This window comes from Trichomycterus rosablanca, chromosome 4 (assembly GCF_030014385.1).
Source record: "Trichomycterus rosablanca isolate fTriRos1 chromosome 4, fTriRos1.hap1, whole genome shotgun sequence".
Lineage (NCBI taxonomy): Eukaryota > Metazoa > Chordata > Actinopteri > Siluriformes > Trichomycteridae > Trichomycterus > Trichomycterus rosablanca.
The window spans coordinates 14,506,437-14,650,615 of NC_085991.1; the positions used below are offsets into that span (position 1 = coordinate 14,506,437).

General features: G+C 38.6%; 1 protein-coding gene, 1 long non-coding RNA gene, 11 other non-coding genes and 2 gene segments (V, D, J or C); 3 read left to right on the forward strand and 12 right to left on the reverse strand.

Annotated features, from left to right (window-relative positions):
* Window positions 1-3,181: 3,181 nt before the first annotated feature.
* LOC134311414 (uncharacterized) lies at window positions 3,182-4,360 on the reverse strand. The gene is made up of 3 exons (XR_010011414.1): window positions 4,298-4,360; window positions 3,961-4,009; window positions 3,182-3,803 (listed from the first exon to the last, which is right to left on the reverse strand). It is a non-coding gene; the product is annotated as an uncharacterized LOC134311414 (long non-coding RNA).
* Window positions 4,361-13,160: 8,800 nt separating this feature from the next.
* Window positions 13,161-13,232, reverse strand: trnap-ugg (transfer RNA proline (anticodon UGG)). Its single transcript has one exon. It is a non-coding gene; the product is annotated as a tRNA-Pro (tRNA).
* A 32,398-nt stretch (window positions 13,233-45,630) lies between these two features.
* Window positions 45,631-45,702, reverse strand: trnap-agg (transfer RNA proline (anticodon AGG)). The gene has a single exon. It is a non-coding gene; the product is annotated as a tRNA-Pro (tRNA).
* Window positions 45,703-62,810: 17,108 nt separating this feature from the next.
* LOC134311415 (uncharacterized) lies at window positions 62,811-63,826 on the forward strand. 2 transcript variants are annotated; one of them, XM_062993053.1, is made up of 3 exons: window positions 62,811-63,270; window positions 63,346-63,504; window positions 63,594-63,826. In XM_062993053.1, the coding sequence occupies exons 1-3, from the start codon at window positions 62,832-62,834 to the stop codon at window positions 63,815-63,817; spliced, it is 822 nt and encodes a 273-aa protein (XP_062849123.1). In that variant the 5' UTR covers window positions 62,811-62,831; the 3' UTR covers window positions 63,818-63,826. The 2 variants fall into 2 exon arrangements, with proteins under 2 accessions (XP_062849123.1, XP_062849124.1); XM_062993054.1 differs by having other exon boundaries at window positions 63,349-63,504.
* Window positions 63,827-67,753: 3,927 nt separating this feature from the next.
* LOC134311840 (T cell receptor alpha variable 14/delta variable 4-like) lies at window positions 67,754-68,413 on the forward strand. The segment is given in 3 exon segments: window positions 67,754-67,796; window positions 67,915-68,213; window positions 68,369-68,413. Coding segments are annotated over 3 exon segments (387 nt in total).
* Window positions 68,414-75,746: 7,333 nt separating this feature from the next.
* trnap-ugg (transfer RNA proline (anticodon UGG)) lies at window positions 75,747-75,818 on the reverse strand. Its single transcript has one exon. It is a non-coding gene; the product is annotated as a tRNA-Pro (tRNA).
* Window positions 75,819-76,582: 764 nt separating this feature from the next.
* Window positions 76,583-76,654, reverse strand: trnap-agg (transfer RNA proline (anticodon AGG)). The gene has a single exon. It is a non-coding gene; the product is annotated as a tRNA-Pro (tRNA).
* A 292-nt stretch (window positions 76,655-76,946) lies between these two features.
* On the reverse strand, window positions 76,947-77,018 carry trnap-cgg (transfer RNA proline (anticodon CGG)). Its single transcript has one exon. It is a non-coding gene; the product is annotated as a tRNA-Pro (tRNA).
* An 8,428-nt stretch (window positions 77,019-85,446) lies between these two features.
* Window positions 85,447-85,518, reverse strand: trnap-cgg (transfer RNA proline (anticodon CGG)). The gene has a single exon. It is a non-coding gene; the product is annotated as a tRNA-Pro (tRNA).
* A 3,049-nt stretch (window positions 85,519-88,567) lies between these two features.
* trnap-agg (transfer RNA proline (anticodon AGG)) lies at window positions 88,568-88,639 on the reverse strand. The gene has a single exon. It is a non-coding gene; the product is annotated as a tRNA-Pro (tRNA).
* A 4,630-nt stretch (window positions 88,640-93,269) lies between these two features.
* Window positions 93,270-93,342, reverse strand: trnar-acg (transfer RNA arginine (anticodon ACG)). Its single transcript has one exon. It is a non-coding gene; the product is annotated as a tRNA-Arg (tRNA).
* A 326-nt stretch (window positions 93,343-93,668) lies between these two features.
* On the reverse strand, window positions 93,669-93,740 carry trnae-uuc (transfer RNA glutamic acid (anticodon UUC)). The gene has a single exon. It is a non-coding gene; the product is annotated as a tRNA-Glu (tRNA).
* A 1,395-nt stretch (window positions 93,741-95,135) lies between these two features.
* trnar-acg (transfer RNA arginine (anticodon ACG)) lies at window positions 95,136-95,208 on the reverse strand. Its single transcript has one exon. It is a non-coding gene; the product is annotated as a tRNA-Arg (tRNA).
* A 326-nt stretch (window positions 95,209-95,534) lies between these two features.
* On the reverse strand, window positions 95,535-95,606 carry trnae-uuc (transfer RNA glutamic acid (anticodon UUC)). Its single transcript has one exon. It is a non-coding gene; the product is annotated as a tRNA-Glu (tRNA).
* Window positions 95,607-99,515: 3,909 nt separating this feature from the next.
* LOC134311841 (T cell receptor alpha variable 14/delta variable 4-like) lies at window positions 99,516-99,967 on the forward strand. The segment is given in 2 exon segments: window positions 99,516-99,558; window positions 99,660-99,967. Coding segments are annotated over 2 exon segments (351 nt in total).
* Window positions 99,968-144,179: the final 44,212 nt, after the last annotated feature.

The window sequence follows — 144,179 nt, forward strand, 5'->3', positions numbered from 1 at the left end:
TGTTCCATGAATATTATTTCTGTGCAGGTATGAGCGTAATTGTTGCTTCTTCTAGAATCTTTGAAACAGAAGGAATGTTTCATATCAGTCTATAATTACACAGCACATTCAGATGTTGGCTGCTTAATCAAACCTGAGGGATGAAATTCCTCCAAATTCCATAAATTGTCTAATGATATTATGCACTGTAGAGGGAGAAATATGCAAATCCCTTGTTTTTAAGGATTATTGATTTTAAGCATTTTAATAGTCTCTCAAACATTTGTTGACAAAATAATTATTACCATCACCTGTTGACATCACCGGTTTAAAATCACATCATTACTGGGTTTTATTTATTTAGATCATCAATCCAAATGTACAGACAGGGTTTTTTTCATACAAAATATTTACTATGGTATAAGCGTAGTGCATGACATTTACATTTGCAGCATTTAACAGACGCTTTTATTCAAAGCAACTTACAGTTATGACTGAATATAATTTGAGCAATTGAGGGTTAAGGGCCTTCCTTGCTCAGAAGCCCAACAGTGGCAACTTGGCAGTGTGAGGCTTGAACCTGCAACCTTCTGATTACTAGTCCAGTACCTTAACCACGTTTAACCTCTTTTATGCATGAAATCATAAAGACTTGGATGAAGAGCTTCAGTTAATGTTCACGTCAAACATAAATATTTATAAAATGTAATAAAGAAAAATCCAGTGGTTGGCATGGTTGTTGGTGCTCGGATGTCTAATTAAGCATGTTAAAAACTTCTGATCTGGAATTTACACACACACAACTGTCAGTCATAAGACTTTACACAGAAATATACAAAACATTGAGCTTATAAAGCAGTTTTGCAGACAGAAACAAGTATATAACTGCATACAGTGGGGACACCTGTCCACAGCCTCAAACAGTCAGACTCCAAACTCAACCATGGCCAAGACCAAAGAGCTGTCGAAGGACACCAGGAAGAAAATTGTAGACCTGCACCAGGCTGGGAAGAGTGAATCTACAATAGACAAGCATGTTGTTGTGAATAAATCAACTGTGGGAGCAATTGTAAGAAAATGGAAGACATACAAGACCATTGATAATCTCCCTTGATCTGGGGCCCCACACAAGATCTCATCCCGTGGGGTCAAAATGATCATGAGAACGGTGAGCAAAAATCCCAGAACTACATGGAGGGACCTGCAGAGAGCTGGGACCAAAGTAACAAAGGCTACCATCAGTAACACACTACGCCATGAGGGACTCAAATCCTGCAGTGCCAGGCATGTCCCCCTGCTTAAGCCAGTACATGTCCAGTCTACAGTGTGTGCAAACCTGGTGAAGACTTACAGGAAACGTTTGACCTCTGTCATTGCCAACAAAGGTTATGTTACAAAGTATTGAGTTGAACTTTTGTTATTGACCAAATACTTATTTTCCACCATAATTTACAAATAAATTCTTTAAAAATCCTACAATGTGATTTCCTGGATTTTTTTTTCTCATTTTGTCTCTCATAGTTGAAGTGTACCTATGATGAAAATTACAGACCTCTCTCATCTTTCTAAGTAGGAGAACTTGCACAATCAGTGGCTGACTAAATACTTTTTGGCCCCACTGTAAATGATCAGTTGTACAATTGCACACACATGTAGAGAGAGAAAATAAACACATGATGGCTCCATGACTCCATCTTCATTTTACTAAACACTGTAACTGCTGTATTGTTAGAAAGGGAAGCTACAGAGAGGAAACGGTTCATGTATTACACCAGGCTTTGAGCTTCATGGTTCTGTAGTTCAGTCATGTCACTGCTTGGAGTTGTTTGCCTTCTGTCCATTGTTACAGGTAAGAACTAACATCACATTTACCATGTTTTAAACTATACTTGTTTATACATATTTGTTAGCACAATGTTGTTTAATTAATCCAAACTTTAAATAGAAATTAAAATGTATCTTAAAATAGTATCTGATGGTTTGATCTGATCTTTACAAGGTTTCTTCTCACATTACTGGTCTGGATAAACAAACATACAAACAAAACTAACATTAACATTCCTCTTTCTTTTTACCAGGTTATATCTCTGCACAGACAATTAAACCAGTTTCTACCACTAAACATGTCTTGGAGGGAAACTCTGTCACTTTATCCTGCAATTACAGTGCATCTGCTGGAACTAATTACCTGCTGTGGTATCGTCAGTACTCCACATTCAGACCAGAGTTTATTATTTTGGTAAATGAATATAATAAAGCTGAAGATTCTGGGTTTTCTGCAAAAATAAATGAAGCTAAAAATCGAGTGGATCTGAACATCTCCTCTGCTGCAGTATCAGATTCTGCTCTCTACTACTGTGCTCTGCGGCCCACAGTGACAGGAAATCATTCTATACTGTACAAAAACCAGCCTAGTTACATGCAGGCATACACTGTAAAAAAAAAATAGCGTAAAAAAACGGTATTTTTCTGGCAGCAGGGGCGCCAGAGAATGCCTGTAAAAAAATGGAAAAATACTGTAAAATTTAAAACGGAGATAAACTGTAAAAAAACGGTAATTATATTTACCATAATTAACATCTATCACTGTAATTTTACAGGAAATTGTCCTATATTTTCATGAAATCTTCTATTTTTAACATATATTAATTGTTAGAACAGTGTCATACACCTCTAAAAAAACAGAATAATTCTCTTTATAAATGATAAAGAAAAGTTTAAGTACAGATATATTCTACTGTTATCACAAGAAATTAGCATATAAAACAAAAAAAAACATGTAATTTTACTTAGCAAAAGCCCAATTTTAAATTAACTGTCAGAGGTATTGCAAAAATTATCTGTTAAATTGTCTTTTTTTATTATTCAAATACATTAATAAACTGTCAAAATAAAAGCATTTTTCCCTAAAACATGTTACCTGTAGTTTTAAATTGTTTTTCTTCATTTAAAAATATAAGCTCAAAAAAATTAGAAGTAGGTTAAGATTTGTCTGCATAACACTTTAAATTACTGTGAAATTTTGCAGCTCTTACATGTTATATAGAACTTTAGAACATATACAGAACTTGCAGTATGAAAATGCAGTATATAAATAACTTTTGTTAAATTCAGCATCAAAATGGATCAAAATCCACCACAGTTCAGCTATTTTTGACCCAAATAATTTTCACACAAATGAACAGTAAGTGTAGAAACGAGGTAATGTTATATATTTAATGTTATGGCTGATCAGTGTAAGAATCAGACGTCTTTAACACAATACAGCATACAATACAATACAATAAGTGCAATCAGAATTCATTTAAATGGAAAATGTTTAACAAAGCACCATACAGTTAAGTGAAATGTCTACAAAACATGAAACACGTATAAATCTGAATTATGTACAAAACACAGTACCAACATTGAAGTTTTCAGAAAGTGCAACCACAGTGGGATTCGATAAACAGTACATCACAAGTGTAATACTCAGTATGGACTACGTCTCACTGAACAGCTTGGTATTTAGTAATTGAGCTTCATGACAGTTTGTTAGCATCTAGTTCCAGAAACAAACAGTTTTGGAGTACATCAAAAGTGTATCTGAATGTAGGAGGGTAACTCAAGTTCTAAATCATAAGGTTATAAATATATAAGGCATAAATCAGCCCGAACTGCAAAGGCAAGGAACACACTGCCCAGGTCTTCTAGAACCACACCACCTTCTAATACCACTCCAGTATTGGCAAGGGGTCCATGGCTTCAGCTCCCTCAACTCTAGTCACACAGATCCCCAGAACAGTCTCCTCAATCCCCCGTTCAGTTGCAGCCATATCACCATCCTACAATGGAACAGAGGATGAAAAAATCACTTTCTTGAACTTAACAGTACACAAATATCCATTTAGGACTTAACATATCTCACTTTAACCTTTATTTTAACTCAGACGTAAAAGATGGGGTGGTTGCTGTAACAACTCAGAGGAAACTTGTGCTTACCTTCACCCTCCTAGCGCTGATGGTATTGCGTGATTGGGGGAATCCTAAACTGTAGATGAAATTGGATACTTTTAAAATTATATATAAATAAAAAAATACTAAAGAAAACTAAAGGAAATCAAAATCAGCAAGACAAATATTTACAAAGAAATTACCAGCTTAAATAAAAAAAGACATAAAATACATAAAACAAAAAAAAAAAGTAAAAGAACCAAACAGGATAAATAATAAGAATTTCCACATTTTTTCTTCTTCAGTTAATCTAAACTGAACTCAGTGTTCAGTCAAAAGTAGCTCAATATTCAAATTAGCATAAAATGTAGAAAAAAAAAATTACCAGTAAAAGGTCAGTCCAACTGCAACTACACATTTCCAACCATCTGTAAACAGAAGATACAAGACATCAATTGTTTTGTTGTAAATAACTAAAATATTATTTCTATAGTAAAGACTTTAACATTACAAATTAACTGATTATCCAACACTGTTCACATGTGTGTGCTTTCGAGGATAACAGTCACAAAACTCAGGTTTCTAATGATACTAACGTTACAGAATCACTTTGTTTTAGTTTGTGAATAATAATAGCGCCAAACATAAAGCCGTTCCTCTCAGGCTCGAGCTGCCTGCTCACATCTTAGCTAGCTAGGTTGTGTCCATGTTTTTTAATGCACTGGCACCGCAAATATTACACATCTTTTTATTTTCTACCTTCTTCTAATATACTTCCGCAACGAAGTAATTTCAGCCATTTTTACCTTTCGGGAAAGAACCTTACTGCCACAAGTTGAGAATACTGGCTGTTGAACTTGACTAGCTTAGCACTAGCTAGCACCACAGCAGTGCAACGTTATCACACACAGCGCAGCCGGACTTAATATACAGTCAGCCAGCGGCAATCTGTTAAAATCTGCCTCAAGACTTTAATATTATTCACAGAAACCCTGGAAAGACGTTAATAAATAAATCACTATAAGCAGATCCGCCGTTAGCGTTAGCACGCGCGAATTAGCGTTAGCATTTTTAAACAAATAAAGATTGCGCAACAATAAAACTTTAATATTATTCAACTAAAGAGCTATATTAAACAATATAATAAGATAAACATCATGATTAGCATGCAATAAGACATAAAACAAGATTTTGTAAAGCTTCACATTACCTGAGACGCCATTGAAACACAATGTGCCTTCACGATGTATTGCGTAATCCCCGGTGCGTCATATCCGGTTTCACCTGGTAAACGTATTGCATTAAGTAGTTCCAAGAAAATAAAGCAACTAAGTAAAGTTGAGTCCACTAGAAAACATCGAATATTATAAATGGTTCATTTATTTGAGTTAAATAAACACAATGCAGTCATGTTTAAATCTAAAATGTAATTGATTTGTGTCACACCAGCACATATTCTTTATGCAAAACCAACAGGCACCCAAAACCCTTTTTTTGAGTGTGTACCTGGTAGGTTAGAGCATCATTTTATATCTGTGGTGCTCTGGTTGGAATGTGCACCCAACATGTTGCACAGATGGACTGTAATACATTTTTCCTGTGTATTGGGGGATGTGGGGATGGGTAAATTATGCTTGATTTAAATATTATAAATGTGAGAATAAATCACAGTTAATAACGTTTTAAATTTGACTATGGTTTTACACAGTTTGTATAAATGCACTTATTTAACAATTCAATCTTTAAATTAATACAAATGCATAAATGAAGTTAAAGTTAAAATCTGTTTAAATTGTATTGTTGCCTGTCTCATAAGGTAGGCAATACCTTTGTTTTTCCAATTTATGTATATAAAGTAGTGGTTAAGAAATGCAAAATTACAAAATATTTCTTTCTTTGCTCACATATTTTTTCTGCAATTGTACATTTTTACATGTATTATTAACAGTATTTTTATGTATTTAACAGTGATATATCGGCATAACAAAAGGTTTCTCTTTGAAAATTACAGAAGATTCTGCTATTTTTGTCAGTGAAGATTACTTTATTTTTACAGTTAGTTTTGTTAAAAGTGTCATCAAAAAACTGGTAAAAAACTGATTTTTTATGTATTTCATTTATACAGATTTTTTTTGGTAAATCACATGACGCTTTTCAATATACAGTTTATTCTTGTAATTTTACAAAAAAATTCTGTCTTTTATAAATACAGGGAAAAACTGTAAAAATTTACTGGGAAAACCTGTAAAAAAATGTTTATTTTTTACAGTGTAGCAATATACAGTGGATATACACCGATCAGCCATAACATTAAAACCACCTTCTTGTTTCTACACTTCTACCCTGTCCATTTTATGAGCTCCACGTACCATATAGAAGCACTTTATAGTTCTACAATTGCTGACTGTAGTCCATCTGTTTCTTTTCATGCTTTGTTATCCCCCTTTCATGCTGTTCTTCAATGGTCAGGACCACCACAGAGTAGGTATTATTTAGGTGGTGGATTATCAGCACTGCAGTGACAATGACATGGTGGTGGTGTGTTAGTGTGTGTTGTGCTGGTATGAGTGGATCAGACACAGCAATGCTGATGGAGTTTTTAAATGCTGTGTCCACTCACTGCCCACTCTATTAGACACTCCTACCTAGTTGTTTCACCTTGCAGATGTAAAGTCAGAGACGATCGCTCATCTACTGCTGCTGTTTGAGTTGGTCATCTTCTAGACCTTCATCAGTGGTCAGAGGACGCTGCCCACGGGGCGCTGTTGGCTGGATATTTTTGGTTGGTGGACTATTCTCAGTCCAGCAGTGACAGTGAGGTGTCAGCAGTGCTGCTGTGTCTGATCCACTCATACCAGCACAACACACACTAACACACCACCACCATGTCAGTGTCACTGCAGTACCGAGAATGATCAACCACCCAAATAATACCTTCTCTGTAGTGGTCCTGTGGTGGTCCTGACCATTTAAGAACATAGTGAAAGGGGGCTAACAAAGTATTTAGAGAAATAAATGGACTACAGTCAATAATTGTAGAACTACAAAGTGCTTCCATATGGTAAGTGGAGCTGATAAAATGGACAGTGAGTGTAGAAACAAGGAGGTGGTTTTAATGTTATGACTGATCAGTGTAAAACATTTACACAGTAGTGGTGTGCGATACTGCAAAACTTGGTATCGATTTGATACCAAGTAAATACAGGGCCATTATTGCAGATACTTTATTAATTAGTTTAAATCCAGGACAGAATTTAGGTAAAGTTTATAGGTAAATTGAAAATACTTTATTATTATAATAAAAGTTTTTGTCCAGAAACAATAGAACAGTAACAAAACCATTTCTTTCTCATACATTGTCATGTCTGGATTTTTTCTTAAATAAATAAAGTGCACAAAAGTATCACTCGAGAACAAATTAAAATACATTCTTTATTTCAGGTACAAAAATTAAATAAAGTATAAATAACTAAACAACCCCCAAAGGCTTGAGTTCAAAGAAATATTCCCAGAAGTCCTCCTGTGGGCGCTGTCCCCCTGTGCAGAACAAAGGTTTTGGTTAGAGGTTTTGGTTCAGGAACAGTATCATGTTTACATTTTTTGCTTTTATTGCACATCGCCTGTGACTTAGTAACTGTCCTGCCTTTGAAAGAATCCTCTCAGCTGGCACTGATGTTGCAACTGCTTCCAGATGTTTCTTGGCAAGTTTGCTCAGAGAGGGGAATGTTTTTGAGGTGCATTGTTTTTCCACCAAAGTAGTGGATCCTGATCCCGAGGAATTGGCCTTTCTTCTGAGTACCTGCACATTTCAATTAGGGCATCAGTGCCAGTTATCCAATGCTGCTGAGATGCAAGGACTTGAGAGTCAAATTCTGTCCATATCCCACCAGGTGGGGATGCAGCAAAGTGTTTGAGCTTAATGCCGATGATGAAGATGCTGAAGTCTGACTCATTGACTGCATTTCAGTGACAAGTTGAGCTTTTACAGGCTCAACATTTGCAGAGTCACAGAATCCCAGGTTTATTAATCTAATGTCCAGGTAGGTGCTGACAGCAAAACCATAAAACGTTTCAATAGTCCCAAAACGACGGTGACATTACACTGACAGCTCAGCAGCTAGCTTGCTACCTTGGCGCTGAGACGTTTTAATGGTTCTGAGAAGAAGTGACACCAGTGGAGTCACCATTGAAATTGAAACATGCTTTTCAGTTGATATCTCCCTGGTTGCTTCCTCAAATGGTCTCAGTGCATCGATGGAGAGACTAATGACAGACCATTCTTATTCACTTAAACAAAGTGAGCTCTTTCCAAGGAGACAGAGGACTGTGGTAACTGGCTCCTTTTGCTCAATCTCACTCCATAACTCATTTAAACAGCATGCTATGGGCCCTTTAATAGCTTATGCTTAAGTTATTTAATAGCTGCAAGATCAAATGCCCTTTTCAGTTTCTACTGTAGCATTAACATTAAACACAAAGCTTTGCTCAACGCGTCTTTTGATCTAATCGATGCCTAGAAGCCTGCTCTCAAAGGAACCTTTAACTGTGTGGGAATCCCTGAGGATTAAAAATAGGAAACAAATGGCATTCTAGGTATACTGTGTAAATTTGATGTGTAGCACAATGGAGTGAATGTCAGCATGTTAAGTCCAGTCTTGGATTTCTGCTAGCTTGCATCAGCCCTTCAGACCAAATACAGTATTTGCTAATAACATCTTTATTTCTATGCACCTGAAAGCAAATCTTAGTAGAAAGTCAGTAGATCATGCACTTTAAAGAACTACACTTGATTCATGGGTGCGACTGCTTAAGTGCTACCATGTATGGTGATCCTGAAGAAGCCATGCGTAGGTGTTTTGTTTACATTCAATGGGATATTAAACTGACGCTGGCAGGATGTTGTGATTAGACACAAGAAAAAGGGGCTGTGTCCCAAATTAATAAACTAAAGTGTATTGTAGTAACTTATTTTGGAAATTACAATAAAAGCCATTGTCTGTCTCAATTACAATTAGAAATACAGCTGTTACCAGGTGCAAAAAAAGTTCATGCTTTTACCACATGGATGGATGGATGGATGGATGGATGGATGGATGGATGGATGGATGGATGGATGGATGGATGGATGGATGGATGGATAGATAGATAGATAGATAGATAGATAGATAGATAGATAGATAGATAGATAGATAGATAGATGACAGGAAGGGCATCTAGTTTAAAAACTGTGCCACATCAAATATGCAGATGAGAAGTCAGATTTACATACTGGCTTGGTAGCGGCCCCTGTTAAATGATGGCTACTTGTACTGCAGGGTACTGGTAGAACTATGCTACTGTTAGACCAATGATGAAAAAGAGAAAGAAGAAGAATTACTGATGAGTCCATGTTTAACTTGGTCTTTCAGCATTTCATTCACAAACTACTGCTTGAATCTCTAACATTTCTTTACAGTACTGGTAACTTTACTTTTATTATTGTTATTCTAAGTTTTCTGAATCTCACAGTCCAGTTAAAAGTCTTACACAAATAAAACTAATATTATCAGTATTATGTATTGCAGTGCAACAGATTTATAACCTAAACATAAAGAGAGAGTTTAATATACACTAATATTTAAATACTGACTATTAATAAGGCACATAAACTTATAGAAAATTGTCTAACAGTGTTTTGGTAAAGAATAAATACTTCAAAATGACTAAACTGTATAAAGTTACTGCAACACCTGCACTTCCTGTGTGTGGCTTTCTAGAGACTTGTTTCCTCATGTGATGAGTTCAGCACTATTGTACAGAGTCCTCACAAAGCTGTGATTAGAAATGGCTCCACTATGTAACTTACTGCACATTGGGAGATACACAGCACTGATTCTTACTATAGCATCAGGTAATTTATTACCATTTTAATTAATGCCATGTTATTAAAAATTAAGATTTTAGTTTAGTTTTCTTACAACATTTTTTTTGTCTTTATAACAGGTGTTTTTGCAGCTAAAATTGGTCCAACAGACAAAGATTCTAACATTGTTTCAAAGGAAACAGAGACTGTTACTCTAAAATGTTCATATGAATCAAGCAGCAGCAACATTCGGCTTTACTGGTACAAACTAAATCCTAAAAATGCACCACAATATTTACTGCATAAAGGTGCAAGAAGTGTTACATATCAGAGCACTCCTGATGACCCTCGATTAAAAACAGAAACAACTGGGGACTCCACTGTACTGATCATCAACAATCTAAAGCTGACAGATTCTGCTCTCTATCACTGTGCTCTTAATGAAGACACCCAGTGATACAAAACTATTGAGATGCTGTACAAAAACTCACATATTTGAAGTTCCTTAAAGCTTAGAAGATCAAAGTTATTTATTCTGACACCTTGTTATCAGCATTCACTCACATGAAAACCACACGCACACACAGACAAGACTTTTATTGTTTCTCTCTCTGTAGAAGTGCATACTGGGAGCAAGTGAGCGGAGTGGCAATGGCAGCAGGTGCAGGTGATTTCACATGGCGTCACACAGTTAAGGTGGCGTCAGAAGTTGTTGGACATGACTGTGTTATATCTGGGTCTAGAATGAACAGCGCAATTGTTGTTTTCCTAAGAACAAAAGAAAAAGCGAACAAACTAGTGGAGAACGGTGTAGTTATAAGCGGTTCACACATCAGTCTTCTTACCTTTCTTACGCCGGCAAAAAGAATCACCGTATCAAACGTACCGCCGTTCATTAAAGACGAACAGCAGAAGTTTTATCCCGATATGGAAAAATCGTTTCCCCAATGAAAAAGATCTTGATTGGGAGCAAATCTCCACTTTTAAAACATGTAGTTCTATTTAGACGTGGTGTGTACATGGTTCTTAATGATAATACAGAATTGAACCTGTACTTTAGTTTCCATGAGGATTATACAGTAGTTGCTACTACTGACACAATTAAATGTCTTGCGTGTGGCAGACCTGGGCATTTTATTACAGCATGCACATTAAAAGTCAAGAGTCAAGTCAAGAGAGGCTTTATTGTAATTTCAGCTATATGTAAGTACATATTAAAATGAAACAACGTTCCTCCAGGACCAGGGTGCAAGATAAAACAAAAAGTGCAAGACAGTACAGTACACAGTGCAGATAGACAAAAAAACGTTTCTAATCTAAAAAGTAAATAAGGGAGATAAGACTAGAGACAAGTGTTGGTCAGTACATGGTACCGAGTAAATGGTACTTGAGGTGAAAAGCATATTCTGATATGCAGTTAGCAGCATAGGGTTTTTATAGTGTTGGGTAGGCGTGTCCTTTCCCCCGGTATACATGCTGAAGCTGAAGAGGACGAGTCGCTGGACCGTGCACCCTGTACTGGTGCTGCCGTCCTCACAATACGTCTCATTGGCTCTGCTGTGTTCTGCAGCGAGAAATCGTTCTGTCAGGGTTTCCTCCAAACTAATACAAAACATCATTGTCCCATCCCTGAGTCATGCAACACCTCACCTCATCCAGGAGCAAATGACTTTGTGTGGCTTCTGTGCGAGCGATCCACAAGCACGTCTTTATCTAACTGCAGCACCTCTCTTAGCAACTTTGAGACCGATGCAGTTGAGCTCGAGCCACTGGTCTCGGGAACCCCCAGGATCCTGATATCACGCCTCCTCATCCTTCCCTCAATGTCAACACAACACACGTTTTTAAGTCAGCCACTATTACCTGTAGAGTTGTGACTTTGTCTGACCAGGAAGATAGTCCATCTACCACCTCCTTAATGGTGGTCCTCATCTGGTCGAATTCAGAATGAATCGCTGCCATGTTGTTCATGATTTCCATTTGAACTGCTTGTAGCTCAGTTTTAAGGCAGCTGAAATCTTTCACGAGTGCACTCTTTATTTCCACTTTTATCACTGCGGAGATGTCAGCTTTCAGTAAGAGAAGAATCTCTGATTTTAAAGCAGTAGCATCCATCTCCGAGGTGTCTGGGGAAGGCGTGGACAATCGAGCCTGAGAGCCAGAGGAACTTGAAGCTGAGGCTGCACAAGGCCTAGCTCTGCAAAAGCTCAAACCAAACACGTCTTATTCCATTACAAGCTCAGCAGCGCCACACAAATATACCTTATACATTTTTTACAACGCTGACTCTCGCACCCACAGTGAGAATCATACGCCTAGACCAACGCTGCGTGACTGAGCATTAAAACTCTTGTTGTCTGGTTGAGCTAGGAAGTGAATTCAGTTCTTGCATGACAAATCCTGGACAAACCATCCTACTATGACTAAAATTCTTTATGTCAACATTTTTAAAATAATTAAATCAACTTTAATTTACATGTCATTGATCAGTTGGTTTAATTTGTGTTTTTTTTTTTTAATACAAATCAAAAAAATAAAACAGATCTTGTCTAACAATTTAGTTCAGAGACAACAAAAAAAAATCAGCATTTAATATTCTAATAATAAAGTTAGTAATATTTATTTCTTTTTCTACATAAAACAAACGTTATGATGTTTTGTGTTATTGGTTATTAATACTAAAGATTGAAAGAAATTTACGTTGACATGAGATTTTCCTTGTCGTGTTGACTTTATACTCTGCACTGTTTGACTTTCCTTCACAATGACAGTGCTTTACATTTAAACATGGATTCACAAAACCTCTCGATGGCTTTTAGAATAACTCTGGCAGCATGATTTTATAAAGGTTTTTTTTGTTTGTTTTAATTGTATAAGGACAAAGTTTAAGCTAAAGGTTAGAATTTTAATAATGTGGTCTGGTATCCACACAGAAAGCTGTTTAGGTTTCACCATTTAATCACCCCGTTTCATTTCCATTTGCACACTGGGATTAGAACCGGAAGACACAGTTGATGACTTAAATGTGGGTAAACCAGGGCTCGTCGGGGATTTGAACCCGGGACCTCTCGCACCCTAAGCGAGAATCATACCCCTAGACCGAGCCAGCCTGGATGAAGTCCAGGGCATTTCTTTGACCTCCGTGGCTTAGCGTCAAAACCAGGTTGACTGGTTGCACTGGGAAGTGTATTCATGACAAAACTAAACTCAATGCAGAGCTTCATTAAAGCATTTCTAACAGTTTAAGCATGAGGTGTCATTAAAGGCATGAAGGGTATTTACATCCACATAAGCTTTACCAACTTCTACCAGTGTATCAGCATGTGTCATTTTTGTTTGATCATTAGATTTTAATGGAACACTTGATAAGTTTTTGTATAGTTCAACGAAGCATTCGACTAAATGAGGGCTCGTCCAGGATTTGAACCCAGGACCTCTCACACCCAAAGCGAGAATCATACCCCTAGACCAACGAGCCAGCAGGAACAAGAGTCTTTGTTTTACTTTGATCTGCGTGACTGACCTTCAAAACTATTGTCTGGTTGAGCTGGTAAGTGTGGTCGGTGCTTGCATTACAAAACTATCAAAACCTCCAGTATCAGTACATAGACTGGTTATAACCTCTTCTTAAAGAGTTACAACATGAAAAATATTTAAAGCTCCGAATAGTAAAAACTTCTTTTAATTAGTCAACTGTCAGGTACGGTGGCCGAAAAGTGCAAAACAAATTAACATTTTAGAAAACAAAATTACAAAAGTAAAAACAAAATTACCAGTGCCGAAACAGATTTACAAGACGTAAAACACTTTTACTAGTGCCGAAACAAATTTACGGCCAATCAGACAGAAAGGGTAGGTACAATATACAGGAAGTGCTTGTTGCTGTCCTGTTGTCAATCAAACTGTTTGGCGGGGGTAAAGTGAACAGAGTTGTGTCTGGAGTTGTGACAGGAACGCTTAACAATTTTTTTTTTCATTTTGTGGAAATCATTTAAGCCAGTTGGTCCTCTTTTGTTTTTCTTGTGGTAAATCTTTAGAATTTTCAGAAGAGCAGATGGTAGAAAGAGATGCACAGGCGACGTCTAAAACACCTGGAAATGTTAATGAAAGTAATTGTAAGTGTAATGTAAATGCTAGCTGGTGATGGGTATGTTTGGCAAAAGGGGGGGGGGGGGGGGGGGTGTAAACTTTTGCGAGAGAGTTGGCAGCCCTGCCACAACACATGCTGGGACTGCTAACTTTCAGTCCATATTGTGTGGATGATCAGTTCTATTTATTCCAGCTGAACAACCTTGTCCATCGTATAAACAGTTGATGGAGTACAGAAACATCAAATCAAAAGAAAGACAGTCCTTTAGCTGTGGGCCAAAGAGACGACTCAAACAAGAAAGAAGACAAGTTCAGGTAAGGTTCCACAATATATGTTTTATCATATAAAAATGACTATTGTCAGCCAGAGAATAGGTTTACAGTTAGGCTATGTTTTAATCACTAGACCAGTTTGGTGTTGCAATTACTATGCAGCAATCATATAAATATAAGACTTTTCTAGATAAACATAGGATTGCTGGTGTCACATGGACGTGATTTAAAACCTGTAAGAGGGAAAACACTCCCATTATTTACAGCCCCTGATTTGCTGAAACTTGCTGTCCAGGAAATGAGTGTTTAACAAGGACATGGATGAAGGACCATACATCGTTTTGTTTCCAGATTGCTTCAAAGTGGTGCAAGTGCCTGGAACAGAAAGGCCATTCGTATTGGCTGAACATAAAACAAAAATAGTAAAGACATATTGCAGGATCTCTTTTTTCTTTTTAATACTTAGGTGTTTATTTAGATTTTTTTCACAATATGAACAAATACAAATAGAAAGGATGTAACACAATCCTGGTAACATTTTGGGGGGAAAAGAAAATACAAATACTATTAGTTGTTATAACAGTGTATACAGGTCCTTCTCAAAAAATTAGCATATTGTGATAAAGTTCATTATTTTCCATAATGTAATGATAAAAATTTAACTTTCATATATTTTAGATTCATTGCACACCAACTGAAATATTTCAGGTCTTTTATTGTTTTAATACTGATGATTTTGGCATACAGCTCATGAAAACCCAAAATTCCTATCTCAAAAAATTAGCATATTTCATCCGACCAATAAAAGAAAAGTGTTTTTAATACAAAAAAAAGTCAACCTTCAAATAATTATGTTCAGTTATGCACTCAATACTTGGTCGGGAATCCTTTTGCAGAAATGACTGCTTCAATGCGGCGTGGCATGGAGGCAATCAGCCTGTGGCACTGCTGAGATGTTATGGAGGCCCAGGATGCTTCGATAGCGGCCTTAAGCTCATCCAGAGTGTTGGGTCTTGTGTCTCTCAACTTTCTCTTCACAATATCCCACAGATTCTCTATGGGGTTCAGGTCAGGAGAGTTGGCAGGCCAATTGAGCACAGTAATACCATGGTCAGTAAACCATTCACCAGTGGTTTTGGCACTGTGAGCAGGTGCCAGGTCGTGCTGAAAAATGAAATCTTCATCTCCATAAAGCTTTTCAGCAGATGGAAGCATGAAGTGCTCCAAAATCTCCTGATAGCTAGCTGCATTGACCCTGCCCTTGATAAAACACAGTGGACCAACACCAGCAGCTGACATGGCACCCCAGACCATCACTGACTGTGGGTACTTGACACTGGACTTCAGGCATTTTGGCATTTCCTTCTCCCCAGTCTTCCTCCAGACTCTGGCACCTTGATTTCCGAATGACATGCAAAATTTGCTTTCATCCGAAAACAGTACTTTGGACCACTGAGCAACAGTCCAGTGCTGCTGTTTCTGGTTCAAAAGTGGCTTGACCTGGGGAATGCGGCACCTGTAGCCCATTTCCTGCACACGCCTGTGCACGGTGGCTCTGGATGTTTCTACTCCAGACTCAGTCCACTGCTTCCGCAGGTCCCCCAAGGTCTGGAATCGGCCCTTCTCCACAATCTTCCTCAGGGTCCGGTCACCTCTTCTCGTTGTGCAGCGTTTTCTGCCACACTTTTTCCTTCCCACAGACTTCCCACTGAGGTGCCTTGATACAGCACTCTGGGAACAGCCTATTCGTTCAGAAATTTCTTTCTGTGTCTTACCCTCTTGCTTGAGGGTGTCAATGATGGCCTTCTGGACAGCAGTCAGGTCGGCAGTCTTACCCATGATTGCAGTTTTGAGTAATGAACCAGGCTGGGAGTTTTTAAAAGCCTCAGGAATCTTTTGCAGGTGTTTAGAGTTAATTCGTTGATTCAGATGATTAGGTTAATAGCTCGTTTAGAGAACCTTTTCATGATATGCTAATTTTTTGAGATAGGAATTTTGGGTTTTCATGAGCTTTATGCCAAAATCATCAGTATTAAAACAATAAAAGACCTGAAATATTTCAGTTGGTGTGCAATGAATCTAAAATATATGAAAGTTAAATTTTTATCATTACATTCTGGAAAATAATGAACTTTATCACAATATGCTAATTTTTTGAGAAGGACCTGTATATACGTGTATAGTCTTTGCAGTCTTAGTACAAATATAAATTCCAATAAAAAGGTTGCCAAAAACCAAAAGAGTGTGTTTGAGATTATAGTATTCTTTTATTCCAGTCCATTCATCATTATTTGTTTCTGTTGTGTCATATGTTGTTCATTTTCTCCAATTTTTTGCAAATACTTTTTTTCTTCAGTAATTTCTTGTATAGTGTTAGTATTGTTGCATTTGTAGATAATGAAGTTAAACAGAGTTAATGTATACACTACAATCTAATGTGTATGTTCAGTGGTAAAGAAAATACATTAGGCAAATTGGCAGGCTAGCATCTGTATGATATGTAAAACATCACTATGTCTCTTTGCAGCAAGGCAGGATGCTATACATCCAGATACATTCAGCAGTGTCCATTTTACATCTCTACAATAATCCAGAGACCTGCTTGAGGATAGATTTCCGTTTGACCCGTCAGTCTGTGACACTTTTGCTGAAGATGATCCATAATCCACGGGACCATGGCTGGGGTCAGGAGTTGGAATTACTTATTTTCCTTCATAGCTTAGCCCATGGTCTTTCACTCTCTGTGGTGTCTCGAGCATTTAGGCTTCCGAAGTCCACAGTGCATTGAGTAATCCACAGATCACAAAGATCCTCAGCACACTGATTTCATTCCCAACTCAAGAGGAACTGGCCAACATAGACCAATGATTCTGTGAGCTTGCACAAAGTCCAGCTTTCCAAAATTCAGTTGGTGCAATTTTTTTTCTTTTTCTCTTTTTTGGGAGATGGTGGATATCCTTGCCTGGACAGGCCCATTACCATTCTCACACCCTACAAGCATCCTCTACGAGAACAGGTTGAATAGTGGTATAACTGTCATCATTCCAAAGCACGATGTATAGTTGAATGAACTTTCAGAATGATGAAAACATGATGGAGCTCCACACTCTTCAAGGCACTCGAGGTCAGTCCATCCTTTGCTGTACAAGTCATTGCATGCTGTGCCTATTTGCACAATCTATGCCTGGAGGCAAATGACAGTGGACATTGAGGAAAACATAAACCTCAATGATATTCAAGATAATCAGTGCTATGATGCACCAGGTGGACTAAAAAGTCATGGTAATCATATCAGAGATAAAATTGCTTCTTGTACAGTATATCAGTGCCTACATGTTTTCCACAGCACCTGCAAGAACATGACTATCTATGAACAGCATCACTCTTGAAGTGCTCTGCTAAGTTGTGGTTTTCTCAGTCACTTTTGTTTCACGTTTTCCACATTGTTCAGTTTTTTATATGTACATTATTTGTGTTTCCTGGCCTCAGCTGGGGTACAGACTCTAGACATAGAGGAATCAGATGGGCTGGGGTGTGCGGATGAATCAGATGGGCTGGGGAGTGCAGAATCTGAAGACTTTGGGAAAATGGTAGGGTTTGACATGCATGAGTCAATGAGCACAGGGGGGCAAATAGAAGGTTTTGAACCCAATGCCTCATGCATGTCCAGGTAGTAAGTCCATTTTGCTGGGGTTTCTTCTCCTTGGTCAGTACCAGAACCCGAAGGAGGCTTCCTCAGTTCCTACAGTTAAATATTTTTTTTAAATATTACAGACAAACTCACTTTATATTTTTTCTTCAAATTCTCCCATTTGTTTGAAGCTTGTTTGTGTATAACAACCTCCAGTCCCAGCTCCTTAATCAAGAACCTATAATACATACAATACAATAATCTGGGTCTCCTAATTGAGGTGGGGGTGACTTGTCCCACCTAGAAACTTATTAGTGTTTGTGTGACCCAAGTGTGTAATCAAAACCATAAATGAATGAATGTAGGCTAGAGTAATGACTCACTCCCAAGCAATGTTCCCTCTAAGCTGCGCGCATGCGCAATTGCTCACTGCTGACACGGTCTCCGCGCACAAAAAAATCCAACCGCGCACAAAAAAATTAATAACGCGTGGCCACGACTTAGAGTGGGAATGGAATGAGATCGTGGCCACGTGTTGCGAAGCCAAAATAGCAAGCGAGTTTTCGGAGGGAAAAGTGTGGACAGAATGGAAGCTGGACTACCTCAAGCGTCACATTCAGCACAAAAGTCATTTGAAAGCGGTTGAAATTGTAAGAAGATGTAAGATGGGAATGGGGATCGGTACATTGTTGGGGGAGAGCGCCAAAGACCGAGAGAAGAGGAACGAGCTGTCACTTGTAAAGAAATCCAACCCAGAGCAAGTTAAAGTTCTCATCGACAATATTCTACTAGCCATCAACATGAATGCTTCTATGCTGTTAGTTCAACAAATTCACGATCACATGGCAAAGTATGTGAGTATACCAGAAAGCTGGTGAAGCAAAAAATTATGCCTTTGAGTTTGTGAATTCAATTAATCAAATAGTGCAGAATGAGACGATGTGTAAAGTTAAAAATGCACCTTGGCACACCCTGATCATAGATGAGAGCACAGACATAACAGTGCACAAAATGCTAGTCCTGTATATTAAATACAGGGAGGAAAATAACGTCAACCATAAAATTATGTTTGGCGGCATCATCCAGCTGACAGCATGCACTGCTCACGATATTGTGCAGGCAATAACACAATTTTACACCAAGCATGAACTAGACATGCAGAGAATGGTGATGCTGACTTCCGATGGTGCCTCAGTAATGCTAGGAAAGCACAACCTAGCATTATTAAAGCGGCAAATACCACACCTAACTGAACAACACTGTGTGGCCCATAGAGAGGACTTGGGCATTGATGATGCGTCGAAAGATGTACCTTTGATGCGTGATGTGGAAACTCTTCTTAGAACGGTTTATTCCACTTTCTCTACGTAGATCCACTGTAAACAGGGGAAAATTGGAAGACCTAGCAAAGATTCTTGATGAGGATACACTGTCATTCAGGCCTCTGAACGAAGTGAGATGGCTGTCACGGTACCAAGCTGTGAATGCTGTTCTGAGGAACTACACTGTGCTGGAAGAATACTGTAAGAGAGAATCCAGTGATAACAGAGATCCAGTGGCAAATTACTGTTACAAAAAGCTGACCGATTCAAAGTTCAAAGTTACTCTCACTGCTCTGGGACATGTTTTGGGCAAGCTCTCACACTAGTGATCAATACACTTAAAGAGTGCTAATTATACTGTAACTGTACAAAAATAATACAAAAGTTCCATAGTGTAGGTGTTACTACACGTGTGATTATGGTACTTCAGAAGGGGCAGCGATAAAACATGCTACACTCTAATAAGTAATGTGTCATTTTTTCAACTACTGTGGCCTGTGGTCTGTAACACGCTTTGTGTCATTTCTGGCCACTTTTTACACAAACATGTGTAAAGTAACTCCAATAGTGGCAATTGTGTGGCAGTAGAACTGGAACACTGTACTATTGGTGACGACCGGTAGTATAAGTTACTTTGTCTGCTGTCAGTCTGTGGGATAGTCTTAGTATTTAGTACTGTAATTTCCCCATTCATATGTACAATTAATCCTGTATAATAACATGTATCTCTCCTGTTTTAATTTCATATTCTCTAAATTGTAGTGTATATTTTACTATATTTTCTTTTAGTTTTCATGTTCTTTTAGTTTTCATGTTGTTTATTTCTCTTGTTTTAATTTCATATTTCCTAAATTGTAGAACTGTGAGAAAATACATTGTGTAAAAATATATATTTATTCAATTTTACTTACATTTGTTGGATAAAATAATGGCATTTCTGACTAGAAACAGATTATTTCCCATGGAAGATTAAAAATAAATTAATAAATAAAAATATGCTTTTACCAATCACATTTATCCTATCAAGTATATCTCAGTGTCCTTATTGGTAAGTTGCAAAAGCAGTGGGCTTTCAAAATAGTTTAGTATTGAGTATGTTTTATTAATGTTTATTTAGTTCATGTTTATCAGTGTTTTGTTGTGTGTTTTATGAAGTCAAGCAAAGCTATAAAAAGTAGGTTTTAACCCTGTGACCTGTTTTAACTTACAATTGACTTAGTTAAGTAAAAAAGGAGGCACTGAATTACATTAATATAAACCTAAGTTTGCTTTTCTGTTCCTATTCAGCAATAGATGTTCTATTAAACCTGACTAGTCTTTCTTTTTATTGTTATTATTAATCGTTAGCTAACTGGCTAACCGTAAATTGGACTTTTAGTTTGGTCAAAATGGCGCCAAAACAGAATGACTGTGGATAAGGTTACCTCAGCAACCCTCTCCTCAAGTTTTCTCAAGGTATCTTTTTTTAACTGACCTATTGGGATTATGTGATTACAGCAATTGAGTAACATTATTTAAGTTAAATCTCATCATGAGAAGCGAATTTTAATCATTTTAACATTTTTTTAGCTTAGTTTAGCTCAGTTCGTTTTACTGAATCGGTTCTTTTAAATCATCCGTTTAAACAAATAGAACAACTGAATTCGATTGATTCATTAGGACTGTTAAGAGGCTGAGTGCATTCATAAGAATCGAAAGTTTGACTCCTTAATCACAGCTGCTTATTTGGCTTACATTCTACCTTAAACAGTACAACAGTGGATGCCTGGATGTAAATGCTAAACTACTTAAGGTGGAACGAAAACTTCAAATAATTAGTCAACTCAAATATCACAGTCATAACTTGCATGAATTCAGAAAGCTAATGTTATTTTTATTATTTATCCACCCTGGAAGCCAAGGTATTCACTGAAACGAGTTGTTCAGAAGAATTGAATCGAATCGTTAGCAACATTGCTTAACATTATTAGCATTTAAGCTGGTAGTGGTGGATATATTTAGGATAAGGCACAACTCTTCCCAAATTCATCATCTGATTTACTTTATTCTGGTAAAGGAAGCATTTTAGCTTGTATGCTGTAACTGTAGTTTTCATGTGACTTGTTTAATAATTTGTTAAACAGCCTATGTAAATAATTAGAGACAGCTGATGACAAATTTGGAGGAATATTAGTTGTGTTAGCTGATTACTTATTTGGTTGGTTGACTAATCAGAATGTTATTCAAAATATTAAATCTTGTAAATGTCTAATTCAGTTAATATTTTGTATTGTGATTACACAAGACTCTGAGAATCACAGTACCTTGTAATGATATATTTTTTGTCTTTCTTGTAGGACAGAAACAGACATTTTACGAGTTCTTGCAAACATCTTTAAGAATGGGAAAGAATTTTCAAAGAAGATATATTTTGTTCAGAACACTGAACATCTTATTGAAAAAACTGCAGCAGAGCAACATGGATATGTTGTAGAACGAATTCTTAAGTATAACACAGATATTCAGGAATTTATTGATGTATATTGAAATGTACACATCAAGAACTTCAACAGGTTTTAGGTGTTTTTATTTTACAACCTGTAGCAACTGAAGTCTGCTTGGCTCAGGTACTAATTTTTACTTTTTGCAAACTTGTTTTAAAACTGTACTTATTGAATTGTACATATGCAAGCTTGTTTTTGTAGTCATAAATAACAAATTGTCTATGCTCTTTTCCTGTGTGCAGTCTACTGAAGAGCTACATGATAAAGACTTGCGGACACTTTTGGAACATAAAGCATCGAAGACACTTAATGAAATCAAAACAAAAGGTGTTGTGACAGAAAAATCCAGGCTAACACTTGTCAAAGTATGCATAAAAAATCCAGGCTAACACTTGTCAAAGTATACATACTGTATTTAAATCAACACAGTATGTCCATTGTAGTTAAAGCGAGCGTAGAACCTGTTAAGCTCATCTTGCGCCAGCTTCGTTCAGCTGAGTGAGTCGATTCCTCAGTCCACGGTGATCTTCACTCATTAACTAAGATTATCACTGTTCTTAGTTAATGCCCATATTTTAGGTTTACTTACAATGTCTAACTATTTTAGTAATTAAAAACAAACAAAATAAATACACAATGTATATTTTATTGATTGTTATAATTTATATGTCCACCTCATGCTGACAGCCCTGACCCATCTAGGAATGGACTTACCAACTTCTGAAAGCATCTAGTGGTTTCTGGCAGAAAGACTAGATTCCTTAAATCCTGAATGAACATTGTTTTCTTTTATTTCATGGTAAAGACATGATGACTATGATGTAAATTCTGTGCAACCCAGGGCCACACCTCACAAACCATAATCAAATACTGATATTCTCATATCATATACTCAAATCTGTTGTGCTCTGTCATGTTACAACATTAAATATTCCAAAAATAAGAAATTCTGATGAAAATGATCATTACCAAGCAAATGTACTTTAACCACTGTGTTTAGTCTAAACATGCTAAGAAGTAACCACAGTAATACAGAGGTCAAAACAATCTAAATGTTTGTGCAGCAAAGGCAGCCTCAGATATTTGTGAGCTGTGTAAACTACTTAAACTGAAATTAATTTTAGAAACAAACTTAAATGTTTTTGGTTTATACCAGCAGAGATACTGTGCTAAAAGCTAGTTAATAGTATAGCGTATTACATATAGTATATTAATAATGAAGTATTGGTATCAGTGGCGGCTGGTGCTAAAAAATTTGAGGGGGGCGCAAACAAAACAACAAATTAAAAACAAACCAATAAAAAACAAGCCTTTAAAAGTAGCACTATTTGAACATTTTGGAAGAAATGCTGCTTCAATCTGCAACTAACTGTTTAACGTGAACCGAGCCGACGAGCCGCAGCTGAATGAATCAGTAAATGAGTCGACTCGGGGATTGTCCAATCACACGGCGTTAAAAAAAAAATAAGCCAATAGTGACACACTTCTAATAAGAGTGGGTGTATACGGGGCACAGAGAGCTGCGCCCCGGTGGAAAATTTAAAACAACCAATTAAAGAGCAGCCTCAGACCACGTGCTTGCCAAAAGTTCATTAGACACTCATTAGACCGGCGCCCCGCGCATGGGACGTGTGCATAATGTAAACAATTAAATACCAATATTTATTTATTAAAAAAATGCTATCATGACCATTAGACAAACAGTTAATTAAACCATTAGACAAACAGACTAATTTCATAACTATTTTGCAGTAAATAATTTGCTTGTTTTAACATCTTAATAATTTTAAGGGGGGCGGCGCCCCTGATTGGTATATTAATATAGAGCATTACCTTAAATAATAATATTTTTAGATTTAATGTCAAAGGGTTATTTCTTACTATATTTTACACTGCACTTTTTGACATGAAGAAAACAATGTTCATTATTTCCATAACCAAAAGCTAACCTTGTTAGTCAACAAGACATTTCCACTGCCTGTTGATTGTTAGGATTTTTGGAACTTCACATCATTATTAAACATAAATTCAATGTGAGAAGTTTTACGGCATTTTCCCACGTGGTCCTTTGTCCAAAATGGCGCATACCATGCTCCCTTTGTTCAAAATGGCTCCTACCATGATCCCTTGGTAGAGTTCCTCCAGATCCCCACCGAGGAGGGGGGAGGCGGAGCCTGGGCTTTTTAGCACATTTCATTGGCTCCACCAGCAGTGAAGGAGGAGGAGCCTAGTTGAGTTTAAAACAACCGCGCGCTCAGACGAAGGGTCTCTCTCTTCTTGGCTGGCGATCATTTTGGATTGCAGGAGACTTATATTCACAGATCATTTCTTACACTTAATAAAGTGTTTTTGAAGAGTACTTTCTGGATTCTCTGACTGCTTCTTCAGGGCCTCTCGACAAAAAGATTCGTCGTAACAGATGGTAGCAGAGGACGGTTCAAGAGGCCTGAAATAGCAGCAAAATTGATTCAGCTGATTGAGCTAAGACCGAGATTCCGAGGATCTTTTGTACTCAGTACAAGGCGCACCTACAAGGTAAACAGATGTTCTCTGTATATATTAGCTGCATTTATTATTTAGCATATTGAGTGTAAAATTGAATCTCGGAATCCGTAAGTGTCTGATTAAATTACTAAAGTATCATTAGATAGTTTAAAACTGTGAATATATGCTGGAGCTAAAAAATGTATGTTTCCTGATTGCTGAGTTTGAACCAGACCGGTCTAAATAAACTGTACAGGGCGCCATTGTGTTCGGCTGGGCCGGGCCCGGGACACTATTGGAGTGAAAGGAGAATCTGTCTGTTTTGGTAACGGGATTCACCTAATTCGATTGTTACAAATCTTAAAAGAATCTGTCTGTTTTGGCAACGGGATTCGATTAAGAAGAGTGTTCTAAATTTCAAGGAGAGTCTGTCTGTTTCGGTAACGGGATTCGCCTAATTCGATTGTTACAAATCTTAAGAGAATCTGTCTGTTTTGGCAACGGGATTTGATTAAGAAGAGTGTTCTAAATTTTAACGAATCTGTCTGTTTTGGCAACGGGATTCGATTAATTTGATTGTTCTAAATTTTAACGGGCTTGTCTGTTTTGGTAACGGAGTCTGTTTAATTAGATTACTCTAAATTCTAAATTCGGTTCATAAATAGTACATCAGGAGTCTGTTTGTCAGTGTTTCTGTGTGTATTTGTCTGCGAACCGCGGGTGAAACCGTGGGTGAGCAGTTTACTTTGTCCGTAACCTTTTGTTTGTCCGCCATGTTGCCCACGCTTTCTGTCTGTCGGCCATTTTGGCTCTGAATGCGCAGCGTGTTATCTCTGTCTGTCGGCCATTTTGACTCTGGGAGTGCAGCGTGTGTCCTTTTGTTCGTCGGCGCCATTTTGGCTCTGAATGCGCAGCGTGTTATCTCTGTCTGTCGGCCATTTTGACTCTGGGAGTGCAGCGTGTGTCCTTTTGTTCGTCGGCGCCATTTTGGCTCTGGGAGCGCTGCGCGTGCTTTTCTGTCTGTCCGCCATTTTGGCTCTGGGAGCGCTGCGCTGCTTGCCGTATTTTTGTTCATCAGCCATTTTGTCTTCGCATGCCTGGGGTGTGTAAGTTGTTGCAGATAATTTCATAATTTTATTTAATTTTATAAGCTTAAGATAACTATGAGTTAAGATGAAGTACATGATATGGTACCTTATTAAGTGTGTTTTAATGTGGGTAGCATCTGGAAGAATCCATTGACTTGCAAGCCCTGGTGAATTGTATCCGAACAATAGGTTTTAATTTTAAACTAGGAAGGAGAGCACTTAGAGTAGAATTCATCCATGTGTGAAAAGTATTATCCCTCTCTACTGAGAGGAGTAAGACATTTTCACAAGTAGTTAAGGAAAATCTCCTTAATCAGAGTTGTTATAGTGAATAAGATTAAAATTATGTGAGTAACACAGCGCTTGTTAATCGTGATAGGAGATTTGCTGGGTGTATTGGTGCATGTATTGTTGAGAGATTGTTATATTGTTTCTTTGTTTAATGTGTGGGGTAGTGCTGGACAGTGATTCGATGTCGATGTATATCGCGATGGAAAATGTTTCAATAACGGTGATATGATTTTTGGGCAAATTCGATCGGTGCGCATGCGTCGGTGCATGATGACGTACGCCGCATACACGAAGCCAGTGCTCAGTGTTACGGCTCTGTTTACACTGGTTAATGTAACAGAGTAGTTTTTAAAGCACATTTCACAGACTGTAATTTTACTTTTACTTAAGTATGTTTTGTATTAGTAATTGCTACATTTTGAATGGCATATGCTACTGAGTAAAATAAAAACGCTAAAGAGGTTGCGGCTGGGAAACTGCTGCAGTGAATTTTGCGACAGGGAGTCGAGTCTTTTGTCTCGGTTCCTTTTGAGGAGCCATATATTTACATAACGACTCCCGGAAGAGTCGGTTCCTTTGTCTCAGTCTAAAGAGCCGTTTCATAGATTTGAGTCATTTTACGGCGCATCACTAGTGGCTATACAGTTTGAAAAAGTTTTATGTCATTTGAAATGACACATTACACATCCCTAACTGTTTTGAATGTTGTATCAACATGTTTCTTCTATTACTTGTGAATTAAAGACAACTGTTGTGAGATTTGTATCCACTCCTGTTTGCATTGCACAGAGGAGACCCCCCCTGCTGTTTGCTCTGAGTACGTTTTAAATGAGTTACTTTCTACTTTTTACTTGAGTAGATTTTTAGAGTAGTAACTTTACTTGTAATTAAGTAAAGATTCATTAAAGTAATAGTACTTTTACTTGTATACAATTTTTGGTACTCTTTCCACCTCTGATTAAGACATATGTTAATGTATTAGATTATATATTGTCAAAGCTTATGTTTATTTGAGAATGATGTCGTGTTTTTCTTGGTATACAAATGCTGAATACAAGTAAAAGGTAAAAGCTAATGTATTATTATTATTTCTACAATATTGTGTAGTTGTAAAGGGTGAGATTTCACAGACTGTTGCAGGGTTCAGAGGTTTACAGGTGAGGCCTTTCAAGGTTGATGTTTTTGGCAGTTTTTCTGAAATTTGTATTATTCATATTGATATCGGAATTATATCGTATTGACTGAAATTAGGAGTTATATCGTGATATAAATTCTAGCCATATTGTCCAGCCCTAGTGTGGGGGTTGTGAAGTTAGGAAACACGTGTCTACGTGATCCAAAAAGTTTAAAGGCCTCCATTGTAGTGTTGATACTGTATGTGCTCCCTTTTTGCAGTAAGTAGTGAATTGGAGGAGTCCCACCAGGAAGCCCTGGACGACCCTCAAGAGGCGGAGCTAAAGTGACGTCACGAGTGACTAACATTATCTGCGACTCCCTATCTCTGAGTCGTGACATTTTCCCAGAACCAATTGTTACCTGTGGTGTAGGTGGTGAGCAATTTGACTTTTTGATTGACACTGGAGCTACAGCTTCGGTCATCACTGGTAAGCCCAATTGGATTCCTCCGCTTACGTCAAACACAATCACCACCGTTGGATACTCGGGAACAGCGCAGACCCAATATTTCACCACCCCAATGGTTCTGGAAATTGGAAAACTACGACTAACCCATTCTTTTTTATATTCCCCAAATTGTCCTATTTGTCTGTTGGGTAGAGATGTATTGTGCAAGTTGTCAGCCACTGTCTATTGTACCCCACAAGGTACAAAGTTAGTTTTACCAGGCCAGGAGCCTACTCCAGAGGCCAGAATTTGTGTAATGCAGCCTGTTTCTGAGCCAAAACCTCAGTCCTGCGACATCTATTGGGCTAGATTGACCGCACCCGACAAACAAGGTAACACATCCAATTTAATGTATGTATTTAACATGTGGAAACCTTGGTTGATGGCACAAGCCTGCTTGGTTCCGCCCCAAGACACATACCATTGTACCTTGCACTACACCAGAGACCCTGATGACCTCTATGATGACTTATGGAAACAAAACATGGAAGGATTAAATAACCAATTGTGTAGTGTAGTCATTTTCTTAGGACCAGAGGGAGTAGCAGCAGCGGTGCAGCTAAACCAGGAGCAGAAAGAATACTTCAGAATGCATCCGGACATCTCTCAGGCACCACATGTCTCCTTGCTGTTGGCTAAAGGTTCTGAAGCTAGATCCCTTGGTCCTATGGTATGTCTTGCACAGACCCTGACATATGCACCGACGGACGTTCCATATCTGTCACGAACTCAGGACAGTAAGTATTGGAAAATTGACTGTAAGTGTGTGGACAATGTACATTATGAGCAGGTTTCCCTCCCACGTCACCATGGACGAGAACACACAGATCACCACCTGGCTGATCAGATGCTAAAGACTGTCCCTACTTCTTTATGGACCACCTCCAAGATAGACGTAGGGCATGTAAAACATCATGTCGCCCCTATTTCTCTGAAACCTGAGGCGGAGGTCGTGTATAAAAGGCAATACCCACTCTCTGCTGAGGCAGAGACTGGCATTGCCCCCACTATACAAGGCCTATTGGATACTGGGGTCTTAGTCCCGACCCAATCAAATTGGAACACACCCATACTTCCAGTCAAAAAGCCGGACAAGGACGAATACAGGATGGTACACGACTTGAGACTGATCAATCAGGTGACGGTCACTGAAAACATACCGGTCCCGGACCCCTACAGATCACTACAGAACTTGACCCCTGAACACAAGTTCTTCACAGTTATTGACTTAGCCAATGCTTTCTTCTGCATACCAGTACCATCGCATTTAGCAAATATTTTTGCTTTCACATATCGGGGACAACAATACACCTACACTAGATTACCACAAGGTTACAAGGACAGTCCCGGTATTTTTAACAAGTGTCTGAAACAAGATCTTTCCCAGCTGCTGACTGACCAATTGCTGGACACTGACACAGCACTAATTCAGTACGTAGACGACCTACTTATTGCCTGCACTGACTCACGCACCTGCCTGACAGACACCCAGACAGTCCTTTGTAGGCTAGCACAAACAGGATATAAAGTCAACAAATCCAAATTACAGGTTTGCCGACCCGTTGTCACCTTCTTAGGTCGTTGCATTTCTCCAAAGGGACACACATTGACTTTGAAAGCTGTACAAACTATCCGAGCCTTCCCTAAACCTAAAACAGTCAGCCAGATGCTATCTTTTTTAGGTCTGACAGGCTATAGTAGAAATTACATCCCAAATTACACTGGCCTAACCTCACCACTGAGGTCTGAAATGACCAGATTGGGTCAACGTAACCTCACTGCTCTAATTGAGTGGAATACCAACCTGGAAGCCAGTTTTGTAGAAGTAAAACAGGCACTCGCACTTGCAGAACATTTGCAGCCCCCTGACTACACTAAACCTTTTTATCTGGATGTCTCTGAAAAAGAGGGCATTGTAAATGCTGTTCTTTTTCAGAGAGGGGGGAGCAATGGGGAAAGACAAATTCTCCAATACCATAGCTCAAAATTGGATCCCGTAGTACAGGGACAGCCACAATGTACTAAACATTTGGCAGCATTAGCCACAGCAGTGGACAAAACAGCCCACATTGTTATGTGTCATCCTTTGGTAATCAACACATCGCATGGAGTGGTAGCATTCCTAACCTCAGCTGCGTTTACACTATCTAATGCTAGGCGTTCAAAGATTAGTGACACCCTGCTTCAGCCAAGCATCACCTTTGCACCTGCAAAAAACGGTTAATATGACCAGCACACTTCCTGGTAGAGTAGACGAAGATGAGTTACACATCTGTGAATTAGTAGCTAGTAAAGCGCTAAGGGTTAGGGAGGAACTGAGCACCGAACCTCTAGGAGAAAGAGACATGGACCTGTACTGTGATGGATGCTGCTACAAGAGCAATGAGGGGTTGGTGGCCTCATATGCGGTGGTAAGTGAAAAACAGGGACAGTTTGAGACCTTAGAGGATGGAATCATACCACAACCAGCTTCCGCCCAGCTGGCAGAAATCACTGCTGTAACTAAGGCATTGAAGCTGTCAGCTGGTAAAAGGGTTAACATCTACACTGATTCAGCCTATGCACACTCAGCCATACATGTAGATGGACCTCAGTGGCTCCGACGTGGCCTAGTCACCTCACAGGGCACCCCTATTAAACACATGACTGAGTTACAGGAACTGTTAACAGCAGTACACCTACCAAAGCATGTAGCCGTAATAAAGTGTAAGGGACATTCCAATTTGAAAACGAAGGTAGCCCAGGGAAACAATGCAGCCGACTTAGCAGCTAAAGCAGCTGGGGGTTATGTAAGACAGCTGGTAGCACTGACGACACTGAGTCTGCCGGAACTTACAGACACTCATCTTAGACAGATACAAGAGAGGGCAGGAGCGTATGAAAAGAATAGTTGGTTACAGAAAGGGGCAAAAGAGGTAGACGGAATCTGGAGGAATCACGAAGGGAAGATAGTGGCACCAGGGGCCGTATTAAAGCTGCTCTTAATCGAAGCCCATGGTCCCACCCATGTAGGGACAAAAACCATGCTGCACCACCCTAGGGCCAATTGGTGGCATCCAAATCTAGCAGACATGGTTCAGTTGCATGTGAGAGAGTGTGGGGCGTGCCAGGAAAATAATCCGAAACCAACCTACAGGTTACCTATCGGAAACAGTACCAGACGCACCTTTTAAGGAAATTTGTATTGATTACACTGACATGGGTCCAGACAGAGTGGTGAAGGGTTATCGTTAACTACTGGTAATGATCGACAGATACACAAGGTGGGTGGAAGCCATACCCGCCAGGCGTGAAGATGCCAAAACTGTAGTGAAATGGCTTAAGACCGAATTGATTCCAAGGTATGGTGTACCTACAACAATCAGGTCGGATAATGGGACCCACTTCAGCAACAAGCAACTACAAGAAGTGGAAAAAGCCTTGGGAATAACCCATAAATTTGGCTCAGTGTATCATCCGAGTTCGCAGGGTATTGTAGAAAGAGCCAATCAAACAATCAAGACCAAATTGGCCAAAGCCTGCTATAAATCCAAGATGACTTGGGTTGAAGCATTACCATTAGTGCTCATGTCCATGAGGAGCTCCCCTAGGGGGGACTCTCATTACTCACCTCACCAGCTGCTGACTGGTCGACCCATGTCAGGTCCGCCACGAGATAGAGCAGTAGGCAAAATGTTAGATTTGTGGGATGAAGAGTTGGACAATTACATGGAAGCTTTAAGTAAGTTTGTTGTCAGTATCTCTCCCCAGAAACCGAAAGAAGGAGAGGAACGAGTACCATTGCTGTCTGAGGTGGAACCAGGACAGTGGGTCAGGATCAAGGTACACAAAAGGAAGTGGGATCAGCCGAGGTGGACCGGACCTTGGGAAGTGACTGAAGCTACTTCACATGCAGTCAGAGTAAGAGGGAAGAAAGGTAACAACTGGTATCATCTGAGCCACTGCGTCCGTGCTGAACCTCCGACCAGAACCCTCGCAGAGACTGGACAGGATCTGCAGGCACCCATCCTTGAGGGTGATTCTTAAGTCTGCTTAAGACGGGTCAGACTAGCAAGAGAAAGGGGAAAAGTGGTAGGCTAACCAAGGTGGTGAGTATAACGCAAATTGAGATTTGACCTTAGATACGGGAGTAGCCCAGTAATAACCATGAGGTGTTTAACTTTCAGAGGACTGTGTCACCTGCTGGGACTTTTTGAATTGTGCGACTTTGCGAGTATAACTGCTCCGGGGTCGAGACCAAAAAGATCCCTTGAGCAAAACCATAGAATCCCCACCAAGTGCTTCGAGATTGAGATAGATTACAACCGATCCACCAATGTGTTGTTTGATGTGTGCAGAGTAGTGGATTGTGGTAAAGAAAATAGGTGGAGGGGTCATCATATTTATGGCTGCGCCTCCTATCCCTCACCAGAACCCTACTGTCCCACTTGGGGATCAGTGTTCACACATTCGAACCCAAACTATAAATTTCATTATGACCCGACGGCCCGTTCATCAAGGGGGCATGCATTAGGTTTGGACGACAAGCCCCGAGCCTATCTCGGCACAAAACTTCAGTTGCGAGGAAAGACAGTTCTCCTAACCCTACCCAAGCTATCTAGCTTTGGGTGGGGTCCCCAACTTAATTACTATTTTACCTTAGGAGTAGATGTACAAGGCGAGGACCCATTGGGCATAGTGTGTATAAAACCTAAGACGACCATAGTTACGAACAACATAACTGACAAGATAGAGGACCTAGGGGAAAGTAGTCAGGAGCCACAGCCGGTTGCCATAGCGCCAACAGGAACAATGACCTGGCGCGATCAGTTAGCGGTGGAAACTGGGTATGAGGAGCCTAACGTGGTTAGAATGGGTCAGATTTACAGTAAAGAGCATAGATGTTAAAGATTGTTTTGTATGTGCAGCTGCAAAACCTAATTTGGCCACTCATCCAGTAATTTCAGGTAATTGGACATGCCTAATCTCATTGTTCAATGAGATTGCGCCAGTAGGGTGTGGGGACTTGTCCATGTCCCACCCAGTAACTCAGGAACCAACCCCAACTAACATCAAAGCCTATAAAGGCAATTACACCTGTTTCAGGCGCAACAAACCAGGACCGATAAACAGGGGACATTTTTCAGAAGGATGGTGTAAGGAAACCATTATCCTGGATAGTGATGGGAATTATACAGGCAGCCAGCTGAATGCACTAAAATTCAGTAGGGCGGATTTAGTATGGTTGTGTGGAGATATGAGAATCCGGCGAAGGTTGCATGGGAATTGGTCTGGGGAGTGTGCGTTGGTCTTTCTGATTATGCCTTTCAGAATTTACAAGCAGCACGGAGTGGAGGATGCCGCTGACGTCCTGACCAATCACCACAACCATCGAAGAGACACCCGAGAGGTCAAACCTGGCGGATCCTTCGACAAGACCGTGTGGATTGATGGTATAGGGGTCCCAAGGGGGGTCCCAGATGAATTTAAGGCTAGGAACCAGATTGCTGCAGGGTTTGAAAGTGCCCTCTTTTGGTGGGTAACTTTCAATAAGAATGTAGACTGGATAAACTATCTCTATTACAATCAGCAGAGATTTGTTAATTTCAGTGTTCAGGCCATTGAGGGACTGAGAGACCAGCTAGACCAGACTTCTCTTATGACCATACAGAATAGAATGGCGTTGGACATGCTGTTGGCAGAGAAAGGTGGAGTTTGCCAGATTGTGGGTTCATCGTGTTGCACCTTCATCCCCAATAATACTGCACCCGATGGTAGTGTGACACGAGCTTTGGAAGGATTGAGGGCTTTGTCACGAGAATGGAAGGAAAATTCAGGGATAAACAATGAATGGGTTAAGTGGCTAGAAGGGATGTTTGGGCCATGGAAGGAAGTTATTACGAGTTTGGTGATGTCAGTATGTGTAGGATTGGTAATTTTAGTGATATGTTGTTGTTGTGGTATCCCGTGCATCAGGGTATTAATAGAAAAATTTGTGATAGAAGTAGTGTGTAGAGGAAGCAGAGGGGGGCAGGATCCACCAGTTATCCAGATGATGTTGGCTGATTTGTCTAGATATCATGTAGATGATGATGAGGAGGATACCCTTGAAGGTGGGCCGGAAGACCCACTTCGAGCGGCATAAGTGCTACTAACTCTGCTTAATTAAAGGTAAAACCGACCAGAGAAAATGAGGAGAGAGGACCAGCACTACGGATCATACACCGTGAGGAAGGAAGGAGACGTGGAAGGACTGGCAGAGACAGACTTCGTGGGAATTGGAAGACCCACTCCGAGGGACAGAAGTGCCACCAACTGGACCCGCCTACAGGGAACAAAACACAGCAGAAAGCCCGACGAAACCAACCATGCGGAAGAAGAGTCCAGAGGAGCCACCGGAACAAGAAGAAGAGAAAGGATTTGGTTAGACTAGGAGGGAAAAACATAAACATATAGTTCGCAGACACGCAGATCATCTTTGAAAACACTAGTTAAGTACAACACACATAGTTTAGCTACAAAACGCAAGGGGTTAGCTCAGGATTGTGTACGATGTATATATGTTTGGTACTCTGCTATTTTTAGAAAAGATATTCTCTGTGTTTCATCGTTTAAATGTTTGTGCCGCTGCGGAAACAGGTAAGACCGACAGGGGAGAATCCATGAGACAGTAGAAGCTATGCAGAGAAACAGGAGCTATGGGCCCCTTCTGAATATCTGCAGCTCCGTCCGGTGGAGGGCAACCTGAGCGGACTTCCTGTAGAAGCTACGCACCCATTGTTTTTATTTTTTCTTCTCTTTTTGATTTCCTATTTTTTAAATTACTTTATTTTGATTTCCTGTTTTTATTATTTTTTGTTGTTTGTTTGTTTGTTTTAGGGTTAGGAGCTGTTGCGATAGGTACGGTTCCTTTAGTTTAACTGGTAGCCTTTTTATTTTTAGATACCTTTTATTGTAAAAATTCAGCCCAGTGGCCATGTAAGTCAGAAGGGGTTAAATTGGGGGTTGCTGACGGCTATCCTTTTCTCCTGGAATCTAGAAACACCTAACCTAAAGTTAAAAGTTAATGTGAAAGCATTAAGATGCTTGTTAGGATTTTCGGAACATAAAAAACGTACATTTAATATGGGAAGTTTCCCGGCATTCACCCACGTGGTCCTTTGTTCAAAATGGCGCCGGCCATGTCCCCTTTGTTCAAAATGGCACCGGCCATGCTCCCTTCCTGACTCCTACCGAGGGGGGGGGGGGGAGGCGGAGCCCTGGGCTTTTTAGCACATTTCATTAGGCTTGTTCGAGATGAACTGCGCCTCGCCTTGGTGGTCAGCGAGAGCAGCAGGTTGCAGTTGGGGGAGGAGGTTAAAAGAAAGCCGTCAAGTCGGACAGTCGCCACCTGCAACAAACGTGAGCTATGGCGGATCTCGCGGCGTTTGCGTTCTTCGCGGCTGATGAACTGGATGCAATAGAAATCCCTTTGCTTTTGCGTGAAATCGAATATGATGAACAACGAAGGTGAAACAGCGATTATTTAATCATCTATAAACTAAACTAAACATTTTTGATCACTGAGCAGATTAAGCTCCGCGTTTGTTTGCCAAATCCACAGTGGTGACTTTAAATGACCACAAAGTGTCAAACTAATTTTCTGTAAAATCTGTAAATAAGTATAGTTTTACTCATCATTCATTTATCTTGTAGATTGGTGAAAAAGAAAAGTTCTAACAAACATGTTATCAAACACATATTTATGTTATTGAATAGATTAAATATTTGTCTACAACAATTTAAATGAATAGATCTAAACTAAGTAGTCTGTTTTTCAAGACTGTCTATTGAAACATTTCACATGAAAACGTGTGAATACATAATTCCAAATATACGATTTGTTTAAGTTAGAATCAGTGAATATGATAATCATAAACAATGTAAAAGTGTTTTAGAAATAATTAGATGGAAATTATTAAGTGCACTCAATCAGACCTTAATCATTGTGGTTGTGTATATGGTAAATTGACTGCAATTATATTGTGTCAAAGTCCAAACTGTCTACATAATTATTTTGTCTATGTAAGGACTTAATCACATTTACCCTTCCTTAGGCATGTTCCAAAAATACAACATTTTGTAGAGGATGTTGTCCCCCTCTACAGTCTTTCAGAATTTAGAGGTCATTTCAGACTCTCCAAAGGACAAGTGGAGGTACGTAGACTATGTGGAAGCCACATAATCATTCAGATGGTTTTAATGTTATCATGATAACTGTCTTTTCTCTCACTTACTATTTAGGATCTTATAAACACCCTTGGCCCTGTCTATATGAATCCACAGCAAACAAAATTGCCACTGACAAAGAGTGTCCTAGCCTGTCTATGGACACTGTCCAACCAGGAGTCATATAGGGGTATTTCAGACCGATTCAATATCACAAAATCCACTCTTGCCAAACATCTCCATGAGTTTTGTACTCTGGTAAATACACACATGGCACAGCACATTTCCTGGCCTTTAGGACAAACCCTGCACAATTCTTTGTTAGGCTTTCAAGCAGCTGGATTTCCAAACACTATTTGTGCAGTAGATGGATGCCACATTCATATTCAGAAGCCACACTGTGAAAACCCCCTGGCATATTTTAACAGGAAACAGTTCTATTCTATCATTCTCACTGGATTTTGTGACAGTCGCCGGCGGTTCACCCACATCAGCGTGGGTCATCCTGGTAGCTGGCATGATGCCAGAGCCTTTCGCCTCACAGAGGTTGCTCATCTTTTGGAAGAAGATCCCCTGTCCCTGGTCCCACACGGGATGTATATAATTGGGGATTCGGCCTACCCTCTGTTGCCCCAACTGATGAGGCCTTACAGAGACAATGGGCACTTGACAGCTAGGCAGAAGCGCTTTAATAGAAAACTAAACACTGCCCGCGTGGTCATTGAGCATGCTTTTGGCATTCTAAAGGCAAAGTTTAGGAGACTCCAATGCCTGCACATGAAAAATGTCCAATCCATCAGCTCAGCAGTGTCAGCTTGTTGCATTTTACACAATGTTTGCTTGGAGCCAGGAGACCAAGGTGATGATGTGCAGGATGAAGAGGATGATGAACAGCATCCACTTCAACCTCACAACCAAGATGCAGTTCATTATAGAGACATGATTTGTTCACATATCTAAATATTCATCACCATATTCTTTTTCATTTATCCCACGTTTTTTTTTTTTTTTTTTGTGAGCTGGTGGGAATTATACCACAGGGTGATGTGAAGCACTTTTTATCCACCATAAAATGTAGCATAGATGTTACACACTTCTATTATGGCTAGACTAATAGACATTTAGGTCATTCAATTTTTAAGTGCCTCTCCATCATCAAGACTCCTGCTGTGCCTCCACGTGGCAGCTCATGGAAACTGGGTGACTAGCACCTAGGCTAATTCAGCAGGGGATCTCGGAGTACCAGTGGTCCCCAGAGGTGCAGTCACATTAATTTGGATTGTGACCAGCCAACCACTGCCCTGTTGTGGGGACAAAGATTTGTGGTGAATATTTAAATGCAATGCATTATTTAAGAGGAAAAAAAAGAAAAGTGCACAGTTAGTCTGCAAAATACTTTATTGTGTTGAAGCATTGCTTTCCAGTAGCTTGACAATAGTTTCTTGTTGTCTTGAAATATCTTTTAATTGTTCAACAATTTGTCCAAGGCACGTAAAAAATTTTTTTTCAAAGCCTCTTCTCCTCCTCTCTTTCAGCCTCCTCCACCTTTCCAGGTCTGGCCGCACCAGGGACTCCAATGCAACAGTCCCTCTTTCTGCATGGGCCTCATAGGTCTCATAAAAAGAAGGTTGACTGGTTGACCTTCTCCTGCTTGTTGCCTGGTTCTCTGTGCTAGTCGAAGGACCAGGCTGCTCCTCACTGACAGGACTGTTAGGTTGTGCATGAGAGGGGCACGGTTGCGCCCTTTCAGTGGATAAGGGCAGGTTGGACGAGGTCTTGTCTGGGAATAAACTTGTTGAGTAGAGAGTGCCTGGTGGTGCACTACCTACCCCTGATGTCCCAAACAGGTCTTCCATTTGCTGTAAAAAAAATAAATAAATAAATAAAATTAAATAATTCATCATTTTTATCCACTAATATTATACTTATATTATTATTTTATACTTATTATTACTTAGATTAGATTTAAATGTATATCAGGACATAAGGTTTGGACACAACAAGGAATGTGAAATGTTAGTAGTAAAATAAGTGTCTAAGACTTGTAAAATTCATCATATACTTACTGTGTAATATTCCCAGGTGACTTTTGCCTCACCAGTTGCCCGACGTCGGTCTTTGGCCCTCTTGTATGTGGTAAGCATGTTTCCCAGCTTTTTTCGTATTTTTTCAGCTGACAAATTGTAACCTTTTAGTTGAAATTCTTGGTGTAGTTTTTTGTAAAAGGCCGTCTTATTGCGGAAATACAGCTGTTGATAAGTTCTTGTAAGGTCCAGCAGTAGAAGTGTGGTCCTGTGTGTCAGTTCTATGAAACATAATTGTCACGTATTTTCATGAAAACATTTTTTTTTTTTTAATATAATTATTTTAATCAAATAGTGTACCCTGTTGTGACTCTTGGCTTCCCAACAGGTTGGATGGTGATAACAGCTGCTCTGACCCTAGTCTGGCTGGAGGTGATGGCTGGTAGGTGTCTCTTATTGGAGTGGACAACTGGGTGAAGGTAGCTGGGGATTTGACCACAACTGTGGGTGTAAGGGAGGGAGGGGGCCTGGTTGCAGGAGTGGAGGACTGGGTGAAGGTAGCTGGGGATTTAAACACAACTGTGGGTGTAAGGGAGGGAGGGGGCCTGGTTGCAGGAGTGGAGGACTGGGTGATGGTAAGTGGGGATTTGACCACAACTGTTGGTGTAAGGGAGGGAGGGGGCCTGGTTGCAGGAGTGGAGGACTGGGTGAAGGTAGCTGGGGATTTGACCACAACTGTGGGTGTAAGGGAGGGAGGGGGCCTGGTTGCAGGAGTGGAGGACTGGGTGATGGTAAGTGGGGATTTGACCACAACTGTTGGTGTAAGGGAGGGAGGGGGCCTGGTTGCAGGAGTGGAGGACTGGGTGAAGGTAGCTGGGGATTTGACCACAACTGTGGGTGTAAGGGAGGGAGGGGGCCTGGTTGCAGGAGTGGAGGACTGGGTGAAGGTAGCTGGGGATTTAAACACAACTGTGGGTGTAAGGGAGGGAGTGGGCCTGGTTGCAGGAGTGGAGGACTGGGTGATGGTAAGTGGGGATTTGACCACAACTGTGGGTGTAAGGGAGGGAGGGGGCCTGGTTGCAGGAGTGGAGGACTGGGTGAAGGTAGCTGGGGATTTAAATACAACTGTGGGTGTAAGGGAGGGAGGGGGCCTGGTTGCAGGAGTGGAGCTCTGGGTGAAGGATGAATCAACAGTAGAGGCTGCAGAGACAGTCAACAAGACCACTTTATAAAAATACTACAAAGAAAAAGCATTCAAAAACTGTGATGTGATTGTTTAGTATAAATAAAGAGTGTACCTGGTTCATAGCTTTTTGTATTCCCTGCAGTTCTTATTTGAGTCATTGTGTTAGCTAAATACTCTTTATCTGCAAAAGTATATCAAAGTAAATAAAGTATTCCTAAAACCATTACAATGGTATCATGCATTTTTTGTTTACTCACCATGTTTCAGCCTTTCTGCAACAGTTTTTGGTACACATAGGGTGATATTCCCTTGGCTGTCCTTTAAATTGATAAGTACATTGTCCATGATGTGACATTATAGCACATGTAACATGAAACAGTGGCCTTATATACCAAAAGGATTAATGGATAAATAGTGCACACCTGTTTCAAAGGTGTAGATCGTTATTCCAATTAATTTGTATTGGTGCCAAATTGCCTCTCAAAACACATCTTTCCATTAAGTATTAATTGCTTTAGTGAGTGGTCTTTAGCCTACACAAAATGAACACATTTCAATTAGCGGTGAATGCCATTGTGCAGCCGTGTTGTGTATAGACTGCAGTTTAAAAAAAGTGAATATATTTATAAATTAACCGCATTAGTGATGAAATTAGTTTGATAATTGCTGGGATAAAAAACTAACCTTTTTATGACTAAACACAACATGCAACAGGGAAATATTGGATGTTACCATGGCATGCGAAAGTTTAGGCACCCCTGGTCGAAATTACTGTTACTGTAAACAGTTAAGCAAGTTGAAGATGAAATGATCTCCAAAAGGCATAAAGTTAAAGATGAAACACACTTTTCAACATTTTAAGCAATTTCAGTGTATTATTTTTTTTTTTTTTTTTTTTTTTTTTTAGTATTATTTTATTTTTTTATTTTACTATTTTAGAGTGGAAAAAGGAAAGGAGTATGTTGCAAAAGTATGGGAACCCTAGGAGGTTTGAGCATAACTTTAATCAAGGTCTCAGACCTTAATTAGCCTGTTAGGGTTATGGCTTGTTCACAACTGAAAAAAACTGTTTTAAATGTAATTATGAAATGGCAGTTTCTGAATAATCCAGTTTTACCATGGCCCTCACAGTCCCCTGATCCGAACATCATTAAAAATCTGTAGATGGATCTCAAAAGAGCAGTGCATGCAAAATGGCCCAGGAACATCACAGAACTGGAAGACTTTTGCAAGGAAGAATTGGTGAAAACCCCTTAAACAAGAATTAAAAGACTCTGCTGTGATACTTGCCAAAGGGGGTGCTACTAGGTACTAACCATGCAGGGTACCCAAACTTTTGGTTTATATAGATAATTTAGATAATTTTATCTTCAACTTGCTTAACTGTTCACAGTAACAGTAATTGTGCCCACATACTCGCATGCCACTGTATTTTATAGATGCATTGTTAAACGGTATACTTCAGTATGCTCACCGATGTGCCCAGTATGAATCACTAATGAATAATGTGGTTAATATGTACATTTGTACAATTGTGTGTGTTTGTGCTTCTTCAAGCACTGACAAATCAGTTATTTAGGCATTGATGGTGAATAGTGGCTGTGGTTTATTGAAGATGAATCTCTTAACACAATCATCTTCTGAACAAGATTGTTTTGTTCTTCCAGAACAGGTTTTTGTAAAGAAACATGACACCATGCTCATCCACACAGCTTTATTTATGTAGCATATTTTAAAATGTTTACAAAGTTTACAGAGAAGAATGAAAAATAAATCAAAGTGTAATAGTGATAGTGGTATTAAAACATTTAAGATATAAAATATTAAAGAAATTCAGATTGCATTATATTAATACAATTAGAAGACAAGGACCATCAGAAGTTCTAGAAAAACATCAAGATAAAAAGATCTGTTACATTAAAGAAATATCAGGTAGCCTACTAGAGTCTTTGCATGATATGGAATGATAATTATAAAATATGTTGCAATTTGTACGAAAATAAACTGTCATGCTACTAGAAAGCATGATAGTATTTCGCACATATCGGGTCTTTAAGACAAATAAACTGAGATTTACATTTTAGAATGAAATGAAACAACCGCCAGAGGATTCAGCGGAGCTTCTAGCCAATGAGGATTAAGCTCTGTCGTCATCAAGCCGTCTCTCAGGCAGCGCAGCCCGTGGAGAGCAACTGCAGCGACCGGTTCCGCCGCCTGCAGCCGCCGCGCTCTCGCGAGATTATCACCAGTCTGTCATCGTGACGCGCCGGTGGCGCCGACGCAAGTCGGACAAAAAAAACTTACCGGCATGCACCGTACCGAGCCAGGCGGCGATCGGTCTGCGCAGCGCCGGGTTAAGTCGAACAAGCCTATTGGCTCCACCAGCAGTAAAGGAGGAGGAGCCTAGCTTAGTTTAAAAAACCGGCGCGCTCAGACGCACGGTCTCTTTTGGCTGGCAATCATCTGGATTGCAGGAGAAAGGAGCGCCGATCGGCTTAGCTCTGACATATATTCACAGATCATTTCTTACACTTAATAAAGTGTTTTTGAAGAGTACTTTCTGGATTCTCCGACTGCTTCTTCAGAGTCTCTCGACAAAAAGATTCATCCTAACAATATATATATATATATATATATATATATATATATATATATATATATATATATATATATATATATATATATATATACAGTGTATCACAAAAGTGAGTACACCCCTCACATTTCTGCAGATATTTAAGTATATCTTTTCATGGGACAACACTGACAAAATGACACTTTGACACAATGAAAAGTAGTCTGTGTGCAGCTTATATAACAGTGTAAATTTATTCTTCCCTCAAAATAACTCAATATACAGCCATTAATGTCTAAACCACCGGCAACAAAAGTGAGTACACCCCTTAGTGAAAGTTCCTGAAGTGTCAATATTTTGTGTGGCCACCATTATTTCCCAGAACTGCTTTAACTCTCCTGGGCATGGAGTTTACCAGAGCTTCACAGGTTGCCACTGGAATGCTTTTCCACTCCTCCATGACGACATCACGGAGCTGGCGGATATTCGAGACTTTGCGCTCCTCCACCTTCCGCTTGAGGATGCCCCAAAGATGTTCTATTGGGTTTAGGTCTGGAGACATGCTTGGCCAGTCCATCACCTTTACCCTCAGCCTCTTCAATAAAGCAGTGGTCGTCTTAGAGGTGTGTTTGGGGTCATTATCATGCTGGAACACTGCCCTGCGACCCAGTTTCCGGAGGGAGGGGATCATGCTCTGCTTCAGTATTTCACAGTACATATTGGAGTTCATGTGTCCCTCAATGAAATGTAACTCCCCAACACCTGCTGCACTCATGCAGCCCCAGACCATGGCATTCCCACCACCATGCTTGACTGTAGGCATGACACACTTATCTTTGTACTCCTCACCTGATTGCCGCCACACATGCTTGAGACCATCTGAACCAAACAAATTAATCTTGGTCTCATCAGACCATAGGACATGGTTCCAGTAATCCATGTCCTTTGTTGACATGTCTTCAGCAAACTGTTTGCGGGCTTTCTTGTGTAGAGACTTCAGAAGAGGCTTCCTTCTGGGGTGACAGCCATGCAGACCAATTTGATGTAGTGTGCGGCGTATGGTGTGAGCACTGACAGGCTGACCCCCCGCCTTTTCAATCTCTGCAGCAATGCTGACAGCACTCCTGCACCTATCTTTCAAAGACAGCAGTTGGATGTGACGCTGAGCACGTGCACTCAGCTTCTTTGGACGACCAACGCGAGGTCTGTTCTGAGTGGATCCTGCTCTTTTAAAACGCTGGATGATCTTGGCCACTGTGCTGCAGCTCAGTTTCAGGGTGTTGGCAATCTTCTTGTAGACTTGGCCATCTTCATGTAGCGCAACAATTCGTCTTTTAAGATCCTCAGAGAGTTCTTTGCCATGAGGTGCCATGTTGGAACTTTCAGTGACCAGTATGAGAGAGTGTGAGAGCTGTACTACTAAATTGAACACACCTGCTCCCTATGCACACCTGAGACCTAGTAACACTAACAAATTTTGGAGGGAAAATGACAAGCAGTGCTCAATTTAGACATTTAGGGGTGTAGTCTCTTAGGGGTGTACTCACTTTTGTTGCCGGTGGTTTAGACATTAATGGCTGTATATTGAGTTATTTTGAGGGAAGAATAAATTTACACTGTTATATAAGCTGCACACAGACTACTTTTCATTGTGTCAAAGTGTCATTTTGTCAGTGTTGTCCCATGAAAAGATATACTTAAATATCTGCAGAAATGTGAGGGGTGTACTCACTTTTGTGATACACTGTATATATATATATGTATATAAGGAGAAAATTAACAATAAACCTGCAAACTTTATTTAAACATAAATATAATATTTTGTAACATTTTAATAATGTAATGAAGACTAAACTGTAAATAAAACAATTTTCTGCACACTAGGAGCTCAATTTTATGTAAAACAAACTTTGGAAGTAAAGAATGAGTAAAAAATAAACTAAACATAACAAACAGTTGTAAATATACTTTAAAAAAAAAGAAATAACAGATATGCATGTGCAGTGTTACAGCAGCTTTCAAGAATATAAAAATACAAAGTGTTTACAAATATATACACATATTAAAAAGTAGAAAAGTAAGGATATGTAAAAAAAAAACTGCAAAATACAAGCAGCCGTTAAAAAATGTTAAGCAAATATTGCACAGTTTTACAATGTATTACACAGAGTACAAAGTACAGCAGGTATTGCACATATTTCAATAAAGTTATTGCACTTAAATTAAAGCAGCAGATTAAAAATGCTGACCATTCTAACACTTTGGTTACTTTGGATGTACTCAGTGAAATGAAGCTTCTGATGTACCTTGGAATAAATGTTTATTTAAATATTGATGTGGTTTTTACTGTGCTGTGACGTCCTTTAGCTTGTATCTACAACCCCAATTCCAATGAAGTTGGGACGTTGTGTAAAACATAAATAAAAACAGAATACGATGAGTTGCAAATCCATTTCAACCCATATTCAATTGAATACACTACGAAGACAAGGCAGGCCAGTCTAGTACCCTCACTCTTTTACTACAAAGCCACGCTGTTGTATCACGTGCAGAAAGTGGCTTGGCATTGTCTTGCTGAAATAAGCAGGGACGTCTCTGAAAAAGACGTTGCTTGGATGGCAGCATATGTTGCTCCAAAACCTGTATGTACCTTTCAGCATTCATGGTGCCTTCACAGATGCGCAAGTTACCCATGCCATGGGCACTAACACACCCCCATACCATCAGAGATGCTGGCTTTTGAACTGCGCTGATAACAATCCGGACAGTCCTTTTCCTCTTTGGCCCGGATGACACGACGTCCATGATTTCCAAAAACAATTTGAAATGTGGACTCGTCAGACCACAGGACACTTTTCCACTTTGCGTCAGTCCATCTCAGATGAGCTCGGGCCCAGAGAAGCCGGCGGCGTTTCTGGGTGTTGTTGATATATGGCTTTCGCTTTGCATGGTAGAGTTTTAACTTGCACTTGTAGATTGAGCGATGAACTGTGTTCACTGACAATGGTTTTCTGAAGTATTCCTGAGCCCATGTGGTAATATCAGTTACAGAATGATGTCGGTTTTTAATGCAGTGCCGCCTGAGGGATCGAAGGTCACGGGCATTCCATGTTGGTTTTCGGCCTTGCCGCTTACTTGCACAGATTTCTCCAGATTCTCTGAATCTTTTGATGATATTATGGACTGTAGATGATGAAATCCCTAAATTCCTTGCAATTGAACGTTGAGAAACGTTGTTCTTAAACTGTTGGACTATTTGCTCACGCAGTTGTTCACAAAGTGGTGAACCTTGCTTGTGAGTGACTGAGCCTTTCGGGGATGCTCCCTTTATACCCAATCATGACATTTACCTGTTTCCAATTAACCTGTTCACCTGTGGAATGTTCCAAACAGGTGTTTTTTGAGCATTCCTCAACTTTCCCAGTCTTTTGTTGCCCCTGTCCCAACTTCTTTGAAACGTGTTGCAGGCATCTAATTCAAAATGAGTGAATATTTGCAAAAAAAACAATAAAGTTTATCCGTTTGAACATTAAATATCTTGTCTTTGTAGTGTATTCAACTGAATATGGGTTGAAAAGGATTTGCAAATCATCGTATTCTGTTTTTATTTATGTTTTACACAACGTCCCAACTTCATTGGAATTGGGGTTGTACAAAACAATACAAAAATATCATTTATAATAAAGTTATTGTGCAAATAAATAAATACATCTATTTAAATCTTGTATCATATGATTAGATTAGAATGTCAAACTGTTTTATATAGACACATGGACACATGTAAAATACAATTATTATACAATTATTGAATTTAACTAGAAATTAAAATAAAATAAATAATTTAAAAATGGAAAAAAAAGTTTGTAGTAGGTGAGGGGCATGTATGTTTATATATAAAAATAGTTTTTACATTAATAAATCTAATCATATCAAATAATTCTATAATTTACAATTATCCTATATAACATAATCATATATTTATTGATCTTGAACTATAAATTCAAATGAAATAACTAAAAAAAAAGGTTTTTTGTAAATGGGAAACATTGATGTTTGTATTAATAAATGAAATTATACTAGATGTTCATAGATTAATTCATCTCCAATATAAAATTATCACAGATTTATTGATCTTTATTTAAAATTAGTATGAAAAATAGAGTTTGTAGTAGGTGAAGAACATTGATTTGTTTGTATAAAAATGGTTTGACATTAATGTATCAAAAGCTGACTTTTGTTTAGAATTACAGCACTGAACGTTAAAGTTAAACCAAAGCCAGATTCTCTACACTAAGCTGCTCATCTTTAGCATGTGCTTTCTGCTTCTTTTGCTGCAATGTTCATAAAGATAAAAAATGATAAAGGTGCCCCCTAGTGACTGGGAGCGTTTTCCTTAATTTGGTTGCGTTCTCCCTTAATGTAATTGCGTTTTACCTTAAAGTATTTGTGTTGTCTCTTAATATATTCATGTTCTCCCTTAATGTTTTTGTGTTGTCCTTAATTAATTTGTGTTTTTACCTTTAATGTTGTTGTGTTTTCCTTAATATTTTTGCGTTCTCCCTTAATTTCTTTTGTGTTCTCCTGGAAGAGGCAGTTGGTAAATAAAACGTGGGTAAACAAGGGCTCGTCCGGGATTTGAACCCGGGACCTCTCGCACCCTAAGCGAGAATCATACCCCTAGACCAACGAGCCAGCCCGTATGAAGACCAGGGCATTTCTTTGACCTCTGTGGCTTAGTGTCAAAACCATGTTGACTGGTTGCACTGGGAAGTTTATTCATGACAAAACAACATTCAATGCAGAGCTTCATTAAAGCATTTCTAACAGTTTAAGCATGAGGTGTCATTAAAGACTCGCTTTGTCAAATTAAAAGACTTGGAAGCATTTGACAGGAGCTGTGTGCAGTCCCACTGACTTTATGCTTCACACTGTTTACGTTATGTATCATGTTTATCCACCCAAACTGTACAATACAAACGTTGTGACGCTGTCTTTAATCAGTTAGTTATACAAGAGATTTTACAACATTTATATTACCATGATATTTTATCTTGTCGTGTTGACTTCATGCTCCTTACTGTTTGGATTTTGTAACATTTTCAATGTTTTGAATTTGCCTAAAAATTCTAAAATCTGTAGAAGAAAAAAAAAGCTTGAAGTTGACTGGAAGAATTGTTATGAAAGGTATTTGCATCCACATAAGCTCACCAACTTCTACCAGTGTATCAGCATGTGTCATTTTTGTTTGATCATTAGACTTTAACAGGACACTGTCCAGCATTAGACTGAACAAGGGCTCATCCGGGACTTGAACCCGGGACTTCTCGCACCCAAAGCGAGAATCATACCCCTAGACCAGTGGTTCTCAAACTGTGGTACGCGCACTGGTGGTACGTGAAGCACCACGAGGTGGTACGCCAGATAATCTCGGAAAAGTAATTACAGGCACCGAAAAAATAAATAATTTAATAATTATAAATTTTAAAAAAATGAAACAAAATGTGTAAATTACTAATAAAATCTGTTTCAAAGTTCTTATAATTCTGTTTTAATGAAATCAGTTTAATTGTATTAAAACGAATGTGTTTTTAAAAATATTCGGGGCTACGCAGAGACTGTACTTCATTACGTCTATACTTCACGTTCGCGGTTTCCATCTCGAAATTTCCGAAACGTTATCAGTAAAGTTATCAGTAAAGTTATCAGTAGCTCTTTCGCTTTTATCAGAGCAGATCTGTGTTTGAAGTTCACTGATCTCGTTCCTGACATCACAAGGCTGCTCTGCTAAACACGCGCACCCCCCTCACTGTAATGGTCAGTGGCAACTGCATATATACTAGTGATGAGTCGTTCGCGAATGATCCGATTCTATTGAACGGATCTTTGAAATGAGCAAAAGGAACCAAGTCTTTTATTTCTGCGCAGTTCTAGACTGTAATCCACCCATTCAGCTTCACATGAGTAGAGGGAATTAATCGTAAGTCGTAATAAGAGCTGTTTATTGTTGATATTCAAATCTGAAACACTTTCAGTATCACGGAGAGCGAGCAAGACACACACACACACACACACACACACACACACACACACACACACACACACAGAGAGAGAGCTGGTAGTATAATGACAAATAATTGAGAAATAAACTATAAACTTGTTTAATTGTGTTAAATCTGATTATTTCATGACGCTTATGTTTTAAAGCAGAAACAAACACAGTCACATCTCTGCACAAGAGAGGATTGTTCTGAAACTTAATGCAATGCAAACACAGTATGTCTCTTTCCTGTAGTGTTTTTCCTTTTGAAGTAATTTTTTTTCTCGTTTAAGTGTTGTTTGAATTAGGCCTACATTTAAGGCAAGGTAGCAACATTTTATATTCATATCGGGGTGTCTTATAGCGCCTCCCGAAGAACGAAGAGCCATTTTTTTGAACGGCTCTTTAAAAGGAACCGAGCCAAAACCAAACCGGCTCCCTTCAAGAAGCCATAATTCCCATCACTAATATATATACACACACACACACCTAATTAATGTGTGCCATATGTGGTTCTGTGATGAGAAACATAGGTGGTACTTGGAAGTTTTGGTTTGATAATGGGTGGTACTTGGTCTAAAAAGTTTGAGAACCACTGCCTTAGACCAATGAGCCAGCAGGAACAAGAGTCTTTGTGTTACTTTGATCTGTGTGACTGACCTTCAAAACTATGTTGTCTGGATGAGCTGGTAAGTGTGGTAGGTGCTTGCATTACAAAACTATCAAAACCTCCAGTATCAGTACATAGACTGGTTATAACCTCTTTTTAAAGAGTTAAAACATGAACAATATTTAAAGGCTTCAAATAGTAAAAACTTCTTTTAATAAAGAAAGCTTTGTGCTGTTTTCATAAAGTGTCTTTGTAACCCTGTGTAATTAGACAGGCTTTACATGTTTACCAATTTAATGCCACCTTTGATTTCTAATTGCACACTGTCCCATGACCCAGTGTACCCTGGTGCATCTCTCACAATAGGACAGAGTCTGCTGTTGGTCACGTCATATGTATTGACACACAACCTGACTGGTGTAGCTCTTCAGCATCTTCTTGACATTTCAATGAATATTTTCCAGGCTTTCCAGTTACCCTGTATCTTTTTGATAAAGCCAACGGGCAGTTTGGCCACTATGTGCCATATTTTTATTGTAATAAATGTGAGAGTAACATAGGACCCGGGGGACAGCTCCAACAGTCTGTTCTTTTTGTAAATCTACATTTGATATAGATTTGGTTCTTATTTTCTTGTACTTAGACTGTCAAGCCAGATTGTGGATATTTTGGAGAAACCTGAGATAAAGTTAAATAAAACAGGCATTAAAACAGGCATCGCCGACAGGCATTATTTTTGACATACAGTGGGGCCAAAAAGTATTTAGTCAGCCACTGATTGTGCAAGTTCTCCTACTTAGAAAGATGAGAGAGGTCTGTAATTTTCATCATAGGTACACTTCAACTATGAGAGACAAAATGAGAAAAAAAAATCCAGGAAATCACATTGTAGGATTTTTAAAGAATTTATTTGTAAATTATGGTGGAAAATAAGTATTTGGTCAATAACAAAAGTTCAACTCAATACTTTGTAACATAACCTTTGTTGGCAATGACAGAGGTCAAACGTTTCCTGTAAGTCTTCACCAGGTTTGCACACACTGTAGCTGGTATTTTGGCCCATTCCTCCATGCAGATCTCCTCTAGAGCAGTGATGTTTTGGGGCTGTCGCTGGGCAACACGGACTTTCAACTCCCTCCACAAATTTTCTATGGGGTACGGTTTCCGGTGGTTTCCGGTGGTACGCACGCTGAGACTGTAGCCTAGTTGTTTGTTTGTTTGTAGCCATTAGCTAAATAACTAAATAACTTTTTATATACGTATGTTTTAAACGTTAATCTTTCGTGCATAGTTGATATAGAGTGTTATTTTGTCTATCGTAAAAAAGCGCTTGTGTTTACTAACGTAAATCCGTGCTTGTGAAAACTTCTGCTACCGGCATCCGAACGAAGCCGGTTTTAGTTTGTTTGTTTTGTAATTCAGCGAATAAACATTTTATTCATCCAGAATTAAAACCGCTTTCTGTCCGCACGAAGCACGTTTGTGTTTGGATGTTTCTGTATTTTAGCGCTTAAACATATTTGTTTTGTGGGGAGTTAAAGCCGTTTTCTGTCCTTAGGAAGCGCGTTCTGTTTATTTGTTTTGTACACCAGCACATAAACACCGTTTTCCTTTAGAATTACAGCCGGTTTTGTCGGAAACAAAGCGCGTTTGTGTTTGGTTGTTTTTGTACTTCAGCACTTAAACATCTTTGTTTTGTGGAGAGTTAAAGCCGTTTTCTGTTCGTAGGAAGCGCGTTGTGTTTATTTGTTTTGTACACCAGCGCATAAACACCATTTTCCTTTAGAATTACAGCCGTTTTGTCCGAAGGAAGCGCGTTTGTGTTGTTTGGTTGTTGGTTTTTATATTCCAGCTCATCATCGCCTGTTTCGTCCGGAATTAAAGCCGTTTTTCTGTGACTACCAGCAGAAGCGCCGGTGAAACCAACATAAACATCAACTTCAACTCATCTTCTAAAGCTAAGTACATTTCTTTGTAATAATGGCCCCAGCAGGAGCTTTATATCCCTGTTCCGAGTGCAACATGTTCAGTTATTCCTTCTCCGTGTTTAGTGATAACTTTATATGTGATAAGTGTAGATTAGTTGTTAGTCTGACGGAGAAGATCTCAGTGTTAGAAGGGCGCATTCTGGCGTTAGAACAGACTAGTAATAGTGAGTGCTTAGATTCAGCTGTAGCAGCCCCGAATGCCAGCGGTTCAGGTGTAGAATCCCAGACTCCGGCATTAGAGCCCTCACAGCGGGGCGACTGGGTGACGTCTCGGCGACATAGTCGTAGGGCAAAGCACCGACCATCTCAGTTGCACGTGTCCAACAGGTTTTCCCCACTCAGTGACCCACCCGCTGAGAAGCCTGTTAATGTAAGTGCTCTGGTTATAGGAGATTCTCAGCTCCGACACGTGCGTATTGCAACCCCCATAGAGACACCAGCAACCATAGTCACTTGTATTCCGGGGGCCAGGGCGCCTGACATCAGAGCAAATCTGAAAGTGCTGGCTAATGCTAATCGTAGATTTTTGAAGATTGTTATCCACGTCGGCACTAATGATGTTCGTTTACGGCAGTCTGAGGTTACTAAGAATAATGTTAAAGAGGTGTGTGAGTTAGCTAGGTCGATGTCCGAGGCAGTAGTGTGCTCTGGCCCCTTACCGATTCGACCCAGTGGCGAAACCTACAGCAGGTTGTTGTCGCTGAACCGCTGGATGTGTAAATGGTGCTCAGAAAACTGCATTGATTTTGTAGATAATTGGTCCACTTTTGAGGGAAGGCCTGGTCTTTTGAAGCGGGATGGTGCCCACCCCACGTGGGAGGGTGCTGCTCGCATTTCTTGCAGCATAGGTGACAGGCTTTACCACCGTGTTAGTGTAGCGGCAGATAGTGTTAAATGACTACCCAGAGCCAAGACCAGGCAGCAGACAAACAGGCCTAACCGACTGTCTGCGAGTCGCCACCGGACGTCACCTGGAATCCTTAGGTCACAAACCATTGAGACTGTGTCTGTTTACCGTGGCAGGTGTAAGCCAAAACTAAATCAAAAAGTATGTCATAATAACTTAATTAAAATTAATCTAAATGAGCATCATGAAAACCATAGTAGGGCTAAACTAAAGTTAGGACTTCTAAACATCAGGTCACTTGCATGCAAAACAGTAATTGTAAATGAAATAATTACAGATAATTGTCTTAGTGCTCTTTGTTTAACTGAGACCTGGGCTAGACCTGATGAGTATCTAGGTTTAAATGAAGCATCTCCTCCGGGTTACAGTTATGAACATAAGCCACGTCTGAGTGGTCGTGGTGGAGGAATAGCCACAATTTATGATAAAGACATAGGTCTTACTGTAAAATCATCTCCCATAACAAACTCGTTTGAAGTTCTTATCTCTGACATAACCAATAAATGTTCATCTGATAAAACTAGTATGTTTAAGCTGGTTACTGTTTATCGACCCCCTGGTCCTTACTCAGAATTTCTTAACGAATTTGCCGATTTTCTTTCTAAATTAGTTTTATCAACTAAAAAAGCTTTAATTGTTGGTGACTTTAATATCCATTATGAGGATAAATGTAATCCACTCAAAACTGCGTTTGACTCTATTTTAGAATCTTTAGGCATCACCCAAAATGTAACAGGACCCACTCACCGCTGTAAACATACCTTAGATTTAATACTTACTTATGGTATAAACATAAACAACCTGGAAATTGTACCACAGAATGACTTAATTTCTGATCACTCTCTACTAATTTATGAAGTGTCCCTGTCCAATAAGGTACAGCAAGCAAATCGTTTTAAATGTAAGCGCACTATTACATCTGCAACTGCAGCAGCGTTCATAAACTGCCTACCAGAATTACCAAATATATCAGCATCGGAACCTAAAGAACTAGATCAGGCAACTCAAAACCTAGAGACCATACTGCGCACAACCTTAGATAACGTAGCCCCACTCAAAACTAAACTGATTAGGGAGAAAAAACTTGCTCCATGGTACAATGACCACACATGTGCACTTAAACAAGCAGCACGGAAATTAGAACGCAAGTGGCATCACACTACACTGGAGGTGTATAAGATTGCTTGGAAAGATGCTCTATCTGAGTATAAACATGCCCTTATAAAAGCTAAATCTTTATATTATTCGTCCCTAATAGAGAAAAATAAAAACAATCCTAGATTCCTTTTTGAGACAGTGTCCAAATTAACTAAAAACATCAATGAAACTGAATCTAATATACCACTCGACTGTACCAGCGATGATTTTTTAAAATTCTTTAATGACAAGATAGAAAAAATACGACTTCAGAGTCAAAGTGTGTCACCTGCCAATGTTAAGTATGGACTCACTCTGAGCAGCATTGGTGATAATAGTAACGAAAATAGAAATGCGTTAATCCAACTAAATTATTTTAATCAAATCTCCCAAAATGAACTAACTGTGTTGATTAAATCATCAAAGTCATCATCGTGTATACTCGATCCTGTTCCAACTCGTTTACTTAAAGATTTACTCCCAGCTATTGTAGAGCCCCTGCTTACATTAATCAATGCATCCCTTAGCCTTGGGTACGTACCTAAACTGTTTAAAAGTGCTGTTATTAAACCCCTGATTAAAAAACCTAATCTTGATCCACATGTTTTATCTAATTATAGGCCAATTTCAAACCTTCCTTTTGTCTCAAAGATATTAGAAAAAGTCGTTTCCAAACAGTTATGCTCTTATTTGAATGAAAATTGTATTCATGAAAAATTTCAATCAGGATTTAGACCCAACCATAGTACCGAAACCGCATTAATTAGAGTAGTTAACGAGTTGTTAATGTCTTCTGATAATGGATGTGTCTCTTTTCTTGTTCTATTAGATCTTAGTGCAGCGTTTGATACGGTCGATCATAACATTTTACTGGAGAGGCTAGAAAATACAGTAGGTGTTAAAGGACTCGCACTCTCTTGGTTTCAATCATATTTGACTGACCGCTCGCAATTTGTTTATGTAAATAATAAATGCTCGGAAACTAAAAAAGTAAAGTGCGGTGTTCCACAGGGGTCGGTACTGGGACCGCTATTATTTACACTCTATATGCTTCCACTAGGAGAAATTATTCATAAACATGGTATAAATTTTCACTGCTATGCAGATGACACACAGCTGTATATATCAGCCAAACCAAATGATACTGACACAATCAGTAAGATAGAAGATTGTGTAAACGACATAAAAAACTGGATGTCGTGTAATTTTCTTTTACTTAATTAAGATAAAACTGAGGTTTTACTTGTTGGCTCTAAAGCTGCAAGAGACAAGTTGTCTAACCTGGTGCTAAACCTAAACACTTTCTCTGTTACTCCCAGCTCTGATGTAAAAAACTTAGGTGTCACAATAGATTCAGATCTCTCCTTTGATACACACGTTAATAATATTACTAGAGTTGCTTTCTATCATTTGCGTAATATCTCTAAAATAAGAAATATACTATCTGTTAATGACGCCGAAAAACTGATCCATGCGTTTATAACGTCTCGGTTAGATTATTGTAATGCTCTTCTAACTGGATGCCCTGGTAGATCCATACACAAACTCCAGTTAGTTCAAAATGCAGCAGCTCGAGTGCTAACTAGAACTAAAAAATTTGATCATATTACTCCTGTTCTATCATCTCTTCACTGGCTGCCAGTTAAATTCCGCATTGATTACAAAATACTTTTACTAACCTATAAAGCGCTACATGGTCTGGCTCCACAGTATCTGAGTGAGCTTATTAATCACTACAACCCAGCTCGTCCACTTCGTTCACAAGATGCAGGGTTACTTATAGTTCCTAGAATTAAAAAGATCACGGCTGGTGGAAGAGCATTTTCTTACAAAGCTCCACAACTTTGGAATAATCTTCCTGCCTCTGTTCGGGATTCGGACACAGTCTCAATGTTTAAGTCTAGACTGAAAACATATTTATTTTCTCAGGCTTTTGATTAATATAGACAAAGGTGCAGAGCTTGGGGGTTCTTGGTCATAGAAACTTGTGGTGATCAGGGATGTTGGGTTGCTGTCGTTCTGCCTCTCCTGTCCGATCACTCAGGTTTGGGTAGGAGAGGTGGGCGCTGATGTCCTGTGAAAGCCTTCATGACCTTGTTACCTGCTCGCTCTCCCTTTTAGTTATGCTGTAATAATTAGGGCTGCCGGAGTCTAAAACTCTCTGTAAAACTGTTTTACTTAACTAGCATTGTACATTATTAACTACATTCTTTGTTGTTTTACTCCAAAGGCATTCTGATGGAAACCTGTTTACCCGCCGAGGTTAAGGATTAAAGTCGAGACTGCAGTGACAACGATGCTGCTCCTGCCGGATGTGACGGGTCGGGAGTAACTGCACCAAGAATGACAAGAAATCACTACAGACTTTATTGAAGACTAGAGCGAATAACAACTCTATCATTATTATTTATTTATCTATTTATTACCAGTTTAGATCATTTAATTCTGTGTTTGTATGATTTGTGTAAATCGTGTATTTATTTAAAGTATCCTCCAGACCACCCAAGAAGGATGGGCCCTGCTGAGCCTGGTTCCTCTCAAGGTTTCTTCCTGTAATTTTCAGGGAGTTTTTCCTTGCCACAGTCGCCCTCGGCTTGCTCAACAGGGGTTTTTGTATCTATTGGTCCTGGATTTTGTAAAGTTGCTTTGAGACAATGTCTATTGTAAAAAGCGCTATATAAATAAAGTTGACTTGACTTGACTCTCTCTCTTCTCTTTCCCCCCCGTCACACATATTAAGGGCATAGTGTTTTGCATGGTAATCCAACAAATAAATTACAGAAATTAATCTGGGTAAACGAAAAACATGTCAGAAACAAAGAAAGGTAAAATAGAAGTATGTTCATTTATAAAATATAAGTATATATTAGAACTGTTATGCACACACTGAAATATACACAGATTACTCAAAGATGGACAGGGCAGGAGCAGCTTTTTACAGTGGAGCATTATAACAGATCAATGTACGTTAATGACAGGTGCATTGGGATAGATAGAAACAATGGCTATATTACAGAATCTGATGGGTTCCTCTTGGTTCTTTTTAAGATTTATTCTGTATGTGGGAGATGTTTGCTTACTTAGGATTTTGACACACATCTCTGTAAAGCTGTTGTGCAACAATCTCTATTGTTTACTATAGAAATACAAATAAAGCTGGTATTAATTAAATTATTACCTGCAGTGTCATTATTGAACCCCAGACATGAAGAAAGTATTTTATAAGATACAAATATTTCAATAGTCTTACACCAAAGCTCAGAAACACCAAAAGTCTCCAGCAGTATTCTGGTAAGGAATAGATAATATAAAATAATGTGTGTACAGTGTTGCTGCAGCACCTGCACTTCCTGTGTGTGGCTTCCTAGAGACTTGTTTCCTCATGTGATGAGTTCAGAATTATTATACAGAGTCCTCACAAAGCTGTGGTCAGAAATGGCTCCACTATGTAACTTACTGCACATTGGGAGATACACAGCACTGATTCTCACTATAGCATCAGGTAATTTATTAAGATTTTAATCAATGCACATTTTTAAAAGGTTTAATTTCTTTACAATTTTTTAGTATTATTTAACATATTTTCTTTTCTGTTAACAGGTGGTTTTGCAGATAAAATTTGGCCAGTGAGTTCTGACATTGTTGCTAAAGAAACAGAGACCGTTACTCTACGATGTTCATATGAGTCAAGCAGTGGCAGCACTTGGCACTTTACTGGTACAAACAAAGTCCTAACAGTGCACCTCTGTATTTACAGGATGAAAGAGAATCATCAGGTTCTACTGAATTTACTATCAGCAATGTAAAGCTGTCAGATTCTGCTCTCTATCACTGTGCTCTTAGAGAAGCCCAGTGATACAAAACTATTGAGATGCTGTACAAAAACTTACTTACATGAAGTTAGAAGATCAAAGTTATTTTCACACCTTATCAGTTAACCACACACACACACACACACATTTACAGATGGTGTTTACATACACACACAAAAGTTATTCGATTATGAATTGTTATGGTTGTGTTTTTCATGGCAGTGGACGCTCATCAGTTAAGGCACTGGACTAGTAATTAGAAGGTTGCTGGTTTAATCTCCACCACCAAGGTGCCACTGTTGTACCCAGGAGCAAGGCTCTTAACCCTCTATTGCTTGCAGTGTAAGAAAGTGTGAGAAAGTTTAGAGAATGGAATATTCTGTGCACTGTTAGCCCGGACTTTATATCTAATAAAACATTTTTAGTACAACATACATAAAATATTTAAGTATTTTTGCTCTACTATAAAATGCAGAGTACATTGTACTCATTTGAGTACACATTTAAATGTGCTAAAAGATTTAAGTTTACTAAACAAAAAAAAAAAGACATCTATCAGATTAACTTAAAGAAGTTAAGTTAAGGTAATTCAACATAAAAACGCCCACCATTTACGTGTAAGTCCGCCTTTTTTCAGCTTGCTGTTTGTGAATCAGGCAAAAATGATTTTCTTGTGTTCGGGTAGCCATTTGTTTTAACTTTTATATCCTATTGTTGCAAATTACTTTTTACTTTTCATTTAAGGCTTTTTGCAAAAGTAAACTTGTTTTTTGTGAAGTGGAACCTTTGTTAAACTAAATGGACGAACATTTTCTTACTCATTATGCTATTTTTGAGTAGCATGTACACCAGTCTGATGGGACTTTTTCATCTTCCGTCTAATTTTGGTAAGTGTTGTACTTTACTTAACAATTTTGTTTCAAATAAATGATCTTAATGTTGACACTAAATAAATAATCAAACAGCGCTGCTTTATTTTCTCGTGTTTAGGCTACATGCTAGCATGCTAGCCTTCATACGAAGCAAAGAGTGTGCTGGCTTGCTTTATTTTATTCCTTAAATGAATGGTATTAATGTTGATATTAATACTTCTGTTTCTTGTTTTTTTGTTTTTGTTTTAGAGAGCTGCAGCCAAACGTTAAGAAATCAGCTTGCTGTGTGAAACTAAGTACAGGTTCATGGTTACTGTGAAGAGCTGTTTGTGTTTCATCAGAACTTTATATACAGCTTGTACAGTTTTTAAGATGTTTTCTTGACATGTTGTATTTTAAGTAAATACTTCTGAAGTAAAATAAAGAAAAAGAATGTTATTATTCTGTCTGTTTTTCTATAAACATTTCTAATTGATATTTAAAACGTAATTAACATGAAAACTAAGAAGAAATCAATATTTTTGTCCATTGAGCTCAAGATAATAAGTAGAATTATTGGGAAAACCAGTTGGTATAACAAAAAAAATAAAGTTTAATCAACTTGCCTTTTAGATGTAATAACTTAATGATTTATGTTACGCTAACTCAAGTTTTCATTATACATTACTTAACTTTTTGAAGGCAAGCGGTTTCCTCAAATTTTTTAAGTAGATTGAACATATCCGGGCTTACAGTGTAGAACGGATTTGTGGCGTTTTTGCCTTGGAAAAAAAGTGGTCGTCCAGAGCTATTTTTGGATAGGCAGCGTTTACATAAAAAGCTTGTTGATACAAACGTTAGAGAGACCGGTGTTTTAGATCAGCTTTAGCACTAGGCACATAATTAGCCGTTTGCACTATTTCTTATGCTAATTTGACCGTTTCATGATTGAGCTATGCCAAACCTGTAAAGGGCATGCTTGTTGTCACACCGGCTGTGGCTGCTCCTCCACACCACCAGAGGTCCCTGTCTCCAGATTTCTAATGTGCAACCACTTCCTGTTTGACGGCCATTCTGTGAGGGTATAAATACCCCACAGGATGAAACACCTGTTGCGAAGTCTTGTTTTGCAATTCTGAGCGTTTTCTAGAGTATATCTGTTTATTAGTGTATGACCTTGATTGTTTCTGTATCTGGATTGTGAGTATTCTCTTTTGCCCTTTGGATTTGTTTGCTTGGACATTTTGGATCACCCGTGTATGACCTTGGACTGTTTTTGGATTCTGACCTTGTTTATTGCCCTTAATAAAACCTGCACTTGATTCCTAATACTGCCTGTGAGTGCTTTGTGACAGAAGACTTCGCCTAAGATGGAATCAGCAGGTTTTGATAACCGATTGGCTCGGCAAGAACAACGAATGGAAGAGATTGCATGTCTCTTGCAAGAAATGTTGCTGAGGACGGCACCTCCACTACCAGACCATGTTGAACCGGATCACTCAACCATAGCCCAAGGGCATGTGAGTACAGTACCATCCACTATGGTGAGTTCTCCAGTACATATCGCCCTACCGGAGAGGTATGATGGGTCAATGGACTTGTGCAAAAGTTTTTTGATGCAGTGTAGTATTTTTATAGAACACCATCCTGAACAATTCCGTGGTGAAGCTGACAAGATCCATTTTGTCATGTCGTTACTCACCGGAAAAGCTAAGGAGTGGGCTACTGCATTATGGACCCAAGGTAGCGATGTGTTAAAGTCGGAAGCTCTGTTTTATTCTGTTTTAAAGAAGTGTTTGATCATCCACAAGCAGGGCGTGATAGCGGCACCAAACTCTGTGAACTAAAGCAGGGAAGAAGGAAGGCATCAGAATATGCGCTGGAGTTCCGAACTATTGCGGCTGGGAGCGGTTGGAATGAACCAGCGTTATTGACAATGTTTAAACGAGGTCTCAGACCGGAACTGCAGGCAGAAATGGCCGTTCGAGGTGCGTCCATGAACATGGATGATTATATTCGGCATACCATTACATTGGACAATCTGCTGTATGACGGTAGGATGATCAGGCGAGTAATGAACTCTACCGAGTCAACAGAAGGAATGGACCGGGATCCTGAACCTATGGAGTTGGGAAGAGCCCACCTCTCCGAGGAGGAGAGACAGAGGAGGTTCCGAGAGAGACGGTGTCTTTACTGTGGGAAAGATGATCATTTGTGCAGATCCTGCCCAACTCGCCCCAGGACCGCAAAAGTGTTGGAGGTAGGTTTTATGCTTCAACCTGAAATAAATGTTAAGTGTATGAGCATAGAGGTTCAGTTGCTCTGGGGTTCAGAGTCTGCGTTTGTTTCAGCGCTCATCGACTCGGGAGCCACAGGGAACTTCATAAACCGCACCATCGCTGAAAGGCTGCAGATCCCTCTAACCAGTACCACCTCTCCAATGGTTCTAAAGGCTGTGGATGGTAGAATCCTGGGAAAGAACTCGGTGACAGAGCGCACCACGGAACTTACCATGAAAATTGGATCACTTCACGAGGAAAGTATTTCCTTCTTTGTCATTACTGCTCCCCAACATGACATTATTCTGGGGTTTCCTTGGCTAGTGAGGCATCAGCCTCACATTTCATGGGGAAGGAATGAAATAGAGAAATGGGGAAAGCAGTGTTGGACATCATGTATGACTTTGCCTATTAGGGCTACTTCAGTGGAAAGCCCCAATACTGTTGAAACAGACAATGTTCCAGATTGTTATAAACCCCTGGGGGAGGTGTTTTCTAAAAAAGGTGCTAGTGAACTACCTCCACATAGGCCTTGGGATTGTGCTATAGAACTGTTGCAGGGCAGCACACCACCTAGAAACAGGATTTATCCCTTATCCCAGATAGAGACTGAGGCACTTGAGAAATATGTGGAGAAGGCTCTAAAACTGGGGTATATTCGCCAATCCACCTCTCCAGCTGCAGCCAGCTTCTTTTTTGTGGAAAAGAAAGATGGGGGGCTGCGTCCTTGTATAGACTACAGAGGATTAAATGACATTTCAGTAAAATACAAGTATCCCCTGCCTTTAGTCCCTGCAGCATTGGAACAACTTCGTGGTGCTAAGGTTTTCACTAAGTTGGACTTAAGGAGTGCATATAACCTCATTAGAATTCGTAAAGGTGATGAATGGAAAACGGCATTTATAACCACCAGGGGGCACTATGAGTATAGGGTGATGCCCTATGGTTTGGCTATAGCGCCCTCTGTTTTCCAGGCCTTCATAAATGAGGTTTTGCGGGACATGATTGACCGGTGGGTCATAGTGTACATCGATGACATTTTAATTTATTCCAAAACTCTGGAGAAACACATTGATCATGTTAAGAGGGTGTTGGCTCGTTTGTTCGAAAACAAGCTATTTGTCAAGGCGGAAAAGTGCGAATTTCATTTATCCTCTATCTCGTTTTTAGGTTATGTAGTGGACCAAGAAGGAGTGCGCATGGATGAAGGTAAGGTGAATGCTGTGGTGCAATGGCCCCAACCGAAAACAATAAAGGAGCTGCAAAGATTTCTGGGGTTTGCCAATTTTTATAGGCGATTCATTCGAGGCTTTAGTATTGAAGCAGCTCCCCTCACTTCCCTGTTAAAGGGAAAAAAGAAAAAACTAGAATGGACCGAGAAAGCCGAAATAGCTTTCCAATCTATTAAGAATCGGTTCGTGGTTGCTCCCATTTTAAAGCATCCTAACCCAGAATATCCTTTCGTTGTTGAAGTGGATGCTTCTGATTCGGGAGTGGGTGCCATATTGTCTCAGAGAAGTGGTTCTCCTTCTAAACTTCATCCATGCGCCTTCTTTTCAAGAAAGTTGAGTAATGCGGAAATAAATTATGATGTGGGCAATCGCGAGCTTCTGGCTATGAAACTGGCATTGGAAGAATGGCGGCACTGGTTAGAGGGGGCTAGGTATCCATTTTTGCTTTTGACAGATCATAAGAATCTTGAGTATTTAAAGACCGCTAAAAGGCTTAATACCAGACAGGCTAGATGGGCGCTCTTCTTTACGAGATTTGATTTTACCGTGTCTTATCGCCCAGCATCCAAGAACAGCAAAGCAAATGCATTATCTCGCCTGTGGGACGGAGAACGAGAGGAGATTCAGCCATATCCTATCATCAAACCAGAATGTTTTATTGGACCCATAAGATGGGATTTTATGGACGAGATACACCTGGAACAGGAGAACGAACCTTCTCCAGAGACGTGTCCACCAGACCGTGAGTTTGTTCCTAGCCAAAGTTTGATCGAGAGAATTCATAGTAACCCGAGTTCAGGCCATCCAGGGATCAGTAGAACCCTGGACTTAGTGAAAAACAAGTTCTGGTGGAACGAACTGGAGAAAGACGTTCAGACATTTGTTAAAGCATGTCCAGTGTGTGCTCAGTCTAAGACCTCTAGACAGTTACCTGCAGGTTTGTTGGAACCACTCCTTATCCCTAAGCGTCCGTGGTCGCATTTAGGAGTGGATTTTATAACAGATTTACCTATTTCCCAAGAAAATACGGTTATCTTAGTGATGATAGATCGGTTTTCAAAGGCGTGTAGGCTTATCCCTATGAGAAAACTACCTTCCGCACTAGAGACGGCAGAAGAGTTGTTTAGCAATGTTTTTCGGTTTTATGGGATTCCAGAGGACATTGTATCAGATCGGGGACCTCAGTTTACATCAAAGGTCTGGAAAGAGTTCTGTAGATTGCTTGACATTAATATCAGCCTTACCTCAGGGTACCATCCACAAGCTAACGGACAAACTGAGCGTTTAAATGGAGAAATAGGCAGATTTCTTAGGTCATACTGTTCCCGCTCCCAGCAGGATTGGGCCCGATTTTTGCCTTGGGTGGAATATGCCCAAAATTCACTGCGAAGTTCGTCGACAGGTATAACTCCATTTCAGTGTATTTTAGGCTATCAACCACCACTCTTCCCCTGGTCAGGAGAACCTTCGACAGTTCCAGCTGTGGACGACTGGATGAGGAGGAGCAGGAAGACATGGGAGGAGGCACATGTAAGGCTGCAGAAAGCGATTCGTAGACAAAAGGTAAAAGCAGACCTTCATAGAAGGGAAGTACCAGGTTTCAGACCAGGACAGAGGCAGTTGGCTGTGACAGAACCCCCTCCTCCGCTGGACGTGGATGGTTCCCCCGCCTACAGTGTAAGCCGGCTGTTAGATTCAAGACGCCGTGCTGGTAGATTGTTCTACCTGGTCGACTGGGAGGGCTATGGACTAGAGGAGCGGTCTTGGGTCCCTGCGAGTGATATTTTAGATCCCTCACTCATAGAGGACTTTCACAGGGACTTTCCAGATCATCCAGCCCCTAAACCCAGAGGACGCCCCAAAAGGAAGGGGTTCTCGGCGTCGGGAGCCGCCCGTCAGGAGGGGGGTTATGTCACACCGGCTGTGGCTGCTCCTCCACACCACCAGAGGTCCCTGTCTCCAGATTTCTAACGTGCAACCACTTCCTGTTTGACGGCCATTCTGTGAGGGTATAAATACCCCACAGGATGAAACACCTGTTGCGAAGTCTTGTTTTGCAATTCTGAGCGTTTTCTAGAGTATATCTGTTTATTAGTGTATGACCTTGATTGTTTCTGTATCTGGATTGTGAGTATTCTCTTTTGCCCTTTGGATTTGTTTGCTTGGACATTTTGGATCACCCGTGTATGACCTTGGACTGTTTTTGGATTCTGACCTTGTTTATTGCCCTTAATAAAACCTGCACTTGATTCCTAATACTGCCTGTGAGTGCTTCGTGACACTTGTCAGGTGGATTTTTACAGTGTTTTTTTTTTCTTTTTTGTAGATCAATTTGAAATGATCATTTTTTTCTTCTGTTTTGGTTGAAACAAGTGTTTTTTTTTTTTCCTTATTTTCAGGCAAATGTCGGCGTGGTCGTTTTGATGTTGCAGAATAGCGGCGTTTGTGTTCGGTGAGGTTTATGCTGGTGTGATGAGTAGACGAGTGGAGCTCACCGTGAGTTTGAACGGTGTGTGATTCGGTGTCTCTGTTCGGCGGTACCTCCACCTCATACTTACCTGGTAGTTGTCAAATGTTAGGATTGAACCCAGATTCTGGAGACCCATAATTCTGTGCTTCACCCCCACTAGCAGCTGCATCTGCAGTATTGTGTATTAACATGATGGAGAAGCTGCAGGTCGTAATATTAACCTCAGTTACATTTACAAAAGAAATGCTTTGGTGTTTGTGTGTGTGCTCTCTGGGGGTGTCCACATACTTTTGGCTATACAGATCTACACTGGGCGTGTCCACATCTGAAGTGAATGTTAAAGACACTGAGTGGTGCTGTGATCATCAGCTCTGCTCTCAGCTCCAGCACACACTGTAACATCATGATGATGTCACAACATTCTACAAGCTCTGATCTGAGCTCCTGTGCTGGTGCTGCTTCACTTTGAGACGGAGCATCGAAGCAGCAGCAGCTAAAATGTTCTGGTTTAAGAAGTTGTGGTGTTGTAGCTCCCCGGCTGACAAGGATGAGGAGCCACACAGACCCAAACCTGAGAAGAAGGAGAAGAAGAAGAAGAAATGGTGGCAGAGACTCAAAAAGAAGGCGAGGCAGGAGGACACGAATGTGGAGGAACAACAGATAACAGGAAACGAAGAGAACGCAGGGATGAGCACCCAGGTTCGGCTGGACCAAGGGCAGGAACCAGAGGTACAGGTGGTACAGATGAAAGAGACGAACCAGGTGGAGCCGAGCTCGGAGGATAATCAGATGATGGGAAATGAGGAGAATGCAGGGATGAATACACAGGTTCTGCAGGACCAAGGGCAGGAACCAGAAATACAGGTGGTACAGATGGAAGAGAAGAACCCGGTAGAGCCGAGCATGGAGGAGAAGAAGCTTATAGAAGGGATTGAAGGTACATCTTGAAGTGAGGTTTGAGCTGTGTGGTGTTTAATCCATCATGGTGCTGAATCAGGTTTCATTTCTCCAGCAGATCCACTTGAGGCTGTTCTGGAGAAGATCTTCAGGTCCTCTGATGAAGTGGTGCAGCAGCAGAAAGTTCAGGACGAGCATGTTTTTATTGCTCCCACATTCATAACCCAATATAAAGAGTATGAGAGACTGATGGAGACCACGATCGAGAATGAAGGTGGGTTATTTTCAGATTTAGATCTTTATCCTAGTGAGCAGGTGAAGGTTGGAGTGTTCCTGTAACGTGTGTGTGTGTGTTTTGTGTAGGCATGTTTGACCCCGCCGGCGCCCCCGTGTTGCCGGTCTACATGCTGAAGATGAAGAGAACGAGCCGCTGGACCGTGCGCCCTGTAATGGTGCTGCCATCCTCACAATACGTCTCATCGGCTCTGCTGTGTTCTGCAGCGCTGTGGCGTCCTTCAGAACGTCCTTGCTCCACAGGGATCGTCCAGAAACTTTTCCGTCATCAAAATAAAAATAAAGTTAATTAAAAAAATTAACTGCTGGATTTAGTTCTGGTGCTTATTAAAGGTGAACTGATGAAGGTTTACTGGCTCCTGGGATCGTAAACAAGGTGAAAACATCTGAAGAACCAAACTGAACTGCCATCTTCAGAGGTTCTTCTGCAATTTTCTCAGACATTTAAATCCTTAATTATTGTTTTATATTCTTGATATAATTTGATAGTGGAGATTCATGAGCAGTTCCACAAAGCTTGTGGTTTGTTTTTGTCCTGACGGTGCAGCGTAAATTATTTTAACAGTAATAAAATAATAATAAAAATAATAAAATAATAATAATAAATAATAATGAAATAATAATAATAATAAATAAAATAATAATAAATAATAATAATAATGATATTAATAGTAGTAATATTAATAGTAATAGTACATGTCTCAATGCACCATGGTTAAACTAGCTATCTAAATAACAATGCTCAGACTGTGAAACAAATATTCTAAAGGAATAAATACAGAACTTACAACATTGCACTTATACAAAACTGCTGTTTTTATATTCACTTTTACACACAGAACATTTAGCAGCATTTTTGGTTTCACTTACGTTCGAGCTGTTGTTCACGTGATACATCTCACTTTACGGCCTGTCGTCCAAAGTGTCAACAATTGGAAGATTGTGGATGTCAATCAAACGCGATGGATCAATTAGATTTGACGCAGAGTTGAGATTTCCTGTTAAAGTTCTGTCACGTTTTTAGATTATTAAACCCTGCTGGATTTTGAAGAGGACATCTGTGGCTAAACGGGAACCAGTGTGGTTTGTTTTATTTCATAACACTAATGGATTAATCGTTGAGGATGTGAGAGATCTCCAAGCCGGGACATGATAGGTGTAGTGCCCCTATCCCTCTAAGGTGAATACTTAGACATACATTTATGAAATAAGGATGGGGCCCTGGGTTCCGTGAATAAACAAAAAAGACCTGAAATCTTAATTCATCTGACCACAATACACGTTTCCACTGTGTGATGGTTCATCCTAGATGCCGCCGAGCCCAGATAAGTCAACACCACTTCTGGACATGGTTAACATAAGACTCCTTTTTTGCACAGTAAAGATTTAAGTGGCATTTGTGCATGTAACTCTGTATTGTAGAGCTTGACAAAGGTTTGCCAAAGTAATCCCTCACCCATGTGGTTATATCAGCTATAGTTGAGTGGCAGTTCTTGATGCAGTGCCGTCTGAGGGATCGAAGATCACGAGCGTTTAGCTTAAGCTTGCACCCTGACCTTTACACACAGAAATTCCTCTCGATTCCTTGAATGGTTTAATGATATTATGCACTGTAGAGGGAGAAATATGCAAATCACTTCCAATATTTCTTTGAGGTACATTGTTTTTAAATATTTCAATCATTTTCTCACACATTTGTTGACAATCTGGAGATCCTCTGATCATCTTTACTCATCAAAGACTCAGCCTTTCCTGGATGCTGCTTTTGTACCAAACCATAATTACAATCACCTGTTGACATCACCTGATTGGAATCACATCATTATTTAGTTTTTTCACCTCATTACTAGCCCTAAATTGCCCCCGTTCCAAGTTTTGGAAGTAAAAAAGTATTCCAATACTACAAATTAATAATATAAGCATAATATTGGACATTACAGATTAAGGATGTATATAGTATTGCAGCATCATGGTTTAGTTTTGGCTCATTAATCTTGGTAAATTGTCTTCGACAACTGGAAACTATAAGAATGCCTCTGAAGGACGAGCTATTTCAAAATCCTTTATCATTAGGATGCAAGTCAGGCCATGCAAGCACCTTCACTTTCTTTTTACAGTTATTTGGCATTTTGTTTAGGGTTGTTGTCTTGTCAAAATGTCCAGATTTAGGTTATTTTTCATTCATTCATTCATTGTATGTTTTATAACCGCTTTATCGTATTCAGGGTTGTGGTTAGTACAATTCACCAGGCGAAAGGTAGGAAACATCATAGACAGGTTGCCAGTTCATTACAGTGCAAACACACACACATTTTTTGTAGCTTCAATAAACCTGACTTAAAACCAGAGTCACCAGAGTAAAACACAGGAGATCATGTAAATTCCACACAGAACAGACCCGAACTGCATCACTTGGGAATCAAACCCAGGACCTTCGTGCTGTGAGGTGACAGTGCTCACTGTGCCACCCTGTGTTGTTTTTATAGATGCGTATATGTTCCAGCACACAGCTTAATACATGTTTTTTTTAATAGACTGTACTGCAAAGTACAATTTGCCAAGATTGTATATATTTTACAGTAGGTACAGTGGTGTTGGGATGATATGGTAAGCCTTCTTTCCTTCTAAATTATTGTGTGCAAAATCTTGACGTGTCTTTCAGTGCACTTTTTGCGAGTGTCTTCTGGCTTATTGCTTACCATGATAAATACTTTATTTAAAATTATAAACCAAATGTACTAACAGTGTATCAGTCGCACAATGTATTAAATACATAACAAGACATAAAGCAAGAGTTTAAGTTAATGTTAATATCAAATATAAAATAGACAGCAGTTCTGTAAGAATAAACATATTACATATAATATTTGCATAAATGATCAGTTATACAGTACAAATATATAGTAGGTTTTGTTTCACACAGATGTAGTGAGTGTAAGTGTGTACATGGTGGCAGACTCCATCTACATGTTACTAACCTCTGTAACAGGGCTGTACTGCTGGGCTGGTGGGTGGGTGGGTGGGTGGGTGGGTCTTCATACGCTATGTACGGACTCTGATTGGCGGAAGAAAAAAGGAGGGCTGTACATGTGTCGGAAGAGGTGTGTTCAGTGACGTGCTCTCCTCGGATGCAATCTGGTATCTCTCAGCAGCGGAAGACAAAATTGAGTGCGCTAAATTGGGAGGAAAATGGGGAGGAAAATGGGGAGGAAAATGGGGAGAAAATCATTTAAAAAAAAAAACATCAATCAAATTTACACCTAAAGTGTCAATTATTTACTTTTTAAAAATATTATACCTCAATATGCACCTCATTTTAAATATAGTTTGCGATTCAACCACCTCAACTGTCAAGGCACATTTGAATGGACCCGATATAAAAACAAATATTTTTGTTTCCTAAACTGCGGTTCACCACATGAATATAGACGTATACTAAAACTGGATTCAGAATCAAACAATACCGTGTTTTGCTGACACTAATTAAAAGTAAACGGTGTTGGTGTAAGCTTCTAACTCCCACCTAAAAAACAGAAATCCAATCATGCATTGCGGTTTCTTGTATTTTACTGTAAACTAAGGCACAGCCATATCATACAGTATAGTACTAACTTTAGTATAGTACTAATTTTAAATAATAAAAAATAGTATTTTACTGTGAAATATTTACTGTAAATTTACAGCAATTTTTACAGTGTTAAGTTTATCTTTGCAGTCCTTATTTTTATTTTAGTTTCAGACCTCCAAGTGACACTTTCTTGTATTATTTCAAATAAATTAAGCCTTATTTTTTGGACTACATTCTGCTGTGGACCTTGACTTTCTTTGGAGGTGGAACCACCATAGTGGTTAACAACAGGACGATAAATAACCAATACAACAAGCAGTAGTAAAACAATAAATGAATGAAATACTATTTAATAATAAACCAACTTTTTGAGCCACTAAACTTTATACAAGTAAATGAAAAAATGTACAAATAAACTGTAAACCAAAATTTTAAATTAACCAACCATCTCAAAACAAATACATTCATAATCCTAAATTGCAGACATGATTATCTACATCTAGATTGTATTCATAAATAAGATTTGATCATCTACCTTCACAATATCAGATGAAAGAGGAGTTAACATGACTAACTGAATTGGGGGTGGGGAGCTAGATGTGGTTACATACAGTAGAAACAATTCCTTATGTTTTATTTGAATTTGACATTCAGCACAATGATGTTACTCCTGTTCTTCATCTTCATTATTGCTGATGATAATGGTAAGTTATATTATAAGCATCATGTTTCATTGGTCATGTATTCATTTTGTACTATAAACATAATCGCAATATCCAGTCAAAATAAATTATATGTTATTATTTATTTATTTATTTTTAGCAGAGGCTGCTGAGAGCATTAAACCCAGTCAAACCAGCGTATCTTCAACTGAAGGAAGAAACATCACACTGTCTTGTATATATGAAGGATTTGAAAGTGGTCTCCACTGGTATCAACAAAAACCTGGATCAAAACCAGAATTTCTGCTGCTGATTTATGAAGGTACTGTCACCCCGGCTCAACCACCTGACCGGAGAATGTCCATCAAACATAACAAAAAGGAAAAGAAAGTGGATCTGGAGATCAACCCTGCTGCAGTATCTGACTCTGCACTCTACTACTGTGCCATGAGGCCCACAGTGATATGAACTTAAACTGTGCTGTACAAAAAGCCTGTTTGTTCAGAAGATGAACTGGGGATGTGGGTTAACTGCCTCACTAATCAAGATGGCGGCTGGCAAGTGTGGCATGTTTGGAGTGTTGTTAACTCTTTTAATTTATGTGTTGTTTTTAGAGTTTTTTTGTGGAAAGTTGCATGGACGACGAATGGAACTTTTAGAAATTACTTTGGACCGTCAGGAAATTTGTAGAGACAAGCATTTTGGTCATGGAAAGAGTTTCTGGAAACGTTTGTTTACCCATCTTTGTTTCCGGCCAAGCGTCAGCTCAAGTGTACTCGCAATCATCAAAGTAATAGAATTAATTACCTGATTATTTCAATATGTTTGTTAATATCAGGGGATATACATCAATGTCTAGGGCTAGGACGGTTATCTTGGCGGGGACTGAAGGCGAAGGAGAAAGCGAAAGTATGTGCGCGTAGCGATGGAAGCGGTATTGCACATATGCCGGTACATATGGAAATGCCGACTGCTCGATTGGGAAGCCGGAACACTCAGCCAGGTTTCGAGCATATTGTGCGGCAAGAAAACCACAGTGTGGACTCGTTTTTTTCATCAAGGGGTCTGCATATACTTCATCTTAACATCAGAAGCCTTCAACCTAAGATTGATGAGATTCGACTTCTGTGTAGAAGCAATAGAGTTGCTCTTCTGTGTATTTCAGAATCTTGGCTGGACAGTTCTATCAGAGATGCAGAAATAGATATTGAGAATTATGTTATTGTGCGTAGAGACCGGAATCGTAAAGGTGGAGGAGTATGTGTTTATATAAGGGCAGATTTAAATTTTAAACAAAGGGAAGACCTAAATCATGATGAAATCGAAGCTGTATGGTTAGATATCTTGTTACCAATGTGTAAGCCTATTTTGATTGGAACATGTTATAGACCTCCAGATCAGAGTAATTTTTATGACTTACTGGAAGAGGTATGTGGTAGATGTGAATACATGGTTAAAACAGAAGTGATTATGGTTGGTGATTTTAATACTGATGTTTGGAATGCTAATATTACCTCATTTAAGGCCTTGATGAATTTTTGTCGTATGTTCGGTTTTTATCAATTGATTAATGAACCAACACGAGTCTGTTTGTCTACACAGACTGTAATTGATCTTGTTCTAGTGATAGTCTAAGATAGTCAAAAGTGGTTTATACATTGTGGGATGAGTGATCACTGTGGTGTTTTTTGTACAAGAAAGATTAAGAAAAATGTGCTTAATTGTCATAATACTATAAATATTAGGTCTCTAAAACGGTATACTAAGGATGCGTTTTTAGAAGGTTTGAGTCAAATGAATTGGTCAGAGGTTTTAAAATGTAATAATGTGGACCAAGCAGTGTTAGTTTTTAAAGTATGTTTTTAGAGGTAATAGATAAATTAGCTCCAGTAAGAAACATTAGAGTAAAGCAAAGAACCGCACCTTGGATGAATAGTGAAATTTTGGAAGAAATTAAGAAGAGAAATAGATTGTATTTAATTTTCATAAGAAATAAGGATGATGAGAGCTGGACAGAGTTTAAAAAACAAAGGAATGAGGTAAACAGATTAATAGAAAAAAATAAAAAGACTTATTTCACAGAAACGATATTTGAATATAGAAAGGATTCTAGCAAGTTATGGAAGTCGCTTAAACAGCTTGGTTATAGTAATCGATTGACAACTAAAAGTAGTAATTTTAGTTTGGAATCTGAAAATAGGGTTATATCAGATAAGAAAGAGGTGGCTGAGAGGCTAAATAGTTTTTTTACCTCAGCTTCTAGTAGACTAGTGGACAAGCTGCCCAGTCAGAATGGTCAGTATGGGGAGAGTTATGTTCACAACTATTATAAACGACAAGGAGTTGTAATGGATAGTTTTTCTTTTAATTATGTCAGAGGAAGCAGTATGTAAAAAACGTATGAATTTAAACTGTTCTAAAGCAATGGGTCTTGATAATATCCCAGCTAGATTTTTAAGAGATGCTGCAGAGGTTATTTCCCCATGCATTACACATATTATTAATTTATCAATTCAATATGGGTACTTTCCAGTACAGTTTAAAGATGCAAGGGTGATTCCTTTTCACAAGAAAGGTAGTAAATTAAATGAAGAAATTTATAGGCCGATATAAGAAGTACTTTATCAAAGATAATCGAAAAGATTATCTTTGAACAGATAGATGATTATTTGACTGGCCAAAATCTTATTTATGAATTTCAATCTGGGTTTAGGAAGTCTCATTCCACTGATACGTGTTTACTTTATTTAACCGATTTTATTAGAAGTGAGATAGATAAAGGGAATTTATGTGGCATGATAATGTTGGATTTGCAGAAGGCTTTTGATACTGTTGACCATGAGATTTTATTGACAAAAGCTATTGGTAAAAGCTATTGGTTTTAAGGATATTGCTGTAAAATGGGGTGCTTCATATTTAAAAGGACGTAAACAGCAGGTGGAAATAGGAGGTGTTTTATCCTTACCCAGATTTATTTATTGTGGGGTTCCCAAAGGAAGTGTATTGGGTCCACTCTTTTTCCTTTTGTATATCAATGATTTAAAGTCGATATGTTCATGTAAACTTCTTTTGTACGCCGATGATTCAGCACTCTTATTTTCTGACAAAGATAAAAGTATTATAGAACGTACATTAAGTGATGAATTATTAAAGGTAGTAGGTGGTTGTCTGAGAATAGGTTGTCACTTCATTTGGAAAAATCTGAATCAATTTTATTTGGTACGAGAGTAAAATTAAACAAGATCTCAGTTTTTAATGTGGTTGTGGGGGACAATGTGTTAAAAACTAGGGATTCAGTTACGTATTTAGGATGTATTTTAGATAGATATATATCAGGTAGGGGTCAGGCAGATAAGATTTTAACTAAGATTAATCAAAGAATTAGGTTTCTTGCAAGAATTTCAAAGTTCTTAGATAGAAAAACTATGATTACCTTGTCAGGGGCTTTGGTTCAGCCTTTTTTTGATTATGCCTGTTGTTCATGGTATAATGGCATTACAAAACAGATTAAAACTAGGCTTCAAACATCTCAAATAAATTAGTTAGGGTTATTTTTAATTTAAATGAATCATTATCAAATGATTGGGTGGTTAAAAGTTCAGGATAGGGTTGCTCTGATAGAATTGTGTAATGTGTACAAGATTATACATGGAACTGTTCCACAGTATTTTAAAAATTATTTTATTCAGGTGAGGGATGTTCATGGTTATTTTACAAGAAGATCATCCACAGATTTAGTACTTCCATGCTGTAAAAGTAAAGTGGGTAGGGATTTTTTCAGGTTTATAGCAGTATCGTTGTGGAATCGTTTGCCAGGGCCTTTTAAAATATGTGACAGTTTGCGAGGGTTTAGACAGGCTGTTAAGGAATGGTTGCATGAAAGGGGAACGTTTGCTAATTAAAAGTTCTAATAATGTTTATGAATTAAATTGAATATATTGTGTTGTGTTATAATGATTGTATTACGATGTCAAGCTTGCTATGCTGCTGATTGTTGGACTTGATTATGTATAGGGACCACAATGGAAATAAGTCTACGGACTTTTTGTGTTATCCCTGACTGTTTCAGTTTTTTATAAGAGGCATTGCATCTATTTAAAAAATATGAAATGGTTCAATAAAAACAAAACAAAACAAAGAGGGAGCTGTTAGCATGTTTACATGTTTTGCTCCCAACCTATGATGTCATAACACTTTAAAGCTCTTTGTATGGTTGACTGTAAATGAGTTAAAAGCAATAAGGCACATAGATGGCTTCTAAAAATATTACCAGTCATTTTCCTAACTGTTCATTACTAATTCTCACATTTCTACTAGGGTAATGGTTTTTTTTATTACTATTATTTATCCTACAATAAGTATCAAAGAGTATTATTAATTACACAATAATAACACACTAAAACCTAACATGTATAAATACTAAATACTATTATTAAATACTACAGAAACATAGCAAGCAAATATTTATAGGTTAGGTTTCCTACCATTTATTTAAATTCCATTTCCATTTATATCAAACTGTTTTTAGTTCTTGACAAGTTTTACATGTTTTACACTTTGGTTACATTCATGACAGAACAGGTAGTTACACTGGTTACACAAGGTTTATCAGTTCACAAGTTTAATGTCAAACACAGTCATGGACAATTTTGTATGCCCACTTCACCTCACTTGCATGTCTTTGGACTCCACACAGAAATAACCCAGACTGCCCCACCTAGGGATGGAACCCAGGACCTTCTTGCTGTGAGGTGACAGTGCTACCCACTGAGCCACAGTGTCACCTACATAAATGGTAACATGAATATAAGATCTTCTCTGCTGCAGTATCTGCCTCTGTATTGTACTACTGCATCTGCAGACCACAGCGACAGGAAATCCAACACTGAGCAAAAAGCAACTGTGAGAGAATCTGCTATTTTTAGAAGAAGGAGCTATTTGTTTAACATTTTATTTCTTGAATCCATATGTGATTTTGTTTTTATTTCTGGAAGTACAATTACTTGCTAATGTTTATTTTTAAATGAAGTGTCATCATTGGCCTCCTACTTATATTGGTATTGAAGAAGGGGTCTGATTTACTGGACTTACTGTAAAACAATGAATGATTCAATGAAAAGCATTTACACAAAAAATAATAAACATATAATAAAAATATATAGTCTAATGCAGTGGTGGGCAAACGGGCCACATACTTAGGCTGTTTGATCCGGCCCGTTGAGCATTTACAAAACTGTCCTTTAGAGTAAGGCCTGCAAACTGAATCACTGAGTCAACGAGTCAGAAACGACTCTTTTCAAATGAATTATTTATTGGAATCGAATCGGGGAGCTGTGCTCTTATCTATGGTAAAGATTCATTCGTTTCGCTCACTCTATTTCATTATGGTGTCGTGCTCGAACAACTTGATGAATCACCACTTCTCAAAAGCATATTGAGAGATTTTAGTCATATCGCACAGCCCTACTTTAGAGCCTGCACTTCCTGTGTGTGACTTCACTGTAAAAAATTTCAAGTCTCTCCAACTTAAAAATTCTTAGTGACTTGTTGCATCTAATTTTTTTAGTTGGCCTAATTTAAGTTATCTGAAATGCATATTTTAAGTTCTGCTGACAACCATAGAATTTAGGACCAACTAAAAAAAATAGGTTGAGTCAATGAAATTCATCAAATACATCTTGTTGACCCAACAATATATTTTCACTTCTGTCAGCTACATTTGTTTAGTCCAGTTAATTATTAATTAGTATCATCAGTAAATGTAAAATATACTGAATAAGTGAACACTGCATAGCAAACGTAAATTCTTAACAAATACATTTTATTTGCATGTATCATATAAACAATAAATTTTTTTAAACATTCAGCATTCACAAGCATCAAACAAATGACAAGTTATACATGTTATAGTGTGTAATTAAAACAATTTATATTAGAAAATGTAAGTAGAGCCTAAATGTAGTTTTTAAGGTGCAAGGGCAACTACAAATTACAAGTCAACTTAGCAACTGAATGTAATTGCTCATTTTTAAGGTGGAATAAAAACCAGTTTCGATGGTTTGGTGTCTTGAAGGCATTAGTGTAGTGGGGCAGGTTGTCCATTACTACTTCTTCTTCAATTACAACTGCAACATTGACTGCACTGGACAGTGATCTTGATAAAACAGCACTCTCCTTCACCACTTCAAGAATCCCCGTTTTCATGTTCTTTGTGGTCCTGTAATGCTTCTGTATCCTCTGGAACACATAATAATATCAGAGCCCCATTTATGTGTAAGAAATTGCATATTAACACAAGCACTGACATACTAATAAAATGGTACTTGTAGTACATCAGTCAGCACGTAAAAATCAAACTAAAGTAAGAAAGGTTTGCTTAGATTCCCCAAGTGTGCACAGACAAATCCATAAAGCATTAACATTACTTCACCATATAACTCTCAAAACAGTTAAATTAACATTTTCATAACACGCTCGGACACGCTTGCACTACAAAGCTTACTTAAATTAAATGAATTAATTAATGCCTTTTACTTACATAATGAGCTGCGTTTAGAATTTCTCCACTCGTTTCAACAACTAAAAATATATATACATACAACAGCTTGTGAACTTAAAAAGAAAATCTTGGAAAGTATTGAAAATAATTGCCTTGATCTCAGCAAATGTCGTGGACAAGGATATGATGGGGCGGCCAATATGAGTGGAATCTATTCAGGTGTGCAGGCCAGAATTGCTGAAACGGAGCCTCTAGCATATTATGTTCATTGTGCTGCACATAATCTTAATCTAGTTCTTAATGATTCAGTGAAAAATATACCAGAAATCAGAGAGTTTTATTACACTGTACAGGCACTTGTACTTTCTTTGGTCAGAGTGAAAAAGGTGGTCAGTGCTCAGTGGCATGATTTCATCAGATTTATCACAGCATTTCAAGTTAACGCTGAAGCGTCGGTGTCCCACATGTTGGTCCTCAAGGCACGACTCCCTTGTTGCTCTCCAGTACCGTTACACCGACATCATAAAAGCTTTGACTAAACTTTTCTTGGTCAGTGAAAAGACAGACGGACAAAATGAGGCACTTGTCTTGAAGAAAAAGCTGGAAAAATTTAGCTTCATTATTCTTGTTGTCCTTCAGACAAAAGTACAGGAAAACATAAACACAGTTTCCAAGTTATTACAAGCAAAAGATGCAGATGTCCAAAAGTCAGTCAATTTGCTTAACTAACAATTTGCAGCTAATGCCTTATCAAAATTTAGAGTAGACTTTAACAAAGCAACAGAAACTGCTTGTGGAATTGCAGAGAAATGGGGAATCCAAACAATGTTTGACCTGAAAAAGAAAAACTAAATGTTTCTATGATGAGCTGTGAGGATGAGAGACTTTCTAACAGTGAAAGCCATTTCCGTAAATGTATTCAATGCCAGTGTGACCTTTTGTGTCTCGTCCCGTCCTCAATCACAGATACTGGTTGGTGGATGAAGGTTTTTTTTTTTATTTGTCTGCAACGAGTTCAGCAACCACATAAAGTCAACGGAATGGTCCGCTAGCCAGCCTAAACAGAACAGGCTAATCAGTAACTGAGCACATGTGATTTACAAACTTAGATTAAAAGAGTGTAAAATAGCCTGTATTCATAACCAGCTCATGAATGTTAATCTACATACTGTTAATGAACAAAATATAGCAGAGCTGAACAGTTACTAGCTTAATAAAAGTAAATATTTAAGAGTATTTCGGGAGCTTTGCTTAGACGAACTGACCCACAGCAGCGCTCACTCTATCTGCTGCGGATCTCCCAGCATTCAATTGGTTTTATATAAAAAGTGCTGGCGGCATATGACCAAAAGATGGCGCTGAACTATACACATAAACATGAGCATCTTTTAACACTGTTACATCAGCATGTGTCAATTTTGTTTGATCATTAGATTTTAACGGGACACTTGATAAGTTTTTTGTATAGTTCAACGAAGCATTCGACTAAAAGAAGGCTCGTCCGGGATTTGAACCCAGGACCTCTCGCACCCAAAGCGAGAATCATACCCCTAGACCAACGAGCCAATGGGAACATAGGTCATTGTCTTACTGTGATCATATTTAAAGCCAACAGTTTGGCAAACTGGTTTTAATTAGTCAACTGTAAAGACTTGGATTTTAACAAAACACCTCCCGAAATTTACCCAAGAATCACAAATCTTGGACAAGCCATCCTACTACGACTAAAAGTCCTTTAAATTTACCCAAATATTACAGTTACCAAATAACTAAAGTTACAATTCTTTAGGTCAACATTTTTAAAATAATTAAATCAACTTTAATTTACATGTCATTGATCAGTTGGTTTAATTTGTGTTGTTTTTTTAAATACAAATCAAAAAAATAAAACAGATCTTGTCTAACAATTTAGTTCAGTGGCAACAAAACAGCATTTAATATTCTAACAATAAAGTCAGTAATATTTATTTCTTTTTCTACATAAAACAAACGTTTTGATGTTTTGTGTTATCGGTTATTAATACTAAAGATTGAAAGTAATTTACGTTGACATGAGATTTTCCTTGTCGTGTTGACTTCATACTCTGCACTGTTTGACTTTCCTTCACAATGACAGTGCTTTACATTTAAACATGGATTCACAAAACCTCTCGATGGCTTTTAAAATAACTCTGGCAGCATGATTTTATAAAGGTTTTTTTGTTTGTTTTAACTGTACGAGAACAAAGTTTAAGCTAAAGGTTAGAATTTTATGTGGCATCCACATAGAATTTGCACACTGGGATTAGAACCTAAATAGGCAGTTGATAAATGAAACATGGGTAAACAAGGGCTCGTCCGGGATTTGAACCCGGGACCTCTCGCACCCTAAGCGAGAATCATACCACTAGACCAACGAGCCAGCCTGGATGAATGCAAGGGCATTTCTTTGACCTCCGAGTCAAAAGCATGTTGACTGGTTGCACTGGGAAGTGTATTCATGACAAAACAAAATTCAATGCAGAGCTTCATTAAAGCATTTCTAACAGTTTAAGCATGAGGAGTCATTAAAGGCATGAAAGGTATTTACATCCATATAAGCTTACCAACTTCTACCAGTGTATCAGCATGTGTCATTTTTGTTTGATCATTAGATTTTAACGGGACACTTGATGAGTTTTTTGTATAGTTCAACAAAGCATTCCACTAAATGAAGGCTCGTCCGGGATTTGAACCCGGGACCTCTCGCACCCGAAGCGAGAATCATACCCCTAGACCAACGAGCCAGCAGGAACAAGAGTCTTTGTGTTACTTTGATCTGCGTGACTGACCTTCAAAACTATGTTGTCTGGTTGAGCTGGTAAGTGTGGTCGGTGCTTGCATTACAAAACTATCAAAACCTCCAGTATCAGTACATAGACTGGTTATAACCTCTTTTTAAAGAGTTAAAACATGAAAAATATTTAAAGGCTCCAAATAGTAAAAACTTCTTTTAATTAGTCAACTGTCAGGACTAGGAAGCATTTGAAAGCTTTGTGCTGTTTTCATAAAGTACCTTTGTAACCCCATGTCATTAGACAGAATTTACATGTTTACCAATTTAATGCCACCTTTGATTTCTAATTGCACACTGTGATACATTTTGAAGAGACATTTTGATAAGTCAACATTCTTTAGTGAAAGAGCAGGGGATTAAAGAAGGGATCGAAAAAAAAAAATTTCTGCACACAGATGTAGGAAGGAAAGTAAACACATGATGGCAGACTCCATCTACATTTTACTAAACACTGTAACAGCTGCACTTCTGGAAAGAGAAGCTGAAGAAAGGAAGTGATTCAAACGAATAAGAATGATAAGAGGCTTTAAGCTGCACTAGTCTACAGTTCAGTCATGGCATTGCTTGGTTTTGTTTGCCTTCTTTCAGTCATTTTAGGTAAGAAATACTATTATATGTAATGTATTTTTAATAATCTAATGTTTTTTATTGTTTTTAATTAAATTAACTTTTATTTTCCTTTTTTTAAAGTTTATACCTCTGCACAGACTATTACATCAGTTTCTACCACTGAAAATGTCTTGGAGGGAAACTCTGTTACTTTATCCTGCAATTACAGTGGATCTGGAGGTGGTGAGCTGCTGTGGTATCGTCAGTTCTCCACATTCAGACCAGAGTTCATTATTCTGGTTGCTGAATATCAAAAAGAAGCTCCAGGTTCTAAATTTTCTGCAAAGATAAATGAAGATAAAAATCGAGTGGATCTGAACATTTTCTCTGCTGCAGTATCAGATTCTGCTCTCTACTACTGTGCTCTGCGGCCCACAGTGACAGGAAATCCAATGATACTGCACAAAACCAAACACCTACAATACATGTGATACACGATCAACAATATCCTAAATAAAACTTGATATAATATTATTATATTAATATGTGATATAATACAAATTTACAGATTGTACTTATTGTGGATTTTTTATAGTTCTATATATAATGTTAACCTTAATAAAACCTTATTCAGCACTTACAGACCACTGTAATAATATCATATTTTTTAGATATTAAATTTTATTTGTTATGAATTTATGAGTAATTATAAGTAATTTAAGACAAATTGTTTTATAGTGCTTTTCATAAATCCTACATTAGGTTTTGTGTTTTTCTTATTGGTGTAGCTGTGTGTCTGTTGTCTGAACAAAATGAATGTTAATTATGTATTTTTAATGCTAACTGTATAATTATAAGACAGGAAAATGTAGCACATGGACCCTCTTTAATGTATGAATTTATTCATTTCGAGAATTAATTTCTGTGGTTCAGCCTCCCAAAAGCCCTGGGCAGGAAAATGTAAATAACACTTAATATAAATAACACTTAATAAGTGTTAATAAGGCCATTGTTTGTGTGTAAAGCAAATTACACACAAAGAAACGTTCTAACACAGTGCCGTTTATTGCCACTCACTCTTGATGACAGCGTTAACATGTGCCACTGATCTACAACTCATCCGCAACAGCCAGACATTAAAACACACTGATCTACTTAAACTGTTATCATTTTAAATAGTCATCTACTACTTTCACATCTAAAAACACTGACACAATAACAATCACTTTATAAATTATAAAGACTGTTTCACGAATATTAAGAGGCATGAATGCACCTAGTCATGTCCAAATATGATGTAAGTCACTATTTATTTATTGTAAATAACACAATTATGTGAAGTAATAGCAGCATGACAGTCATTTGTCAGGAGTTAACATACGTGTTCCTGCATTAGGTTGTGATGTAAATACAGCTAAAAAACAATAAAGTGCAGCATCTGCATCTGAAACACTAATGATTAATTACATTGGTTTCCAAAAGTTTGTGGCATGGATTACTTAAGATGTTGGAAACAGATGCATCTAGATGCATGACATATGAAGGCAGGGTTAACATAAATGCACATGGATTGGGGGTGGGGTGAGGTGGGGTTATGTTCTTTCATATAGTATAGACAACTATTGGTATGCCAGATATAAACCTGACACAGCTCAATGATGTTACTTCTTCTCTTTATTTTACTCATTACTGATGAAAATGGTAAGTGTTATACAATAAATATCATATTTCATTGAGTTTGTATTAAATCCACTATAACAAACATGATAACAATTTTAGTTAAATGTTTTTAATTTAGAATAAAATAAATGTTATATATTGTTAACATGTTTTATAGCAGAAGCTGCTGAGAGTATTACATCAGATAAACCCAGCTTAACATCAAATGAAGGCAGCAACATCACACTATCCTGCACATATGAATCAGCATTCAATATACTTCACTGGTATCGACAAAAACCTGGATCAAAACCAGAGTTTCTGCTGCTGATTAATGAGGGTACTGTCATCACGGCTCAGCCATCTGACCCGAGAATGTCCATCAGTTTTAACAAAGTGAATAAGAAAGTAGAACTGGAGATCATCTCTGCTGCAGTATCTGACTCTGCTCTGTACTATTGTGCTCTGCAGCCCACAGTAACAGGAAATTTAACTACGCTGTACAAAAACCTTCTCTCAGAGGAGGAGCTATAAGCACGTTTAAATTTTTTTTATCATTTGCTTTCTCAGTCCTTAGGGTATGATGTCAAATAACTATAAAGCTTAAGCATAATCTTATTTTTTAATTAAGCAGGTGTGGAACTATAGGCAGGTGTGAAAAGAATAGAAGTGTTAATAGTTTATTTTTGTCCGTTAACATAAAAGAAATCTAAATCAAAATAATATTTGGTGTGACTGCACTTTGCCAAAACAGCATCAATTCTTCTAGATTCACTTGCACAAAGTCAGCACAGTCAGGGATTTACATGTCAGTTCTTATGTGTTAACGTGTGTTGTTAAAGGGAATAACTTTACATGTTTTCTTTTTAATCTGCTTTAATTAGTAAGTAAAAATGATCTGTCATACTAAAGTTAAATAATCTGTTTAGCATTATTGTGAGCTCTAGTCACCTGAAAATACACTTGAAATGTATATTTTAACTCATTTATTCATCAGATTCTTATCATAATTAGGGTCATGGGGTGCTATAGTTTAACCCAGAGCTCATTAGGTAAAACGCAGGATGAAACCTAATTAGTTTTATTTTTAAAAGTATTTATCTAATGAATAACTTTATACAGGTTACTATTTGAACTCTGTAAGTACACTGAATGAATATTTATGTAGTAAATTCTTTGCAAGTATAGTTACAGCATCATGTGAAATCTGTTAATTCCATGCAAAGTAAAAATACAAAACATAGTATTAAAACAGTACCTGAGTACTGTATTGTCTACATTTTATCAAAATGTCCTCTGTGGGGTGTTTGTTCAGCTGGAGATTGCAGCCAAGCCCTAAATTCAACGATAATGAACAACTACGAGTAAATAAGAATGTTAAATAAAACCCCTTAATTCTAGGCCTTTTCATTTAAAACCAGTAGCCACAAACTTGTGTAACACACACTGTGTGTTCAGATTGTTCAAAATACCTCATTGCTGATATGTTCCCTTACAATCAGAGCAGTTAGTTTTTTGATGTTTGGCAGTGGTGCAGTGATAAAATACATTTGCCCACTACCACTGAGATCCAGGGTTTAATTCTCAGCACTGCAATCAGCCGGTCGGATATATACACAAACATGATTGGCTACGTCGGCGGGAGTGGTCGAAGCCCTGTGATGGCTTGGCACCCTGTCAGGGGTGTACTCCCGCCTTGTGCCCAATGTTTTAAGGTACATTAAACCCACTCCAAGTTGAAAAATAAAACTCAAAACTTGCTCTCATTTGGCCACTCGCACACCATCACTCCCATTTGTTACTAATGTCTCAGGAAGCACTTAAGTCTGTACCCCCCTCTTACTCTTCTGCTGGTGCCACCTGCCAAACATTTAGGTAAAATTTCCCAAACTTGCTGTATCATGCTCCAGTACATACAGCACAACAGAGAGACTTTTTTGTTACCTAAATTGATGTGTGTAGTGATGTAACATCTGCACATCCTGTATGTGGTTTCTTAGAGACGTCATGAGTTTCATACTGAACTATTCAGTGTTCAGAAATGGCTCAACTAAGCAACTTACTCCATATTGGGAGATACATAACACTGATTCTCACTGTAACATCAGGTAATAATAAAATATTTATTCATATTTGGTAGAAAACATTATGTTAATTTATGCACATATTATTAAGAGTTAAGACGTTAATTTATTGTGTTGATTTTCCTCAATTACCAGACAATTTTATTTGTAATAAATTACACATTATTGTCTTCTTTCTTCACAACAGATGGTTTTGCAGATGAAATTCACCCAACAGATCCCAACCTTGTGAGGAAAGAAACAGAGACTGTTACTCTAAAATGTTCTTATCAGTCAAGCAGCAGCTACATTCGGCTTTACTGGTACAAACAAAATCCTAACAGTGCACCACAGTTTATACTGTATAAAGGTGCAAAAGGCCGAACAGCTGAGAGAACTCCTGATGATCCTCGTTTCATGAAACAACCAGTACATCTACTGAACTCACCATCAACAATCTAAAGCTGACAGATTCTGCTCTCTATCACTGTGCTCTTAGAGAAGCCCAGTGATACAAAACTATTTAGATGCTGTACAAAAACTCACATATGTGAAGTTCAGAAGATCAAAGTTATATATTCCCACAGCTTGTTATCAGTTAACCACACACACACACACAGTACAATATAAATAGCACCTGCTTTCTCCGAGTGATTGTATCTTTTTTGTAATTATGCTCATCCTCTACTCTTCTCAGCTATACAATGAAAGTCCATCTCATTATAATTCATGCAATCACAGAACACAATGTGCATGTGTTCATGTTGTGTAAGAGTGTGTGCATAACTTCTTTTTATTCATCTTACATAAAACACCCTGTTTATCTGATTTGCAGGGAAGAGTTCGGCACAGTCAATAACACCACTGAGCGCCACCTGAGCGGCTCAAAATATATATTTAAATGATCATTTAATTTTTTAACAGCAAAAGTTTATCCATCATTAACTGGCTGGGTGTCTCACAAAGGGGGACACATGAACCCAATACACCCAATACATAGATTCTAGCAGCCACAACCGACATCAGGCTCCTGCTGCTGAGCCTCACAAACAGATTCCTTGGTGCTCAGATGGAAGGGCTTTGTGATCCCAAGATGATGGGTTTGCTGGTGAGGGTATTAATATTTAGACAGAGCATCAAGCTTGATATGATAAAATTGATGAAAGAAAAGCTGAATCAATTAAAGAATAAAGCCTGACAGAGGTTAAGGCATTTATCATTATTATAACTCACTCACTTACTACTACAACCTTCATCACTATATAGTGTTCAAATGTTCAATACCTGTATAGAGTCAAAAGAAATTAGAAACAGCTGATGTAGTGTATAGCAAAATAATTGAAATAATTAAGGTGCAACCTTTAATAATAAATACAAACACTAATTTATTGTTTATTATTTGTCCTGTCCTGGTGGAAACAACATTAATAAAGTTTGTGGTCTGGTTGTGAAATAATCTAACATCTCAGAACAGTAAATCAAACTCACACATTCACAGGTACTGTGTAGGAAGTAAATAAAGACGTACATGCACGATCATGTACTGTAGAAATGAGTTACATTGTCACGGATCAAAATACAGCACAGACAGTTCACAAAGACTCAGAAGCAACTGATAATGACATGACCTTAGCAGATGGGTTTTCTTGCTGAAAGTGTAACTGGTTTTGAATGTGTGTTTGGGCAGGCAGGTGCTCTCCTCTCTGTCCTGTACTGTGTACCACCACGTAATCCTGTTCCGGCCTACTGTTCACCCCTGGTTCCCAACATCATAATTATTCTCACCTGGGAACAGAGGGTAAGAGAAATGTGTGCAGAGTTGCAGTTTGTTGTCAGGACTCATGCACTTGGACATAACCGTTTCCACCCCTACTTCCAAGGCGTCTGTACTTCTTGCTTAGTCAAATATCCCAAAACTCTGTTCCAAACAGAGGATATGTTAGTCTGTTAGTGAAATGCAGATCCTGCCAGTGCAGAAAGCTGGAGAACATATTGAACACTGTATAAGAAAACATTCAAATTTTTCCAGTGTGCAGCTTTATTTATTCAGAGGATTCCAACCCACCACCACCTGACATGCTAATAGTACTTATGCACTAAAGATCTTGTAATTTTGCTGGTGCTTTGTTTTGACATATACAGCAAACAGTCCAAAGAGAGTTCCAAAAATCAATCCACCTGTAACAGGTAACTTCACCCACTTCCTCTCTCGGCAGGAAGCATACATTTTCTGTCTGTAGTCCCAACAAGACTACAAAGCCCAAAAGCTTCAGCTATGTTGGTAAAGTTTATGAAATCTCTCCCATTTAATCTACACTGATGTGCCAGAGCATCGTTTTGATCATGCTTTCCATTTCAATCAAAGCCTTCACAAGAGAATCAATTGTTCACCTGATTCCTCATTACTTATTTTGTCAATTTTTTGAAGCAAGGCCGAGAGAGGAGCATAAGAATTACAACTGTGAGTCGTAGTTGATGGATCGAGTAACTAATATGCTGGTCATGGTCACAGTACCACCTGGTGCTGTCTTCCTAGCTTTAGTTAGTTCTGTCATTAGTTTGGAGTCGACTCCATGATCTCATTCTGTGTTAACTAATAGCTCCGTTCTTTCACTCAGCTTTTCAGGCAGCCAGATAACGCAGGTGTGACCTTTTGTGTCTCGTCCCGTCCTCAATCACAGACACTGGTTGGTGGATGAAGGGCTTTTTTTATTTATCTGCAACCACATAAAGTCAACAGAATGGTCAGCTAGCCAGCCTAAACAGAACAGGCTAATTAGTGTGATTTACTTTACTTAACTTTGGTTAAAAGAGTGTAAAATAGCCTGTATTCACAACCAGCTCATGAATGTTAATCTACATAGTGTTAATGAACATGACTATAGCAGAGCTAAACAGTTACTAGCTTCATAAAAGTAAATATTTAAGAGTATTTCAGGAGCTTTGCTTAGACGAACTTACCGACAGCAGTGCTCACTCTATCTGCTGCAGATCTCCCAGCATTCAATTAGCCTAATAGAAAAAGGTGCTGGCGGCATATGACCAAAAGATGGCGCTGAACTATTCACATAAACATGAGCATCATTTAACACTGTTACATCAGCATGTGTCATTTTTGTTTGATCATTAGATTTTAACGGGACACTTGATAAGTTTTTTGTATAGTTCAACGAAGCATTCAACTAAACAAGAGCTCATCCGGGATTTGAACTCAGGACCTTTCGCACCCAAAGCGAGAATCATACCCCTAGAACAAGCCAGTGGGAACAAGAGTCTGTGTGTTACTTTGATCATATTTAAAGCCAACAGTTTGGCAAACTGGTTTTAATTAGTCAACTGTAAAGATTTGGATTTTAACAAGACACCTCCCAAAATTTACCCAAGAATCACAAATCTTGGACAAACCATCCTACTACGACTAAAAGTTCTTTACATTTACTCAAATATTACAGTAACCAAGTAACTAAAGTTACAATTCTTTATGACAACATTTTTTAAATAATTAAATCAACTTTAATTTACATGTCATTGATCAGTTGGTTCAATTTGTGGTTTTTTTTTTTACATACAAATAAAATAATAAAACAGATCTAATAATTTAATTCAGTGGCAACAAAACAGCATTTAATATTCTAATAATAAAGTTAGTGATATTTATTTCTTTTTTTACATAAAACAAACGTTATGATGTTTTGTGTTATCGGTTAATAATACTAAAGATTGAAAGAAATTTACGTTGACATGAGATTTTCCTTGTCGTGTTGACTTCATACTCTGCACTGTTTGACTTTCCTTCACAATGACAGAGCTTTACATTTAAACATGGATTCACAAAACCTCTCGATGGCTTTTAGAATAACTTTGGCAGCATGATTTTATAAAGGGTTTTTTTGGTTTGTTTTAATTTTACAAAGTCAAAGTTTAAGCTAAAGGTTAGAATTTTAATAATGTGGTTTGGCATCCACATAGAAAGCTGTTCAAGTTTTGCCATTTAATCTCCCCGTTTCATTTCTATTTGCACACTGGGATTAGAACCTGAAGAGGCAGATTTTAATGGAACACTTGATAAGTTTTTTGTATAGTTCAATGAAGCATTCTACTAAACGAGGACTCATCCAGGATTTGAACCCGGGACCTCTCGCACCCGAAGCGAGCATCATACCCCTAGACCAACAAGCCAGCAGGAACAAGAGGCTTTGTGTTACCTTGATCTGTGTGACTGACCTTCAAAACTATGTTGTCTGGTTGAGCTGGTAAGTGTGGTCGGTGCTTGCATTACAAAACTATCAAAACCTCCAGTATCAGTACATAGACTGGTAATAACCTCTTTTTAAAGAGTTAAAACATGAAAAATATTTAAAGGTTCCAAATAGTAAAAAAACTTCTTTTAATTAGTCAACTGTCAGGACTAGGAAGCATTTGAAAGCTTTGTGCTGTTTTCATAAAGTACCTTTGTAACCTCATGTAATTAGACAGAATTTACATGTTTACCAATTTAATGCCACCTTTGATTCCTAATTACACACTGTGATACATTTTGAAGAGACATTTTGATAAGTCAACATTCTTATGAATGAAACATGAAACATATTTCAAGGCTCAAAATAGTAAAAACTGGTTTTAATTAGTCAACAAAAAAATGCTGTCAAATATGTGTAACTTATTCTTATGTTTGGATATTTTTCCTCAGCCAGCAAGTTCCAAAATTGTCCAGCAGAGGCCCTTGACTTCATATGAATGTCAGATTGTTAAAATCCTGTATGTAAAATGAGATCTAAATATTCTCAGTCAGCTTCTTCCACGTATGAACGAAACAGCCGTCAACTGTTTTTGGTTTCTTTGTGCTTGGTTGTGCACTCATCTTCACAAACAGTGTAGCTTACAAAAGGAAAAATGCAAAAATCGTGCAAACTGGCTACTGATGAATGAAAACCTTCTCGATTCGCAGTGCTTTAGGCGGGCTGGGGCGTAGCTTTGGAAACAAAATGAATATTAAAGAAACAGTGGCCACACTTCATGTCAATAAAGTTGACCTGTTTGAATGACGTGCAATCTACCAGCGTGCACTGTGCGATCGACGTATTGGGCACCTCTGCCCTACAGCATAAATAATCAGAGCCAGCCCAGAGCATTAGCTACAACCCCAAATCAGAAAATGATGGGACATTGAGTATTAAGTAACTAGTGCACATTCATTCCTGCTTTTCAGGCCTGCAACACATTCCAAACAAGTTGGGCCAGTAAAGCATTTGCCACTTTGTAATGTTGCCATTCCTTCTCACAACATTAAAATCACACATTCTCTACTGAGTACAGGTCTGAACTACAGGCAGGCAAATAGAAGTGTTTGTACTTAGCATTAGTGATGGGAATTTCGGCTCCTTTTGGCTCGGCTCACTAAAAAGAGCCGGCTCTTTCGGCTCCCAAGTGGCTCCTTAGATTTTTTTGTTGCTTAAATTAATTTATTACCAAATTACATGTAAAATGAATTACTAATGTAAAAAAACATTGTATCAAATGTTTATTATTTAAATTGCTTTATTTATATACTCAACATGGAACAGAGTGCTCCAACAATAAATTATAAAATACAAAAACAAAGACCCATCTCATTTAGACAAAAAGATCTGATTGTGTATATTATTTGTATGTTTGCATCTAGAGTGGGACAGCACAGTGGCTAAGTGGGTAGCACTGTCGCCTCACGGCAAGAAGGTCCTGGGTTCGATCCCCAGGTGAAGAGCCCGGGTCCTTTCTGTGTGGAGTTTGCATGTCTTTCCCGTGTCCGAGTGGGTTTCCTCCGGGTGCTCCGGCATTCAGAAAAACCAAGGAGCTCATCTTTGATGGGTTTCTCCTTTCTGTTATGATCTGAACTGTTAAAAAAGATTCTCTCTGAGGGGACAGATACACAGTCTGTGCGCCATCACATGTGTAAGATGTGGGTAGACTGAACACTTGGTCTCCCACAAGCTCAGTGGGTCTGAACTTCTCTGTAAAAGGGGCTTCTCGTGTCCAAACTTTACTATGTTTCCTCTCACTCATTCCAGCGTGTAATGTCTGGCTGTGTAAAGCGCTGAGTTCTCTCTCTCTCTCTCTCCCTCCTGTTCGTGTGCACGCTGTCTCTGTGTGTGTGTGTGTGTGTGTGTAACCCCTCCCCTCCTGCTCAGTGTAAACACACAAACGGCACCACGCATCTTGACCAATCACGTGCGGTTTTGACAGAAAAAAAACCCCCGGAAAAAAACGAATCGGCTCCCAGTCAGGAGCCGGATCCCGTCGTTCACTTTAAAGAGCCGGCTCTTAGAGCCGGATCGTTCGCGACCGACCCATTACCACTTAGCATGTTCTCTTTCTCACAGAGTTGCTGGCTCCTCTGTTAGCGTCATACTTTCTCCTGTACCAGTGATGCCAGGCTTGATCTGGTTCAGGTTTTCACCTGCACAGGTGTAAATTTGTCTTGTGCTTGTCTTGGGACTTTTTACCCGACACAATATAGCCTCTATGGTCAAGTGAGCTGCCCCAGAGGCATCATGGTTCTTTCTGGAGCAGGTCCTATGTTTGGATGGGACCTGCAGTGCTGAGTGTGGGTTGCACCAGTTGGTGGGGTGGAGTGCTGCTCATTCATTACAATATGATTGTGTCTTTCATTTGTTATTTTGTTTCCATTATTTTAGCCACAACTTTTATTTATCCTGTTCCCTGTTTGTTTTAGACGTTTTAGCCACAGTATTGTTCTACCCTGGATAAATCATCCTGCAAATTGGGCCCGTTTTTAGTTCTTGCAGGTGCAGGGCTACACTTGGCATCTTAGTGGTGAGGCACAACCCGTCCTGTTACAAAATAATGTTCTTGGGATCATATGGCAACACGTCTTTTTTCAAACATAATTAGCTATATTTTTGTCATTGTTTTATTTTATCTAAATGCTTGTCTCAATGCAAATGCTAGTTTGTCTCTATGTGCTTTTTAGGTACTTGCTTTAGGTACTTACATTTTAACGGGACACTTGATAAGTTTTTTGTAAAGTTCAACAAAGCATTTGACAAGATGAGGGCTCATCCGGGAGTTGAACTCAGGACCTCTCGCACCCTAAGCGAGAATCATACCCCTAGACCAACAAGCCAGCGGGAACAAGAGACTTTGTGTTACTTTGATCTGCGTGACTGACCTGAAGTGGCCTGCATGGGAACCTGAAGAGGCAGTTGTTAAATTAAAAGTGGGTAAACAAGGGCTCGTCCGGGATTTGAACCCGGGACCTCTCGCACCCTAAGCGAAAATCATACCCCTAGACCAACGAGCCAGCCGGAACTGATGCCAGGCCATCACTGGGACAGTGTACAGTAGGACCAAGAGTCTGCATGTTATCTGTGTGACTGACCGACAAAACTATGTTGTCTGGTTGAGCTGGTAAGTGTGGTTGGTGCTTGCATTACAAAACTATCAAAACCTCCAGTATCAGTACATAGACTGGTTACAACCTCTTTTTAAAGAGTTAAAATATGAAAAATATTTAAAGGCTCCAAATAGTAAAAATTTAATTAGTCAACTGTCAGGACTAGGAAGCATTTGAAAGCTTTGTGCTGTTTTCATAAAGTGCCTTTATAGCCCCATGTAATTAGACAGAATTTACATGTTTACCAATGTAATGCCACCTTTGATTTCTAATTACACACTGTGATACATTTTGAAGAGACATTTTGATAAGTCAACATTCTTTAGTGAAAGAGCAGGTAATTAAAAAAGGGATCCACCCGGATTTTATCAGGAAACCTTCACAACCTTAACTAACTTTAATAACCTCAATTATTATCCTTTACAACATTATTATCCTAACCCAAGGCATGGCTTATGGAGTACATTCCAAACATCCTCAGGTCCAACCGTGATCGTGTGTACACTAGCATTGCTGTTGCATAGAAATTTCTCTCCCCCACTTTTGACAATTAGACCACTTTTCTGTGTTTCCCCCATCATCTGTTGTGTGAAACCCATTGTAAGGAGTATGAAAGTATGACTGGAGTGGGCTGATGCCTCCCTACAACATCAGCTGCAGCACACAGACTGGAAGCAGTTAGATCTTCCAAACTTGTTGAAAAGCTCTTAGATCTGGGCATCAGTTTCTCACTCTGTAACTGGACTTTCTTACTAACACACCACAGTCTGCTAAGCTCATCCATTTTACCTCTTACACCCTCATCCTGAATACAGATGTGCCCCAGGGCTGTGTGCTCAGTCTACTTCTCTTCTTCCTGTCATGACTACAAATTGGTAGGCTTATGGATCTTTAAATCATTTTAGTTCTTGATATATGAAAATAAGCAATTTGTCTGCTATCACAGATACAACATGGCGATGACCCAGTGTACCCTGGTGCATCTCTCACTTAAGGACAGAGTCTGCTGTAGGTCATGTCGTAGCTCTTCAGCATCTTCTTAACATTTTTAATGAACATTTTGAGGCTTAGTGCCAGTTACCCTGTATCTTTTTAATAAAGTCTATGGACTGTCTGGCCACTATGTGCCACATTTTGTAGTGTATTAAATGTGAAAGTAACATAGGACCCAGGGGGACAGCTCCAACAGTCGGTTCTTTTTGTAAATCTACATTTAACGCTGACTATAATCTTAGAGTTGGTTTCTATTTTCTTGTACTTAGTCTGTCAAGCCAGATTGTGGATACATTTAAATAAAACAGAGTCACCAACAGGCATTATTTCTGATATACCATTTGGAGCAGTTTATAAAAACCTGAAACAAGGTGGCATTGAGTGACATCTTATTCATATGGAACTGTGATGGAGTTCAGTGACAAATCATAGAACTTTTGCCAAGAGATCGTCAAGCTAACTTATGTATCCCATGTCTATGGTTTGGTGAGGTCAAGCCAAATATGATTACATTCCTGAATGCTCTCATGGCAGAGCTTAAAGATCTGGAACAAGCTGGAATTAAATAGAAAGACTCTGAAAACATCTGAAAACAAAGTAAACACACAAGTAAAGTTTATTCACTAATCTGTTCTGCAGATTCTGTTGCACGCCACCTTCTGAAAAATACAAAACTATTCAAGGGCAAATATGGTTGTGACTTCTGCCTCCACACTGTGGTGGTTCTTATGCTTGGGAGACACCAGAACCATCCTGTAGGTCAGAGCAAGATCATTTTAAACATGCAATTTTGGTAACACCTGCTGAACCAGTAATGGGTGTGAAAGGCTCATCCCACATTATCACAGGTTTTGTTTCTGAGTACCAACACAGTGTTTGCTTAGGAACCACTAGACAGCTTGCATCTCGCTGGCTAGACAGTAAGCACCATGAGAAAAACAAGCAACTACTTGCCATTAATCAGAATCAGAATCACTTTATTTCGCCAGGTATGTTACACATACGAGGAATTTGCTTTGGTGTTACACACAATAATACACACAATAGTCCACATAGTAGTACAAACAATACACATAATAGTACAGATAATTACACATGTACGACATGTAACATAGAACATATTTAACATACCCGACAGCACACGGACTGTTAACCAGTATTTACCAACATTTGCCCAAGAGAACAACTTTGGTTAAAAAGTGTTACAGCTCTGGGGAAAAAGCTGTCTGGATGTGTTTGTTAAACCACCAGTTGCGGTCACAAAGGCACCAAGGTCAATCAATGACCTAAAATATTGGAAAGCAAGTGAATGGAGGTCATTTTTGCTCTTTTATGCAATACCTGTCTTGAACAACATTTTGAAGAAGAAATATTTTTATTAGTTTTTGCAATGCACATTCTTTTCCAGGATGCCATCAAAGTGAGTCAAGTAGAAAACAAGCTCTACACAATTATGTGTTTAACTAATGTTTCTTTTAATGATCATTTGTTGATGCACCTGGCAGAAAGTGTGCATAACTGGCGACCACTGTGAGCAACATCAGCATTTCCTAAAGGTTTTTTAATTGAACAACCCATGTGCCTACTCAGATAGTAAAGAGATTCCTCGGGTGGAGAAGGTTATCCAGAAAAGCTGAGAAAATTATGGCCAATGCAAATGTGAATGTAAGGCAACTGTTTTACAACCTCCAAAGTATCTCTAGCCACACAAAGAGGTGTGCAGAGTTTCCAGGTCATGTGAGAGGTTTAGGCTGCCCAAAAACTGAGAGTACATCTGTGTTACAGAGGATGGCTATTACAAAATTTCCTGGAACCACAGTTCTGTCAGGTTTAATTTATAATCGTTTCAGCTGTACAGTTAGAAGATGGAACCTTCTGCAAAATCATAAGTTGGAACTCCTACTACAAATATCTTCTGTGTTTTAGTAAAAGAGCTTGCAATCATTTACATTTTCAGCAGACGGCTTTATCCAAAGCGACTCACAGTAGTGACAGAAAAAGGTGTGAGCAATTGAGGGTTAAGGGCCTTGCTCAAGGGCCCAACAGCTGCAACCTGGCAGTGGTGGGTCTTGAACCAGTGACCTTCTGACTACTAGTCCAGTACCTTAACCACTAGGCTACAACTGCCCTAGCAGCAGCAGCAGAAAGCTATATAATATACAGTCAAGCTGGACTGCACACACCCCTTTCACCTTCTCCACATTTTATTACGTTACAGACTCATTCTATAATAGATTGAGTTCTTGTTTTGCCTCAAACATCTACACACAATCACCAATAATTACGAAGTGAAAACGGGGTTTTAGAAATTATGCAGTTTCATTGTACTGAGAAAAATCATTTATTTAGGGGTTGCATATCTGTACACACACTTAGCCTAATACTTGGTTGATGCACCTTTGGCAGCAATTACAGCTTCAAGGTGTCTTGGAAAAGAAGATACGAGCTTGGCACACTTGTTTCTGGACATTTTTGCCCATTCCTCTTGGGCATGTCCTTGCAAGTTCCGTCATGTTTTTTTTTTAGCTCCTTCCACAGATGTTTGATTGGATTCAGGTCTGGGCTCTGGTTGAGCCACTCAAGGACATTCACAGACTTTCTCCGAAGCCACTCCTTTGTTCTCTTGGCTGTGAGCTTCGGGTTGTTGTCATGTTGGAAGGTAAACCTTCACCCCAGTCTGAGGTCCAGAGCGCTCTGGAGCAGGTTTTCTTCAACCAGAAAGAGCATTCCTCATAGCTTGACCAGACGAGGTGGCCGAGTGGTTAAGGCGATTACCCATACGTGCAGAGCACAATGGATTAGTAGTCCATCGCCTTAACCACCACGTCAGAACATGCTCTACCTCCATGAAGTAAGCCAAAAACACAATTGCATTAAAAAAAAAAAATGCCTGTATAAGATGTGCTGTTTCTCTCTGGTGTTACAGTTGTATTTTATGTGAGTAGTACCAATATGTTGTAAAGGTGGAGCTTAATTATCAGAGCTGAAAGCAAGAATTTCAGGGGTTTTAATCAATGTTTAATGGTCTGGTTTCCAAAACCACACATGCAGAGCACAACAGATTAGCAGTCCATCGCCTTAACCACTCAGCCACCTCGTCTCGACCTGTCTAGATAAATGTGTTTCTGGGCCGATTGGTCTGATTGATTAACCCAGACGGCTTGAACAGCTACATTGCCTTTTAAGAAATATCTTTTACAAAGCTACAAAATCTACATTGATCAATCAGACCAATCAGACCAGAAACAAGCAGGTAAAGCAAGATAAGGTGGCTGAGTGGTTAAGGTGGTGGATGGCTAATCCATTGTTCTCTGCACCTGTGGGTTCGAAAACCAGACCATTGAACAAAACCACTGAAACTCTTGCTTTTAGATCTGGTGCTGCTCACAAAAAAAAAATCACAACTGTAACACCAAATAGAAGCAGTTCATCTTATACAGCCGTTCTTTTAATATAATGTTAATGACATACAGATTAGTAACCACACATTGTTTAAAGGTCTCCACTTTGTGGAGTTAGAAGGACAAAAAGGGCACAAAGTAACCGAGCCAGCCAGGAGTCGAACCTAGAATCTCCTGATCCGTAGTCAGGCGCGTTATCCATTGCGCCACTGGCCCCTGAGAGATTGTGCTTGTGACTTCCCTAAAGCTCCGGCCTCATTTCTGTCTTTTGACCAATGAGAGAATGGAAAACTTTAAAGCACAGCATACAGAAACACCCTGCCGTGACCCGGATTCAAACCAGGGTTGCTGCGGCCACAACGCAGAGTACTAACCACTATACGATCACGGCATTCCAACTATCAGCCATGCCCAGCTCACGTCCACTGCTCCCTGATAGACTGAAGTCATAGTTCCAAGAAAACAAGCTTCTTGAGCTACAGCAACATGGTGCAGAGGACGTAATTGGCAAAGTTTTGATCAAGTCCTATCATAAAGACAAATTCCCATACCGGGAGTCGAACCCGGGCCACCTGGGTGAAAACCAGGAATCCTGACCGCTAGACCATATGGGAAACTGAAGGACTTACCATCGGCTGATGCCAGCATCAGTCACTTCTTTCCACTTTGACAAGACCTGCATTGTTGGATCTGAAGTACCGAGAACCATACACGAGATATCTTGTGGCAATCTGTTCTTTGATATGCTACATGACCACCTTCCCATTGGAAAAACTTGCCCTTGATCCAATATGGCAGCTTTCAAGATGGCGGCCATGTTCCGGACATAGCCTAAAAGATAGGCCCCCTCACCCATTACTTTCTGGGGTATTCAGATATTTTCCCTTTCGTTTCTGAAATAAAAGAGTGTCCTGAGACTTTTGACTCACCCTGTACATATTTTACAGTAAGTACAGTGCTGTTGTGATTATATGGTAAGCCTTCTTTTTTCCTTCTAAATGCTTGTGTGCAGATTTTTGACGTGTCTTTCAGTGCACTTTTTGCGAGTGTCTTTGGCTTATTGCTTACCATGATAAATACTTCACTTATTATTAACCAAATGTACTAACAGTTATGTGTCAGTAGTGCAATACATTAAATACATAATAAGACATAAATCAAGAGATTAAGTTAATGTTAACATCAAATATAAAAAGCCAGCAGTTCTGTAAGAATAAACATATTACATATAATATTTACATAAATAATCAGTTATTCAGTACAAATAGATGGTAGGTTTTGTTCCACACATATGTAGTGAGTGTAAGTGTGCACATGACTTCATCTACATGTTACTAAACTCTGTAACAGGGCTGTACTGCTGGAAAAGGAAGTTAAAGAGAGGAAATGGTTTAATTATGCATAAGATATGATAGCAGGTGTTGAGCTACATTATTCTGCAGATCAGTCATGGCATTGTGTGGATTTCTGTGTCTTCTTTCCATTGTTTTAGGTGAGAAATAACATCACATAACACATGAGAACCTTTATCCAAACCTTAAATAGAAGTTATAATGTATCTGCTGCTAGATTCTTGTCAGTTATTTTTCTTACACTCGTATCTTTATATATAAATAAACATTGTTCTTTCTCTGTCCACAGGTTTTAATCATGCACAGGAAATTAATTCAGTTTCAACCACTAAAACTGTCTTGGAGAGAGAATCTGTTATTTTATCCTGCAATTACAAAGGATCTGGTACAAATAAGGACCTGCAGTGGTATCGTCAGTTCTCCACATTCAGACCAGAGTTCATTATTCTGGTTGATGAATATAAGAAAGAAGCTGCAGTTCCAGGGTTTTCTGTAAAGATAAATGAAGATAAAAATCGAGTGGATCTGAAGATCTCCTCTGCTGCAGTATCAGATTCTGCTCTCTACTACTGTGCTCTGAAGCCCACAGTGACAGGAAATCATTCTATACTGTACAAAAACACACACCTAAGTTACATATATTAGTTCCAAAGTAACCGAGCCAGCCAGGAGTCGAACCTAGAATCTCCTGATCCGTAGTCAGGCGCGTTATCCATTGCGCCACTGGCCCCTGAGAGATTGTGCTTGTGACTTCCCTAAAGCTCCGGCCTCATTTCTGTCTTTTGACCAATGAGAGAATGGAAAACTTTAAAGCACAGCATACAGAAACACCCTGCCGTGACCCGGATTCAAACCGGGGTTGCTGCGGCCACAACACAGAGTACTAACCACTATACGATCACGGCATTCCAACTATCAGCCATGCCCAGCTCACGTCCACTGCTCCCTGATAGACTGAAGTCATAGTTCCAAGAAAACAAGCTTCTTGAGCTACAGCAACATGGTGCAGAGGACGTAATTGGCAAAGTTTTGATCAAGTCCTATCATAAAGACAAATTCCCATACCGGGAGTCGAACCCGGGCCACCTGGGTGAAAACCAGGAATCCTGACCGCTAGACCATATGGGAAACTGAAGGACTTACCATCGGCTGATGCCAGCAACAGTCACTTCTTTCCACTTTGACAAGACCTGCATTGTTGGATCTGAAGTACCGAGAACCATACACGAGATATCTTGTGGCAATCTGTTCTTTGATATGCTACATGACCACCTTCCCATTGGAAAAACTTGCCCTTGATCCAATATGGCAGCTTTCAAGATGGCGGCCATGTTCCGGACATAGCCTAAAAGATAGGCCCCCTCACCCATTACTTTCTGGGGTATTCAGATATTTTCCCTTTCGTTTCTGAAATAAAAGAGTGTCCTGAGACTTTTGACTCACCCTGTACATATTTTACAGTAGGTACAGTGCTGTTGTGATTATATGGTAAGCCTTCTTTTTTTCCTTCTAAATGCTTGTGTGCAGATTTTTGACGTGTCTTTCAGTGCACTTTTTGCGAGTGTCTTTGGCGTATTGCTTACCATGATAAATACTTCACTTATTATTAACCAAATGTACTAACAGTTATGTGCCGGTAGTGCAATACATTAAATACATAATAAGACATAAATCAAGAGATTAAGTTAATGTTAACATCAAATATAAAAAGCCAGCAGTTCTGTAAGAATAAACATATTACATATAATATTTACATAAATAATTAGTTATTCAGTACAAATAGATGGTAGGTTTTGTTCCACACAGATGTAGTGAGTGTAAGTGTGCACATGATGGCAGGCTCCATCTACATGTTACTAAACTCTGTAACAGGGCTGTACTGCTGGAAAAGGAAGTTAAAGAGAGGAAATGGTTTAATTATGCATAAGATATGATAGCAGGTGTTGAGCTACATTATTCTGCAGATCAGTCATGGCATTGTTTGGATTTCTGTGTCTTCTTTCCATTGTTTTAGGTGAGAAATAACATCACATAACACATGAGAACCTTTATCCAAACCTTAAATAGAAGTTATAATGTATCTGCTGCTAGATTCTTGTCAGTTATTTTTCTTACACTCGTATCTTTATATATAAATAAACGTTGTTCTTTCTCTGTCCACAGGTTTTAATCATGCACAGGAAATTAATTCAGTTTCAACCAATAAAACTGTCTTGGAGAGAGAATCTGTTATTTTATCCTGCAATTACAAAGGATCTGGTACAAATAAGGACCTGCAGTGGTATCGTCAGTTCTCCACATTCAGACCAGAGTTCATTATTCTGGTTGATGAATATAAGAAAGAAGCTGCAGTTCCAGGGTTTTCTGTAAAGATAAATGAAGATAAAAATCGAGTGGATCTGAAGATCTCCTCTGCTGCAGTATCAGATTCTGCTCTCTACTACTGTGCTCTGAAGCCCACAGTGACAGGAAATCATACTATACTGTACAAAAACACACACCTAAGTTACATATATTAGTTCCTTTAGATAAAATATGTATATTTTGTTAGCACTTCACAAAACATATTTACTTAAAAATGTTTTTTTTAAATAACTATATAGCCTTTTCTACAATAAAGAACTGTAATGTGTTAACAGTTAATTACCATAATTTTACAATAGAATTAAAGTGAGCTTACAGTCCTATACTGTACATTTCCAGTAATGTACTGTCATTCTACAATAACTAACTGTGGAGCATATTTACAGTAATGAACTGTAATAGGTTACCAGTTAATTACCGTAATTACTGTACAAACTGCACAATAGGTTCCAGTACTGCAGTGAAAACCTTATTGCTATTGATAGTTTTTAGTGTACTAAGATGTTGTCTACGTTGTCTGGGACAGTTGTGGCCTAGTAGTTAAGGTACTGGACTAATAATGGAAAGGTTGCTGGTTCAAGCCCCACCACTGCCAGGTTGCCACTGTTGGGCCCTTGAGCAAGGCCCTTAACCTTTAATTGCTTAGACTGTGTACTGTCACAGTACTGTAAGTCGCTTTGGATAAAAGCGTCTGCTAAATACTGAAAATGTAATGTAATGTAAATGTCTATACAAAACTTGATGTCACACAAAACAAACACTACAATTCTCTTTTTATTTCCTCTTTTGTTTAAACAGTGTGAATTTTAGACATACATATTCAACAACTTCTTCAAACAAACCGCCAAAATTGTTGCCAGGGTTTGTGAATGTTTAGAATTTTGTGCATAAAAATAACCTAAAACAACATCATATTTAAATAAAAGTCCTTAAAATAGAATACAAAAGAAGAAAAGTATGTGAGGAAAATATTCTCTGTTAGTTGCACTCACACAATCACAAAACTGACAGTAAAACATTATAAAACATAAAAAACTTTAAGCTTTGGCATGTGTCTGGGCTTATATTATTTTGTTAACTCAAAACACGCCAATGTCTGGCTTGTGGGAGGTAAGAAATAGCAGACAAATATCTTTAAAATTACTATACTAAAACAAAGGTAGTAATAATAACAACACAATCAGTTGAAGTGTATATTAACGTTCTCAAAAGAACCCCTCAACACACCACTACCGTTATACAGCACTATTAACAACTTAGCTCTCGAAACCAACACCAAATTACCACTGATTAAAAAGCATCAGCGCTCGGATGGCGCAGTGGGATATTCTGCTTGCACACTAACACAGAGTTTCTGAACTCCTCGGTTCGAAACTCGGTGTTGGCTCTGGTCGGCTAGGTGCCATCTAGCGGGCATAATTGGCAGTGCCTGCAGCAGATACTAATTGGCAACCGTATCTGCACAGTGGGGGCTGGACTATGTGTGGGTGGGTGGGACTTCATACGTTGTGTACGGACCCTGATTGGCAGAGGAGACGCCTGTACAGAGCGCATGGGCGAAAAGAGGAGGGCTGTACACGTGTCGGAAGAGGTGTGTACAGTGACGTTCTCTCCTCAGATGCAATCTGGTATCTCTCAGCAGCGGAAGACAAAATTAAGTGTGCTAAATTGGGAGGAAAATGCATTTAAAAAAAAGCATCGATCAAATGTACACCTAAAGTGTCAATTATTTACTTTTTAAAAATATTATACCTCAATATGCACCTCGTTTTAAATAAAGTTTGCGATTCAACCACCTCAACTGTCAAGGCACATTTGAATGGACCCGATATAAAAATAAATATTTTTGTTTTCTAAACCGCAGTTTACCACATGAATATAGATGTTTAATAAAACTGAATTCAGAATCAAACAATACCGGGTTTTGCTGACACTGATTAAAAGAAAACGGTGTTGGTGTAAGCTTCTAACTACCACCTAAAGAACAAAAATCCAATCATGCATTGCAGTTTCTTGTATTTTACTGTAAACTAAGGCACATCCATATCATACAGTATAATATAAATGATAAAAATAGTATTTTACTGTGAAATATTTACGGTAAATTTACAGCAGTGTTTGAACTGTTAAGTTTATCTTTGCAGTCCTTATTTTTATTTTAGTTTTAGACCTCCAAGTGACACTTTCTTGTATTATTTGAAATAAATCAAGCCTTATTTTTTTGAACAACATTCTGCTGTGGACCTTCTTTGGAGGTGGAGAGTCAGACATACAGTAGCTGCTCAACCACCATAGTGGTTAACAACAGGACAGGAAATAACCACTACAACAAGCAAGCAGCAGTAAAACAATGAATGAATGAAGTACTATTTCATAATAAACTAACTAAATAAAACCACTTAACTTTGTACAAGCAAATGGAAAATATGTACAAATGTACAAAGCTGTACTTTAAACCTACATTTTAAATTGACCAACCATAACCCTAAATTGCAGACATGATTATCTACATCTAGATTGTATTCATAAATAAGATTTGTTCGTCTACCTTCACAATATCAGATGAAAGAGGAGTTAACATGACTAACTGGATTGGGGGTGGGGAGCTAGATGTGGTTACATACAGTAGAAGCAATTCCTTATAATTATTTGAATCTGACACTCAGCACAATGATGTTACTGTTGTTCTTCATCTTCATTATTGCTGATGATAATGGTAAGTTATATAATAAGCATCATGTTTCATTGGTCATGTATTAATTTTATTTACAATATCCAGTTAAATTAAATGTTATTTATTTATTTATTTATTTTTAGCAGAGGCTGCTGAGAGCATTAAACCCAGTCAAACCAGCGTATCTTCAACTGAAGGAAGAAACATCACACTGTCTTGTATACATGAAGGATCAGAATATGGTCTCCACTGGTATCGACAAAAACCTGGATCAAAACCAGAATTTCTGCTGCTGATTTATGAAGGTACTGTCACCCAGGCTCAACCACCTAACCTGAGAATGTCCATCAAACATAACAAAAAGGAAAAGAAAGTGGATCTCGAGATTAACCCTGCTGCAGTTTCTGACTCTGCACTCTACTACTGTGCCATGAGGCCCACAGTGATATGAACTCAAACTGTGCTGTACAAAAAGCCTGTTTGTTCAGAAGAGGGAGCTGTTAGCATGTTTACATTTAACTGCTATTTGACTCCCAACATATGATGACATAATACTTTAAAGCTCTTTGTATGGTTGACTGTAAATGAGTCAAAAGCATTAAGGCACATAGGTGGCATCAAAAATATTACCAGTCATATTCCTCATAGTTTATTACCGATTCCCGTTTTAAAGACTATTAGGGTATTTTTTTTTAATCCGACAACAGTTATCAAAAAATATTTTACCAAAACATACATTACCCAAACATTATTAATACCACAATAATAACACACTAAAACCTAAAATGTATAAATACTAAATACTATTATTAAATACTACAGAAACAAACATGAGTAATGTTCTGTGGCCATGAAGGAGAGCTTTATTATAATGTACTGTACACCAATCAGGCATAACATTATGACCACATTCCTAATATTGTGTTGGTCCCCTTTTTGCTGCCAAAACAGCCCTGACCCGTCGAGGCATGGACTCCACTAGACCCCTGAAGGTGTGCTGTGGTATCTGGCACCAAGATGTTAGCAGCAGATCCTTTAACTCCTGTAAGTTACGAGGAGGGGCCTCCATGGATCTGACTTGTTTGTCCAGCACATCCCACAGATGCTCGATTGGATTGAGATCTGGGGAATCTGGAGGCCAAGTCAACACCTCAAACTCGTTGTTGTGCTCCTCAAACCATTCCTGAAGCATTTTTTGCTTTGTGGCAGGGTACAATATCCTGCTGAAAGAGGCCACAGCCATCAGGGAATACCGTTTCCATGAAAGGGTGAACATGGTCTGCAACAATGCTTAGGTAGGTGGTACGTGTCAAAGTAACATCCACATGGATGTGTGATGAAGTAAGTGTAGCTTACCCATGACTATGGCGTGTACTTACCTTAAACTTACCTGGGATGATCCATCCTCTGGTAAGGAGAGGGGGAGGAAGACCTGTAAAAGAGAAAAGTGTACACTTATATGTAACGTAAATAATTGTATGTTGGTTGAAGTGCCATGGCCATGCATGGGGTTAAATAAGACAATATATTGTTCTATTTACCATTGTAAAGCATTGAAATGTATCTGTATCCCGTACCCTATGCTTACCTATAACAACATCGGCCCAGCCGAGGGGGAGGGGCTATGATGATAAAAGCAGCGTGTAGGTAGACAGAAAGGGGGGAGTCAATCGAGAAGGAGAGAACAATAGCACAACAGCATTAATGACTTTGTAGTCAGTAGTTGTATGTACATTGTCTGTAGTGTTTAGTGTATGTTTATATACTTATCCGTTTTGTTTTCGTCAAGTGTGAGCGCGTGTTTGTATATATGTAAATAGCGTTGTGGTTGTGTGTAAATAAAAAAGGCGGGGAAAAGAAGCACACCTGTGTCCTCAACGTTCATTCCGGTTACTAGACCCACGGGGTTCGCCCCGTCACAAATGGTGGCAGCGGTGTCGCAACAAGTCTCGGGGAGAACTCGGAGGAGGACATTGGAAAGAAGCCACTTAAAAGAAAGAGCATAAAGCGACCGTGAGGTCTGCAGTTCTGAAAACTACCTCACGTTGGCGATGGCTCCGAAGAAACTTCCAACTGCCCAATCTACACAGGTAAATAACGGCGAAGAAGATGCTGAGGTATGCGAACCACCCTCAGCGCAAAATCTCACAGAAAGTGTAGCTGAGATGGCCAGCCTACGACAAATGTTCCAGACCTTTATTGATCGGCAGCAAAGAAGAGTCACGGCAAGATCAAAGGTGGCGCGCGCTACAACATCAGTTCAGCTTGCCACAGGATGAAGTTTGCTGAGGGCAAAGGCCAGCGCAGCAGGAATCGGAAGCATACCCAATCACAACAACAGCAGCAGCAGCAACAACAGAAACAGCGACGTGCACGAAAATCTACAAGCCGGTGCAGCAGACCGGTGTTGCACCGGAGACTGAGGGAGTAGCGGCTCTGATAGCGCCGATGGCGTGGCCAAGACTCCCGCAACTCAAAGACTCGGATGATCCGGAGCATTACTTCATAATGTTTGAGCGGCTGGCGATCGCAGCTATGTGGCCAATACTGACTGGGCTTTTCCTGGCCTAAGTGAATATGGTCATGTAGTTATTTTTATTACTCTGTATAGCTGTAGCCTAGTGGTTAAGGTACTGGACCAGTGATCAGAGGGTTGCTGGTTCAAGCCCCACCACTGCCAGGTTGCTGCTGTTGGGTCCTTGAGCAAGGCCCTTAACCCTCAATTGCTCATACTGTATACTGTAACTGTACTACTGTAAGTCGCTTTGGATAAAGGCGTCTGCTGAAAATGTAAATGTAATGTATAAAAAAAACATAGCAACATTTATGTAAATATAGTGAGTAATATAAATGTATACTATTATATTTCTATTTTATATTTGTTTTCTATTTATTTTTGGTGAGTATATTATTTGTTATAGTATTATTTGTATATTGTATCCTTTGTATATTTTCATTAATTTATATTATGGGGAGACTGGTTTATAAGAGATGCTCTCTTGTTGATAAGATATAAATAGATATACAATATTTGAATGAAATGTTTGTAAATTAATACATTAAACATAATTAATTATAATTTTATTTAGCTGCTTTTCATCACTTTATTTCAACTTTCTCCCCTGCTGCCAGAAAATTACCGTTTTTTTACACTTTTTTTTTACAGTGTACCTCTCAGACTGACAACCTTAACCCTAACAATAACTTATTATTAGAACCCTAACCATAAACCTAACCCCAAAAAATTAATTTCTCTTGTTTTTTTGGTATATAGTTCACTCAGTTTGTCACTCTTTTGGTTTAAATCGTGTTGCCCTGTTCTCAGATTTACAATATTATAATGCTGGTCTAATTAAGGCCTATTGTAGGCATTTGAATGGGCAATTTACAGTAGGACCATAAACACCTCAACCCCCCCATTTTCTCACAATCAAGTCAGACTGCCATATTATTCCAATTGTTAATCATTAATGTATTAATTAGGGTTAGCTGTATTAACTGTTTTAATGACATTTTAAAATACTGAGCATGTGAAGTTATATTTACTTTATTATTTAACAATATTTATTATTGAACAATAATAATTGAAATATATTGTATTTTCATGGTGATTTTTTTTAAATAAAAGTATATTGTATATATAACATTTGTTAATGTATAAAAAATGCGATGAATGAGACTTGATAACGTGATTTCTGTACTAACATTAGATCATTGTTTTAATATCAACAATTTCTGTTTATTTACAGGGTTTCCTAACTTTCAGGACAAGCCAGTGCATGTTAACATTTCTTTTGTTTAAAAAAAATTGTTGATGTATTTTTTTTAATTGTGCAATTGTTTTGAAAGTTTATACTAAATGCTATTTTAAATACCTAACAGGTCATTGTGGTTTGAATAAAGATTAAAAAAGGAATTAGGTATACACCAGAGTTGGTGTAATTTTTAATTCATATTGCGAAATGTTTTCCAAATATTACATTACATACTTTGAATAATAAGTCATTAATAAGGGGACTGTATTAATCAATACTGTATTGTGTTACTGCTGTTACTGTTTTTTTAGAGGTGTATGACACAATTTTAACAATTAAAATCTGTTGAAAGTAAGAGACTTAATGAAATTATAGGACTATTTCCTGTAAAAAATAGTACAGTGATGGATTTTAATTGTTTCCTAACTTTCAGGACAAGCCAGTGCATGTTAACATTTCTTTTGTTTAAAAAAATTGTTAATGTATTTTTTTGAATTGTGCAGTTTTGAAAGTTTTACTAAATGCTCTTTTAAATACCTAACAGGTCATGTAAACATTCAGTGGTCTAATGTTGATTGAACAGCATTTAATTTGTTTTCTATTTCTATTTTCTATTTGTTTTCTATTTATTTTTGGTGAGTATATTATTTGTATATTATTTGGCCTAAGTGAATATAGCTTGCTATCAAATATAGGCCCAACTGAACAATATAGCTCCAATCTGCACTGCTAAATACTTTATTATTTAACAATATTTATTATTTTACAATAATAATTGAAATATATTGTATTTTCATGGTGATTTTTTTGGTAAAAGTATATTGTATATATAACATTTGGTAATGTATAAAAAACAAAGCAACATTTATGTAAATATAGTGAGTAATATACATTTATACAACAAAGTAAATGAAAATATCTTATAGATATTTTATATATCTTATAGTATCATATATTATTTAAGTAGTTGTTTCATAACAGATTTACTTAATATTTTGAAGTAAGTAAGCCTTTCTATGAAGAAAAACTAAATGGACTAAATGGAGATCGTCAGCTGGCTGATGACCTTAACAGGTTCTACTGCAGGTTTGAAAAGGCCAGCAACGAGCACCCATCCAACAGTACTTTACACCTGTCTGACACTCAGCCACCCATCCACACTGAAAAAAACTGACTTTTTGGTATAGTAATACAGTATATAATTAATTAACTCTCATACAGTTTACACTATAATTTTAAATATCAGTGAAAACTAAAAATGTTTAAGTAAGAATATAAATATAAACACAATATATTCAAGTAGTAAATGAACTGTGTGGGGTGAAATGTTTTTTTTTTTTGTCATTGACCATGAACCTAGAAATAATAAGTAAATATTCATCAAAAAACACATCACGTTTAAATCCATGCATGCGCGATGAACGAGACTTGATAACGTGATTTCTGTACTAACATTAGATCATTGTTTTAATACCAACAATTTCTGTTTATTTATATGGTTTCCTAACTTTCAGGACAAGTCAGTGCATGTTAACATTTCTTTTGTTTAAAAAAATTGTTGATGTATTTTTTTTAATTGTGCAATTGTTTTGAAAGTTTTACTAAATGCTCGTTTAAATACCTAACAGGTCATGTAAACATTCAGTGGTCTTTAATTTTGATTGAACAACATTTAATTTGTTTTCTATTTCTATTTTCTATTTGTTTTATAAAACTTTATAACTTTAAAAAGAATTGTTTTTTATTTTAAATAAGTGTTCTATGTGAAAAGTATGCTGAAGCATTTTAAAGCCATTGCTAAGGACGTCTTGTATTGTGCACCACAAAATAGTTGTTTCATAACAGATTTACTTAATATTTTGAAGTAAGTAAGCCTTTCTATGAAGTAAAACTAAATGGACTTTACATAATTAGTTTAAGTACATATAACTTTTAACCTAACCCTAATCCTGAAAATGAATTTATCTTGCTTTTTGCAAGGCATATAATTAACTTATATTATGTAAGTGTTTTTCATTGTGTATCATTTTACTCATTACCTTAGGCCTAAGGTCTGGCTGACTGGTTTCTAGAACCATTAACACTAGGCGGGTCTTGGTCTATTGGGGGGTGTGGCATTCTTTTACAGTAGCATATAATTGACCAGCCAAAAGGGTCTCCATCACTACTGCCCCTTGTATTGTCAAGGTCAGTTCTCTTCTTTATCTTCTCTGAAGTTTTCAAGTTCTTCAAATCTACGAGTTGAGATGGCTTCTCCTGTGTAAGTACAACTTTGTTCTTGGTATATTTATTTGAACCTAACCCTACCCTAACATAACCCCACCCTAACCTAACCATAAATTCTTATTAGGGTTAGGGTTTGTATTGGAATTATACATATATGATGTGTCACTGTATATAATATCTAATTTCCTTGATATTGTGGTTTGAATAAAGATTAAAAAATGAATCCGTCAGGTGTTTTTAAGACCACTCCTACAAACCTTATTAACCTTATTAACCGTATTATCAAATTAATTACTAATTATTATTCACATTATGATACATGTCATGAATTTTGGACAGCCGCTGGGAGACACTGTATAGTGTAAATATAAAATTGTAGATAATTTCCTTTTTTGTCTTGTATTCCTTACAGCCAGTCCAGCAACAGGACCCACCTGCTGTGCCCTTTCTGCAAGTTGGTGCAGTCCAGTCTTTCAGGCCACCTGACCCAGAAGTGCATGAAGGACAACTCAGTCAGTGACAGAAAGAGGGTGCTTAAAGCTGCAAAGAAAGAGGCCCATGAATTGCTCCACAGAGGCCGTGTCATTGAGTATGGCCTTATCAGGAGAATTATGGACAGCCCTAGCCCAGTTGAAAGGTATGATAGTAGTGTTTTCAAACTTTGTGTACTTCTTTGTAAAAAAAAAATAAAAACACCTATTGTCCGACAACTCACCCTTCTGCCTGGGTGATGGAAAAAGTGATAATAGTTTCTTAGTGATAAAAATGTGACAGTAGGCCAAGGTAATGTCATTGAGTTAGTGTTAATGGCCCAATTAATGACCCAGACCTAGTTCCAAACTTTGTTTGTCTCCATTAAAATTTATCACTGAGATATAACTATGTTATTAATAAGTTTCATTGTGTTTTAACACTCAATAACCTGAGCAACCTGAGCCATATGGTCATTTGTTCTCAGCTTTAGATAATATTGTCAAGTACACTTTTTTCCTGTGATAAATCAATTGAATTTTCTCTTTTTTTTTAGCCTGATTCAAGAGTTGGAGAAGAGGGGTTTTGTTGTTGCCAACATTCCTCCAGCCATCCCGGTTCCAGCCCAGGAAGCAGCTCAGTCTGCAGCCCTTTCTGCAGCTGTAGCTGAACCTGCAGCATCCATCCCCTCTTCTGAAAGTTCTCAAAGCTCTGGAGAATACTTTCAAGGGTGAGTCTTTACAGATCTTGCTTACATATATATCTTCTTGCCTCTCCTCATGGAATAAATTTTACATTAACTGTATATGCAGCATTTTTAAATTAGACCACATCTTTTGTTTCAGCGCCAAGTCGGCGACGCAGAAAACAGATGGTGCAGCGGGATATTCTGCTTGCACACTAACGCCGAATTTCTGAACTCCTCGGTTCGAAACTCAGTGTTGCCTCTAGCGGGCATAATTGGCAGTGCCTGCAGCAAATACTACTTGACAATCGTATCTGCAGGGTGGGGGCCGAACTATGTGTAATTGGCGGAGGAGACGCCTGTGCAGAACGCATGGGCGAAAAGAGGAGGGCTGTACACGTGTCGGAAGAGGTGAGTACAGTGACGTGCTCTCCTCGGATGCAATCTGGTATCTCTCAGCAGCGGAAGACAAAGTTAAGTGCGCCAAATTGGGAGGAAAATGGGGAGAAATGCATTTTTTAAAAAGAATCGATCAAATGTACACCTAAAGTGTCAATTATTTACTTTTTAAAAATATTATATCTCAATATGCACCTCGTTTTAAATAAAGTTTGCGATTCAACTACCTCAACTGTCAAGGCACATTTGAATGGACAGATATAAAAATGAATATTTTTGTTTCCTAAAGCACGGTTTACCACATGAATTTAGATGTATACTAAAACTGGATTCAGAATCAAACAATGCCGTGTTTTGCTGACACTGATTAAAAGAAAACGGTGTTGGTGTAAGCTTCTAACTCCTGCCTAAAGAACAAAAATCCAATCATGCATTGCAGTTTCTTGTATTTTACTGTAAACTAAGGCACACCCAATATCATACAGTATAATACTGTAAATTATAAAAATAGTATTTTAGTTTTAGACCTCCAAGTGACACTTTCTTGTATTATTTCAAATAAATCAGCCTTAATTTTTGGACAGCATGCTGCTGTGGACCTTGACTTTCTTTGGAGGTGGAGAGTCAGATGCAATAATTGAAATATATTGTATTTTTATGGTGATTTTTTTTGGTAAAAGTATATTGTATATATAACTTTTGGTAATGTATAAAAAACAAAGCAACATTTATGAAAATACAGTGAGTAATATAAATTTATACAATGAAGTAAATGAAATATCTTATAGTATCATATATTATTTATGTAGTTGTTTCATAACAGATTTACTTAATATTCTGAAGTAAGTAAGCCTTTCTATGAAGAAAAACTAAATGGACTAAATGGAGATCGTCAGCTGGCTAATGACCTTAACAGGTTCTACTGCAGGTTTGAAAAGACCAGCAACGAGCACCCATCCAACAGTACTTTACACCTGTCTGACACTCAGTCACCCATCCACACTGAAAAAAAATGACTTTTTGGTATAGTAATACAGTATATAATTAATTAACTTTCATACAGTTTACACTATAATTTTAAATATCAGTGAAAACTAAACATTTTTAAGTAAGAATATAAATATATACACAATATATTCAAGTAGTAAATGAACTGTGTGGGGTGAATAAATCTTATTCTTAACATTCTAGTAGTGTTGAAATGTTTAGTTTTTTTTGTCATTGACCATAAACCTAGAAATAATAAGTAAATATTAATCTAAAACACATCACGTTTAAATCCATGCATGCACGATGAACGAGACTTGATAACGTGATTTCTGTACTAACATTAGATCATTGTTTTAATACCAACAATTTCTGTTTATTTACAGGGTTTATTAACTTTCAGGACAAGCCAATGCATGTTAACATTTCTTTTGTTTAAAAAAAATTGATGATGTATTTTTTGAATTGTACAATTGTTTTGAAAGTTTTACTAAATGCACTTTTAAATACCTAACAGGTCATGTAACCATTCTGTGGTCTTTAATGTTGATTGAACAACATTTAATTTGTTTTGTATTCATTTTTTCTATTTGCTTTATAAAACTTCATAACTTAAAAAATATATATATTTTTGATTTCCAGGCAAGGCAAGGCAAGTTTATTTGTATAGCACCTTTCATACACAGTGGCAATTCAAAGTGCTTTACATAAGGAAAAAAAAATAATTAAAAGCATTAAAACATTCCTGAGATCTAGAATCTCAGAAAGACTTCTTGCAAACATTTAGTTACAATTAAGACAACATGAAATTCAAACAAGAGAGATAAAAAATTAAGAACATGAAAAATTAAAAGAAATATGGTAAAATGAGGGTAATAGCAAAAAATTTTGAGCTCAATCATAGGCACAAGAAAAAAGAAAAGTTTTAAACCTGGATTTAAACATTTCTACATTTGCGGAACATCTAATATCTCCTGGCAGTCTGTTCCAGTTATATGCAGCCCAACAGCTAAATGCTGCTTCACCATGTTTAGTTTGGACTCTGGGCTCAACTAGCTGACCTGAGTCCATGGATCTAAGAGATCTACTAGGTTTATATTCTCTAAACATTTCTGAGATGTATTCTGGGCCGAACCCATTCATTGATTTATAGACCAGTAGCAGCACTTTAAATTCTATTCTGTAACTAACCGGAAGCCAGTGTAGAGATTTTAGAACTGGAGTGATGTGCTCAGTTCTCTTCGTCTTAGTTAAAACTCTTGCAGCAGCGTTCTGAATGAGCTGTAACTGTTTAATGGTCTTTTTGGGAAGTCCAGTTAAGAGACCATTACAATAGTCCACCCTACTGGAGATAAAAGCATGGATCAGCTTCTCTAGGTCTTGTTGGCACATTAGACCCTTAATTTTGGCTATATTTCTAAGATGGTAGAAGGCTGTTTTGGTGTTGGTTTTAATATGGCTGGTGAATGTAAGATCTGAGTCTATTAGAACGCCAAGATTCCGGACTTGGTCTTTGGTTTTTAGAGCCCGGGAATTGAGGTGTTCACTGACACTAATCCTCTTCTCTTTGCTGCCAAACACAACAATCTCTGTTTTGTCCTTATTTAACTGTCAAAAAATTCTGGCTCATCCAGTTATTGATGTCCTCCAGACACTGACACAGTGAATCTATTGGGCTGTAATCATCTGGTGAGAGAGCCAGATATATCTGTGTGTCATCTGCATAACTATGGTAATCAATGTTGTTAGCCTGTAGCATTTGGCCTAATGGCAGCATATAAAGATTGAACAGAAGAGGTCCGAGAACTGATCCCTGGGGGATTCCACATGTCATAGCCACCCTGTCAGATTCATAGCTGCCAATAGTGACGTAGTAACTCCTAAACTCTTCTAAATAGGACCTGAACCAATTAAGGACTGTTCTGGAAAGTCCAACCCAGTTTTCCAACCTGTCCAGCAATATTCTATGATCTACAATGTCAAAGGCTGCACTAAGATCCAGTAAAATGAGAACTGATATTTTACCCGAGTCAGTATTCAGCCGTAGATCGTTTAACACTTTTATGAGAGCCGTTTCAGTGCTGTGGTGAGGTCGAAAGCCTGCCTGAAATTTGTCAAAATAACCACTGGAATTCAAAAAACTGCTGACTTGACTGTAAACAACTTTCTCAATGATCTTAGCTATGAAAGGAAGATTTGAGACCGGCCTGTAGTTGTTTAACACAGACACATCCAGAGTTCTCTTTTTTAGGAGTGGCTTAATGGCAGCAGTTTTCAGTGACTTTGGGAAGACGCCTGATGCTAGTGAGCCATTAACTATTTGTTGCAAATCAGTTTTTACAGAGTTAAAAATAGTTTTAAAAAATTCAGATGGCAGTATGTCGAGACAACATGTCGATGATTTAAGATGCTGGACTGTTTTCTCCAGTGTTTTTTGGTCTATTGTATTAAATTGTGACATAATAGTCATGTTATTTTTAGGTGTCTGTAGGGGCGGCATGGTTTCATCGTTTGACTGAGTGGCGTTAATGGTCAGTCTAATAGTTTTGATTTTTTCACAGAAGAAATGAGCAAATTCATTACATTTCTCTGTGGACAGAAGTTCTGGGGTGATCTGTTTTGGAGGATTTGTAAGCTTGTCGACCACGTTGAATAGAGTGCGGGTGTTGTTGATGTTCCTGTAAATGATCTTAGAGAAGTGCAGCTGTCTAGCCCTGCATAACTCCGAGTTAAAACTACAAAGGCTTTGCTTATAGAGATCATAGTGGATTTGAAGTTTAGTTTTCCTCCACTTACGTTCAGCTCTCCTGCATTCTCTTTTCAGAGCTATTACCATCATTGTGTTACGCCATGGTGCTTTCTGTTTGCTCAACGTTTTCATGACTTTTACCGGGGCAACCACATCCATGACAGTCAATATTTTCACATTAAAGTTATCCAGAAGTTCATCAACTGACTCTGCAATTAAAGTTGGTGATATAGCTATGGCCTCCATAAACCGAGAACTAGTGCTTTCATTTATATTCCTTTTCTTAACAGAAACAGAGCTAGTTTGAGCATCTGGAGTGATCAGTATTTCAAAGAAGACACAAAAATGATCAGAGAGGGCCAAGTCCTTGACCATAACAGAAGAAATGTTAAGACCTTTAGAAATAACTAGATCCAGAGTGTGCCCTCGAGTATGTGTAGGCCCTTTCACATGTTGCAATAGACCAAACGTGTCAAAAAGTCCAAAAAGTTCTTTAGTGTTATTGTCCTTGTTATTATCTAAGTGGATGTTAAAATCCCCAGTTATGATGAAAAAGCTGTACTCAGTGGAGATAACTGACAGTAGTTCAGCAAATTCATCTATAAAATGTGCAGAGTATCTTGGAGGTTTATAAATGGTTAAAAATAAAATTTTGGGAGTACCCTGCAAAATAAAACAGAGGTATTCAAAAGACATAAAATTGCCAAGTACAGTCTCTTTGCACTGGAATACATCTTTAAATAAGGCAGCTACTCCTCCACCTTTCCTACCACTTCGACACACATTCATAGAACTGAAGTTTGCTGGTGCTGTTTCATTAAGAACAGTGGCACTGCGGCCTTCTGCTAACCATGTTTCAGTTAGAAACAGAAAATCTAAACCGTAGGATAGAATTATGTCATTCACTAAAAATGATTTGTTGGCTAGAGATCTAATATTAAGCAGAGCTAGCTTTAAAGGAACCACAGGAGCCCCTGGGGCAGCCCGAGGTTGTCGTGGTACAGGTAAGAGGTTAGACTGGTTGACTTGATATGCTGAATGCGTTCTATTCTTTCTATTTCTAATCAACACAGGAATAGAAAACATTTCAGACATACTGGGTCCAAGCTTACTCTCCAAACTGTTGTCAGTATCATATCTGCTATAGCAAGGACCCTGAACACATCACAACGTGTTATCATTATTTTGTACTCTGCAGCCGCTATCAGTAGCACTCGCTGAACATTCTGAACTCTGTACAGCCAGAGTAGATGAAGTACAAGGCTGCTGCTGACGGTGCTGAAGTGGCCTCAGAGCACGGGGGGGAAGGGGAAGGGGTGCCCTGGGCTTTTTGGGTGAAACCTGTGGACTGGCTGAGATGGAGTGTGAGAATTTAGTCCCAACACACACCAGTTTCTCCATTTTCTCTGTGAAATCCATATGTGGGGAGGTGATGTTGTTGAGAGAGAGAAGTTGGAGGATGACTGTGATGTCTCTGCTGTTGACTGCTGTGTCACTGCCTGATGATGAAGGTAGTAATAGCTTTCGTCACGAGTCAGAAACTCAGCCTGAGCTGTGTTCTCCAGTGATGGGGATTGTATGTTTGATGGTCCTTCATGGTTGAAGGCAGGTGAGGGAGGTTGAGGATGCACGTATTGTGTCGAGTCAGTCCAAGAAGCAGATGGGTGGCGAAGAGCAAAATGGAGGTTGTCCTTTAGTGCCTTCACTCCAGTCTTGCTTAGGTGGGTGCCATCTGGGTAAAAAAATTATCTGTGCCCCCAGGATAAATTAAAATTTGCAATATAATCCATCCCTTTCAAACAGCAGGTTCTGCTTAGCCACGTGTTGAGGTTGAGTAGCCGTGAAAACATATTAGATCCTCGGGCTGGGAGAGGCCCACTGATGAACTTCTGAGCAGTCAGCTTCTCAAGTGTATTAAACAGTTCAGTGAAGTTGTTCTTTAAGATTTCTGACTCCTCTCTGCGAATGTCATTTCTGCCCACGTGCAGAATAATTCGGTCGATCACTCCATGCTGGGAGAGAATGTTGGGAAGTTCCTCATTTAATTCCGAGATAGTCACGTTCGGGAGACAGCATGTTAGCATTGATCTGCTGCCTATATTCTTGATGGCAGAGTCACCGACGATCAGAGTTTTCGGAGCGTTCTCTGCGTCAGGCGAGGGCCTCTGCTTAAACAGCCTCGTGTTTTTGCTAGCCCGCTTTGAGTCCCCTTTTATAGTCAGCTTCGTTACCATTACCGCTGGGGGTAACCTCGATCAGATTTCTGAGCGGTTCAAAACGATTGAGCAAAGGGATCGGTTTTTGTTGCGACCCTGCTATTTTCCCACGGGGTGCAATTGTGCTAGCTTTTGGAATAGTTTTAGCTTTCCGAGCCCATGATGAACAGTCTGGCGTGGAAGACATTAAGACAGCCACCTGCTGCTTTTGTGGTTTTGGTTTTGCTCCAGGTTTGTGCCACCGACTTATTCTCTCACATGGTTCGTTTCTGTTCCCCTGTTTTGATTGAATTCTGTCAAACTTCGGGAAGTCTGTTAAGCTGTCTAGCCTTAGCTTAGCTGGTTGTTCTGTGTTAGATTTTGACTCACCCTCGAGTGATCTGGAACCATTTCTCCTCTCCGTTCCAGGTAGGATTGTGAGCATTTTTGTCTCCAGCACAGCGATTTTCCGTAGGAGACTGTAGCAGTTGGAGCAGCACGAAGAACCCGCTGTAGTGATAGGAGCCATGGTAGTCCTGATAACTGTGCCCGAGTTTAGTCTGACGGCTAGTGGAAAACTCCGTTAACTAAGTGTCTAGTTTAATGTAGTTCTGTAATTCTGTGCCTTTCCAGCCGATCTATTGTCGGTGTTTGCTGATTGAGCTCTATATTTTAGAAATAAAAGATAAAAAATAACTAAAATAGCTAAAAACTAAAAGCAAGCGGAGAGCAGACAGAAAGCGTGCAGCCAGAGCGAGCGTCAAGAACGATGCGTTAAATGATCTGGCAGATGTACCAAATGTTTCAGCTTGGAAGACACTATGTCAGTCTTCTCACACAGATAATCTTCTATAACAGAAGGAGAGAGGGAGAAGCTTCAAAATTACTCCTGAAAACATACAGAGCTCGCAACAAAGCTCCTCCTTACCCAGAAATATATGAGAGCCTCTCCAAACTTCAACAATCACTCGTCAACAATTTTACCAGACTAGAAATACGAGGGAAGAGAGAGAAAAGTCCCGCTGGGTTCTTTCTTACCTCCCTAATTAAGGCCCTTCTTGCCCAGATGCCAAATTTAGCAAAGCGTCCAACTCAGAAGGTTTAAGGTGCTGCCAAGTGTCTTTAATGTTAAAATGATTATTACCACTGTGGTCCTGAAAACATGTGATGCCTTAGACATTGTTTTTTTATAAAATGTTAATTGTACCCATTTAAGATCAAATCCATAAAAAGTCGAGGGGTTTGAACACTTTCTGAATCCACTTTCTGTTTTTGTTTAAAAGTAGTGTTATTCAATCACAGGACTCTACACATGTTCTCACTCCTAGGGGGATCCATATTTTGGGGAGGTAGCAGGGTCTCCAGGCCCCTATTTGCTGTGCAGCACCCACATTACCTGCTGTACTGCTGTTTTACCCAATTAAATCTTTCTTACTAATGACCGTGAATTTGGAAGCTGCGTTCTAAACAAAAAAAAAAGAATCCTTAAGTTAGTGATGCCCTTGTAACATGTTATAAAGACCCTAATTAGTTGCCCTTTAGATATAGTGTCACTCATTTATATGTAGAAGCCCAAAGAAATGTTCATAAATGTTCCTTACAACTCTGTAAATACCTTATTCGGTGCAGCTGTAAATTGTGCGAGCTCACTGATTTTGGCTGGTCAGGTGTCTAGATACAGGCATGATTGGCTATGTCTAAGGGGGAGAGAGTGGCCAGAATGGTGTCCTGTCCAGGGTGCATTACTGCATTGTACGCAGTGGATCCATGAATACCAGACCCACCCTGACCCTGACCAGAATAAAGTGGTGAAAAATGATTCCCTTTGATCTAAAAAATGATGTAGTAATGACAGTGATGTGAAAGATAATGAATGCTGCCCAGCTGCCACTGTTGGTAGGACATGTTGGAGAAAATAAATGTTTTTCTTTAAGAGCTGTGAATTCTGGCTTATTTATTACTACCACATGTTCATTTATGTGCTTCTTCAGCTATTCAGGTAATAATTAGTATTTATTTCCCATCAGCAGTGTTTATCTGATGTGTGATTATACAGCATTCTGGTTCAGTTAGAAAACAACAAACTGCTTGAAATGGTTGCACATGAATATTTCCCATATTTCAGTACATGAACAGTCGGAGTGATGCTGCTCTGTTCCTACATGCAGACAGGAACTATCAGTATCCCAGACTACTGAATGAAGCTTTAGCATTTTAATCTCATCTCTGTAGCTGTGAAGGTAACCGGAGTGACCGTGCTGTGCCTGACATCCTGCCTCAGTATTCAAATAGCTCAACAAACACTTCTTATACACATATACATGCTTTACCTTTATTGTTTGTTTATTAGGGTTTAATCGTCATGTTTTACACTTTGGTTACATTCATGACAGGAACTGTAGTTACTCATTACACAAGATTCACCAGTTCACAAGTTTAATATCAAACACAGTCATGGACAATTTAGTGTCTCCAGTTCACTTACACATCTTTATACTGTGGGAGGAAACCGGAGCACCTGGAGGAAACCCACACATACACGGGGAGAACATGCAAATTCCACACAGAAAGGACCCGGACCGCTCCACCTGATTATCGAACCCAGGACCTTCTTGCTGTGAGGAGACAGTGCTACCCACTGAGCCACCCTGCTTTACCTTAAAATCTTCACTGAAAGACTCATAAATCTACTCAAAGTAACAAATATTCTTACACAGGGACACAGTCAGTCTGGAACAAGAAAGGACATTCCTCAAACTGTTGCCATAACATTGGAAGCATAGAATTTACTTCATATAATTGACCACGTTAGAGATAGGTATTGCTGAAACATTTGAGCTTAATAATTAGAAGTGTCCACATACTTTTGGCCATATTTACATTATATTGCCAAAAGTATTTGTAGTATAGTAGTGTGTGAGATCAGGGCTTGCACCTCAGGCAAACTGACATGATGAAAGATGGGATTGCAAGAAGCTTAAGAACACTCTCCAAGATGACCTTGATTCTAAGGAAAGTATGCCACTATGCAATGAAACAATATACAAGGCAAAATAAACAGATGATTGGAGATGAAAGAATTTGCTGTCCTGGATGAAAGCAACTTTCACCACAAACGAAAAGTGAGCAAATTACATTCATCTTATAGGCTACTTGATATATTTAGCTTTCTTGCTATAGTTTTTTTGGGGAGTCTACTTACCAGATGCCATGATTGCCACAAGGATGTGTGGTAACCAGAAAATTTGACTTTGGTATTGTTTGTAGTGGTATCTGGATATTACTTGTCTGTCAGCAGAAAATCTCGCTTAACCTTCATGATTTGTCCCTTGACTTACTTTGGTCCAGCTCAAAAGCCCTAAATGATCTTAACCCAACAACATATTCTTATTCCAACAGTATGGTCGAGGTAGGTTTGCTTCCTTGGAGGAGATAGAAGTGGGTATTTTGTGTGCTTAGCATAAGGAATAAACCCCGGCATCCAGTTCTGTGCCTTGTGAAGCGAAGGTCACGGCATCAGCTTATACCTATTGTTGTGAAACACGTGCGTCCTGGTACAACAATAATTAGTAATGAGTGGAGAGCTTATAGAGCTGCCTTGACAGATATGGGTTACACTCATTTTAGAGTTAACCATTCCCAGTGGTTTAGAGATCCACACACTCAACTCAACATCTTGAGAGGGCATGGTTGACCTACAAATAAAATATCTGGAGGCTAAGAGGTAACAGGACAGAGAAAATGGTAAAACAAAACCTTTCATTGAGTGGACTCACTGGCTTGTTGCAGATAAGCATAGGCATGGTACACTTGGCCACTTGCTTAAAGACATTAGGCATCAGTTTCCTCTTTAAATAACTGCCCCCCCCCCCCCCCCCCATCATTTTCTTTTTTTTATTTAAATGCAAAAATTAGCCTTTATCATCCTTGAAGGTTGTTTAAATGTTTACTTTTATATTTTAGAGAATATTTATAGTGCAGTTATTTTAAATCCATATATCCATTCATATATATATATATATATATATATATATATATATATATATATCCATATATCATTTTTTGTGGCTGTAACTGTTCGCACAAAGCAGTCTTTATTAATGTGTAGAGATGTTTTAGTATAATTTTATATGTTCTAAATACAATAAAGTAAAGCATTTACAGTCTGTCATGCTGGTTTGCTCAGTTTGTTTCTTATGATCTCATGTTTTATGTAGCAGGAAACATTTGGAAGTTGTGCATTTTAGTAGATGGACTTTGAAAGATATGCACCTTATTAGCAGACATTTCACTGATCTGTAAGGTACTCATACTTAATTAATGATTTATTAATATATACATATGACTAGTAAATGTAAATGTATGTCATGACTTTACTTGGTGGAGCACATCATCATGCAGTCATGCTGAATGTAGACAAATTTCATGATGCATAGATACATTAACTAATGATGTGTAAATATGTATGTAGTTAATTAATACATGGATAGTTAATTTAAAAAAATGAAATTTGAATCAAGAAGCAGTACACCAAACCAAAATATACTATCAACAATAGATGTGCTATAGTCTCTAACTGTACAACAGCAAGGTGGAGCTGCAAGGTAGATATGGCTAATAAAGGGGCGGGTAAGTGCACACTACAACATCTCAGCAATGCTGTTTTGCCAGAAACACACATTAACATTGTCACTACCAGGATAGGCCACAGATGTGTTCAGAATGGTCTACCATACAAATAATAGTTTCATGCTTTTCCCAGTTTTATTTAATGTTGTGTGTGAAACATAAAGGACAAGAAAACTGTTGAATACTGATTCCATTTACCTTCTCAAGAACACCAACTAAAACTGTTGATTGTGCTGCCCCTCGCCTCTGGAATTCCCTCCCTCCTACTCTCCGCTCTGCATCCTCCCTCACGCATTTCAAATAATTGCTTAAAACACATCTCTTCACTGAGTATTTTTCATAGTTGTTGTTGTTGTAAAGCGTCCTTGAGCATGGTTAAAGGTGCTATATAAGTATAACTTTGTAACGATGAGCTCCTGTGTGCCACGCCCCCTCTCCATGAGCACACTCTGACTCCTGCCCTGAGCCAACACCCCTTTTCTGATTGGTTCCCTGAGACTATTAGCTCCAGCTGTCCCTCATTTCAGGGAGTATAAAAGGGGAGGATATTTGCTTTACCTTGCTTTGCGACTCTTTGGGTTTGGTTGGATGTCGGGCCAGTGATAGCTCACAGGTTAAGGTACTGGACTAGTAAACAAAAGGTTGCCGGTTCAAGCCCCGCCACCACCAAGTTGCCACTGTTGGGTCCCTGAGCAAGGCCCTTAACCCTCAACTGCTCATCTTGTTCTGTTCACTGTGTAAGTCGCTTTGGATAAAAGCATCTGCTAAATGCTGAAAATGTAAATGTTAGATTTGCTAGCCTTGATAAACTTGTTAGACTTGTTAGCCTTAATTGCCTTGTTAGCCGTGTTAGACTTGTCAGCCCTGTTTAGTCTTGCTTAGTTCTGTTTATCCTTGTTTAGCAATGAAACATTCATAATATTTGATATTTTCTAGTAGACTCAACTTAACTTAGTTGCTTTCTTTTCTTGAAACTACTTATTGCAATTAGTTTATCAGGTGAAACCGGATATGACGCACCGGAAATTGCGCAATACATCGTGAGAGCACGTTTTGTTTTAGTGGCGTCTCAGGTAATGTGAAGCTCAACAAAATCTTTTTTCATCTGTCTAATTGCATGCTAATCATGATGTTTATCTTATTATATTGTTTAATATAGATCTTTAATTAAATAATATTAAAGTTTTATTGTTGAGCATGCTTTATTTGTTTAAAAATACTAACGCTAATTAGCATGTGCTAATGTTAACACTATCGGCGGATCTGCTTACAGTGATTTATTTATTAACGTCTTTCTAGGGTTTCTGTGAATCGTATTAAAGTCTTAAATTGACCTGGTTTTAAATGTGTCAGAGGCATATTTTAATAGATTGCCTTTGGCTGACTGTATAAGTCCGGTTGCGCTCTGTGTAACGTTAGTATAATTAGAAATCTGAGTTTTGTGACTGTTATCCATGAAAACACAAATGTGAACAGTATCGGATATTCAATTAATTTGTAATGTTAAAGTCTTTACTATAGAAATAATATTTTAATTATTACAACAAAACAATTGATGTCTTGTATCTCAGAAGGGCCAGTCAAAAGTGTGGAAGCTCTTTTAGTGACACTGAGGGACAAAGCAGGCAGTGGGAAGGAAAATGAGGGGGTTATTGACACCCCAGGGGAAGAGAGACTGTTCAGTTTGGAAGATTTTTCTCCCTTACCTCAATGTGTGGAAACCTCCTCACCACAATCAACTCCTTGGGGACCGCTGTCTCCCTTCCCTATCACACTGCCACCAAGGTCACCTAGAAAAAGGAGGGTTAGAATTTAGAAGCCAAAGGAAGTTAATCCAGTGGTGGTCCACCCAGAGAACCACGTAGAGCTCTTTCAAATTGAGCCATGCCCCAGCACACAGAAAACTGCCACTTTGCCGCTTATCCATGAGCCGCAGGTGGAGACCCTCTGTAAATCACCAGCTTTGGTGGAGGTACATGTTGAAAACACCACCTCGCCACTGAGTGAGGGAACCGAACAGGACCCTCCAATGATTTCCGCTGAACAATCAGGTGCAACACAAGTGTTAGATGCATCACAAATGCCAACAGAGGGGATTGTGTTAACCCAACCAGGTGACATCTTATCACCAACAGATTCATTGGGAAGTGTTCCTAGAGAGGAATTAGAAACTAGCCTTTTGACAGAACCCCTCATAAAATCAGTCGTACTGCAAACCAGTTCACCAGAAACATTTAGACCAATAAAACACCTCTCCACAAATAGGAAAATGGTGAACTGGAGTTTCAGTGCCCGCAAACCAATATGTCTTCTGGGATTTGTCCAGAATCACAGGACACACATTTGGGGACTTGCAAGTTGACAGCTATCCAGGAGGCACATTTAGACATGCAGAGAACCTCATAAACAAAGCCACAGTGCATGTCAGAGTACAACGGTCATCCTAGCTTTTGGCATTAACCATCGTAACCAAAAGGGCAAAGAGACCGCAGTAAAACAGATGCAGCGGGCATTGAAAGCAGCAGCTGAGAAGTTTCCAGATGCGACCATTTGGATTCCGTTAGTTAATTTTTCGAAGGCTCTGACATTAAAGGAGCAAACCATGCTCACAACCCTCAATAACCACATCAAGAAAAACATGGCATTTTTGCCACTGCTACCGGCCGCCCAGTTTAAAGTAACCCAGGATAGGGTACACTGGACGTCAGCTTGTGCTAAAGCGATGCTAGAACACTGGGCTAAACACCTAAACTTCACAGCCTTTTGAACCCAAAACAGGGACTACCCAAAACAGGGACTACAGAGAGGTGGTGAGGTGTTAAATTTGTCAAAACACTTCACACCTACTAAAGGTCAATTAAAACTTTGAAATAAGGGCTTAACATTCATCCCCACGCCCAAAATAAACCAAGACATGAAAAAGCAACTCACCTTTGATGTACAACAGTACCATAGGAGACTGCTATTAACAACATACTTTAGGTATGATCAAGGGTCCGATCCTCCTTTCACCCCCAAATCAACCTGGACACCCAAACTCTCCCAGGTTCCGAATACTGTAAGAAGAATTATTAGAGCAGATAAATATGCGAATATAAACTTGCCCTGAAACCACAGAGAAACGTCAAACCTTGATAGAGAGGAACAGCGAGCCTTAGAACAGTTACGTCGTGACAAATCCATTGTCATCAAACCTGCTGATAAAGGAAGTGTAACAGTAATAATGGACAGGGATGCTTATGTAAAAGAAGCAGAGCAACAATTACACCAGGAGACCTACTACTAAAAACTCCACGAACCAATTTTCTTGAAAACAGTTCCAGAAGTCCGAAATATCCTCTCCCAATTACAGGAAGGAGGCTACATTAATAAAAACAGGAAACTTACCTGATGGGGCCGGACAATCCACGCCAAAGGTTCTTCTATCTGCTCCCTAAAATACACAAAGATCCAGAGTCATGGAGTGTCCCTTTTGAAATGCCACCAGGCCCCCCAATTGTATCGGACTGTGGCAGTGAAACCTATGCCACAGCAGAATACATTGAACATTTTCTGAACCCGATCAGCATCAGACACCCAAGTTATATCAAAGATACATATGATTTTATAGACAAAATCAAAAACATTCTTCTTCCATTGGAATGCTTCCTCTTCACCATAGACATAGATAGTCTCTATACTAACATTGAGACATCCGCAGGGCTGGAAGCAGTGAAAGAATGGTTCATCAGATATCCTGACAAATATAGACCTGATGGAATCCTCTTAAAATTATTAGAAATTTTGAATTTGATTCCAAATTTTATCTCCAAGTGAAGGGAACGGCAATGGGAAAGAGATTTTCCCCCTCATATGCCAACATCTTTATGGCACGGTGGGAAGAGACAGCACTGGCTAATTGGCACAGATTTTTGGATGACATCTGGGGTGTCTGGTCAGGAACGGAGGACGAGTTCAAACAATTTACAACTCACCTCAACCAGTTTGATCAATCCATCAAAATCAAGTATACATTGCACAAAACGGAGGTGAACTTCCTGGACACAGTAACTTTTAAAGGCAACGACTTCTCAGATACACATAGACTTCATGTCAAAGTCTACTTTAAGGACACAGACACACATGCCTTACTGTTTAAATTGAGCTATCATCCTAGACACACATTTAAGGGGATTGTCATGTCTCAATTGTTGAGATTTCACAGAATCTGCACCCAATCAGGAGACTTTTTGCAAAAAGGGTCCTATTCCGAGCACTCAGGGAAAGGGGTTACTCCCGCTCCCTCCTTAGAAAATGCTTAAGGAGCTTCTTCACTAGAAAGGAGGAGGATACCACTGAAATAATCCCCCTAATCACAACATTCTCAAAAGGAAGTGTCAGGTTAAACAGAAGGCTTAAAGAGAACTTTGAGAAGTTTGTAGTTGCAGTTGGTAATTTTACTGGTAATTTTTTTTTCTACATTTTATGCTAAATTGAAGAATATTTAGCTACGTTTGACTGAACATTGAGTTATAAAGTTTGTTTTTGAAGAAGAAAAAAAATGTGGAAATGTAAAGATTGTGGAATTTCAGTGTCCACCAGATCTCAGTTATTAATTGTACTTCCTTATTCATTGCACATCAGCCCCGATGCCATTCTTTATTCTGGATCTGCTGCACCTAAAATAAAATGCTATCTGATGAAATTGTTAGTGTGAAGGCTTTACTTAATTTTATGATTAATGGTAAAGCTGCTCTCGCTCCATGTTCAAAGTTATTTGTGAGAGCAAACTGACAGATGACAGATGATATTAAGTTTACTTAAGTTAATTATTTAAGCTTTAATGAATAAATTATGATTGGTTGATTTACAAAGCCTGAACATAGATAGATAGATAGATAGATAGATAGATAGATAGATAGATAGATAGATAGATAGATAGATAGATAGATAGATAGATAGATAGATAGATAGATAGATAGATAGATAGATAGATAGATAGATTCTTTATTGATCCTTTGCAGGAAATTTCTTTGTTATAGCAGCTCACATCAGACAACAACTTCTTGTATACATACAATATTAACTTACAGTGTAAAACAAGCAATAAGGGTAAAAATGTACAGTATGGTACTATATACATGTAAACTTTTTATGGTGTATGCATAGCATACAAAATTAGTATTTATTGAGGTATGTAACCATTGGTGCATGCATAGCATACAGAAGTAGGTATTTCTTATAAATGATTTATTTGGATTATTATGAATTGTTAAACAGTCTGATAGCAGTTATAAGAAAAGATTTTCTGTAGCGTTCACTCCTGCATTTAGGAGGAATCAGTCTGTGACTGAAGGTGCTCTGTCGAAACACCTCCAGGGTATGAAGTGGGTGTGAATGGTTTTTGATAATTGAGTTAAGCTTTGTGAGCATTCTTAACTCTGCTACCTGCTGAACTGAGTCCTGTTCAGACCCCACTATGGAGCTGGCCTTTTTGATCTGTTTGTTTATTCGGTTAGTGTCCATTGTTCTAGCACTCTCACCCCAGCAAACCACTCCAAAGAAAAGAGCACTGGCCACCACAGACTGATAAAAGGTGCACAAAAGTGGCCTGCTGATGTTAAAAGATTTCATCCTTCTTAAGAAGTACAGTCTGCTCTGCCCCTTTTTGTACACCGTCTCCATGTGTGTAGACCAGTCCAGCTTGTTGTCCAGCTGAACTCCAAGGTACCTGTAGCTGGGTACAAGTTCCACCTCAGTTCCTAGGATAGTAACTGGCTCAGGATCCCTCCTCCTCCTCCTAAAGTCCACCACCATCTCTTTGGTTTTTGTGATGTTAAGTTGTAGGTGGTTGTTGCTACACCAGTCCACAAAGTCCTTGACCATGCCCCTGTATTCCTGCTCACATCCTGCCCTAATACAACCCACGACTGCTGAATCATCTGAAAACTTCTGAAGAAAACAGTTGTCGGAGTTATATTGAAAGTCCGATGTATACAGCGTAAACAGGAAAGGGGACAGGACTGTTCCTTGTGGGGCCCCCATACTGCTCAAGGTTTTTACAGAGACACAGTTTTTAAGTCACACAAACTGTGGTCTAGAAGATAGATAGTCCAAAACCCAGGAGACTAGAGCTGGTTCCACATTCATCTTCAACATCTTTTCACCTAGCAGCGCAGGTTAAATAGTATTGAAGGCGCATGAAAAATTGAAAAACATAATCCTCACAGTAGCGTCCACACTGTCCAGATGAGCATGAGCCCTCTGTAACATGTAGATGAGAGCATCATCCACGCCGATGTTTTGTTGGTAGGCGAACTGTAGAGGATCCATGTGTTCCTTCACTCTGGGTCTGATGTGAGCAAGGACTAGTCTGTCTAGCGACTTCATAACATGTGAAGTAAGGGCGACAGGCCTGTAGTCGTTGGGGTTTGTTGGGTGACTCTTTTTGGGAACGGGAACCAAGCAGGAAGCTTTCCACAGAGTGGGGATCCTCTGTAGACGCAAGCTCAGGTTGAAAAGGTGTGTGAAAATGCCACAAAGCTGACTGGAACAAATCCTCAACAGCCTGGGGCAGATTCCGTCAGGTCCAGCTGCTTTTCCCTGCTTAAGTCGATCCAGTTCCCTTTTCACTTGATATGGTTTAAGTGTTAAGGGTGTGGTTACTGATGACAAGGTGGCATTGTGTGCAACAGGTAGAAGGCATTGTGAGGTAGATTGTTCAAATCTGTTAAAAAACAAATTCAGGTCCTCAGCCGTGTCCTGGTCACCATCAAGCAGCCCTCCTCCCTTCTGTTCCAAACCAGTGATCTTTCTCATGCCATTCCAGACCTGACGCACTCCTTCCTGTTGTAACTGTTGTTCTACTCTCTGTTTGTAGGCTTGTTTCCCCTCCTTAATCTCCAACTTCAGTTGTTTTTGAAGTATCTTTGCCTTTTCATGGTCACCCTCCTTGAAAGCCTTTTTCTTTTGATTTATCAGGGATTTCATGTTGCTAGTAATCCATGGTTTGTTGTTTGGGAAGCATCGAATTTCTTTGCTGGGTATGTTGCTGTCAACACAGAACTTGATGTAATCAGTCACGCAATCTGTGAGTCCCTCAATATCCTCCCCATATGACTCACAGAAAACATCCCAGTCAGTGAGTTCCAAACAGTCCTGCAGAGATTCGTTTGCTTCATTGGACCAGCATTTTATGGTTTTGGTAGTGATCGGCAGTCTTTTTATAACCGGGGTGTAGGTGGGAGAGAGGTAAACCAGGTTATGATCCGATCCTCCAAGAGGGGGCAGTGCAGTGGCTTCATATGCATCCTGAACGTTAGCATACAGAAGATCAAGAGTTGTGTTTCCCCTTGTAGTACAGTCAACAAATTGTTTGAGTGTGGGCAGTATTTTGGAGACAGTGACATGATTAAAATCTTCACTTAGCAGAAGGAATGAGTCCGGGTATTTCTCTTGTAGTCTCGCGATAACCATGTAGATTACGTCACACGCTGTTTCAGCATGTGCAGACGGTGGAATGTAAACAACATTTACATTTACATTTTCAGCATTTAGCAGACGCCTTTATCCAAAGCGACTTACAGTACAGTTACAGTATACAGTCTGAGCAATTGAGGGTTAAGGGCCTTGCTCAAGGGCCCAACAGCAGCAACCTGGCAGTGGTGGGGCTTGAACCAGCGACCCTCTGATCACTGGTCCAGTACCTTAACCACTAGGCTACAACTGGCCCACCACAGTGAATTCCCTCGGTAGATAATATGGTCTCAGACTAACTGCTAAGAGTTCAATGACCTTATTACAGATTATCTCCTTAACAGTGGCATGCTCAGGTTTACACCATCCTGTCCACAGGAATATTGTGTCTAATTCCAGCTGTTTTGGAAACCGATGCTATGTCCAGTAACTCCTGTCGGGAATAGACGATTGCCGATGGTTTTGGTCTCCAACACTCCTCGCGCTCAGATTCCTTTAATAACATTCTAATACGGCACTTTATCGATTTGTGCAAAATTGAAAAATAATGTAGAAACGAAAAATAAAACGAAAAATAAAAAAATAACAAGCAATTAAACACCGTAAGACACTTAAAACACATAAAACAAAACACGATACGAAGAGCTGCTTAGTAACAGGCTGCACTGGTAGGCGCCTTCTTGGATATAATGAATGTTCAGCTATAAGAAATTGATGTGTCATATTTATGATATGTTTATTTGCAACAGAGTTTATAATATGGGTGTTACGCTGCCTGGTCTCTGCAGCGAATTATGGGCTCGCTATAACACAGCACATTAGTGTTATTGGCACACTCTTGCGTTTCTTCTGTTGTTGTTGCTTTTGATACAGGAACAACGACCAATGGATCACTGATCCGCCAGCAGGCAGGACTGGAGGACAACCAATCGATCGCTTGGGTTAGGCTGCGGCATCGCCAATCAACGCGACGAATCGGAAAAACAGAGGCGGGACCTATGCTTGAAGAGCGGAGCTTCAACACCTATTCAGCAGCTTTCGTGCTCAGACTGGCTTTGGCTATTGAGAACTGTGTATTGCTGTGATTAGTGCGTGCGTGTGTTGTAGTTGGTGCTTGTTGTGTATTTAGTGTTGCTGTCTGTGTTCGTTGTGTTAGCCTGTTCTGTCCTTTATATGTGTTCGTGTTATATATAGTATTGTAAATAGTCATCACTTCTCCCACTTTGTAAATATTTGCACAACCACTATATAAAACCGTAAATGCGCATTTGATGATGTCCGTTTATTTTCTGGGTTTCCCGTTTAGTTTCTATTTGTAAAACCAGTTGTTTCTTAATTTGATTTACCCTTAAGTGTAACGGCTTTTTCCCCCTAGACTGGGTCGTAACATGGGTAAACATCCCAGTGTATTGATTCCATAATTTTTGCCAGTGGTTGTAAGAATTCCATGATTAAATTCTTGTGTAAAATATAGGCTTACATAGGTTGGTTTTGTGAGAGACACATTGGTGAGTGCTAACCCTATTGCAAAGTGTTTTTTATTGTATTGCATAGCTGTTCACAGATATTGTTAAGTTTTATACATAACCAGGACATCTGTTTACTGTTAGATTACAGTTTGCACCTCCAATTTAGGTTATTTGATCAGGCCGTTTCTCTATACCAGGGCTGCCCAATTTGGGGCCCGCGGGCCAAACTTGGCCCGCCGCCTCTTTTTTTTGGCCCGCCTCACTATATCAAAGTAGTGCCTACTTTTGTCAGTAGCTGGGAATTTCTTTTAACAGGTGTTGAACTGCCTATAACACTAGCTGCAATTCATTAGCTGACCACAATTTTACATGAGACAGTGGATAGGAGAGGGGGGCGCTGTGGAGCTCCTGTCAGCAGACATTAAGTAATCTATGATGACACGAGTGAGGCTGTTAATCATGGAGCGTATGAGGCAGTGGCATTGGATAAACGAACATTTAAAAACAGTTGGCAGCTTGAATATTTTTTCACCGAAATAGATTAAACCGCAATTTGCCTCATCTGCGGATAGAGAGTGGCTGCACTAAAGGAGTATAACATCAGTCAGCGTTACGAAACAAAACATGCACACCTGTTCTCAAAGTAAAGTGGCGAGGAGAGAAAGGTGAATATATTGAATATTTGAATAATGATGATTATATATATATATATATATATATAGGTGATAAATATATAGGTGAATATTTTGCTTTTCATGTTTTTCTTTACAAATTTACATTTGTTCAAATATTTCTGCTCCTAAAAAGAAACATTATCATCCGTTGAAATAAATAAAAGCACTGTTAATTAGAATAGACAGTAGTGTTTTATTTAACAATAAAAAACGTGATATATTTTAATTTAATGCAATAATAAAATTAGGGTGGGCGATTTTCACGATTAATTCGAATGAACGTTTTCTCCCGATGTTAGAAATGTGACAATCGCGATTGTTTACATACTTTATCTTTTAATTAAAATACCAACATGTCACGAGGCAGAAACTGACCAGACACTCGCGGATTATGTAAATCAGGGAAAGTTTAATATCAAAAAGGCAGAACGGTGTACAACACCAGGTAGAGTCCAAAACCAGAGGATAAACAAACCGGCAGCGAAAACCAAAACAGTAAATGGAAGACAACAAAGGCCGCACACGGTAACGATTAGATTCAGAAATAAGGACCGCAAACACGATCAGCAAAACTTCACAATGAGACTCACAAACAGAGGAGTTTAATTAAGATTCATGGAATCGAACACAGCTGAACTGAATCAACACTCCGAAGCGTGAGGACCGATCAGGATTGGCTGACCGGGGACTTGTGGTAGTCACGTGACAGTACGTGGGAACATGGGAATTGTAGTCCATATTGTTAGAAGCAGAACGTGCCCCCTCCATTCACCCCCCAGTCACAAGCTAAATCAAAGCTGAGCTGAGTGATTACTTGATGTCCCCCCCAGTGTAGATACGGATACAGACTCACTTTATTGGTGGAAACAGTGAACAGGCTCGTGTTTCTTTTAAGAAACCTGTAAAGAACTGTTTGTGGTTTTGCACTTTTCTTAATGTAAGGAGGTTCTTGCTGCACATTATTTAAAGTGAGTTGTTTGTGAGCTGTTCCTAAAAAGGCTATAGCTAATTAAGATTTCTATTTTGTTTTAATTATTGTAAATTGTTGTTATATTGTTATTGTTATAAAGTTTAAGTCCCTTGAAAAGATAATTATAGGGTGTGCTGTTACTATTTTTACACTTCTGCAGTCTTTTAAATTAAAATGCAAAAAAAGTATTTTTTTTTCAATTGCATTATACAAAAAAAAAAAAAAAAACGCAATCAGAATCTTTTTATTTTTTGCAATATCACCCAGCCCTAGTTGAAATAACATAACCTTTTAGTTTTGGCCCGTGGCCCCTCACTGAGATTAAATTTTGGCCCCTTATAAGGAATTATTTGGGCACCCCTGCTCTATACCAACGCTCAGAACTTAACCCCTGCCAGAAAATCCTCTGCAAAAAAGGAACAGTGGAAAATTTGTCTTGCTTCAGAGAAACATGACATGTTGGTTGATGACAGACCTGTGAGCAGTAACTATGAAGCTGGAGAAACTATTTCAGCGAGAGCCTCAAACAGCCAGTATGATAACAGTTATTCAGAGCACAAGAAAGGAAGCCAGTGTGTAGCTGAGGAAGCTTCTGACAAGGTTAACATGCTGGTTGAAGATAGGAAGAGAAATGCCAGTAGTAATAGTACGTACTATATGGAAGTGAATGAGATTTCAGTGAGCGCCTCATTCAGCCAATCTGATTCCAGGTTTTCAGAATACAGCAGAGGAAGCCAATGTGTGGCTAATTCACTGATGTTTCTAGCCCACCTGCATAAAACAGAACAAATGGATAGTAAAAGTTTGGGTAGTGTTTTAAGAAAAGGAGACCAATTGTATTGTCTGATACGAAGCAGATTAGAAAAGGAGAAAATGTTTGTTTCTGTGCATCTAAACTTTGATGAATTACCAAATACAATTTAAACTGACAGAGGCTGTTACATCATAAAGAAATCCAACCCACTAAGTGGGTTGTTACTGCAAGATGCACCTCATGACTGCGAAGACTTTTTAAATCTATCGCTCCGACTTGAAGGTTTTGGAACCAGATATTCACAGGCATTGCTGCTTATAGGTGCTTTGTGCATTAGTGTTTTCCAAGATCGACATGGCCGTAATGCCAATGGAACATGTTTTGAGGAAAATGGGATAGCTGTGATGGTTACTTTTCACACTGTGTCTGATCTGGCAAACCGGCTAATAGAGCTCTTCTACATTTCATTGGAACTGGATGCAGGGCAGCAATATGATTTGCTACCAGTTTGCTTTGAGACAGTAATGTCTGAAGACCAGGAAGTAAGAGCAATAGAGAGTGAACAAGGAAAGATGTCACAGCAAACCTCTTCTTTGTCTAAGATGTCAATCAAACTTGACAAACATAGACGAGAAAAAGTTGCAAAGAGGCAGAAGAGACTAACAGTCACCAAACAGATCAAACAGTCACCAAATGAAACAAGAAAAATAAAAAAGTTAAATTCTCAAAGGAAAAAAGCTGATAAGGATCGATATAGATTACATTTATCTGAGAAGAGGGCCAGCATCAGAAGCCGATATCTTAATGACCCTGTTTTTTATTTGAGACAAAAACAGTACATTAGACATCGGTATATGAACGATTCCTATTTCCAGCAAAGACAACAACAGCGCACCAGAGACCGATACAGGAATGACCCTGCATTCCAGCAAAAACAAAAAAAAAACACATTAAGGATCAATACAGAAATAACCCTGCGTTCCAGCAAAAAAAAAAAAAAAAAAAAAAAACACATTAAGGACCGATACAGAAAGGACCCTGCATTCCGTCTGAAGCAAAAAGACCACATCCGAGTCAGATATAGAAATGATCCTTCTTTTTGTTTGAGGGAAAAAGAGTATATAAGGAGACGATACAATTTAGATTCTTCTTTCAGTGCTAAACATAAGGTTTATTTAAAGACGTCATTATGCACAAGGTGGTAGATTTCACAGAGTACAGTATATGTCGCAAGGCTTTAAATTAAGACAAAGTATAGATCTTAAAGCACTAAACAGTATAAGGTGTAGTAACCATATAAGGAACAAGTACAGAGCTATTATTTGCTGTAGTCCAGGACAGGTCAGCAGTGAAAACTTTGCTACAACACAGCGTAGTAGGGAAAATCTGCTAATAAAAGAGGCACAATTACTGTTTGAATTGAATGTGCAACAAGGGCCAACGTATATTTGTACTGTCTGCCACAGATGTTTTATTTTCTAATCAGGTCAGACTATGTAAATCATCAAATTATTCAAAAGACCCTGAGCTTGTGTCCCTGTCTTTAACTGGTACGTATGTCCATGTTTGTGAAAACAGATGTGCAGATCAAGGTGAGTGTAAAATGCCTGAAAGAAAAGATGAATTGATATGTTATAGCTGTCATGAACATCTGAAGTCTGGTCATTTACCACCAATTGCAGTGGCAAATAATCTTAAACTTGACTCAATCCCAGATGAATTGCTAGGGCTGAATGTACTTGAGAGACACGTCATTGCTAAATTCATACCTTTTGCAAAGATTATCTCACTTCCAAAGGGACAACAGCGTGCAATTCATGGAGCAGTGGTATGTGTTCCATCTGAGGTCGAGTCAACAGTTCAGTGTTTGCCCAGACCATCTTCGGAATCACAACTTCTTAGAGTAAAGCTGAAGCGTCGTTTACAGTACAAAGGACATTTTCAATTTCAGAATGTGGACATGAAAAAGGTGAGAACTTACTGCCTTACTGAAATTAAAGGAAATTCATTCAGAGTACAGAGAAGTATGTTTAAGAGAGGATGCAGAAGACGAGTACCTGGAATGTGCACCAGGGGGGCATAATGTAGAGAATGTTGACCACAGAAACGAAGATGTCTGTCCAGAGGGTGAATCTGACTCTGAAAACCCACCTGATGAACAAGAGGTCAGTGTTGCACAAAACTTACAGCATTGCTTTTGATTCCTGTCTGCAGCCAGCCGATGTTGGCCAAGAAATATTGTCATTTGGAGACAATATTTACTCAATTGCCCCAGCAGAAGGAAATCAACCAGTCAGCTTTTTCAAAACTCCCAAATTGGAGTCCATGGCATTTCCTGTGCAGTTTAACACTGGCAGGAACACATTTGATGAATCAGACAGACCTAAGAAGATCTCCTCAAGCAGATATTTTAATGCAAGGCTGTTCAGTGCTGACAATTGTTTTGCCATGGACACGAATTACATATTCCTTGCACAGTTTGTGACTGAGGTGTACCTTGCTATGTACATCTACATCTACAAGTATGTCCATTCAGCTGTGCAAAGGCAAAGTGTTCACCAAAGATGGACAAAAAATTACAACACTATTGTTTCAAGACCAGCATGAGGTGAAGAAACTTGTCCGGCATGGGGAAGCCACAAGAATTATGCAGCCCCTAAGAGGGATGCCTGCTTTTTGGGAGAAAACAATGAAGGACTTCTTTGCGTGTTTGAGACAATTAGGCTTGCCTACATTTTTGAATTTCTCTGAGTTGGACTGGACCACTAAATGTGACATTCTGAGAAGCAACCCCGTGACAGTCATAAAACTATTGGAAAAGAGGGTGGAGACCCTAATGAGAGATTTAATTTTATCACCTGCTCAACCTATAGGTGAAGTGGTAGACTGGTTTTATAGGGTGGAGTTCCAGGCCAGAGGATCAGGCCACATACATTGCCTTTTTTGGATTAAGGATGCACCAAAGTTTGAGGACGATCCAGATAAAACCGTTGCGGCATTCATTGATAAGTACATATCCTGTCAGCTGCCTGATGAGAAAAACAGACCCTGAATTGTTCAACATTGTGAAGGAAGTGCAGTCCCACAGCAGAAATAAACATTGCCGCTTCAGGCTTCCCAAGCCACCCATAAAGTCCACTTTTATTACTAAACCAAGGCCATCAGAACCTGATGAACCAACCCCGAAACAACAATCAAGAGACAAGCTAAAGCCTGTTTGGGATTTGCTGCATGACCCAGCAGCTTCATTTGGAAGTATAGATGAGGTCCTTGCAAAATGCAATTTAACCTATGAGAAATTCTCCCATTATCTTGAGACAATGGCAGATAAAACTGCTGTGATGATGAAACGTGATCCCAAGGACTGTTGGGTCAGTGGCTACAATCAGCACTTGTTGAGAGCATGGGATGCAAATATGGACATTCAGTACATTCTGGATCCCTATAGCTGCATAATGTACATGCTGTCATACATCACTAAGGCAGAGCATGAGATGAGTGACCAAATGAAACAGATTATGCAAGCATACTCCAAAAACCATGAGGTCAGTGTGCAAGAGGCTGTCACCCGTTTGCAGCTTAAAACTCAAGTCTTGCTCACAAATTGTTATCTTCATTCCTACAGATGACAATGCCCTGAAAATGTGCCTGCCAATGAGAAATCTGGAAATGAAAGATCCAGATTCAGACCAAGTGTGGATCACTGGCTTGCTAGATAAGTATAAAGCCAGGCCTCAGACTCCTGAATTTAAAAGAATGTGCATGGCTGACTTTGCATCAAACTATAGACTTGTCTATGGAAGACAGAGGAACAGTAACAATATCTTGCTACAAGACAAAATGGGGTTTATTTAGAAGAGGACAAAAGGCAAACCTGCAGTCATCAGGTATGCACATTTTTCCCAGAAGAAGGAGCCTGAAAAGTTTTACGGAACTCTTCTGAAGATTTATCTCCCATACAGGAGTGAATGTCAGCCGAAGATAGTGCCATTTAATTCTTACCAGTCCATCTACTGTATGTTAGTGCTTGTATCAAGCTCCCTGGTTCAGATTTATTGACACGTGTGTTTGATATTGTGAAGGATAACCAGAAACGGTATGAAAATGACAGTGAAGCTATTGACCATGCAATCGAGGATTTTGTAAAAACTGGACCCATGGAGGATGCATGGGCCAGTTTTGCTCCAAATACAGAGCTCATCCGAATCGAGACAATTTCAGACTGTCGACCAGTAGATCCAGCTGAAGATAATGAGCAAAATGACGTGCCAGAATACAAAAGAAAGGCTGACAGTACAGCTGCAGTGCCGCTCATAGAGTGCCCAGTACTAAGCTCCAGTGTCGTTCGGCAGATGTACCAATCGCTAAATCAAACACAAGCAGCTGTGTTTTATAAAGTAAGAGACTGAAGCTTGCGTCTTCTAAATGGTGAACAGCCTGACCAGTTCTTTTACTTTGTTACTGGTGGAGCTGGCACTGGCAAATCTCATTTGAGGGTGATTCTTCAATTGGGGGAACTTTTACGTCCCTAGGTTATACATTTGTGTTAAAAATACTTTATTACAAAACAAATATTTTAGGTATTAAAAAGATCATTCATTGCATCACTAAAAAAAATTACATACCAAAATAATTATGATGTCCATTTTTTATGATGATTTAAACATCAATATTTTGCTACTTTGGCCTTGTCCCCAACCCAGACTTTAAAACTTCTCTGCTCTAATAAAATGCTAAAAAGTGATCAATTCATTATAAAAATCACAATATGAGTTTTATAATAACTTAAAAATAAACAAAATGTTTTTTTTTTTTTATATTTGTACAACCTATGCATATTTTTGAGCAATATATTACTGTCCCCAGCATTATCGTCATTACCGCAACAGTGTATGGTTTCTGTAGGGAATCATTTGAGGGTACAACTTGTTTATGTTGTAACCATGGAAACAAAGACTCAGAAGGAAGCACATGCCAGCCATGAGAGAAGATTGACATTTTAATGTCTGGAAATGTGAGTAATTTAATCATGTATTCCTCCTGATCATAGAGTATATTTATTCAGCGTCATTACCATTTACATCAATATGGCAGTACTTTCAAAAAAAAAAAGAAATGTACACATTATTTATATGTATTTAAAGTGCATCTTGTACTAGCTGTTGACTATCTTTAGCAAATCCATGGCCTAGCTAGTTTTTTTCCTAAAAAAAGTAAAAATTGTCATTACCACAACACGTCATTACCAACACATAACCTGTTGTGATGGTAATGACACTTGGTGATGGTAATGACAGGTTTTCAATTTCACCATCAGTATCTTTTTAATTATTTAGAAATTAAATATAATTAAGGCTAACAGTGTGATTTTATTAGAAAATCCAAGTGAAATGCATTACTTTCTAAAACTCATTTTCACTGTTTTAGTCAATATGGCCCACAAGACATCAGCAGAGAGGTCTAGAGAGTACAGAAAAGATCAGGAGTCCCATAATTAAAATAGGTTAATCCCACCTATTTTATAATTCCACACAGTGCACTGCCTCTCTCTCTCGCGCTCTCTCTCACATCTCTCTCTCCTTTCTCACTTGTACCTCTCATTTACATTTTTCATGTTCAGAGTCATGTTTGTTTTTTTTGGGCACAGTTTAGTTAAAGTTTAAATCACAGCGTTGTCTGTATGGACTCTTTCTCCCAGTTTTGATGGCTGTGCTATGTTTAAAAAAATGTTTTTTGCTCTTTAGGTTAATGTTGTCATTGTTATATGTGATTCTTTTGAAAACAAGTATTTTTTTCTCTATTTTGGAATGTTATAGTGTTTATTTTTTTCATTGATGTCATTACCAAAACATTGTCATTACCAGAACCCCATGTCATTACCGCCATGGACCTTAATTTTTAGCAAAAGTTGTTTTTAAACTGTCTAATCTAAAATTTTTTTGCTGTTACATGATAATTCTAATAAAATAATTACTCAACCATCCAGAGAAAATAATCTAAAATGAATTTTTCACACATTAAAACAAAAGTGTAAATGAACAAAAATAGGAAGTAATGATTTGATGGTGAATCCATGAAGAAATATGTAATGTGTTGAATGTTAAAAAACTCAGGAAAGTTATATTTAATGGATTAGTGTTTACTACATAAATAAGTTGAAATAACCTGCTTGTTACCTTTTTTCATGTTAAAATCTGTGTTTTTGAAGTTGCGATGTTAATGACATTTTGCTATGCCACTTCGCAAATAAATATGAAATATTAAAATTCTATGTAAGCTTAATTGTAGCCATCATTAAGTCTTTGCTCTAAAGCATGTAAGCATTATCTTGACATAATTAAAACTAAATTATTACTAATTTTATTTTTCAAAAGTTAAGATGGTAAAAAGAGCCCGCAATTGAAGAATCACCCTTGAGCAGGACGGCATATCAAGGCCAACTGTTCTGTTAACCTCTTTCACTGGAACAGCATCATTCAACATTTCTGGGAACACTTTACATTCAATTCTGAAACTTCCAAAAAAAACTTGAAGCCAAGGACTTGGAAATTCTTTAGATGAGATGAGAATCATTCTCTTACGTGTGCAAATCATGGTTACTGATAAAATATCCATGGTTTCTAAAGATCTTTTTGCATATGTTGACCTGAGACTTCAACAGGTCAAAGGTAGCAAGAGACCCTTTGGAGGAGTGTCAGTGCTTGCTTAACACGGAATTTGGATACAGCAGATGGCTTAATTAATGGGACTTTTGGAAAAGTCTCACAAATCATTAGTAAGACTGACATTAAAGGCAATGCATATGTGGAGTTAATTGGATTAGAGTTGGATAACCCTACTGCTGAAGTCAAGAGATGTAATAGGATCCCTGGTAGTGCTGACACGTCACACAAAGTACAAGGCATGAACCTGGTATGGCTTATGTGGCCCTCAGCAGAACCACCTCTTTGCAAGGCGTACACATCATCGACTTTGATGAAAAGATGATTTTTTGCAATGAAGTTTAGTCGTCACTGGAAAACATGCAAAAAACAAATGTTAGCACTGTCATTCCACTTCTTATACACACTAAAACTGCGGTCAATGGAAGCCTTACTGTCATTCATCATAACGTTAAAGGTTTACACTGTCATTTTGATGACATAAGAAAACACCATGAAATCTCCTTGGGAGATATTTTGTGCTTCACTGAAACCCACATGTTCGGATCAGCTGTCCCACGGGAGCTCCAACTGGAACGATACAACATGTATAAGCGGAACAGGCAAGTGTCTCATAGCAGCTTCCCTCAGTTGGCAAACCTAAAGGGTGGTGGTGTTGCAATATATGCAAAGAACCATCTAAATGCCCAGGTTTTACAATATGTTGTGGGTGTCACTGATATGGAGTTCCTTGCTCTGAAAGTCAGAGACCCAGTACAAGCTGTAGTAGCTGCTATTTATAGACCACCAAACTCAAACACAAAAGACTTTTTACCGAACCTCAGGAATCTTTTGGATGCCATTGATATGACGGACGAAGAACTTATTATTATCTGAGGCGATTTCAATGAAGATTCTAGATCAACCAACTCGAAGCTCATACATGAATTATTTTCAAGATGAGGATACACACAGCTAATACAGGAAGCAACAACAGAGAAAAATACAATGCTGGATCTCATCTTCACCTCGCAGCCACAAAAGTGCTTGTCATCAGGAACATTGCGATCATATTACAGCTACCACAGCCCAGTATATGCCATGCTGAAAGAACGTTAAAAATGTTGGACATGTGGCTGATAGAATCTTAAATGGCCACAGCAACAAAGAATTGGCTCACTGAAATAACAGAAACTCTTTCATATTTAACAACAGACAACTGAAACTGTTCCTAATGAAACTGTAAACGACGGCAGCAACCCAGAGAAAAGTGTAAAGAAATGTTCTGACAATGGGTGGGAAATAGCTTCAGTCAAAGGGATTAATACAATACAACAAACTATGGTCTTCTTTTACTGTATGTTACTATATGTTCTTATAGTGTATGTTCTTTACACAACTGTTCTAATTTTTTCTTACAGTTTACCAAAAAAAATAAAATAAAAATGTGTACACCTGTTCTGGTGTTTTTATTTCTTATTTTGTTCTTATTCTTAATATTATTATGCATGAGTTTGGTAAATGTGTATGTGTATGTGTATGCAGATAATTTGTTTTGTATATAACCTGTCCATGTTTTTCAGACAATATCCAGATGTACTACACCTTTACAGCTGTGTGTGCAACTGGACTGGTTTTATAATGTACATATGTGTATTTGTTAACAACATTGTTTTTTTTTTTTTTTACAGTTTACCAAAAAACAACAAAAAAACTAACCAAAAAAATTTAAAAACAAAACAAACAAAAAAAAAACAGTTATAGAGTTTTTATACACCTGCTCTTGTGTTTTTTCTTATTTTGTTCTTATTCTTAACATTATTATGCATGCCTGCAGGGAATGTGTATGTTGATGTTATATCCTTGTGTGCATATAACATGTACCTGTTTTCCAGAAAACATCCAGATCTACACCATTGCAGCTGGACTGGTTTTATATAAATAATGCATAGTTTTCTCAGTTAATAGAAAATGCACCCACTGTTTTAATTGTTCTATGTTAGTTAATGTTTTGTCATGTTCTAAATAGCTATACAGTTTATTATTCTTGCAGGTGGTGCCTGGTTTCCATTTTTCAGAAGTTTGATGTGCACCATGTCAGCTGGTCTGGTATAAAGGATTTAGTGTAATGTATTCATCACGAATTTTCTGGTAATGAGGGCATGAGCTGGGATGGACAATGATGCTAAACAGACATAAAAGCTTGATATTTCTCAATGAATGATGAATGATAGCTGTCTGGAGTCCATCATATATATATTCGAGATAAATACATTATCCTTTATATCAGTCCAGCTGCCATGGTGCAGTGTGAACTTCTGAAATCTAGGAAAAAGCACCACACATATATTCATATTCAAATGGCTTTTTAAACATTTCATGTAAATTTCTATTTTATTCACTAGTTAACAGTTGTGGAAAAGATTGTTGTAAGCAATAAAATTTTACAATTATTTAACTGTGCATTTGTGTTTGTGTCTCTTATTGTATAAAATCTCGATGACATTAAGTATTTTAGAGTTATGTAACAGTATTATTCACAGTGCATAAAATGTGTACTGATTTAAAAGGATTAATGATTTATTATTTAGGTCTGTCTGCATGGGTGATTTGGTGGTTCATGTGCCCCTGTTGTGTATAGTTATCTGTCTCGCGTGTGTAAGTTCACTTTTATTGGGTAGCTTCTTTAAGTGTTATGTTCCCAAATTACTACATTAAAATAAATAAATACATAGCAAAGGTATTAACTATACCAACCATCAGAGAAGGAAGACATTTGAGGTGAAGAATAATGTATTAATGTGTTCCTGCTAATCATGGAGTATACTTATTCTGTCTCATTAGTATTTATGCAGTTGTAGCAGACGTCAACAGGTGAGACAGCTCAGGAGACAAAAATCAACCACACCAAGTCAGAGAAGAACTGAAGGTCTTCACCATTTATTTCCTAAACATGAGACATGGTGCACCTGCACACGCACACGCACACGCACACACGCACACACACACACACACACACACACACACACACACACACACACACACACACACACACAGGTGCACCATGTGACTGACAATTACATTTTAAACTCTATTTTTCCTTTAAACACTCATAAGACAATGTGAACATATAGTAAACACAATAAGAAATATGTAAATATTATAAACTACAACAACAATGTAAATAATGGAGCAACGGGCATGTAAATAAAACGTTAATGTTACATAGTGCAAATAAAATCCATAAGTTTTCTGAATTAATAACATTAACCAGTAAAACTACAGTAAAACGAAGCTGAACACGAGACATGGAGCAAAATGAGCGCACACACACACACACACACACACACGTGCACTCTCTCTCCCTCCTGCACGAGGCACAAAATACAAAACTCATGAAGTACAAAAGTTAGGTTTAAAAGCACTAATTACACTGTGAGCTCAGTAAAAAACGATTAATCAATCTCACAATGTCTTAATGTTTTTTAAACAAAGTTACACAGTTATAGAGGTCTAGAACTCCTAAAAGAAGCAATAATATGAGAGAGAGGAATCACACAGCTTATCTGTTCAGTGTTCACCACGTGACTGAATTAGCCGGGAAAGCACACGGTAAACAGACATGGTGTCACGCTAATTAGTGTCCCACCTGCAACCAACAGAGAGGGAACCACCAAAAATACAACTTTTTTTTTAAAACAAGAGAAATGCACATATTATTACAAACTGGTAAACGCTTTACTGTCCCAACTTTTTTAGAATGTGTTGCAGGTCTAAAATGCAGGAATGGATGTTTATTAATAAATGAAATGAAGTTCAGCAGATAAAACATGAAATATCTCAGATTCATCATGTCTGCAATCAAATAAAAGCCAAAGTAAATGTAAGAAACTGTGTTTTTTTTTATTATTTGCATTTTCCATGCTGTCCCTACTTTTGTATATTGTATATTAATAAAGAAGTATTAGTATATTAATTTAGAGCATCACCATTAATAAGTTATTTTTATTTAATTTCAATTTAATTTAAATATGACATATGAATGTGGCGTTCCATTAGTATCTTTTCTACTACAGTATCTGACTTTACATTGTACTACTGCACCCTGCAGCTCATAGTGCCACACTGTACAAAAACACAACACTGCCAGCACCTGCTTTCCTCAAAAGAGGACGCTATTTGTCTGTTTATAGTTCACCTCGAATCCACCTAGATAAGCTGTTAAAGTACCAAGTTTTTGTAACACCAGTTGTCCAAATACACAGTACTATACAATAATAAATAGAGATAAAAATGATTGTTTACATTTACAACATTTAGCAGACACTTTTATCTAAAGGAACTTACTATTGTGACCATATACATTATACAGTGCAAGCGATTGATGGTTAAAGGCTTTGTTTAAGGGTCCAATAGTGGCAATCAGTGGGGTTGCAGCAGTGGAGTTTAAACTCCTTCAATTACTCCAGATTACTAGTCCAGCATCTTAACAACTAATGTACCTCTGCCCCTATTTACATCAATTGCCATTTTACCTGAGTTAGTTAAGATCTATATCCTGGGAAGGTAGAAAATAAAAAGAAGATTCAATTAATCATCAGCATTATTATGAATAAAGTTATAACACAATAAAGAGCAGCATTTAAATGTACATGCTACTAATTAATCAGGCTTTTGCTACACCACTGTTTTAACCACAGTACCTTTTAAAGTACCACTTAAACAATAAACTACCATTAAACTCACCTGTAAACATGCACCTTAAAACAGTCATCTAGAAATACAGAATCAATCATATAAAACTAACAGATGGATGGATGGATGGATAGTGATATGTGTAAAGTTCAATTAATGTATATAGTGTTTCAGTAATGTGCCAATAGAAATAGAATATAAATATTAGTAACATCTGTATGCTGATAAAGTGTAGTAACAAACACATCATAAACTGCAGCTATACTTTATTATCTACATAAAGGTTTTGTTTTTATTTATATACAATGGTTTGTTAGTCTATCTTCACAATATCAGATAAAAGTTGACATGAGTTGACATGGATGTTACTGGATTGGGGGTGGGGAGCCAGATGTGGTTACATACAGCAGAGACACTTTCAACTCTGGATGCCAGATCTGAATCTGACACTCAGCACAATGATGTTACTCCTCTTCTTCATTTTCATTATTGTTGATGATAATGGTAGGTGATATACAATAGGCATCATATTTAAATATGTTTGTATTAATTTTCTTCTATTAGAAGCATCATTGCAATATTCAGACAAAAATGTGTTAAATTTGGTATCAACTAAATGTTATAATGTTTTATATCAGAAGCTGCTGAGAACATTAGACCAAATCAAAACAGCTCATCTTCAACTGAAGGAAGCAGCGTCACACTGTCCTGTACATATGAAGGATCAGTAAATAGTCTTCACTGGTATCAACAAAAACTTGGATCAAAACCAGAGTTTTTAGTGCTGATTATTGGAGATGGTGAAGATGATGAAACAGCTCAAGCCTCTGACCCAAGAATCTCAATGAAACGCTACAAAACAAAAACTAAAAAAACAATGGAACTGAAGATCATCTCTGCTGCTGTATCTGATTCTGCACTGTACTACTGCGCTCTGCAGCCCACAGTGACAGGAAATACAGCTATACTGTACAAAAACCTGTTATCAGAGGAGGGAGCTATTAGCATGTTTTTTACATTTTATCACTTGCTACTTCTTATATCCCAGGTCTGTTTATCTAATAAACAATCAGTGTTTTAGCTCAGTGGTCCTGAATACCCCTGAGCCCAGAGAAGTTGACACCACTTCTGGACATGGTTAACATAAGGCTTCTTTTTTCACAGTAAAGTTTTAAGTATTGTTAGGATTTTCGGAACATAAAAAGACGTAAATTCAATAGGGGAAGTTTTCCGGCATTCACCCACGTGGTCCTTTGTTCAAAATGGCGCCGGCCATGTCCCCTTTGTTCAAAATGGCGCCGGCCATGCTCCCTTCCTGACTCCTACCAAGGGGGGGGAGGCGGAGCCTGGGCTTTTTTAGCACATTTCATTGGCTCCACCAGCAGTGAAGGAGGAGGAGCCTAGCTTAGTTTAAAAAAACCCGCGCTCAGACGCAAGACACTCTTTTTTCGGTGATCACCCAGATTACAGGAGAAAGGAGCGCCGATCGGCTTAGCTCTGACATATATTCACAGATCATTTCTTACACTTAATAAAGTGTTTTTGAAGAGTACTTTCTGGATTCTCCGACTGCTTCTTCAGAGCCTCTCGACAAAAAGATTCGTCGTAACAAATGGTAGCAGAGGACGGTTCAAGAGGCCTGAAATAGCATCGAATCGATTCAGCTGATCAAGGTAGGACCTGGAATTCTGAGAATCTTTTGTACTCAGTACAAGGCGCGCCTACACAAGGTAAACAGATGTTCTCTGTATATATTAGCTGCATTTATTATTTAGCGTATTGAATGTAAAATTGAATCTCAGAATCCGTAAGTGTCCGATTAAATTACTAAAGTATCATTAGATAGTTTAAAACTGTGAATATATGCTGGAGCTAAAATGTATGTTTCCTGATTGTTGAGTTTGAACCAGACCGGTCAAAATAAATGGTAAAGGGCGCCATTGTGTTCGGCAGGGCCCCACCCGGAACACCATTGGAGCGAAACGTGTCTGTCTGTTTCAAAAGCAGGGGCGCGTGATTCGAATGATCTAAGTTTTAACGAGTCTGGGACTGGGTTAATTCTATAGATCTAAAATAATTCGAGCGTTGTAAAACTTAGAGTCTGGCAGCTCCAAGAGCGGGATTCTATGAATAAGCGAGCGTTGGAAATCTAAGAGTCTGGCAGTTCAAAGAACGGGGTTCTATGATTCGAGCGTTGGAAATCTTAAGAGTCTGGCAGTTCAAAGAACGGGGTTCTATGAATAAGATTGTCCTAAAATTCAGACTTGGCTGTTCTGGGAACAGAGTTCGGTTAATTAGATTACCCTAAATTCTAAATTTGGTTCAAAATAGTACATCAGGAGTTTTGTTTGTCAGTAAATCTCTGTGTATGTTTGTCTGTGAACCGCGGGTGAAACCGTGTGTGTGTGCTTTGTGTTATTTTGGTCTGCGTGTGTTCTTTTGTTCGTCGGCGCCATTTTGGCTCTGGGAGCGCAGCGTGGTTATCTTTTGTCCGCCGGCGCCATTTTGGCTCTGGGAGCGCAGCGTGGTTATCTTTTGTCCGCCGGCGCCATTTTGGCTCTGGGAGCGCAGCGTGGTTATCTTTTGTCCGCCGGCGCCCTTTTGGCTCTGGGAGCGCAGCGTGGTTATCTTTTGTCCGCTGGCGCCATTTTGGCTCTATGTGCGCAGCTTGCCGTATCTCTTGTCCATCGGCTATTTTGTGTTCGTATGCCTGGGGTGTGTAAGTTGTTGCAGATAATTTTATAATTTAATTTCAATATAAAAACGCTAAAGAAATCGCGGCGGGGAGACTGCTGCGGTGGGTTTTGCGATGGGGAGTCGAATCTTTTGTCTCGGTTCCTTTTAAAGAGCCGCATATTTACATAACGACTCCCGGAAGAGTCGGCTCCTTTGTTTCAGTTTGGGGAGCCGTTTCATAGATTCGAATCATTTTACGACACATCACTAGTGGTTATACAGTTTGAAAAAGTTTTATGTCATTTGAAATGACACATTACACATCCCTAACTGTTTTACATGTTGTATCAACATGTTTCTTCTATTACATTTGAATTAAAAACAACTATTGTGAGATTTATATCCACTCCTGTTACATCGAAGAGACCCCCCAGTATTAAAATAACTGAGTTAAGATGAAGTATTTGTTATGGTACCTTATTAAGTGTGTTTTAATGTGGGTAGCGTCTGGAAGAATCCATTGACTTACAAGCCCTGGTGAATAGTATTTGAACAATAGGTTTTAATTCTTAAACTAGGGAGGGGGGCACTTAGAGTAGAATTCATCCATGTGTGAAAAGTATTATCTCTCTAAACTGAAGAATAGGACATTTTCACAAATAATTAAGGAAAATCTCCTTAATCAGGGTTGTTATAGTGAATAAGATTAAAAAAATTTTTGAGTAACACAGCGCTTGTTAATCGTGATAGGAGATTTGCTGGGTGTGTTGGTACATGTATTGTTGAGAGATTGTTCTATTGTTTCTTTGTTCTAATGTGTGGGGGTTGTGAAGTTAGGAACACATGTCTACGTGATCCAAAAGTTTAAGGCCTCCATTGTAGTGTTGATGATAAACTTTAGAAATACTGTATGTGCTCCCTTTTTTGCAGTAAGTAGTGAATTGGAGGAGTCCCACCAGGAGGCCCTGGACGACCCTCAAGAGGTGGAACTAAAGTGACGTCACGAGTGATTAACATTATCTGCGACTCCCCACCTCTGAGTAAGACCATTTCTTCCTCAGGTGAATAACTTGGTGTGTGTTGCTTTTTAGCTTGACACTTTATTCAGTCCATCACACTTGTGTTTGATTTTAACTGCTCTGATAACAATATAACAGTAGTGTAACCTAAAATGGGAGATCTAACAGCAGGACAATTGCAGCAGGTAGTTATTAATAGGATTAAAGACACCAC

Coding starts and splice junctions, on each gene's coding strand:
- LOC134311415 (XM_062993053.1), top strand. CDS start 62,832: ATGTTCTGGTTTAAGAAGTTGTGGTGTTGTAGCTCCCCGGCTGACAAG. Junction 63,271..63,345: donor GCTTATAGAAGGGATTGAAG/GTACATCTTGAA, acceptor TCATTTCTCCAG/CAGATCCACTTGAGGCTGTT. Junction 63,505..63,593: donor GACCACGATCGAGAATGAAG/GTGGGTTATTTT, acceptor TGTTTTGTGTAG/GCATGTTTGACCCCGCCGGC.